The 114,114-nt window shown below is 39.9% G+C and overlaps 9 protein-coding genes and 1 non-coding gene across 22 annotated transcripts; 6 read left to right on the top strand and 4 right to left on the bottom strand.

The window, feature by feature from the left end:
- The first annotated feature begins 477 nt into the window (after positions 1-477).
- Positions 478-8,931, top strand: nkain5 (sodium/potassium transporting ATPase interacting 5). Of its 2 annotated transcripts, XM_040008358.1 has the most exons (7): positions 479-715; positions 1,670-1,807; positions 3,715-3,795; positions 5,377-5,574; positions 7,727-7,787; positions 7,923-7,993; positions 8,085-8,930. In XM_040008358.1, the coding sequence occupies exons 1-6, from the start codon at positions 662-664 to the stop codon at positions 7,976-7,978; spliced, it is 588 nt and encodes a 195-aa protein (XP_039864292.1). In that variant the 5' UTR covers positions 479-661; the 3' UTR covers positions 7,979-7,993; positions 8,085-8,930. The 2 variants fall into 2 exon arrangements, with proteins under 2 accessions (XP_039864293.1, XP_039864292.1); XM_040008359.1 differs by lacking the exon at positions 7,923-7,993 and having other exon boundaries at positions 478-715; positions 8,085-8,931.
- A 572-nt stretch (positions 8,932-9,503) lies between these two features.
- On the top strand, positions 9,504-18,587 carry ythdf1 (YTH N(6)-methyladenosine RNA binding protein 1). 2 transcript variants are annotated; one of them, XM_040008204.1, is made up of 6 exons: positions 9,504-9,919; positions 10,290-10,317; positions 10,819-10,913; positions 12,194-13,813; positions 16,875-16,919; positions 17,043-18,587. In XM_040008204.1, exons 1-6 carry the CDS (start codon positions 9,890-9,892, stop codon positions 17,055-17,057), a joined length of 1,833 nt encoding a protein of 610 aa, XP_039864138.1. In that variant the 5' UTR covers positions 9,504-9,889; the 3' UTR covers positions 17,058-18,587. The 2 variants fall into 2 exon arrangements, with proteins under 2 accessions (XP_039864138.1, XP_039864139.1); XM_040008205.1 differs by lacking the exons at positions 9,504-9,919; positions 10,290-10,317 and adding an exon at positions 11,893-12,065.
- A 6,217-nt stretch (positions 18,588-24,804) lies between these two features.
- LOC120719170 (solute carrier family 17 member 9-like) lies at positions 24,805-36,028 on the bottom strand. 6 transcript variants are annotated; one of them, XM_040008181.1, is made up of 13 exons: positions 35,646-36,028; positions 34,531-34,728; positions 34,278-34,417; positions 31,314-31,413; positions 31,101-31,225; positions 29,588-29,684; positions 29,368-29,464; positions 29,187-29,274; positions 29,055-29,089; positions 28,511-28,626; positions 26,407-26,462; positions 26,291-26,320; positions 24,805-26,201 (listed from the first exon to the last, which is right to left on the bottom strand). In XM_040008181.1, exons 1-13 carry the CDS (start codon positions 35,768-35,770, stop codon positions 26,032-26,034), a joined length of 1,377 nt encoding a protein of 458 aa, XP_039864115.1. In that variant the 5' UTR covers positions 35,771-36,028; the 3' UTR covers positions 24,805-26,031. The 6 variants fall into 6 exon arrangements, with proteins under 6 accessions (XP_039864115.1, XP_039864113.1, XP_039864116.1 ...); XM_040008179.1 differs by having other exon boundaries at positions 29,049-29,089; XM_040008182.1 differs by lacking the exon at positions 29,055-29,089 and having other exon boundaries at positions 28,605-28,626.
- A 109-nt stretch (positions 36,029-36,137) lies between these two features.
- Positions 36,138-42,274, bottom strand: LOC120719172 (glucose-induced degradation protein 8-B homolog). 2 transcript variants are annotated; one of them, XM_040008184.1, is made up of 5 exons: positions 42,073-42,274; positions 41,600-41,726; positions 41,310-41,506; positions 40,868-41,065; positions 36,138-37,599 (listed from the first exon to the last, which is right to left on the bottom strand). In XM_040008184.1, exons 2-5 carry the CDS (start codon positions 41,718-41,720, stop codon positions 37,426-37,428), a joined length of 690 nt encoding a protein of 229 aa, XP_039864118.1. In that variant the 5' UTR covers positions 41,721-41,726; positions 42,073-42,274; the 3' UTR covers positions 36,138-37,425. The 2 variants fall into 2 exon arrangements, with proteins under 2 accessions (XP_039864118.1, XP_039864119.1); XM_040008185.1 differs by lacking the exon at positions 42,073-42,274 and adding an exon at positions 41,821-42,021.
- Positions 42,275-44,470: 2,196 nt separating this feature from the next.
- On the top strand, positions 44,471-47,322 carry LOC120719222 (tripartite motif-containing protein 16-like). The gene has a single exon (XM_040008259.1). The coding sequence runs from the start codon at positions 44,508-44,510 to the stop codon at positions 46,197-46,199; it is 1,692 nt and encodes a 563-aa protein (XP_039864193.1). The 5' UTR covers positions 44,471-44,507; the 3' UTR covers positions 46,200-47,322.
- Positions 47,323-50,604: 3,282 nt separating this feature from the next.
- dnajc5aa (DnaJ (Hsp40) homolog, subfamily C, member 5aa) lies at positions 50,605-55,820 on the top strand. Its single transcript, XM_040008240.1, has 5 exons — positions 50,605-50,749; positions 51,570-51,698; positions 51,780-51,993; positions 52,081-52,252; positions 53,499-55,820. The coding sequence occupies exons 2-5, from the start codon at positions 51,589-51,591 to the stop codon at positions 53,600-53,602; spliced, it is 600 nt and encodes a 199-aa protein (XP_039864174.1). The 5' UTR covers positions 50,605-50,749; positions 51,570-51,588; the 3' UTR covers positions 53,603-55,820.
- A 3,005-nt stretch (positions 55,821-58,825) lies between these two features.
- Positions 58,826-66,314, top strand: LOC120718865 (tumor protein D54-like). 4 transcript variants are annotated; one of them, XM_040007586.1, is made up of 9 exons: positions 58,830-59,102; positions 60,037-60,146; positions 60,251-60,399; positions 60,622-60,669; positions 61,103-61,204; positions 63,764-63,790; positions 65,338-65,373; positions 65,475-65,523; positions 65,597-66,314. In XM_040007586.1, exons 1-9 carry the CDS (start codon positions 59,090-59,092, stop codon positions 65,672-65,674), a joined length of 612 nt encoding a protein of 203 aa, XP_039863520.1. In that variant the 5' UTR covers positions 58,830-59,089; the 3' UTR covers positions 65,675-66,314. The 4 variants fall into 4 exon arrangements, 2 of the variants coding, with proteins under 2 accessions (XP_039863520.1, XP_039863521.1); XR_005692587.1 differs by lacking the exon at positions 65,597-66,314 and having other exon boundaries at positions 58,826-59,102; positions 61,103-61,536; positions 63,634-63,790; positions 65,475-65,524; XR_005692588.1 differs by lacking the exon at positions 65,597-66,314 and having other exon boundaries at positions 58,831-59,102; positions 63,634-63,790; positions 65,475-65,524.
- Positions 66,315-68,179: 1,865 nt separating this feature from the next.
- Positions 68,180-68,251, bottom strand: trnae-cuc. Its single transcript has one exon. It is a non-coding gene; the product is annotated as a tRNA-Glu (tRNA).
- A 558-nt stretch (positions 68,252-68,809) lies between these two features.
- Positions 68,810-71,242, top strand: ppdpfa (pancreatic progenitor cell differentiation and proliferation factor a). Its single transcript, XM_040008250.1, has 5 exons — positions 68,810-68,974; positions 70,264-70,366; positions 70,479-70,556; positions 70,651-70,744; positions 70,838-71,242. Exons 2-5 carry the CDS (start codon positions 70,312-70,314, stop codon positions 70,992-70,994), a joined length of 384 nt encoding a protein of 127 aa, XP_039864184.1. The 5' UTR covers positions 68,810-68,974; positions 70,264-70,311; the 3' UTR covers positions 70,995-71,242.
- Positions 71,243-79,422: 8,180 nt separating this feature from the next.
- On the bottom strand, positions 79,423-113,759 carry nol4la (nucleolar protein 4-like a). Of its 2 annotated transcripts, none has more exons than XM_040008202.1 (11): positions 112,250-113,759; positions 99,851-100,006; positions 96,674-96,785; positions 94,271-94,380; positions 91,166-91,307; positions 90,179-90,471; positions 89,895-90,080; positions 87,776-87,964; positions 87,567-87,686; positions 87,233-87,422; positions 79,423-84,869 (listed from the first exon to the last, which is right to left on the bottom strand). In XM_040008202.1, exons 1-11 carry the CDS (start codon positions 112,589-112,591, stop codon positions 84,652-84,654), a joined length of 2,058 nt encoding a protein of 685 aa, XP_039864136.1. In that variant the 5' UTR covers positions 112,592-113,759; the 3' UTR covers positions 79,423-84,651. The 2 variants fall into 2 exon arrangements, with proteins under 2 accessions (XP_039864136.1, XP_039864137.1); XM_040008203.1 differs by lacking the exon at positions 112,250-113,759 and adding an exon at positions 104,136-104,208.
- Positions 113,760-114,114: the final 355 nt, after the last annotated feature.

The raw sequence follows: 114,114 nt of genomic DNA on the forward strand, positions 1-114,114 counted from the left end.
CTGTTTCTCAGATTTATAGTGTGTATATTATTTATTCATGCATTTTTTACTACCCTTCTGCACAATATCATCCTTACTTTGTTTTTAACTTTTCTTTAATGTAACCTCATTTTCATTTTTTTTCCATTTTTCTTTGTTGTTGTTTTTTTTAAATCATTGTCACAATATAAGATACTTACTAAGCATCTGTAGTACTTTTATTTTACCTAAACATACCACAGGTACGCAAATAAATGTGCAATTGTATCACATAATCTACATATGGCATATTGTGCAGTTTACAAGGTTGAGGTTGAACTGAATTGAAAACCAACAGCAACATGAAATAAATTCAGCAGTAAAAGATGAAAACACAGTCTTTAGTTTCACTGAGCATCACAGACACTTTCTGCCAAAAAAACATAAATAAAAGTTTGGTGTGGCACTATTCACCCTTTATACATCAGCCTGCCCTCCCCCTTCTCCGTAGTTTTCGCGCAGCAGCCTCCGTGTTTTACTCGTGGAGTAAAGGTACGTTTCCTCACAGAGTCTGCCACTGGGTGTGAAGCTTCACAGGTCTGGTTGTTGTGTTTGAGCGGATTAAAAAAATCCTTATTATCCACATCCGCATCCCCACAACCACCATCATCAAACCAGCGGGGGCAGGGAGCAGAAGAAGAAGATGGGGTGCTGCTCGGCGCGATGCATGTTGATCCTCCTGTGTTGTTTGCAGCTGGTAAGAGCTTTTCGCACATGATGCTTCGACATAAACACATCTGTTTAGGCATCAGGCCAGCTGCTGTCTATCCCCTTTAATAACTCAAAGCAACCTAAAAGAAAAAAAACAACAACAACAACAACAGTAAAAATGCTATTTAAAACTGCATGTTAATGACTGCTATGCTTGAATCACTTCTTTGTTGTTTATAGTGAAAGAAGTTCCGCAGCATTAAGCTTTAAGGCTTCAGTTTTTTAAGACTATATTAAATTTAAGACCATTTAAGGCAAACTGCGACCAAAAGCAGGTTAAACGGTTTTACGCATGTTCTTTCATTCACATTAACTCAGGTTTGTCATTCAATTATACCGCAACAGTTGGTAATAAATTAAATTATAGTAAAATTTGCTAGTAAAATCTAAAAAGCAGAAACGCCTAAACGAACTGCTCTTTTATTATTTGCCGTTTTGTTTTTTGTTTTTGTTTTTTCTGTTAGCGCTTCTGTTACAGTAAAGTCAATTTATTTGGGACTTTTGTTCGGCCAGTTGAAAATGACTGCATTGTGGCATTTTATAGATCAAACAATTAGCAGAATAGGCTGTAATGAAAATAGTAGGCTACTACTTGTTGACTGCAGCAAATCATTTATTTTCTGTAGCGGGCAATTTTAGTTGAAGGTGGAGAATAGCAGTGACCGCCCACCACCACAATAAAGGGCTGCTCCCACTTTGCCCTCCTCCTCTGTGTTTCCCACCCTGCCCCCTTTATGTCTCACTGGGACTGTGACCCCAGAGGACATGACACTATAAACCAGCTGTATTTCCCTGAGAATGCTTTGTCTCCCATGGCTCAGTTGCCTTGGAAACTTATAAAAAAACAAGGTCAAAGATCATGGTCTAACAAGACATGGCAGCATAGGCTCAACTGACACTCACTGCTGTTTTAAAATGCACCTAAAACTATTCCCTGCAGATTACAGCGCTGGAGAGGCAGGTGTTTGACTTTCTGGGGTACCAGTGGGCTCCCATCATGATCAACTTTTTTCACATCATCATGGTCATCCTCGGCCTGTTTGGTGCAGTCCAGTACAGATCACGCTACGTTATAATGGTAAGTCTAATACTGAGTGTTGTCTCATAAGAAACAGCTGTTTTTGGTTTGTCATAAAAAAGTTCGTTCAAGCTTCCCCTCAAGAAGATCAGTACTGTGAATACACAGTAGTCTGGTGGTTAGTGTAGCTCAATATAATGACTGCTAACTTTATTTAGACTTACCAGCATCTCCACAGCTACTTAAGTCACATTATATCTGGAGTTGGCAGAAGACCATGTGAACTAGAATGGCAACCAACTTTGACAGAGGAGTCAGAAGAGTGCAAAATTATCTGTCTTATATTTCAGGGGCAATGCAGGAGGGAAAACAGGAGGGACAAATTCTCAAGGTGCAGAAACAGGTCAATGAACTCCCCACACACTGGGGCAGCTGACTGTGAGCACACAATATCTTCAGCACAAAGGTCGCGCTTTAAAACAAGCAGCTCAAGCTGACCTCTTTTTAGTTTAAGAGACATCAGGGCTACTTTCCAAAATCTGACCTGCACAGGCCCTGTCCGCTCAGTGTGCTCCTTTGTCATACTGGTTGCCACAATTGCTGCAGAAACAGTAAGATACTCTGAACCAAATAATTAAATTGTGCTAGCACTGCAGAAACATATCTGTGTTATGGGTGTTCAAGTTTTTCATTACCAAACTGTTATGAATCAGTGTAACTTACAGCTGAAGTATATCAGGAGAGATCAGCTGAGTGGGCACAGTGACATTATTGGTCTCGTCTGAACTGCTGAGGCCTCTCTATTATGCCAGTGCTGGTTATATGTGAGATATATATGAGTGGCCACTTCCAGGGCTGAAAAATTCAGTTGTGCAAAGGCTGAAGTTCCTCCAATGACCACTAGACGCTGACTCCAAAAGCATATCAATCCCCTTTGACTTCCATATTAAAATGTTTTTATTGATGTGTTTAAAGCCTGGTACAAAAAAACTAAAAACAAAAGTTAAAAAATGTCCCTATAGGTATTTTCCCCTTTTCATAACAACTGCAGTGTGTATCAGTTATCAGTTATTATATCTATATATATATATATATATATATATATATATATATATATATATATATATGTATGATAAACAGTGATATTTAATGGTTATCTTGCTGATGATGACCTCGCTCTTCTCATTAAAATATGGTTAATTCTAGCTCTAAAAAACAATATAACAGCAGCCAGATGCTTCAAGATGCAGTCCAGAAACAAATGGGTAATGCAACTGTAGCTATACTCATCTTTTATACACAGTCACAGCCAATAACCAAAACGAGTCCTACTAGAAAACAACATACTAGAAAAAACCACTAAAAATGGCTTTTACACTTCCTTTTTGCGAGAATTACAAAAACAAGATGCAGTTTGTTTAGTGCAGATTGAAGTGCCGTCTAGGCTATTTTCTCCCATTTTCATGTCATTGTACCAAGCTAAGCACTAAAATGATCAGTATTTTCTGCACAGACAGAGGTTTTCAGCCTTTGTTTTCCATCTAATGTATGACAAAAAAGGGTAAGACATTAAAAAACATAATGAAACACATTAAAAAAAGCCCCACAAAATATCAGGTAGTCAGTGGAAAAAAGCAGCTCCCCGTGCTATGCAGCATTAACTGTGCTGGTAGTGTATGGTATGGTGTTTGTGACCAAAACCATCTCATGTTAAGTTTGTAAGAAAGCTGAGTAGTATAATAACACCAAGCAGCAGTGAGCTGGGTTGATCTGGATTATTCTGAATATGTCATGGTAGTATAACTTTACTTTACTTTACTGTATTTAACAGGAAAAAAATATACTTTTTATTATATAGTGATATATATATATATATTATATATATTTCACTACATCTCAGCCCAGCCAACCTCAACCTCAGTCCATGCTGTCATTCCCAGTGTAATTCTGTGCTTCTGTTTTCTCAGTACCTGCTGTGGACGTTGTTGTGGGTTGGCTGGAATGTCTTTGTGAGCTGTCTCTACCTGGATTTGGGAGGGCTTTCAAAGGTAACTTTAATGGTCACGTAAGTGTCAGGTAATTAGGGACCAAGAGCTCCTAAATACAATGTTCAGCTCTGTCCATGTCACTCCTTTCAAGATCTGCCTCCAATTACAGACTCAGAGTGACAGACACCTTACAGCAATGTGCCTATCCTCAGCCGCAAACAAGTCTCGTTAAGTTGTTTATGTACACTGTCTGCACTCGGGAAGACCAAACCCTAATTATAATTTAGGGAAATGACGACAAATTTTAAAAATAAAACTGTTCAGAATAATTTTCAAGTCAGTCATTCAGTCTTGTCTTAGCTCCCCGAATACAAACAATGCTGTATTTTAATTTTAATGATGGTTGGATTCTGTTCACTGATTTAAAATGTAACATTTGGTCGAGTAAAACATTTCTTAGGCATTTCTCCTGCAAATCATCCCTGTGTAGTGTTTTTATAACTGGATCACTACAGTTATGCAATATTTATTAGTGTTAGTCTGTTATATCAATTTGAAGATGTAGCAATGCAAGTCTCATCAGCTAGTTACATCACAGCAACTCAATGTATGTACACATGTAGACATGGTCAAGACAATATGGTCAGAGGAGAATAAGCAGACTGCTTTGAGCTGGTAGAAGGGCAACGGATACTTAAATAACCACTTGTTACAACCAACGTATGCAGAAGAGCGTCTCTGAATGAACAGCATGTCGAACCTTGAAGCAGAAGACCACACCAGGTGTCTTTCTTGTCAGCTAAGAACTAGAAAATGTGGGTAAAATTCACACAGGCTTACCAAAACCAGACAACAGAAGATTAAAAGAATGTTGCCCGTCTCTATTTGTGCCAAAACATTCAGAATAGGGTCAGAATTTAGGTTAAACAACTTGAAGGCATAAATCCATCCTGCCTTGTATTAGCGGTTCAGGTTGCTGATGGTGTAGTGTTATGGGTGATATTTGTTTTGGCACACGTTGACCCCTTATTGCCAATTTACCATTGATTAAATAAATAAATAACAGCCTACCCGTTCTGTATTAGTGTTGACCATGTCCATCCCTTTATGACCACAGTGTAAACATCTTCTGATGGCTGCCTCCAGCAGGATAATGCACCATATCACAAAACTCGAATTCATTTTGCTGTACTTAAACAGTGAACAGATCACAAAAAGAGCACCTTTGGGATGTGGTGGAATGAAAGCAGCAACTGTGTGATGCTATCATGTTAAAATGGGCTAAAATCTCTGAGGAATGTTTCCAGTAACTTGTTAAAGCTATGCCATGAAGAATTAAAGCTGGGCTGAAGGCAAAGGTCAACCTAGCACTGGCAAGGTGCACCTAATAACATTTCTGGTAAGTATATGCTTGTAGCAACACTCTTATGTGACTGGTGCATAAAGAAAAAGGACAAAAAGTAAAATGAGGTGAAATAAGACTTGGTTCTTAGTGCATGGATTCATTTTCACTAAAGTCAGAATAAAATTTGTACTGCATTGAGTTTTTTATGTTTTCTGAATTTTATGGATATCGTGCTGCTTTTCAGGCTTAATAATATTAACAAAATGAACTACCACCTGTCTGTTTGCTCCCTTAAGGATGGTGATATTCTGTCCTTCGGTGTATCCTCACATCATTCCTGGTGGAAGGAGAATGGGCCGGGATGTGAAAGCGAGAGACTTCCCTCTGCTGGATGGAAGAACCAGCAAAATCCAGAGCTTACCACAGTGCTGAGCTGCTGGCTGGAATACCAGTACATAGAAATCCTGCACTGCATCATCCAGCTCCTCGTATCAGTGAGTCTTTAGTTTTGTTCAACACTTCATTTAACAAGACTTTGAAATGGCACCATTGCCAGATGTTGCCTTCACAGCAAGGGCTGGTTAAAAAGTGAAGTGGAAAAGCTGTCTTTTCATGTCATTAGAGCTACACTGGTCCAGAAATCCATAAAAATAAGATCAGCATATGTCACCCCATGACAACAAAACCAAATAATAAAACAGTATGGCAAAAATAAAAAAAACATGTGTTATTACCCCAAAACATATGGACATAACTGTATTTATATATTATTTAATGTCATTTTAATTGTAATAAGCATGCATCAGTACACCTGGGAACTAACTGTTGCTTAGCAACAGAATCTGTAGATTAGTAACAGAGCCGATATTTAAGAATAACATCATATTATCACACTAGAGAGAGCTGGTACACACTTTCAGTTTGTGTATTATCTACAAAAGTGAATTACTGCGATATTAGGTCCTGTTTTTGAAAACATTAAACATTTTGAAGCCAGTTCAATCTGCTGGGTGTGATTTATTTCAATTTTGTTCAATTAATGAAACTATATTTATGTCTTTTTTATACAGCACTTCATTTCTCTGGTCAACACTGGGTTCATTTACGTGACTAAAAGTAGTTTTAATTATTCACTTCAAACAGAATATAAAAAAATTGACGGTTGAGTCTGTTCGATATCAGATGTCGTGGAGACTCCAGCGACACTTAAAGTAATAGAAAACTTTATTAAGTGACCAACGTGTTTTGGCTTGTGGCCTTCATTAGGGGACCCTGATGAAGGCCTACTTCCTTACACAAAGTATTGCATATGCTAAATACACTCAACACAGCAGCTCTGCCATAAATTCTGCTTTTATAAAACGTGTTTTTCAGGTTTGCTTATGATTAGGAAAGGTTGTGTTTTTGAAATACCAGTGGTTGTGGTGTTCTGGACTCTATTACAAGTGCCTTAATTTCATTGATAAAAAGAAAAATATAGTTCTGATTTGATTTAGGCAGATCTTCACTTCTAGTAATGTCCTCACACATTCCTATTTTGGCCACTTGCACTTGTGCATTTGTGATCTCCTTCTGTGCTCAACTTAAATTTCATGTTGATGAAGGAGATACTGTAGAATTGCAAGAAGCCGTACTTGCAAGTAGAGCAGGTGGACAAAGATTAAGTCTTCAGTGTCCTGTGAGCAGGCATGAAAGCCTCAAACACCTCAGGGGACTAAAGCATAAATCTACATAACAGTCTGAAACTGCAGGGTGCATTCATGGGTCAAAACCTTTGTGAATATCATGAAAATGACCAGTATACTCATGTCTGTGCTTCCTTCACACTTTGAAACATAACTGTTCCACTGAATGCTGCTCTTTCCTCTCTGAGTATCAGGAGTATTAGCAGTGATAAACATAAAAGTTGATGCAAAAAAGTGGATGCTATTTTGAGGTGCATGCTAAAAATCATTAAAATGCACGAGCAAGTGGTCCTAATAGAACATAAAGGTAGAAAGTTAAGAATAGCCAAATTTCTGGCAGCTCAATGGCAACTTTTTGATTGTACTCCATAAATTGAAGACCCAATCACTATTAAACTGAAGACTTGGTCACATGATGTCATGTGATTGGTTGATATTTTCTCTGTATTATTGTGGGGTCCTTACCGTACAGTATAAATCGCCTTAAGGTGTATGCTGGTGAACATGTATATTAAACTGTGTTTGAGTCCTTATGTGAAAATTTCTTCTAGCTGATGAACGTCAGTTGGAGAAAAAGGTTTTGATTTAATAAAGTCATGGCAAGCAAGACGTAGTGCAGAGGTTACAATGAATCTTTTCAATACTAATTCTTTCTTCCTACGCACCTGTTGTTCATTCAGGTGTGCAGAGATTTTAAACCATTAATATCTAAAACAATTTCTTGTGTAATACTTTAAGAGAACATCTACAGACAGATAGTTTCTCTGAGTAGGAATGCAAATAAGATAGCTAACTGGAATTAAGAGGTAAGTTATTATTTACATGTTTTTTCCCACTAAATCATAAAATCTTTCGCTGTCAGCAAAGTCTACTGTCTGCTTTGTGTTTTGCGTTAATATTAAAAGACAGAAGATTTTAAAATATGCTGTTCTTTTCTTATGCTTTTGTGATAATCCTACAGCTCCCAGGATTTGTTTACGCCTGCTATGTGGCCAGCACATTTTCAGAAGAGGATGACAGCTGTAAGTGTCCTCCTGATCAGTGTCAAATACAATCTCATTTTCTTACATTATCTAATTTATTGGATAACAATCCATTACAAAGAAACGGCATGTTTATGCACTCCTTTCATTCATTTTGTTTTATGTTTATTTTAGTTAACTTCATTGGTGAGTTTCACCATCCATCCAAACCCTCTAATTTGCTTTTCTAGTGTTACAATCCATTGGTAAGTAGCCCACATTTGTTTGCACTCATGTAAGCTAAGCTAGGCCCATCCTCTGCTGCACAATGTATTTCCTATGTTTTTTGTTTTTTAGATTATAAATAAAGAAAGTGAAAAGCTGAGAAGGAACTAAGAAGAAGATCAAACAACTCTGCAGAGTCTGATAGTGCGTCATCTCTGGCATGGTCAATAACACTCACACAGAGATGCCGAATCTCACTGTGTACGTTTCTCACACTGTGGCCTGATTCAAAAGAGGAGTCTCCAGTCTATTGCATGTTGATATTTTCTAGTTTTATCCAGTAGTAACGCTACCTCTCAGCATGTATGTGAAAGACTGTTTGTAGGTTCGGCTGTCTGACAGAATACTGTGGTTCTAAATTTGTACATATGCAGCTGGTGTTCTTTCTGATGTTTCATAAAATGTACAAATTATTATTATGTGTAATTTCAATTAGAAGAAGGGAGGACCCCAACGTGTATAATGTGTGTCACCAGTCAGTGGAATAAACTGTGTCCACAATTTGCCTTATAGTGGATTACTGCTAATGTTCATCTAATGTTTATTCATTCATATACAGTTTTACCTCCATTAGTGAAATGTAAGTACATTTACTCAAGTACTGTACATTACTTAAGATTACATTTCTTTGTGTGCAATTTTGTCTCGTGTACAGTTTAGATTAAAAAAAAAAATGTTGCACTTGTTACACTGACAGCTTTAAATGCTAGCTACATTTAAAATAAATTATGTGAACTTATAAAATATGTTTCATTTATCACTAAACTACCAAACAGTAATAAAAGAAAGAGTAAAAAATAAAGTAATATAGCAATGTTGTCATTTACTTTAGATGATTTTGTACCACTACTGCACAAAAAAGCATTATGAATGTAAGTGACTGTAATTTGATTATTCATCCCATATTTTGTAAATTATTATTATTAAACATAGTGTTATAGTATAGTGTTCTTGGACCATTTTCAGTTGATTTTTTATTTATTTATTTGTTGTTTGCTTTCAAATATTTTTTCCCCTTAAGAGATTTCTTTTGTCATACTGGATTGTATTTTATTGAGCTACAGTTTATACTGTTCAACTTATTTAGGTTATTTTGATATATGTTGTGTTTAAAGATAAGATATACTGATTTATTTATCCCCAAAATTTGGACCTACAGAAACATTTTTTGTCATGCATATTTCAGGATTCCGTAGCATTATCTCAAATGGTTCGACTTAACTAAAAACGTCCGAGAAAAATCCAAATAACTTCTGAGAAAATTTTTAATTTAAATTAACTTAATTTTTGACCTATGATTAGTAAGTTTTAAAAAAAATCGGTGGCAGAAAAAAAACTTCCATTCCTAGAAAAAATGTTTTCTTAAAAAGCCGTAATTAGAATTAGATTCCATACCTTTAAGAAATGATTTAATCAATTAATTTATTTTTAATAAAAAAAATGAAATTAATGACATGAGCTCGCTCTGCTACTTCTGCTGCTAGGTAGCCTTGGACGCGTTTTTCACATTAGCGGCGTCATTTCCGGCCCGCAGACCCCGGATGAAGCTGCCGTTTGGGGCAAGTGAAGCAGGGCCACCGAGGCTGGTTGGGTTTTAATTTAGCAGAGAGGGGGGTCGGAGCGGATCGGAGCCCCGCTGGATTAATGTGGACAGGGCAGCGCGGAGTGCCAGCAGGGCTACGAGGAGCAAACAGTCCGGGTCGAATAAAGACACCGGCTAAAAGCTGCTGCTAACTCTGTTTAACTGTTAGCAGCAAAGTAACGCAGAGCAAGCAGCCAGCTTCTCCGGCTAATAGCCTCTCCACACCGCGGAGTGTGCAGCTTACACACGGCACGTCTCATCGGAGCTCCAGTCTAACACAGCACCTGGTGAATGAATGATGTCTGCCGCTAGCATTGACCCTCAGGTAAGCAGCAAACAGGGGGATACCTTCAGCTTCGGGTTTATATTTCTGCAGGAAGGAGAGATGAGCATGGTGTGCACCCCTCTCTGGAGACGATGCCCCCGCTGCAAGCTAAGGATAGCTGGAAAACTACTCACTGCTGGTAACAAACCAAGGCCTGGACCACAGCTCCCAGTGGGTATCAGAGTGGCCCTAACATACCACACCGCCGAGCGCTGATGCTTTTTATGTGTCAGTGAGGTTTTTCGGAGGAAATGTCTGAATACATCTCAGTGTGAGGCTAGGGTGATGTCTTAATGCTCTGAATTTTCCAGTCGTGACCCACACAAGCTCTCTCTCTCTTTTTTTTCATCCTCCCAAAACGACTGATAAGACATCGAAAGGACAAGATGCAAGCAAAGGTAAGAGATGATGGATCTCTAGATGTTTTATGTATCTAGAGGGGGACAAACTGGCCTGGCAGGCTTATTACTGAGTGCATCACCACCTAATATGGAACATGTTTCTGTAGCGGTTTGTAATAGTGATAACCACTGCAAAAATCTTTTAAAATTAAGGTACCTCACATATTTCAAAAGGTCAGCTCCTAAATGCTATATTTATCAATCAGGAAGACAGAAAAATCAATTTTAATTCTCGGTACTCATCATTCACGTTGACCTCCTCTCATTTGTCTACAGCTGTGTAGCACAAAGTGCACATCTTTTGGAAACCTATTTGTACATTTAGAGTGAATACATGCTGGTGTTTAGTTTGTATCATTATTAACTGCAATGTGAATATATCATGAGGTGTCATAATATTAAAAACGGGTATTTTTCTTTTTTTTTTAGCTTTGTTTTTTTTTCTTTCAAAGTGTGTGTATAAGTTCCCATGTGCAGCTTTGATTCTATTTATTGCAGCCTTTTCAGTTTCGGTGCAGAATGGCTCCCTCCATCAGAAGGATGCTGTCCATGATAATGACTTTGAGCCCTATCTTACCGGCCAGTCCAGTCAGGTAGGAAAACTTTATTGAATCCCACAGGGGGGAATTCACCTGTTACAGCAGCTCAAAAGTAGTGATGAGATGGAAAGCACTGAATAATAACAATGTAATATAACCAAACTAGTCTTTGAGTTTTAGGAAGTAAAAGAATTAACATATGATCACATTGGTTAAATATACATGTGCGCACATATGCATGTTCGATCTGTTGAAAGGGAAAACGATGGGGTCACTGTTTCTTTTAACTTTTTGGAGACCTTAAAAATAAAATGATTTTAGGATTTTAAGGTTTATCCTCTTATAACTTTGAATCAGTGTAGCGCTGGGCAGTATGACCAAAAAATCTGGTGACTTGTTTTTCTGTTAACATTATAAAAAAAATATAAAACTCTTTAATGTCATCATTAAAAAAAGAAATAAAATAAAATGAAACTGCACGACCAAAGGAACAAAAAGGTCTGATCTTAGACTCTCATACCTAAACATAAATATTTGGACTATACAGTCAAAACTAATATAATTTTTTTGGGCTGCTGTCTTTAAACAATGATTGTTTAGCTCATTAGCATTAATGTTTAAATGCAGCTTTCAAATAAAAACCATTTGAAATTACTCTTCCCAACTTTGTGGCATAAATTGTTCTGTCTCTGGGTAAAATCGCCAGTTAGCCTTGATTAGCATATTTTCTTCCCAGCATGCTGTTCAGTGGTGTCATTAAGTAAGGTTTTCATTGGAATTGAATAGAGGGACACCTCTGGTTGATTGGTTCAGAGACAAAGTTATAGAGGCAAAGCTGAGATGGTTTTTGGACATGTGCAGTAGAGGGATTGTGGGTAGACTGGATAGATGGGTTCTGAATATGGAGCAGGAGGAAAAGACGAAGAAGACAGTAAAAGAAAGAGAATGTAGTGACGGAGGACATGCAGAAAGTTGGCGTGACAGAGGAGGATGCTGGTTTGTTTTGTGACATAATGTTTGCTTTGTTCAACAGCGTGACCTGTGGGTTTATAAGTGGTGTTTCCTATTATCACGTATGAGTCATGATTGCATCCGTGAGTCAAGTTGAGAAGAGGAAAGTAAAATATCTCAAATTCAACAAAGCAAAATAAAGTACCTTACTAAAAGGCGTACTAAATGGAGTGGAATCAGCACGACAATTATCAGGTGATTAAAGCGGTTCAGTATAACAGAGTGTAAGGTGTAGGGGACAGTGGAGTGTGGAGAAAAGGGTGAAAGAGCAAAACATTTACTTTGATTTTGTTAAAAGGATCTTTTTCTGTTTCTTTTTGCAGAATAACAGTTATCAGTCCATGACAGACCCTTACCTGTCCAGCTACTATGCCCCCTCTATTGGATTTCCTTATCCTCTCAGTGAGGCTCCTTGGTCTACAGGAGGTGATCCACCGATTCCCTACTTGACACCCTATGCCCCGCTCAGCAATGGAGACCACCACTTCATGCACGACACGGTGTTTGGGCAACCGGGCGGGCTCAGCAGCAGCATCTACCCTCACAGGTTTAACTTCTTCCCAGAGAATCCAGCGTTCTCTGCCTGGGGCACCAGTGGTTCTCAGGGACAGCAGACTCAGAGCTCAGCCTACGGGGGGAGCTACAGCTACCCACCAAGCTCACTTGGAGGCACCTTAGTCCCTGATGGCCAGACAGGTTTCCATAGTGACACCCTAAGCAAGGCCCCAGGTATGAACAGCATAGAGCAGGGCATGTTGGGCCTCAAAATAGGCGGGGACGTGACTGGAAGTGGCTCAGGTGTGAAGAGTGCAGGCTCTGTGATCGGTGGCAGCGGCAGTGTAGCGGCTGCTGTTGCCACAGGCAACGGTGGCACACCAATGGGAATGCCCCCTCCGAAGCCGACATCGTGGGCTGCAATCGCTAGTAAACCTGCCAAGCTGCAGCAACAAAAGACCAAGAACAAGCCTCCTATAGTCGGAGGACCTCTGCCTCCACCTCCCATCAAACACAGCATGGACATTGATACTTGGGACAATAAAGGGACTGTGACCAAGATGGCCCCTCCTTTACCCCACCACCACCAACAGCACCAGCCCCAGCTTCACTCCCATGCTCCCAGTCTCTTGCCTCCCCTTCAGCAATCCCTGCATTCTGCCCAGTCCCTGGTGCAGCAGATGACCCTGCAGGGTCCTCCTCCGCCTCCGCCTCATTCTTACCAGAACCACAACTCTGTTCCCACACCTCAGACCCGCTGGGTAGCCCCACGCAACCGCAACTTGTGCTACGGTGGAGGAAGCTTGGACAGCAGCGGCTCCTCCAACGGCGGTGGTGTTGGTAATGGAGGGGGTGGGGTGGGGCCTCCAGACCTGGGATCAGAGTCCCACCCTGTGCTGGAGAAACTGAGAGCGGCCCATAGCTACAACCCCAAGGAGTTTGACTGGAACCTGAAAAACGGCCGCGTGTTTATCATTAAAAGCTACTCCGAGGACGACATCCACCGCTCCATCAAGTACTCCATCTGGTGCAGCACGGAGCACGGCAACAAGCGCCTAGACTCAGCCTACAGAGCCATGAACTCTAAAGGGCCCGTCTACTTGCTGTTCAGCGTCAATGGCAGCGGGCATTTCTGCGGTGTGGCGGAGATGCGCTCGCCGGTGGACTACGGCACCAGCGCAGGTGTGTGGGCGCAGGACAAGTGGAAGGGCAAGTTTGATGTGAACTGGTTGTTTGTTAAGGACGTGCCTAATAGCCAGCTGCGCCACATCCGCCTGGAAAACAACGACAACAAGCCGGTCACCAACTCACGTGACACTCAAGAGGTTCCTCTGGAAAAAGCAAAGCAGGTGCTCAAGATTATTGCCCAGTACAAACACACCACCTCCATCTTCGATGACTTTTCCCACTACGAGAAGAAGCAAGAGGAAGAGGAGGTGGTGAAAAAGGTAGACATGTCTTTGATATTAAATACAAATGAATGAATCTGTTAAGGTTTTGCTGCTGCTGTATGAAAAAAGTTAATGTGGGGGAAGAATGTTTTGTTCACATTTCTACTAAAATATCTTCTTTGGACCCTTGCTTTTCACTTTTGTTTGCACACATGCTCTACAGCATGTCCTGTGTGTTACTAGAGCTTCGCAATTGATCCGATTTTAATTTCTTGTGATTAGCAAATCAAGATAATCAAGAAGGTAATAAAGTCGCTATTTAAATCCATGTTTCCAAAGTGGGAAATCATAATGAATAATCACGATCTCAGTACTATCATTAATAAATCCTTTATTTAAAGACATTCTCTCATTGAGGTGCACAAAAGAGTTACATTATTTAGTTCAAGACAGTTTAAGACAGACAGATACAACAACACATTATTCGTTAATGTGCAAATTAAGAACAGCACCTACAATAGCTGTGACAGATACATATAAATAATCTGTGTGAAAATAAGGGTACAGGTAATATTTAACTGCCCTCTGGACACTGCAAGTGCTGTATTTTAAACAAAGAGCACATGCGACCAGGTAATCTTTGCAGCACAACCTTGCATGGAAACATCAGACGTTGTTGCTGTCATCTGCTATTTAAAGAAGACCATCTCACTTTTGTCTCCCAGTGATGCAGTGCAGAGTGAGAAGGCTCAAAGTGGCCAAAGAAGCGCGCACATAAACAGTATCACCATACTCGAGCCTGTGGGTACATGCAGTGAGTGAGAAACAGGATTTCTTTCTTTATAAAAATACAGTTTTTGTCTTTAGTTTTCTTGACAGGTGTTCCTCATGGGTGTAAAAATTGACTAGAAAATTTGGGATTTTTTTCCATAATCGAGCAGCAGTAGAACCTGTGCAACTGCAGTCAGATCAGGCATCAAACGGTTTTAAACCTGCCAGCTTCATAGTACCAGGTCTGCGTGATGTCTGATAGTGCCTGTTTGAGAACAATGCAGGTAACTGTCCTGTGAATTCACAACAAGCGAGTGGGCGTCATGTGTTCTGCCTCCTGCACGCTCTGTTCAGTCAGCTCTCTTGCCTAAACCAAAAATAGTATTTCCAGCAGTGAGAACCCATCTGACGCAGGTTATTTCCTGCTGTGTGCTGCTTGTGAGAAAGGACAGCTCTGCACAATTTCTCAGACCTGATTCTGGTGACGGTGTCTGAGGTTCAGGTGTAAAAACAGCTGCAGATAAAAACTACAACACCCCTACCATAATCCTATTGTAGACTTACTTTCTTACACATGGATTATGCCTAATCCTAGACTAAATACAACTTCCTATTGTAGTCGACATTGAATTTTCTTTTTAGATTAGGACTGCGTTCAATCACCGACTGCGAAACCGACTCTTAATGTCTTTACAACAAGGTGCTCAAGGTTCAAGGACCTTGAACCTTGAACCTTGTGCACCTTAACCGACTCTTAATGTCTTACAACAAGGTGCACAAAACGTGTACTTGACCTGATTTATTATGAAATGAATAAAACAAATCGGATGATGTTGCCTTATATGGAGTTATTTATGTTAACTAACCATAGACTTTATATAAAGATGGACATAGCCACATAATATTACCTGAAACTAGTAACTGAGCCCATTAAGTCATCAGGAACAAGTCAGAAGTGACCATATTTAGAAAGTTGCATGCCGAGTTATCAGCTAACACTAATCAAGCTTGATTTGTGAGTTGGTTGATAAACTATTAAGGTTTGAAGCACAGGTGCATTTATCTATACTGATTGATGTTGTCTTTTGGTGGCTACAGATGCAGCTCATCATGAGTTGTGTCATACATGAGAAAATACAAAAAGACGTGTATAGTAGGTTAAGTGGTGATTCTGAAATGGTTGTGGGTGTGAATGGAGACCTGTTGCTCTTGGTTAAACCTCATTTATACTTTCCCTGTTCACCCGAGTCCCAGTTTATATAAATTTCATCATCAGATGGTGAGCACAAGATTTCATGTGGATATCCATGTGCACGCCTGTCTTTTTTTTTTTTTTTTTTTTTTTTTTTTGTGTGACCATGGGGATTTGCATGCACCTCAGGCGGTGTACTTCAAAAAAGTATAACAGGAACGACTACTCAGCCATGAGGCTTCCACCTGTGTCCACAGTTAGTTTGTCACTAGTTTATCAGCCCACTGATAAACTAGTCACGCACAAGCCTATTATTATGTATTGTGTAAATTATGCTGTAAAAATTCATGGTTTTTCCTGGTTTTTATTGTGGATCATAATACCTATTGCGTGGTAATTATATTTTAAATAAAAGTTTTGTTGCAAAATTTATAGCATTTATGCTACAGTCCCACTAGTGAAAACAGTGGTTGGAGATCCCAACACTACCAAAATTATTGCCACCCATTGCGATAAGCGTACTCTGAAGACTCGCACTAAGTCTGCAGCACTTACAGTAACTGCTGTCTTCAAAGCAACTTTGGTGCCTCGAGATGGTGATTTAAAAATCAATGAGAGAGTCGGTGTGCTGGTCTCAGTTGGGTGAGGTCAAGCACAGCGATTTAACTCCATCATGACACAGGTGTTTGGTGACTTTGCATTTTTATAGGAATACAACCAGAGCTAAACCAGCTGAGTCAAAGTCTTCTACTGCAAACAACTACGTTGCAGACAAGACTCAGATTGATTGTAACATGTAGGCAACCTGTGTGCGTCTATAAACAGACAGCAATTGTTTGCAAACATTCAACAATCTCTCTGAGTGGTTGCAATTGTTTGGAGACAGGCTGCCTGCCACCAGATGAGCACTTCTAATGAAGTGAAGGGAACTTCTTGTGATTGAAATTGGTTGCCCGGCAGTTGGGCGTTCATCATCCTGAACCTCTGGGCATCCAGACTACTTGCAACTGGTTGCTGACCGCAAATCACCAAGCAACTACTGAATTTTCCTAGTCGTGAGGAGATTTCTACTCTAGTGTGACTGAGGAGATGCTTCCTAGCATAATTCTCTGCTGAGAACTTCATTAAGTCTTCATATGTTTTTTTTTCTAACAGAGCTACGAGCCTGCCTCAATACAGAGTCGATCCCGAATCGATCAGGTAAAGCTTATCTTACTTCTTTCTCTCTCAGGTGGGGGTAAAGTTGGAATGAGAATATGAATTCTGTAGAAACATGGATAACGATGTGTATGTTTTTTTGTTTTTTTTAATTCTCTCTTTCAGGATCGTCAGAAGTAAGCTATAGAAGTCTCTTCTGAAAGCTAAGCCGACGGTTGTGTTTGAATGGACATGCTGAAATCTAGGTTTAAAAAGAAAACACAAGGACACCAACAAACACAAAAAAAAAAATCTGAAAACGAATATTTTTTTTCTATTTAATTTTTGCGACCAAACTATTTGAGCCACCGGTTCCAGTCTTCAATATGTGTGCAGGGATGAAGCTCGTTCCACCAGATGAATCGCTTCAATAATATCTATTTTCTTGTTTTTTCTGTATTTTTTAGCCTTATAAATCGCTACCCTCGAACATCTGAAATTGGTAACTAATTCTAAATATCTGCACGTCTGTTTGGAAAAATCTCTCGACAACATGCTGCTGATATTCAGTGACTGTTCACTTTGTGGTTTGTGTGTTGGAGAAATGTTAAGTGCTTGTATTGCTTTATCTTAATGAGTGAACAACAACTTTATTGACAAATGTCTGCTATCTGTATGTGGCCAGTTGTATTTTGTATTATCATAAGACAAAATAATAACTTCTATCATGCCCCCTCCTCTTCCTCCTCCTCCTTTTTTTTTTTTTTTTTTTTTTTCCCCTCCTCATGTGAGGGGTCTCTGAAGGTTTCTATATGCATAGACATAATTGTGCAAAGGTGGTGGCATTAGAAGGCATTAATGTTAGAAGAATATATTGAAGGATGTATCACCAGGTTTAACGTAATGTTGAGAAAATGTGCGATTTTTGTCATTACAGGGTGGAGCCGTAACATTTCTTTGCAGCGGTAGTGTGGAATAATTTTTATTTCCAGTACTGTACCTCAATTTATTTATTTATTTTTTTCAAGCTAGAGATTCAGGGAAAATAAGTCTGAAGATCAAACGCTCGTAAAGGTGGTCCTGCTCTCACTTTAACGATGGAAATTCAAATAATACTGTTTAAGTTGATATTTTTTTTTTTTTTTTTTTTTTTTTTTTTTAAATCAACACAGGATCTGCTTTCTTTCCCCTTTCTCTGTTTATGAAATTCTGGGCAATGTAGCATGCACTGCTTTTAGAACTCAAGCCAGGCCCGTTGTTTAGTTTTATTTGTTCTTTCTTAACATTATAATAATCTTTTCATCATTTCCATCACTATAACCTTCATCCTCGGAAAATGTAAGCTTTAATGTACTGGCATTTCTAACTGAGATCGCCTCAAAATGTTTAACTGTAGCATTATACTTAACTGATTTATTGTCAAGTGTATGAAAACGCAGAGACTAGCCTATATGGTATATGTTTGTGACTTTTTTTTTTGTTATTTTCTTTTTTAATTGCTTGCTGTATTGTGTGTGGATGTGGGTGTGTGCGTGGGTGTGTGTGTGTGCGAGTGGAAGAAAAAGAGAGGGACTGTGGAGCAATCAGAATTATATAATGGTATTGGAATATAGAAAATTTATGCAAAAAAAAGTTTTAAGTCACCCTTGAATTAAATATCTATTGTATCAGAGGTCACTATCACATTCTTAGATTTGATCATATTCATTATTAAAGACATACTTATCTGTTGTTTGTGTTTCTGTTTTTATGACCATTCAAGGAAGTTTGTTTCTGAAAAATAAAAAAAGTTGCCACAAAACCTTCGCGGACAAAATTAGAACGTCTCAGAGATCGATACGGCACGTCTCCAGTTGAGGTTCTCAGTCACTGATCATGGTGACGGTAGGAAGAAAGAACTCTTCTTTAACAGGAAGTGACCTCCAGCTGAAACAGGCACATGTGACAAGTTTGAGAACAGAAAGTATAGTGTGGATGCTTGTTTCCACCAAAACAAAAACTTTTTCTCCTGGCACAGTTAAGTGAAAACTTCTTATATTATTTAAAATTTTTGACTATATTTTTGACATCTCAACTTTCTCTGATATTTTTACTAACTCGAAGTTTTGACTTAGGAATAGCAAAAACAAAAAAAGTGTTAAGAAGAAGCTTCCAAGTGTAGAGACTTGCTTGTTGCATTGATTGTTTTCTGGAGGAATTCCATTTTATAAAATGTTGATTAAAATAATTAATTGCAAATATTTATTTATTCGATGCTAGCTTTGCATCATTCAGTTTTAAATAGTCCTTATCTTATATTGAGCATTAGCTCTTCAGTTCACCCTCTGAAACAAGGTGTTTTAGCTCCCTGCTTCTAACCCAGCCCATGATTTCAGGTAGCGAGGAAAAGAGCTTAGTGGCTTTACTGACCAGAACAGAGGCACAGAGGAACCATAGGTGGTGCTGTGGGAAATCAGAAAAGCATGCTTCAATAACCATTAGGACCATAGACTGTATGTAAAAGATGAGCGTAGGTTTCAGGTCACAAAACTGAAGCCACAGCAGAAATACTTTCAACCTTCCATCTTTCTAATGAACAGCAGGGGGCAGCATCTGTAGTTTGAAAAGGTCTGGTTACATAAAAGTCTAGCAAAATTATAAATTTAACTTGTGACCTCAGTAAACACTTTCCTAACGAGTTTATGGCCTCCGGCACCAGTTTTACTTAACACAACATAAAGGTGATTTTGTCTGGTTATTATTACAGCCAGAAAGGATGACTGCACGGGGTGTGCTTTATTGGCTAAAGACTCCCAGCTTCTCCTTCAGACACACCTCCGATCTTTACAAGTTCATGTTTGAATCAGCAAATACATTATTTACAGTATATCAGCTGCTTGTTATCTGATGTCTCCATGAAGATCATTGGAATGCAGAGGTGTTTCCAGGATTTTTTTAACGAGAGGACCCAAAAACAACAACAACAAGAAATCAATATTTAATCAGATGAAAATACAGATGCAGGAAATAGTCACAAATTTCAGGGTCTACTGAGGCAACTATTACCACTCTTGTAAATCCTATATGAGTAGAATACAAAAATCTAAATCACTGTATCATATGTGTGATATTACTGGATTATAATCTTTGCATAATACTCATACTCACAATACTTACATTCTATAGGTAACGTCATCTATAGTATTACAGCCTAACATGTTAGTAGAGTTTTATTTCGTTAAGTAATAAAAGTAATAATGTGATAAAAGCTCTAAAATGAATGGTCTGAAATACAAAAATCAGTGGTTTTATTTAAGCTGTAGTTCAGAAGAGGAAAGTACCCGTAAATAGTAATACTGGAAGTATAATTACATTAAAATCTTTTCTTAATGTGGACAATGTGATTCAAATTTATTTCATTATCTGCTTGGTTGTTTTTAAAAAATTAGTTTTCAGTTAAGGTATCAAGTGATAAAGCTGTTGTACTCTTTAACATAATAAATACAAAGCTCATACCAGTTTGCGTCATGCTGTTTGTGTTTATTTTCCTCCTGAAGACAGTTAAACACACATATGAGGACTTTATTGACATAAAGTAATGAACTGATTCATCCTCACTGATAGGAAAGCAGCGACAGGCTGAATATGAGTATTTTGTGGTTACAGGTTCTTAAAAAAAATACTTCTAAACCGATAGAAAATGAGATTAAATGATTTTCTATTGGTGGTTAATTTTTGATCAAAAGCGATGGGATGAGAAGCAGCAGATGCGCTCCCTCCTGTCTCAGCAGCCCTCCGTCTCCGTGTATGATGCGGGGATGGTGCAGAGTTTGATTCCTCTCTTGGCATTCACCGCGTGCCTTAATTGTATGGCTAATAAATCAAGGTCCGCCGTGAACACGAGGAGCGGCAACCCTGTCTCCCTTATCGAGGAAAGTTGGAGCTTCTGACCGTCACAGACAGAAAAAACACACAAATAACCCGACAGGCCTGAGCGCCATCACTCTGCATCGCCGTTTACATGTCTTGAAAATATGACCTGAATTTCACACCAACCATCAACATAAATTAAAACACATCACACAATGCGCGCCTTCGTCTTCTTTCCCTCCTGCGCGACCGTGAATTATCAGTCCATCGTCCCCGGCGCGTCTTCATTCCGTGACACAGCACCTGTCCTGTTTTATTCTCAGTGATGGATGTGTGGAGGTGAAGCAGGCCAGACAATGCCGTCCACAGTCCGAGGCGGGCGGGCAAGCCCACTGGTGATGCTCAGCCAGGCTTTGAGTCAGAGGAAATAAAAACCTGCGTCAGCCCTCCGGACTCCGAGGTTTAAGTATCTGACAGATATTTTCGGTTTTCTGGATATTTCACATTTCTCTACAGCAAAAACCGCCCCCGTCCTGATTTGCGTGCGTCTTTCATATCCCGGTGTTCACAGCTGAAGCAGTAACGTCATGACGTGGATCCGCTATGAGACGCAAAGTGTTTGACCCCATTAAAGCGTCTACAGAGCGTGTTAATAAAATATATGGACCCGATGTCGAGCGGTACTGCAATGTTTTCATTTCTGTGGGCAGGAAAAGATCCGCATGCGCTGACCAGGGTGCTGAAAGCGGACCCGCTGGGAGTCAGTTAACCGCACAGGAGCCTCTATACAGCTTCATCCCCTAAATATATTCAATCTAATAGTTTATAAAGTTGTATTTTCTTCGCTGTAACCGCATTAAAATCACAGAAGAAGCTGCTCCTTGAGGACAACCATTCACACATCTTATAAACAAATGCAACTTTCCTAATTATGCAAATAATAGAAAATATTACGACTGTGATAAATAACGAAAATGCATAAATTACAAAAAATGAAAACATAAAATATGCCGTTTCGCAGCATTTGTGCAACACATGAGGAACAACGGCTATCAGTGACTCAACAATGTGCATTTTTAAGGGTCTGATTCCCTTTCAGGATACAGACCGACAGATAGAACTGTCCATCATATCTATGAAACCTGAAATGGAAGAGAAATTAAAAAGCGCAACAATGGTCCAGTTCCGATGAAGCTGAAATATATAAACTCACCGCAGAGGGCGCCTGAACACGCCGGGCGAGATCCATTCACAGATACGTCACTAAACAAGAAACAGAATAATGTGCAGCTCATTCATCAGCAACAAGAATTATTGATTTTCATATTTGCGTCACCAACGATCTTTTGCCTTATTTTCTTTCTTCTTTATTGACATACAGTACTTAAATGTATTAGATCACCACCCAGTGTAAGGTTTATGCCACAGCTGCCTTAAATTAACAGTATTGGTAATTCAATCAATCAATCTTTATTTATAAAGCACTTTTCATACAGAAAAAATGTAGCACAAAGTGCTTTACATAGTTAAAAGCAGCCCACCCCACCCTCCAACGCACTCCCCACACTCTCAATACACATATATCCCCCCACCCCCACCCACACACACATACACACACGCGCACACTTAAAGAGTAAAAATTGGGCTGGGCTCGCATGAGCCAAGTGAGGAAACATTATAACAGAGAGCCGTCTGCACCGGGAGCCGGTCACAGACCGCAGCCTCCGGGCTGGGCACACAGCAGGAGGGAGGCCAAGGAGCCCCCCAACCAGGCTGAGAGGACCCCAGAGACCCAGCAGCCACGGTCAATAACAGCCCCGGTGCAGAGAGCGCCCTCCGAGGAAACACTGGAGATATGACGCAATACGATATATACAGGGTAAAATGATAAAATAAATAAGAACAGGATACAATATAAATATAAATATAAATAGAGTAAGAAGATTAAAAAATGAATAAGAATAAAATCAAGAAATATTAGGTAAATCCTGAATTAATAATAGAATAACAGGATAGAATAAATAAGCATAAAAAATAAATAAACGCTAAGTAAAAGCTAAATTAAAAAGGTGGGTCTTGAGCCTGTTCTTAAAAACATGTACGTTCTCTGCGGCCCTGAGCTCCTCCGGCAGGCTGTTCCACAGACGAGGACCGTACCACTGAAAAGCTGCCTCTCCGTGAGTATGTGTCCTGACTTCAGGGACAATCAAAAGGCCAGTACCAGAGGACCTCAGGGTCCGCGAGGGTTCGTATGGTAAAAGCAGATCTGAGAGATAAGAAGGCCCAAGACCATTAAGACATTTAAAAACCAATAAAAGAACTTTAAAATCGATCCTGAAACACACGGGGAGCCAGTGCAGCGATTCTAAAACCGGTGTAATGTGGGCCCGCCCTCTGGTCTTCGTCAGCACACGAGCTGCCGAGTTTTGCAAGAGTTGTAAAGTTGAAATATTCTTCTTAGGAAGACCAGAGAGCAGGGCATTACAGTAATCAATGCGACTGGTAATAAAAGCATGCATCAGCATCTCCGTGTTGGCCCGAGAGAGAATTGGGCGGACTCTGGCTATATTTTTTAGATGATAAAATCCAATTTTGGTTACATGTTTAACATGTGGGATAAAACCAAGCTCAGAGTCAAAAATAACACCCAGGTTTTTCACTTGTAGCGAAGGACATAGTGAAAATGCCTCTAATTTAGACAAGAGTTTCTCTCTCTGAGCCTCGGGACCGACAATTAAAACTTCAGTTTTGTCCTGGTTAAGCTGTAAAAAGTTTTCTGCCATCCAAGATCTTATATCCAAGATACAGTTAAAAAGGGCATCCATTGGTCTGGTGTCATCAGGAGACACGGAGATGTACAGCTGCGTGTCATCAGCGTAACTGTGGAAGTTCACTCCATGCCTCCTGATGACACTGCCGAGAGGCAACATATACAAATTAAAAAGTACAGGGCCTAGAACCGACCCTTGAGGCACACCACATGTCATTTTATGGATCTTAGAGGAGCATGTATCCATACTCACCATAAAAGATCTGTCAGAGAGATAGGAAGTGAACCAGTTGTGTACAGCACCAGAGAGGCCCACCATGTGTTTTAGTCTGTTTAAAAGAATAGCGTGGTCCACTGTATCAAAGGCTGCGCTTAGATCCAGTAGCACCAGGACTGAGAGCTTTTGGGCGTCCCAGTTACATCTAAGATCATTTAAAACCTTTAGGAGAGCAGTCTCTGTGCTGTGGTTCACCCTAAATCCAGACTGGAATATCTCCAGGATCTGTCTATCATTGAGAAAATCAGTAATCTGAGTAAAAACAAGTTTTTCTAAGACTTTACTTAAAAATGGTAAGTTGGATACAGGTCTGTAGTTATTAAAATCATTACAATCCAAATTGCTCTTCTTCAGAAGGGGCCTCACCACCGCCGTTTTAAAGGCAAAATCATTTTTATATTTAACAAAATCATTTTTATATTTTTGCAATGGTCGGTACAAAAACAATAGTTATATGATATTATATTGTTATATTTATTGTGGTTATCCGTGGATTTTCAGATTTACAGTGCTGATTTATAGCTGAAAATGATAAAGTGCATAGCTGTTATGATCAAGATGCCAAATTACAGTTATTTACATGCATTCATGAACAATTAAAAATAACTTTAGTTCTTGAATGTTATGCTTTATTAATTCCTGACCTCCAGAAGTCCAGAGTGCCCGCTCAAATTTAAGCATAAAAAGGTAAATTTACTTTGCTATTGAATGTTAAGGTAACTTTCTGAACCAAAAACACTTTGTTTCAGACAGGTTTTGTTCTACTGGCTCTCTATGATGTCACAGAGAGCAATTATCTCAGACACAAGATGTGAAAACATGTTCCACACAACTGCTGTTTTGAACTCATGTTTGTGTGGGACAGCCAATCAGAAGAGAGCTGGCTTTAAAGCGGGAGGACCAATACAACTGCTGCCTTAATGTGTTGTGGCCCTTACGATATTTGAGAGAGGCACCATCAATCAGAGGACGCCCTATGAGCACTTGGGAACAGTGAGAAGGAAAGACTCCCTTTAAACAGGAAGAATAAAATAAAAAGACATGTATGCCCCTTTATTTATTAAATTTATATTTTTATTTATGAAACAAACAAAAAAAAATTTTTTTTCCTTCACGATAGAAGTGGACTTTTGTAGTGCACTTTTCCCAATTTAAGCCTCACACATTTAAAAAAATAGTTTTTATGTTACTTTTTTTACAAGACTAAAAGTTCCTATCTCATATACAAGCCTATGCTTTCAAAAAAAGTACTGCAACATTTTTACAAACCAAATGACACATTATTAAAATCATCTGAATACACATTCCTAATATTGTAAACCAATGGTGAAAGTAAAAAGCCACTATTATGTTTTAAATAAAACCAAATTTAAATAGAAACTAAAGGAAAAACACCCACAAAACAAAACACCTTTTTGTAGATGTTAAATATCAACAACTGCACAGATCAAGTATGAACATTTAAAACACTTTTACGACCCAAACTTTACAGCACCATTGAAAACACCTGAATAAAGATGTTTATAATGTCATTATAAATACATATAAAAGAGTTGTTTTATTAATCCTGCTAAAGTTTAACATTAGGTCTTCAGTGCTGGTTAAAACTAAAGTATGCAACATTTAAACAAAACAAAACAAAGGAATTACAGATAACCTGAAACTCCTCCTATAAGCTCCTCCCACTAGACAAGACCTTGATCCTGAACCCTGATCTTCCAGATAAAAGTCCTTCACCTGATGCATACTCTACCTGTTTTTATATACACTTTTTTGTTACCTGTTCTGAAAAGATCTGTGATTGGCCGAAGTCTCCCATCACATATTACATTTTCTATTAAACCCTGAAAGCAGCCCAGGAGTCCAGCTGCCTCTCAGAAGTTTAAATAACCTGACAGGTTATTGTGATAAATTATGACCTCTATACCCTCTTGATGCTCTACTTTCTAATACACTAAATCTGCTGCTTAATAATATAATATAATATATTATTTGGTAAGAGTGGCTAAAATTATTTTGTCAAATAGACATAAAGTTTTCGACTCATATGCACACAAAATTGGGGGGGGAAAAAACTGCACGATAACTAAGGACATGTGCTCACCATTCAAAGGCTGCACTGCAACTATCCAAAAGTAGAACTTTAAACATGGCCAAACATACATACAGATAAACATTTTTGTGCGATGTATTGTGTATTACCTGATTCATCAATAAATAAATAAATAATTATAGACTAACATGTTCTGAAAAACGTAATTATCATAAATTACTCTGGGTCATATCTCAATAATCCTGGAATACTCCACTAGGTCCACACGGCGAGCACCTCCAAAGATGAGGAAGACACCGAGACCCGTGGCATTTACTAAAGTGATGAGGGCAAAGACCATGGACCATGACTGTGTGACTTCAATCAGGTATCCTGATAAAGACACCAGCACCACCCCTGTGCAAAACAGAAAGACATCAGCCATCAGATATCACCCCTGTGCTCAGCAATGTACACTTCTAAAAGGTCAGACTTTGGCTACATACCCACAAAAGAGCCCATCATATTCATAAAACCTGAAGCAGGAAAGAAAATTTTATTAGACATTGAAAAAGCCAGACACTGGGCCAGCTTGAAGAACCTAAAAACCACAGAAACTCACCAAACAGGGCGCCTGCACACGATGGTGTCAGATCCTGTACATTCACAGAAACACCACTAAAACAGAAAAATAAGAAGCAGACGAATTTGAAGGAATTTTAACAAAGATTTACAGCAGGAGCAAACACATCAGCTACTGTTTAAAAACAAACTATTGTGACTTTTTTTGGTTTTTGCTTTTTATCCAGTATGATAGGATTTACCACATCTGTTGCTTACAGGGAACTAATGTTAAAAAATAAATACTAATCTCACAAGTATTGTTTTTAAGCAATCATCTATAGTTGAACTTAGCGAACAAATTAGATTTGTGGGGGGTTTACTTGAGTCTTTTGTGTTATTTCAATGAAATACTGTGTTTTGATAGGTTAACTATGGCTTTTCATTGACTTCTCTTGACATAACTTTTACAAATTCATTCTAAGCACTAAAACCAACATGAAACTAAACAATAAAAACTAACAAATACAACCTGGTACATTATCTGGTTTTTGTGTGTCACAAAGCTTTGCTGTCAAGCACCAATATTTTTAAATAAGACACCAGCGAGCTGCAGTGTTGTTCTGAGTCACATGGTAATAAATGTGGGCACTGTAGTTTATTTTGAGTCACTGTCATGCTGTTGCACCAAATGTGCCTTGCTACTGAAAACAGAAATACATTTTGAATTTTCAGGACCATTTGCTGAAGACCTACAACCCAGCTGACTCACAGAGCCACAAATCTATTTTTTTTTTTCTTTCTTTACTGACACTCTGCATATACAGCATGGCCCACGTAAGATTCAGTGTCTAAAGCTGGTAATGGGCTTTGGGCTGTGTATTAAAAGGTGTTTCTCCTGAGGGCAATTAAATATGCTGTGTTAACTTTGTTGAGTGTGAAGAAAGCATTGAAATACGGACATAGATTTTGTTGCTGTCAATCTAATATCACCAGCATTACTGTATAACTACACACCATAAATACACATCTGTATTTGTAAGTATCACAGGTTTAGCAACTCCCAAGAGGCCTAAGCAGACAATGTTAACTGTATATCTCCAGCTATAGTCAACCACTGAGATCAGCAGGTTACTGTGAGACTGAGAGGATCACCTCCTTAAAAACCTAGTGAGTGAAACTAACATTCCTAGCCATTAGCATCCCTTGGCTAAAGATTTGCATGCTGCTCTATAAATAAGGAGTGTAAGACTCACTTTAGTTAATGTACCATCAGATAATCACTAAATTTGATCACAAGTCCGTTGGGCCAATTAAAAAACTGCATAACCTAGCTTTCTTTTAACGTAAAGAAGTATGAATAAGTTCTAAAAAACATTTGTTAGTTTTTTCATTAACAAAAATAGACGGTAAACAGCCTGAGAATCCTTAAAAATTAGCACTATTGCAACAATATGTCTCACTATGTGTCATTGAGTCCCCAGGCCATATACTGAACACAACTGCCTATCATTCAGGGTGGGTATGCCCAGTTGTTGTTTGTGATGTTAAATTGTTTTCTGGGGACCCCATTTAAAGAAACCAACATCAAATTGCACAACAATGCAATTTTCTGTGGCCACAGCAGTCTCTAGAGACCATCAGCTCAACTTTGGCTAGCTATAGTACACAGTGTTGTCATGACTCATATTTTAACCAATTTTAGCACTGAAAATAAACGACTTTCTCTGAATATTTTTTACCCTTTCTAACAAATGTCTCTCCACTCTTTGGCAAGAAGCCACTGCAGTAATGGTGACTTGTTTACTTCTGATACTCTGGTAGATTAATATAAGAAGTTACAATAATCCAAGCTTGAGGTGACCAGGGCATGAACCAAGAGACCACTATCTAATCTTTCTAGAACACACCCCTTTCTTTCTCAACACAGCACATAAGTCCTGGTTGATGGTTTGGATTAACAGGAGTCATTTTCCACACCGAGTCTACTGACCATATTATAACCTATTCTCATCTAGCGTCAAAAGCAGCACTGAGGTCAAGGAGAATGAGGATGGTGAGAAAGCCAGGATCTGATGTGAGAATGAGGTCATCAAATGTAAAAAGTGCCTGAGAAACCTATTAGTAGCTGGTCTGAGTATTTAGTATAAATCGGACATTTTTACCCGCTGGTGAAGGTGGTGAGACCCACAGCAGCACAAATGTAAATCACAGCTGCAGGAAATGTGACAACTCCAGAGAGAGGTAAAATAAACATACTTGATACTCCCATGGCAAAAAACTGAGGATCAGACAGAGAGACATACAGGTGAGTATTTAAAGGCACAGTCCACAGGCTAAAGATGAACAAAAGTGACAGCCGGGTGAGCAAATTTCTAATGGTTTGATTATGTCAATACTTAATGCAATGCACATGTTCATAGCTGTACTTCAAGATGGTCAGAATAATAAAACTGTGCACATAAAGAACAAGCGTTTGAATTTTTTTTGTAGTTTTTACACAAGTTTACACTTACAGAGCAGATAATGCAGCAATAATCTAGAGCACTGGCATATAAACAGTTCTATGAAAGCTGCCAGGCTTGTAAATACATGTTTAAAACAGACTGCATAAATTCCCAAAGAACACTTCAGTAACTAGTCAGGACAAATCTCTCACCGCACACACGCTTTTATCAGTTCAAACAACAGCTACGCTCTCACACTTACCTGCATTATCTTTCTCACAGATGCTACACCATATCCTACAGATACCAAACCAGAACATTTCAAACATCTTAAAACATATTCTAACTGCAACATAACACACATCACAGTAGAAGAGCGACCTTTTTTTGATACCTCGGTTAATGAGGAAATCTGAAACGTATCCTCCAATGAGTGCTGATGGGATTGCAGTTAGCCATGGAACAACATTATAGACCCATCCCTGCAGGAACAGACAGCTTCAGAGGGTTGTCATGTAGGTCCAGGAAACAGTGCACCATGCTTATTAGCTAAGTAGCAGTAATGGTGGAAATACCGTGGCATGAGGAAATGATTCTTTGAAGTATGTTGGCAGCCATGATAACAGTGTGTAGGATGTGCTGCATATACACATGTGAGCAAACACCATGGCCCTTAGAGAGAGAAGAAGATAGCGACCAGAGAGAGAGCAGAGGAGAGAGATGCGGTGAGGCTGGGAGACTCGCACAAATATGAGGTGGTAATTATGAAAAAATAAAAGACTTTATAAGCTGTACCAGACAGGCGGCTTCTTAAAAAGGCTCAGCCAGGGTATTCTTGACAGACTCCACTCTGAGTTCTTCTTTGTTTCCATCACCTTTGGGGTAAGTTCACCTAAAACATACACTGAGCATGAGCTTAGACTACCATCTTCCATTACATTTGAGATTGATAGAGATATAAATATATCAGTAAATAAAACTAGCAAAAACGCTTTAAAACACATCGGTCTTCAGCACCTGTGTTTCATAACAAGTGCTGAAGACTGATTTCCATAAACTGGCTAACTTGCAGAAATATTTATTTTCAGTGTTTCACTACTAGACCTTCATCAGGCAAATTTTTATGACAAAAAGAAGCAGTGTTATTGAGGAAATGGCTGGAATCTTACAGCCAATCACCTTCCGCACCATAATAAATAGAAGAATGAATGCAGTGTAGTGTGTCTATTACAGGACTGTCACAGAGGGGCGTAAAACTATTCATGGTTTCTTTCACAGCTACAGCCAAATTAGATTCAGCTGTTAACCTAACGTTAATGTCGACTGTTAGAGGAAGCACAGGCACAGCGAGTCCATGCAAACCCGACACAGAGGGGCCTCACATGCAACTGCACCTAATATCTCTCTTCAACACAATATTTAAATGTTTGGGACAAAGACATAGCAGGTGTTTCTTCAAATTCTGTTTGTAGCTTTCAGTAATTTTGGAAGATTTTAAAGTATTTTTAAACGCAAGAACTGAAGAAAAGTAGCTCGAGCTCTTTAAAAACAAGGTTACATTTATAAAGGAACTTGCAGGGATGTATCATTTATCTGCATAAGTGCATATAAACATAAAGGCCCATCAAATCAAACATATCAAATCAGACAGTTTGTGGAACTTCTAGATTAAAAAAAATCTCCTAGGGATCACCGGGAGACAAATATATGTCAATCCAAAAAAAGGATCCCTATCATAGAGACGCCAGATTAAAAGTCCCAAAGTCATTACACTTAAAGTCATTAGACATGAATTTATACATAAACTTTTATGTCAGTGAACTCAGGAAATGAGCAGCTGCCACAAACAGCTTCTCCATGCACCACTTTAGCATTTGGGCAACTGATTCCTATCATGATGTTTTTGAATCTACTCCTAATCTTCTGTTTTTAATATGAGCTTTGATTTTATTTTCTAATTTTCCACTTGTAATCACTCATTGGAATGTTTTTCAGTGAACAGACTTGCTAACAGACCTAGGGTGAGATTCAGACACTTCCTGAAGCACATCCAAGAAACCGGAGCAAACCGCTCTGTGTGGATGATGGGCAGCTTTCAGAGGCAAGTGCCGTTTCAGGGAATACATTCAACCAGCCAGGTACAACATAAAATCTGGGATGGAACTGTGACACCAAAACTGCTTTTGTTTTCTTTAAAAAGTGATTGAAAATTATAAATAAATAAATGAAAAAAGTTGAACTATCTGTCAAAGAAAAACAGTATATTAAGCCTCTTTGTTATTTAAGAATACATGATTCACTGCTGTACCTTTTAGTAAACACTGCCAAACAATGAGAGCCCAGAGTCCGGACAGGAAACCGATACTGTAGAACATGCTTTCCCAGCCATAGCGGTCGAGCATCAGGGTCCCCAACCCACCAGCTAACAATGTTCTGAAAGAGAAACAGAGATCAAGACAAAAGCATGCCATCAGAGATAAATGTATATTCATATGTCAGCTGTTATGTGTGTAAAACATACCCAAGATGTGTACCGCTTTGCAATGTGCTCATTAAAAACCCTCTCTCCCCTTCCACAACACGCTGTGAGCACAGGCTGGCCAAAGATGGGAAAAAAACACCTGTAAGAAATTACAAGACACTTTAAATTCACAGAGTATTCACCAATCAGCTACAACATTAAAAGCACATGACCACTGGGAGTTTTCCCTCTGAGGTGAATTCTGGTGTTTGGCATAGGGTGGTCAGGATCCTTTATATCCAGGATTAGTGTTGATAGCATGCGGCACATATCAACGTACAGGAAATGAAGAAAAACTCTGGTGTTATAGCCTTTATCAAGGTCCCTGGTGAGGGCCACAAGCCAAAACATGTCAAACAATAAAGTAGTGTAAGTGTGGGAGTATTAACCTCTCCAGACTTTGTCCTCTTCCTCTTGGACTGGAAGCTGGTGAAGTTGCACCCACAGTTGTGCACACAAAAGTTCACTACATTTACAGTCAGAAAAAGGACTGCTGTCGTTTCAGATCTATTATACATGTATGCTAGCCAAGAAAGACACCTACAGAACCCTGCAGAACTTGGGGGAGGAACTTGTGAGCCTGAGCTACCCCATCTACAATATGTTTAATAAACCTGGAGAACTGAAGGTTTTATTTGAAGGACTAGTTCAGCTTGTGGTCAGATATGACTGCGCTTACTTTTGGAAAACTTATGCTAAACATTATGAATCACATTCCCGAGTGGTAGCATGAAATCTGTACCAGGAACCAGCTTCCTTAAACTAGAGCAAGCTCAACATGCATCTGTCATTGTAACGGGTCATAGCCACGCAATTACTAAAAACAAAACAAAGCAAGCAAAAGAAAAAACACCATGTTGAACATGTTGAACTTGTGTGATTTTACTCTGCCTGACAAAACCAGTATGTTGGCATGGCTACACTTGAAGGTTAATGGCATTAAAATGGCACAACACTCAGCTGGATATGTTTTGTACTTTTTGAAAGTGAAACCAGCAACAAGTCAAAAATTCTGTTTGAAAATCTGCCTGCTCGCACTTCTGACTGGGAACACTCACTTCCTAACATTTATGCTTGTTGCCTAGCAACTGCTCTCAGTCAAGAGAACAAACCACAAATTCCCATTTTTATACTTTAGTTTTGAGCAGCTAACAAACTGGATAAAACAACTTAATTGCTGCAGCTTTTCGCTACTTGGAGTTGTTTTCATCACACTGGTGTTGTTCCCACAACATAATATTTATGCTGCTCATCTCAACAGACCAGTCACAGAGTTGTGATTTCATAGTTGCAGCTTGGAAAAACAAGTCTAAAGTGTGGCTCATTTTATAATATAATACTTAAAGATAAGATTGTTTTATCCTTTTGTCCACCACAAAGAGCTTTAACCCATGGGACGGAGTTCTGTGTGTCAGAGGAAACCAGAAGTATAAATGTGGAATTAAGCTGTGACCTCGGTAAACACTTTCTTGATTGCTTAATGGGTTTGATCACTGGATTTAGGCGACACAGGATAAAAGATTGGGTCTGTTTTGCTAATTATGGTCAAAAAAGATTCTGCAGAGCATGCTCACTGAACTCTAACATGCGACGTCTTCTCTTTTATTGTTAGAGCCACAGCTCGCTCACCAAGTTTGGGTTCATAACACCAAGGTGGTAAAAACACTCAGCTCGACGATGCATGACTAACTTTTGACTCATAGGTAGCTTGCTCAACCAGGTGAGCTGTAGCAGTGTGCCCATTTCTGAAAGCTTTTCTTCTTTTTTGTTGGAAACTTTTGACATCACAGGAACATGATTGGTCATTTCCCATGATGGCCCAGGAGTACCATTGATTACAAAGTTATGATAACATCACCAGCTATGGGTTATCAGATCCACCGTCCACCAACTGACTGTTTCCAGTCTCTCTCACTACTTTGTATTTACTGAACAGGCATCAGAGTGTTTTTGTCTTATTCAGTGTTCAGCATGAGACTGAAGATGGACAACAAGCTTGGACTGCAGTAATCTCCAGTGAGTGTTCTCTTCAATGCAGTGATTTGCTGGAAAGCATTAAGAGGGACTAGGAAAGACTGGTTAGGACAATGGGCTCTGCAGTTGTGCCATGCAGCTTAAGCCCTTGCATCAGTGGTTGAAAAAAAGAACTAAATAGACAGCTGTCTGTCATGAGCTTGCTCAGTAAGAGACTCCTGTGGCTGTCTTGTACTACTTTGAGATCGAGGAAGTCTTTTGTCTGCTGGGCTGTCCAACTCTTCAGTGCACCACAGAAGGGGAGACAGATCAAGACACTGATTTTTCAGCCTAACTATCTGCAAAGCAGCGTAAAACTCTTAACCCTGGCTCGATTTTTTCCTCTGTACACATGCAAATTTACACTTTTTTAGTTTAGTTTAATTCAGTTGCCTGTGTGAAAAAGACAAACTGGACTTCTTCTGTCATCAAAGAGGCTTCTTTAATAAATCCCTGGTAGGGGCCGACCCCTTTGGAGGTGGTCCTGAGGGTTGGGTCATTAACCCACTATTGATCATGTGATTTACATGAGCCAGTGCGTCAAAAAAAAAGGCATGGGTCATTATCATCACCAGGGGCAACTATATTTTGGCCACCCACAATCCATGCTTGAGATTGTTTCTTCCACTCGCACCTTGGTGACCTCAACAGCTCACAGGATGGTGGGGTGGGACAATGTCTCACAGAGGTTTCATCCGGTGACAGTAATGATCCACACCGTTTTTCACACTTTGGCCCCCGTCACGGGTTTATTACCTGCAATTCCCTGCCAGTTTTTGGAATTGACATTTTTGCACAGACAAGTTTTTAATAAATGTGTTGTTTTATATTGTATTGCTTTGCACCGTTATGTATATTTTTTGTGTTTTAATGTAAAGTGCTTTGGGATTTTGATCTGTATAAATGAATTGTACATTCTTACTAGAACATAATCACTGGTAGAATACTAACCTTGTAATATTCCCATGAGAAACCTGGCCACAGTCATGAGAGCCAGGGTGTGAGAGCCAAGATGGGCCAGCAGAGGAGTGCCAGCTGTGATCAGAGCCCATGATGATGCAGAGAAGAACAGGACACGCTCTCCTCCCACTCTAATAAACAACAACATCCTGAAACTCAAAATCTAACTTCACAGTAAACAGACCTGGAAGGTTATTTGCTCATTAAGCGAAGTCATGTGTGCTTTAACGCATCACATCCTTACCTGTCACTCGCGTGTCCTCCCAGGATCTGTGTGAGACAGTAACCCCAGAAGAATCCACCCAAAACCACCCCGGAATCAATTTTACTCCAATGAAACGTAGCAGCCATTGAGACGGCGCAGACAGGCATGGCCATCCGCGCACAATAGAGGAAGCAGGTGCCCATAAACAGCATCACGATCCATTTTCGAGCCAGGGATCTGTAAGGCAAACAGCTCTTGCTTATATAGTCAGATTTTGCAGTAAACTGTTTCCAACGAACTGGGTGAGCATGAGTGAAAACCAGTCTAGTGATGTCAGCAGCACTAAACAAAGAGTCTATAGCCACTGTGTGCACCTGCACTTGGACAAATGCAAATGCTCATACTGGCAAGTAAATATCCTCACAGAGATGGTGTTTGACGTGCTGGTGTGATAATGTTGGTTTAGTGCTTTAACGTGCTAATATTTGTTAATAAGTACTAAACGCAAAACACTCCAGAGGCTCATGGACGTCTCAATATTTTTGCAAGTAAAGCAAAGACAAAAGTCATTACATCTCAGGTGCAGCATAATTCTTTATACAGGGCTTCACAGCAGTCTGTGCAATAATCAAGAAGTTTAAATAATATATTTAAAAACACTGATGTCAATTTGTTGGTGCTACATCTAGTTGGTAGATGCTGAGAAACTCCACTTCTAAGTGAAAAATTTCACTTGTCGGTGATAAAATTAAACTGATGTCTTTAGCAAAATGTAATCTCAGTTCATCTGGGAGTTGCTGAGACATTTGAGCCTGGACAAAGCCAGATGAACATGTAAAAACACACCAAACTAAATGACATACCTAAAAAAGATAAAGAACTACCAGTACCTTTGTTTTCACGTTTTCACTACTACTGTGTATCATATCGGTCTTTACATTTCTAGTGAATAGTTACAGTACACATGTAATTTCTTTTGTCACTTAGTATCCAGTTGTTCTTATAAAAAAACAAACAAAAAAAGGCATTGTGAGTTAAGACAGCCATTTAGTGTATCAAATGAGTACATGCTTCAAGTGAGCTCTCAGTAATACCCTGACAGACAACAATCTAGTCATTAGCTGTTTTCTTAGTCAAATCTTTTGCCGTCTCACCTTGGCCATAGGTTTCGGTCTCCCGACTCCTCTTCTTTACATTCATCAGGCTCACAAATCTTAGGATCCAATAAAGAACCATTAGAGTCCTTCTTGTCGGCTCCTGATGTGTGTTTGTCAGCCATTCAGAGAACACTGCCGTATCTGTTATCTCTGCAGCCTTTCCGCACTAAAGAAACGTCATTTAGCTGAACCTCATAGCCTCAGACAGTCGAGCCTAACAGGTCAAACTTGTTTGAAGAAAACTCAAATGCACCTGGTTGTGATTTGCAGTGCAGACAGCAGAGGTCTCTGGTGGTTTTAGTGGATACAACATTTGCATGTTTCCCCTATAAAGGGCAAATGAATTTCAATATGAATTTTAAATCAAAATCCAGGTAATTTAAAATCTTCAATGAACTTTTATCTGATTAAATTAACTTTACTTATTGCATCTTTTTTATAATTTACATACATGTACACTCTAAACTCAGAAAATGCCAAAACAACCAGTTTATGGTTCACAAAAGTTTATTTTAATAATTGCAAATCTGATCTTAGAAATGTGGAATAATAAAAGGGATGTGAGCTTTCTGGGTCAAAGCCAGTTTCTATAAAGACAACACAACCTTAAAAGAAATTAAGGATGGACAACTAGCAGCAAGTTTGTTTCTTTTTATAAAAATAAACAAACCAAACAAAAATAAACAAGCACAAGTACTTTTCCCCCATTTGGAAAAAAAAAAGGGACACTTACATGCAGGTAAAGTGAAAGTACCAATGGCTTTGAAAAGTGGAAAAATGATAGAACTCTTCAAAATACCTGTTTAGGGACCAAAAGTATCAGCTTTGGGTCATTTTAAGTTACTAAAACAAAGCCACTGACTAAAGGAAACTGCTCCTGTCTGAATTAATTTCATACTTGAGGGGGTTGAACTAGACAGTAGCCATAACTGACAGCTCCATCATCCAGATACAGGAGCCCTTTCTCTCAATCCTGCATGATGATCATGCAGGATTGGCTGAACTTAACCAGAACTTTAAACCTGTGCAGCAGGAAAAACCATTTGGAGCATGTTGGAGGCAGTGCACACTGTAGATATCAGAAAAGGCCTCAGCTCAGTAAGAAACCAACTCCATTTGGACTCTCTTCACCTTCTCAAACACTTAAATAATGAATTTACAAGGCATCCCATAGACACAAGGTACAATCAAACTTCACGGCGTAAAAAGCGTGTGGCTGATTTTAAAGCTGACAAAAAAAAAGAGGCAAACGAAAATGAGAGTAAATAAAATCATAAATATTACATTGTTAAAATTAGATAAAGTGTAGCTTTCCATTTATTTGAAAAATAGTCACTTTTTCTCATTTCACCAGTCTCAGGAGTCTCAATCCCCCCCCCTCCCTCCCCCGTTCTATGCACAGTACCAACAGTGCTCATTCACACCATCAACTTTTCCTGGCAAAGTAAAGTCTGGTGGGGAAAATGTTCACGATAAATAATACTACCAACGTAGCTTAAAAAGACAAAATATAAAACAGCAATTTAAATTTTGTTGTCTCTGAGAGCTACCTAAAAATCCAGGTTCTGTACTGAAACTAAATAATTTCTGCCACTTTGCAAATACAGCAATTTACAGTTTGCACAATGAGTTAAGTCTTACCTCTCATGAATGAAACATGAAAAAAAAGAAACACTGTAGCATTTGTTTTTACATATATGTTACCTGGTTGTCACACAGTCACTGACTGATCATAAATTAAGGGGAAGTGGAAAGTGGTGGTTCTTGTCTGTTGTGTTCACTTGGGGTCCTCGATGGTGCCTGTGCTAAGGTCAGTCATTTTGGGGTATTTCACCTTCTTCTGGTCCAGCTCATTTTGAGCCCACAGCAGCAACTTCAGCAGTTTGGCCAGTTTGGGTGTCGACTCCCTGTTTTCATAGTCCAGCACGGCCTGGTTCACCTCACTCCACACCTGTGCACCGAGATGTGTGCGATAGTCAAATTGAAATAAACAAATTTTTATTGCTGGCATTCACTGCGCTCTTAATGTTTATATTCAGCTTCACATGACTCCACAAAACAGGAATTAAAACACTCTGAGACAGCATACCTGGCAACCCTAACCATATTTTGAAGAAAGTCAGGACTATTTTTTAAGTTAATATTTTTTTTATATCTGCCATTTAGAATTTTTTTTGTTCCCTGTATGCCAAGACGTGGGAAAACAATTTAAGACAAAGAAAAAAGGAGTAAAAATATAAACAACATTTATCACAAATGTCCTGGATGTTGCTGTTTATGATCATTACAGCTTATTTTCAGAAGTTTGTTTATCTGTCAAAACAAATACAAGCTGATTTATTAATAAGCATCACGTCATTGCCAGGATGACTGACACATTTATTAGTGACTTTCTTAAAGTGTGCATTACCAAAAATGTCATCATGTGATGAAATGGACAACTTCTAAAATACAGTTTCTTAAATTATTGACTGCCTTGATCCTGTCAAAAGCACCCTGGAGAAACAGCTAAAAGGTAAAGATGGCAAAAAGAATCTGCAGGAGAGCTGAGAGAAAATACAGACAAAATAAAATTACAAATTAATTTTGTAATCTATAAAAATGCCCTTTACTGCTACACCAATGAAACCAAATCAGCCAGACAACCCTTCACATCCCAACTGATCAACAATAGCCAGTCTAATTCTGCTTTTTCATTTTAATGCATTGATAAACTATTTAATCCCCAAAACCATACCAACTGAATTTGTTTCAACAAATAAATGTGATGAATTTGCATCTTTCTACAAGAAGAGGTAACATCTCAGCCTTTCAAAGTTATTTATCTAGGATGGACTAGGGCTGGGCCATATCATACCGTTCACGGTAATACCGGTATAATGTTGGGCAACAATAAGAAAATGAAATATCGCAATAGAATGTGGGTAAAACGCGCATGCGCAGTGCCTTTGTTTTTATACGCACATGGCGGGAAAAGCATGGCGGCGATGGAGAATGAGAAGGGCGAAAGTGGATCGTTGAATGAAACGGATGAACCACAATTGATTTGTAAAAATGCTGCAACTTCAGTGGTGTGGAACTGGTTTAGCTTTCGTCCATCAGATACACAACAAAGCACTATTTTTGCTAAAGCATGCTAGCAAAAATGTTATTACCGTGTTATTACCGTGTTTTTTTGGAAAATACGGCACACTTAAAATCAATCCTTTGTTTTCTGAAAATGGACAGTGCTCCTTATAATCCCGTGTGCCTTATGTATGAATTCTGGTTGTGTTTACTGACCTTGAAATGATTTTATGTGGTACACGGCGCTCGAAAATCTGTCAAATGCTTTCAGTACAACTTTGCTAAGCTATGAACCCGCACCGCTTGATGGATTGTCGGAGCATTACGGCTACTGTAGGCTGGAGCCTCGCGGAGTGATACGTACTGTGCTTCAACATAATATTACCATATTGTGTGTGTATAACCTCTTTTTAAGTTTTGTGGATATTCTACATGGTTACGCTGAGGATATGTCGGCCAATTTCCACTGGAAATGCCTTTTGGTTAAACTGTCAGCAAGGAATTTGCATTTGCACTGTTAAATTTTTATATAACTTTAATGCACACAAAAAACAGCTGCTTGTTTAAGTAAAAATACATTGATGGGTTGGGGTTTTTTTTTTTTGCACTAATAAAGTTGTGGAGTTGTAAAGTATTTTGTCTAGTGTTAATTATATAGTCAGTTATATCGTTATCGCAAATTTTCAGATTTATATCGTGATAAATATTTTTGGTCATATCGCCCTGCTCTAGGATGGACTCACTTTCTGATCAAATTGCTGCCACAAGATCAATGTCCACTTTCTCACCTGTAAATCCTAAAGATCTGGAAGAAGTTATTTAAGAGTTAAAGCCTTGCACCTCTTTACTTGACCCCATCCCCATCAAACTATTCAAATCTGTGTCTCACCATTTAGAAATAATTTAGGAAATATTATTAATTGCTTAAATGTACTGTAATCCCACCATGACCATAGAAATGACTTCTATCCACTGGTAATTAATAATTATAATAACCTATTTCTATGTTTCATTTCTCAGCAAAGTATTTGAGGAGTTGCTCAAGAGTCAATCTTTTGTTTATTACCACCTCCCACTTGGTACTGTCATAAAGAATAATAATATAACCTGTCATTCTTATGCAGATGAAACACAGCTGTGATTATCTAACCTCTGTTCACAAAATAATAATGTGATGGCATTAACTGCTGGATGTCTCAAAACGTTTTAGAACTTAAAAGAAATAAGCCAGGAAGCTTGTTGTTCCAAAAAGTCAGAGACCAAAAATACTGTTCATATTTTCATCCATTTCTCTGAAACGCAGTGAGCAAGTCAGGAACCGTGGCATAATTTTGGACAGTGATCTCAGTTTTGATAACCACAACATTAAGGTTACCAGAATTGCCTTCTGTCACTTTAAAAATACATCTAAGGTTAGAATTTTCACATCTCAAACCAACACTGAGAAAATGTACCGTGCATTCATCTAGGTGAGATTATTGCAACACTATTTGCAGGCCTGTCTAAATCACCACTAGGACATCTTAAGCTTATCCAAAATGCAGCAGCCAGAATCCTGACAGGACAAACCCTCCACTGGCTTCCAGTACAATACAGAATCACCTTTGAAATTCTTCTATTAGTTCACAAAGCTCTCAATGGTTTGGCCCCCAGTACATCTCTGACAGTGTCTCCAACCCAGTCAGACCTCTCGGGTCATCAGATTCAGATCTTTTAACTGGTCCCAGAATCAGATCTCAGTCTACTGAGTGTGCGTTCAGTTACTGCAGTCCTGTTTTTTTAATAGAAGCTGCCTGCTGACTTGAGATCAATTATATCTGTGTGTACATTTAGAAATAGATTCAAAACCTTTCTATTCACACAGGCTAACAGTTTATATGCGTTTTTCTTTTCTTTCATATGGTTTTGTTCTGTTTTGCTGGTTTCATTGCCTTAAGGGATTGTAAACCTACAGTTATTAAATTTCTTTAATTTATGTGTTAAGCCCAATGAGTTTCAAGTGATGAAATGTGCTATATAAATAAAATGATCATCATCTGGCTGCTGGATCTCTTATTCCAATTTCAGATCCACAAGAGTCTACAATACTGGATACATGCAACATAAATGTCAAATAGATGGCCAGCTTTACAGTCACACTAAAGCCTGCCCACCTTTTGCCGCTGCATCATGTTGAGCAGATCTCCAAAGGGTGACTCTTCTGGGTTGTCAAATGCCAACAGGGCTAGCGTTCGCTCCATCTCTGTCAGACACTCTCGGCTCTCCTCCCCCTGCTCTGCCAGCTGTGTCTGAGCAAACTCCAGCGCTGACTCAGTTTCTCTTAGCCTGATTAACTCAATCAAATGTTGCTGCTGCAAGAGGGGAAACGAAGCAGTGAGTGTTGACGTTCAGGCTCTGTCTTGTCAAACTTTATCTAATATCACAATAACTTCCTTTTCCTGTGGGAGGAGAAAAAGAACATAATCTCATCACAGGCAATGGCAGGATAGGTTATTAGAGAAAATGCACTGCAAAGCAGAGCAGACCTACATCAGATGTCTTACTGTTATTTCCAACGTTAAAATTAGAGCCCTGCACAGCTTTTCGGAAACGCACCTGCAGATGAAAATACAGGTATCGATTGGTGTCGAGCAGCTCCGGGTGTAGGCTGTTAATGAGTGCAATAGCTTCCTGAATCTGGCCCTTCAGGATCATCTCTCTAATCTTTATCCTTTCATCCAAAGAATCCAGGTCCACACTCGGCTCGATACCAGACTCCATCCGGAACTTCTCTGCTGCCTCTTTGAAGCCCTCTTAAATCAAACGCAGACAGACACAAAGAGATAAACAAGACTTTACAATTTGTAAATTCAACTTACAGGTTGTATCTTCAATCTATGCCTCACCTGTCACCAGGTAATTCATAATGAGCCGATTCATATCCGCCCTCTGTATGTGAACGTTGTTTAATTTGTCCATCCACTCTTCTTTTGTGATGTCCTCTGGCTTTTCGGCATAACTCATCATTGGATCCTGAAAAGTATAAAACAAACAAACAAACAAACAAATAAATAAATACTGTAAACGTGAGCAAGACTGACACAGCTTGGTCACAGTTTGTACCTACACGAAGATCGACGGGACAACCGTGCAAATAAGACCAATATTACAAAACGAACACGCACAGAAATCAAACACGCAACGGGTTAAAAAGTAAAATTAATAACACAACATTTCTGATGCCTAAATTGGTTTTACACGATTGAAAATCTTGCTAAAACATAACGGGAAAATTCTCCGAGGCTTTCAAAACAAACCCATTTCCTCCTGAGCAACAGCCCTGACCAGTTAGCAGACAGCGAGCGTTTTCATGGCTTACCGTGCAAACACAAGGTCCGGCGATTATGCTTTCCTGCACGCGTTAGGAATCAATAATCAATAAGCACTGCTCAGCCCTCTCAGCGCTTTAGAAGAATAAAATAAAATCATAAACAACGGACACACGTTCAGGGTTTCCGCAGCTAGCTAACTAACCAAGCTAATGTGATAACCTCGCGATAGATGCGTCGGTCTTGCGAGCTCTTCGATTGGCGCTAGGTGTGACGTCACGGTTGCCGAGGAACAGTAACGGTGAGTGCAGTGGGAGATAGTGATGGGAATTCCGACTCTTTTTAGAGAACTGACTCTTTCGGCTCGTCTCACTAAAAAGAGTCGAGTCTTTCGACTCCCAACCGACTCTTCAGGTTGTTTTGTTGCTTTAATTAATTTATTATCAAGAACAATATAAAGTTATGCACAAAAGGAATTACAGTGGAACCCCAACTTATGAAGACCCCATTTAACGAAAAATTCAAGTTACGAAGGCACTTAACAGCAATATTTCTGCCCGTGGTACGGCAAAATGCCTGCGTAACGAAGTAGATAAAATGCAAAATTTTAAAAAAAATAAATTAAATTCCATAATGTTATGTACATGTGCACATACGTATGTATGCATTTATACGCATGCTTTCTTCAACCTCCGCCACCTCCTCCTCCACCAAGAACTTCGTCTTCAGCCAGCATCGCCTCACTCAAAAGGCGATGGAAAAAGGTGCTTCGACTTACGAAAATTTTGACTTACGAAAGACCCTCTGGAACAAATTAATTTTGTAAGTCGGGGTTTCACTGTACTAATGTCAAAAAAAAAAAAAAAAAAAAAACGTGGTTATTTATATATGTTTACATGTAAATATCCGATTGCAGTTTGTAGATGCTTCGGAGTTTGTATGTGTTTTGGAGTTTGTACGTGCTTTGTCTCTAGGGGCCACCATAAATATACTTTTATTTATTCACTCCACATAAAATGTAATAAACAAATCATATAATGCAAAAAACAACATTCTTCAGAGTTTGTACGTGCTTCTGAGTTTGTACGTGCTTCTGAGTTTGTACGTGTTTTGCAGTTTGTACATGCTTCGGAGTTTGTATGTGTTTTGGAGTTTGTACATGCTTTGTCTCTATGGGCCACCGTAAATATACTTGTATTTATTCACTCCACATAAAATGTAGTAAATAAATCATATAATGCAAAAAACAACAATTTACATACAACTATTTATATTTCAACTTTTAACTATTAAATTAAATTTTAATTAAATTTAACTATTAAAATTTTCAGCTTATCCTTTTAAACAAATTTAAAGTGAAACAACACAAAACACTGAAAACCACAGCATAATTAAATATAAATTAAAATATACAAAACAAAAAGAAGATGCAAAAAGAAAGATCTGTCATATAGGCCTGCATGAATAAACTTCCTGAACTAAAAATTGTTGTGGATGATTACTCTACCTTTCTAATATGATGTTGTTGTCCCTGGCTCTCTTTCTCTCTCTTTCCCTCCACACTGTTCCTGTGCTACTGCAAGTATAACTACCGCCCCTCCCCCCTCTGTTCAGCGCTCGCGAGGAGCGAAGCGGAAAAAAAGTGCGAGAGAGAGAGGGTGAGAGAAAGAAAAAAAAAAACACAGCTCCCAATAAGGAGTTGGATCGCATCGTTCACTTCAAAGAGTCGGCTCTAAGAGCCATTTCGTTCGCGACCGACACATTACTAGTGGAAGAACCAACCGGAACTACTGATTAAATTAAAAGTCGGACAGCATTTTCTTATTTAATGCGCCCATAGGTTCAGTTTGAAATTATACAAACATTTAGAGGAACAATACAGGCAAAAATAAAGAAAAGATGGGCAGATACATGTCATAATATAAAAATATTAACTTGTGAAATCAAGCCCCTACCTCATTTTTAATCAACTGAGAATTTAGCAATAGTAAACTGCTAGTAAATTGTGGACTTTATTAATATTTATTAAAATACTAATATGTAGTAATATAATAAAATTCTGTTATGACAAGAAACTATAGGAACAAAAATTTAAAAAAGAATATGTGTTCTGTGTGTCCCGTTCTGTGTGACTGGTATGGGAAATGCAGTTTATTTCATGTGTCTGTATCTGACTTTGGGTCAGTTGCTGTTGTTTTAAATGTTATAGCTGTCTTTACTTGACTATATATGACATTTAACTGAGTACAGCCTAAACACAGAGTACTGTTCCTCTTCTTGGAATGAAAAACAGCTTCTAACACTTCTTCTTTAAATACCGGAGCTCCTCTCTGTCTAAACATTTGTGTGTTCCCTCCCCTTTGGACCTGCACTTTAGAGATGGGCGTAACCAAAATGTGGTGACGTGTATTGCGCAAACACGATTCTTACATTCAGTGGTCAGAGCAGTTTAAGTTCTCAGGAAACGAAACTCACACAGGCACAGATGCTGAGAGGTAAAATGGCACAGAAAGGAGTTCAGCTGCACCCAGAAAGCTTCTCTTGTTCAATCTGTTTGGATATACTAAAGGATCCGGTCACAATTCCCTGTGGACACAGCTACTGCATGGACTGCATTAAAACCCACTGGGATGAAGAGAAGAAGAGAATCTGCAGCTGCCCTCAGTGTAGGCAGGCCTTCACACCGAGACCTCTCCTGGTGAAAAGCACAATGTTAGCAGAGTTAGTGGAGGAGCTGAAGAAGACCGCACTCCAAGCTGCTTCTGTTTATCAGGGCTGTGCTGGTCCTGAAGACGTAGCATGCGATCTCTGCACAGGAAGAAAACTAAAAGCTGTGAAGTCCTGTTTGGTGTGCCTGGTCTCTTACTGTGAGCAGCACCTTCAGCCTCATTATGATGTGGCTCTTTTAAAGAAACACAAACTGGCAGACCCCTTCAAGAGGCTCCAGGAGAACATCTGCTCTCTTCATAGTGAGGTGATGAAAATTTTCTGCCGTACTGATCAGCAGAGTATCTGTTATGTCTGCTCTTTAGATGAACATAAAGGCCATGAAACGGTTTCAGCTGTAGCAGAAAGGTCTGAGAGGCAAAGAGCGCTCGAGGTGAGTCGACTGCAAATCCAGCAAAGAATCCAGCACCGAGAGAAAGAAGTGAATGTGCTTGAGCTGGAGGTCAGGGCAATGAGTTTCTCCGCCGATAAAGCGGTAGAGGACAGTGAGAAGATGTTCACTGAGCTGATTCGTCTCATCCAGAAAAGAAGCTCTGATGTAAAGCGGCAGATCAGATCCCAGCAAGAAACTGAAGTGAGTCGAGTCAAAGAGCTTCAGGAGAAGCTGGAGCAGGAGATCGCTGAGTTGAAGAAGAAAGATGCTGAGCTGAAGCAGCTCATAGACACAGAGGATCACAATCTGTTTCTGCACAACCATCCTTTACTGTCACCACTCAGACAGCCTACAGACTCATCTAGCATCAATATCCGTCCTCTGAGGTACTTTGAGGATGTGAAAGCAGCTGTATCAGAAACCAGAAATAAGCTACAGGATATCCTGAGTGAGACATGGTCAAACTTCTCACTCATAGTCACTCAAGTGGATGTTTTACTGTCAGTTCCAAAACCAGAGCCAACGACCAGAGCTGGATTCTTAAACTATTCACGTGCAGTCACCTTGGATCCAAACACAGCAAACAAATGGCTGCTCTTATCAGAGGGGAACAGAAAGACAACATTAATGAACCAACAGCAGTCTTATTCTAATCATCCACATCGATTCACTGCATGGTCTCAGGTTCTGAGCAGAGAGAGTCTGACTGGACGGTGTTACTGGGAGGTGGAGTGGATAGGGATAGGATCTCACATTGCAGTCGCCTACAAAAATATTGGCAGAGCAGGGTGGGGGGATGAATGTAAATTTGGACGCAATGAGAAAAGTTGGGCTTTGAGTTGTCACGAAAAAGCATATGAATTTTGGCACAACAACAGCCACACTTCCATCTCAGGTCCTCACTTCTCCAAAATAGGAGTGTACCTGGATCACAGTGCAGGCATCCTGTCCTTCTACAGTGTATCTGAAACTATGACCCTTCTCCACAGAGTCCACACTACGTTCACTCAGCCGCTCTATGCTGGATTTTGGCTTTTCTCAGGAGTGAAAACCACTAAATTCTGCAAACTCAAGTAGAGAGGAATCTTTCATTTGTAGTGGCTTTAAAGTTGTATTTTACCATTACTTTCACACATCATAAAGATCAGCTTTCAATCAAACATACAAGCTCTTGTATGCAATTAGCTATTATGCTATATGGAAGGTTGTTTCTGCCACTGAAAAACAACATCCATAAAATAAAACCTTGGGTTATGTATACTTCCTCAGTGGCAGAAACAACCTCCCATAGGCTGCTGCTCTGCATAATTATTTTTATTTACAAAACTATTTCTGCGCATGACACTGTAAACTGCTTTACATATTTGCCAAAAAATTCTTTCACTTTTGCCTTGACAATAAAAAGCACAGTGTTATATGAGAGCAACACATTTACAAGAGTATAAACACAAATGTTAAGTGAAACACAAAATCCAAACTGTAACTGAGATGTTTGTTGCATTTTTCATTTTTGAATTTGTCTCCACATATGTTGCATTTCTTAATTTTTTTTCACTCCTGTACATGTTGTCTTTGTCGCCCTCTTAATGTACAGTTCACTTAAAACCAAACATAGCCTTTGTGTTTTGTTTCTCCAACATTAGTTTGACATAAATGGTAGAGTTTCCTCTATGATCTCTCAGTGCTTACACTACACTGTACATGTCTACTTTAGAGACATTTCTGAGACTGAGCTGCTTGAGAACATTTTAGCCATGGATGCAAAAGCACATGGACCGTGCTACAGTTTCCTTTTTCATGTGATGGACTGAACACAGGAGGTATCTGCTTTTGACTATGCAGAGATGAATCTGATCCCATTTCTACCTGTGTCTACTGTTTTATGATTTCACTGAAGTTTGCTCAACTTTAATTGTCAGGATATATGTTTACTCCAGCTCTCATGGTGCAAAGGAATGAAACAGACTTATCAAATGTGCTTCGATTAGGTGCACAATGTGAAGTTCATCATTTTTCTTACAAATAAACGCGTAATGACAAATATGAACAGCTGTGCTTATTTGGGAGACACAGAATGTTTTGTAAACAACTTTATTTTGTATAAAACAATATTGAAGTCATGTCTTGACCCTGTGCAGTGTGTGGACGCTGTGCACACAATCGCCTCATTCACTGCAGTAAACATGCACGCTAGTTCACATGACTGACTCTGTCTCCATGGTTACATTATATTGCATATTATTAAACAGATTCCAAAGATACCGCCAAAGCCCTCTGCAGCTGTAACACTTTCACTCTTTGTAAATTATTTCATATTTTTGACAGTTATGAAGAAAGGACATGTTTTTTAAGGTCATACACTAGGCGGTTGCTATGGTGGTTGCTGTGGGCTAGGGTGGACGGCGCGTTCAATTCCTCATGTTAGCCGTCTGCCTTTGGAGGGCTGCGTTCCATTTCAAAGTGGCGACTGTCTGCTGTAACTCGAATTCAAACCCAACTTTGGTCTTTAAGAAAAGGCCTTTCATAGCCATTCACAACACACACAAACCTTTAAAGTATCTGATATAAAACAGAAAAATGAAGCAACTAGAGGTTTAATGATGAAGACTTGGGGGTCTGCAGTTCTACTGAATTATAGAATTGACTGAATTGGAGTTTAGAATCCACTTTTTTAGACTGTTACTGTTTCATTGTTCACCTTGTTACCTTGTTATATCATAAATAAGGTTTATCTATGTGAGTTTGATGAACTATGTGATGGTGTATTTTTCCAGTGTTAGTTCTGCTCGCTATTGTGCAGGTAGAATATGGTAAGTGTTCATAGTAATTCATAGAAATTCAAAAGCTGGCTCTATCTGCACCCCTTTAATATTTAATAAACTCTTAATTACAGTTAGAGTGTGGCTGGTAAAGATGAAAAGACATACAGAATGTAAAATGTCTGAGTTTGGTGATATTTGTGAGTAACAAACAAACCAAATAACTGACACCAAGTAACCAGGTAGTTAGAACTAGATGGCAGCATGTGTTTAGAGTGACTGCTTTATAGTTACTGTAGTTAGGTAAGTATACTTACCAAAAGCAGAAGCACACAGATGAACAAGAATCAGATGCTGAATGTTGCAGGAACATGCTCATGTGTGGTGGTCACTGAATGCTGCTCTGTTCTTTTGTCACTTGTCTCAGTCCTTCTGGAAGTTGGCATGTTAGACAGTCCAATAGTGATATCCTGCCCATCTGAGGAACAGTTTGAAAACACACATGCAATGCTTTGTTTGTCTTACAGTCAAAGTTGGATGTTCATTTTTGTCCTCTAAACATGTTCCTGTATTTAAAAGTACTCTAATTTAAGGCTCAAATGGCTCTCTAAACCATTTAAGTAAATGTAGTTTGTTTCCTGAGCGCAGAGCTGCTTGAGCTTGTGTTTCCCTCAGAGTGACTGACCTGGGTTAAAGATGACAAACAGGATTTAAACGGAGAGCGATGGACACTTAGAAAACCGCACAGCACTTTATAGGCGAACCCACTTTATGAGCAGCTGATATCCAATCACCGGCACAAGGCTTTAAAACCTCCGCTGAGTTTTAGCTCTCAGTAGAGTTTAAACACTGGACATAATTCACTCAGGTTCTGTCTGTTGGGTCACATTTACTTCACTGTTTTATTTACAACTGAGAAAATCAGTTTGGCTCAGATTACAGTTAAGTTTCATAACTGCATAATTTTACTGAAGTTTAATGTCTCACTGGAGCACATGTTAGACTGAACCATCTGGTGCTCATATGTGTTGGATTTTTTTAACCGTGAATTTTGAATTAAAAAAAAAAAAAAATTATGCAAGGAGGAACGAGAAGGTGAATTTCCACCGAGAGGAGCAGCCTCGGATACTGAAAGACTCCAGTCTGTCCAGAAATATTATATAATCTGTTTGTTAATAGTTATTCAACTGTAAAATAAAAATAAATGAGGTTAATATATGATTTGTGAGGTGTTTTGTTTTGTTTTTTGATGTTGGTGTTTCAGTCATGTTACCTTTAACTCTCAAAGGCTTGTTAGAAACTATGAAACACATTGTGCAGACTTCTGGATGTTAGAAGAGAACTAATACTGCTCATGAATGAGACTAAAGGCAGGAAGCTGTCCTTTATAACTAAACATGTTAATCACACCTTCACATGTTTATCATAGTTTATTATATAGCAGGTGTATTTCAGTAATAGCTGATTTATTTCCGTATAGTGGTGTACAGTCACACACCTCATGTGGGCATTATGTATGATACTCCGAAACTAAAATTTAAACAACAATTTTACATATATGATCTTAAAACAGGACACAGACACTGTAATTGCTGACCTCATATCAAGTGTGTATGTAGACTGAGTTTATGTTTGACGTTTGTTTTATATCCAATCTTAACTCTCAAACATTTAAACATCAGCTAGTCTGCAGCTGAGAGAATACACACTTAAACTGGTTTGATTTTTAAAATCAGCAGGAAGTGCCACATTTTCACTCAGTCTTTTATTTGCTGCATGTTTTAAGTGTTTAAAAGGGGGAATGATGGAGGAATGTGTTATAAGTGAGCATTGTGCTGTAAATCTCTGCACAAACAGTGTGTCGCATTGTCAATTTGGTTATTGATTATTCACAAAATCACAAAATGATTAATTTGGTGATTTCTTAAATGTAAAAATTTTATTATACTTGATTCTAATCTGCTGCTGAGTCTCCTAAGCTGATGGAAATGCAGATAACACAGAACACAGATCACGAACACCTGTTCAACCAATCACATTCATTCATTCATTCACCCAATCCGAAATCATCAAAGCAATTTTGCAAAGAGGCTGTATCTTGACAATCCGACCAGATATCTGAAAAATAAACCACTACATTCTCGGCTAAAAAAAAATATTAAAAGCGTGTTTGCTGACACACAAACAGTTTTTTTTCAAAGTACAGTTCAGTTAGTTTCTACATGCCAGGGTTGCTGGTGTGCAGAAACGGGGCCACCAGGCCAAAGTTTTGACTCGATCAGCGATAACCCCGCCCCCTGAGTTCGACGGGCGAGGCTGAAAGATAAAACTAATTCATGAACAGCCAGGGGTCAGGACTGCCAAAATGAATTAATTAAATACATCAGTAAATAATTAATTAAATGTGTCAATAATTAGTTAATTAAATATTTATTTAATTAATTAATTCCAATTTAATTTAATTACACATTTAACTAATTATTTGATGGTGTATTTAATTAATCCATTTAGTCACTACTGGCCCTCCATAGCACTCAGTATCCATTTTAAATCTTTCTTATACAACTTCCAGTGGGTAAATTAAATGTAATATTTTTTAAAGGAACTCCCTTTTTAGCTTTCACGACAAATGCGGAGCTGCACATCTTTCCTCTAGCATCCTCCCCGTCGTGCACGCGCACGTCGGGTCGTCGTAGGGTGGTGGGGGGGGCGGAGCCAGCGGACTGCTGCACTGTCCATGGTTGTGTAGTGGGAGCCAGAGAGGGTCCGGGTACGTGCGAGGAGATGCGGCCATAGTCACGCTGCACTGTCTAAAATCATAACCTGCTGGGATCGTTAGCTTCGCAGCGCATTAGAGCCTACTGAAAGGTGAGCCTCCTCCTGCATTTCCATTATTTCCTTTCTTCCTCGACACTCTGGTCCTTGTCCTTGAAAATAACTGCTGACGATCCATTCCTGTCTTGCATCAAGAGCAGGCCGGGGAAGCGAACCAACATGGATGCTGTGCGCTATAGCAGTGCTGCTGCTGATGCTTGCACGGAGATTATGCTCTCAGCATCGTACCCAGAGTCTAATCCTTCCTATAGACATCTTTTGGAGCGGGATGCGATTCGTGACGAGTGGAAATTTGACAGCCGTTTGACTGAACATGTAGTTTTTGATGAAAATTTAAGAAATTAGGCATTATAGGGCTTCAAACAGCGTAGTAGATGTTGATTTGTGTCGAGATGACACCCATTTGGAGGCTTCTGTCTTCTTTAAAGAGTGTGTTTTCTGGTCTTCACCTGATGAAGCCTGTGCTGTTGCAGTGCGTTGTCTCTATGGGTGTCAGCTGCTGATTTACTTAAAGCAGCATATGCATCAGGGGTCCTGCCAAGATGTCACACCTTCAAAAATCAATAAGGAGAATTTATCTCCTGCTGAAAATCTAAAGTTTATATCATCAAAATAAAAAAAGGAGAAAAATTCACTATTTTTTCCCCCTTTCCAGGACTTTTTTTCCACATATTTCCCACACAGCTGGGTGTTTCTAGTAAGTACTGGACATCTGTATTTCATCCAGACAGCACAGGACCAGCCTGCAGCAGAGAGCATGGAATCACAAGGGCCTCACTTTAGTTGAATGAATGTACGTCCTGGTAAAACAGTCCAAGCAGTGCCTCTTAATTTTGTGCATTTCTGTGTGCAGCCTGTGGACGTGAGGCATCATGAGTGAGCAGCAGAGGCAGCGCTCTCTGTCCACCGCGGGTGAGTCTCTCTACCATGTGTTGGGAGTTGAGAAGATGGCCACGACGGACGATATAAAGAGATCTTACAGGTGAGGCTTTACTCTGGTCACCTGGCTTAGCTCACAGAAAGGTCTGATAACCTGTAAAGCTGACTGTGATGCATTCTGCAGGAAACTGGCGTTAAAGTTCCACCCTGACAAGAATCCCGACAATCCAGAGGCCGCAGATAAGTTCAAGGAGATAAACAACGCCCACGCCATCCTGAATGACCCCACGAAGCGTAACATTTACGATAAATATGGCTCTCTAGGGCTATATGTGGCAGAGCAGTTTGGAGAGGAGAATGTTAACACTTACTTTGTCCTTTCTAGCTGGTGGGCAAAGGTAAGACAGGATCGTTTACTGTTTGCTCTTGTACAACCTTTTACACCTGTTGTCTTAACCTTTATTTCATGAATCTGTTTCCTACAGGCTCTGTTTGTATTGTGTGGCCTGGCCACTGGCTGTTACTTCTGTTGCTGCCTGTGTTGCTGCTGTAACTGCTGCTGTGGAAGATGTAAACCACGGCCTCGAGAGGGCCAGGAGCAGGACTTTTATGTGTCCCCTGAGGACCTGGAGGCTCAGCTGCAATCTGATGAGAGAGGTGAGAACGAGCACCGTTTTGTTTGTTTTTTTTCTTCTCACAAGTACGTTTTTTTTGTATAGCACTTATAAAAATAACAGTGCTACAAAGAGTGTCACAAAAACACATAAATCACACACACTCAAAATCCAAAAAAATCTAACTCTTGCTGGAAACGGGTGGGAACAGTCTGCAGGCTCCTGCCTGAGGATCTCAGACTACACTTGGGGTGTTATGGGTACAGCAGCTCCAATATGTTTTCTGGATACAGGCTGCAAAGAGCTTTAAATGTAATAAGAAAAATCTTAAAATCTCTTCTAAAACAAAGAGGAAGCCAGTGCAAAGGCATTCAGGCTGGTGTATTATGTTTGCTTTTCCTGTAAGAAGTCTTGCTGCTGGCTATTGAATCATTTTTATTTAATTGTACATTTTACACCTTGCTAGTGTTTGATTGGACCCCTTTTGCCTTCAGAACTGCCTCATTTCTCTTTGGTATAGATTCCACAAGGTGCCGGAAGCATTCCTTAGAGATTTTTGGCCATATTGACATGATAGCATCACATAGTTGCTGGAGATTTGCTGGCTGCACACTGGGTACACTAAACACACTATCATATTCAAGAAACCATATATTTTAAGATGATTTGGGTTTTGTGATTCCTGGTGGACTAAGCCAGTTGAAGACAAGTTCACTGTGGTCATAGAGTCAGCAGCACTCAGGTAGGCTGAACTACAAGGCAGGATGGAGCTACGCTTTTACATTGTTTATGCCAAATACTGACCCTAGCATCCAACTGCAGCAGAAATTAAGACTCATCGGACCAGACAATGTTTTTCAGTCTTCTATTGGCCAAGCTTGGTGAGTTTGTGTGAATTGTAGTCTCAGTTTCCTGTTCTTAGCTGACAGGATTGACAACCAGTGTGTTCTTCTGCTCCTGTAGCACATCTGCTTCAAGGTTCATCATGTTATGCTTATCTGTATACCTTGGTTCTAACAAGTGTTTATTTGAGTTACTGTTGGCTTTCCCTCACCTCAAAACAGTCTGACAATTCTTATTTGACATCAGAGAATACAGAGAACTGCTGCTCACCGGATATTTTCTCTTTTCAGACTCTTCACTGTAAACTATAGAGATGGTTGTGTGGGAAAATCATAGTAGATTAGCAGTTCCTGAAATGCAGTTAAACGGGTGTACCTAACAATGTGTCCGGTGAGTGATTTTTCATCTGACAAGCACTTGAAATATTCCTTGTGTTTGTCGTACAGAGGCTGGTGGTGAACCTATAGTGCTGCAGCCGTCAGCGACAGAGACAACCCAGTTAACATCAGATGGGCACCACTCCTACCGCACCGACCCCGGCTTCAACTAACCCTCCGTTCCCATCGATCCTGGCCTGCGGTCCTGCCTGCTTCCCTGCTCCACCTCAGTGAGATGAACGAAAGGGGCAAAACATCTTTCCACTTCAGAAAGAGAGCCATGCGGAGGTGAAGGGGACTAGTAAGCATGGCCCATGAAAGGAACTAATGAATTCACATCCCTTACACCTCCCTCCCTGATCGGTCCGCTACGTATTTCCCCGCCAGTACGAGAAGAAATCCCTTTTATTTCTTCTTTTGTATCTCTCAGCCTTTACTCACACAGGTCGCCTACCCTACCTTACCTTTCCCATAGTTTGCATTATGGTGTAGCATGCACTGTTTGGAAAAAAAGGTCTCCACGTTTTCTTTAATCCTTTGCAACATTTTTACTTTGCAAAGCCCATCATGCAGGTGCAGTTTTTTCAAATGAGTACAGTACATGAGGAGGGGATAAAGTTTACCAGATGTTTTATGCTAAAGGAACAGAGAGCCATGGCTCAGGGAGGTGCTGGTTGGAGAAGTGCTTGCTGGCTTAGGTGGTCGGTACCATCATCAAACCTCCAAGAACTAAGTTGTCATACATATTTACACTTTTCTCGTGTGATTCACAATCGATATTCTTTCAGTTGAAAATGCCACCTGATGTTGTCAGACCTGCAGCGTGGTCTTTAGTGTGCGCCCCACCAGAGTGTTTTTAATGTCAATCATGAGGTTATTAAGGCACAGAGCTTTATTTGCAGACAGTTTGCTATAGATTTCTGCTGACGTTAGAGTTTCTGCTTTAGTTAGTAATTCGCTTTGGCATTTTCCTTCCTTCTGAAAGCCCCTCATCGCAGGACAGACTACTTCCCCCTGTTTTTCCTGCAGCACTGAGCAGGTTGTTATAATTGTTACTTTACATTAATGCATATTGTCTTTTAATGTATTTTAAATCAAATATGGCACATTTCAACCCCATGGTACAGTTCACTGTTGTTTCATCATATCACCAGCTACAAATTGACGATGACACTGGATACATAAAGTAAAAAAAAAAAAAAAAAAAATCATACATAACCAACACGTTCTTATCTCAAGGAGTGATATAATGTTGTTTTGTCAGATGCCATAAATGTTTCCAGGTTAAAGATAAAATGTCCTTTGGTGACAGTGCCTTAATGCAATGGCCATAGTTAGTCCGTGAAAGTTAATAGTCTGGTTTTAGACACCTATGAAGTCTCTGTTAGGAGGCTGAAGGGGTGGAGGTGCATAAGTTGTAGTTTTGTCATGGAGGAGACCCTGGTTTGGTTCTTGTTTGAACTTATGTATCATGGTTTACCAAGTTGAAAACCAAAAAGCAGATTCAGAGAGCTTTAATTTTAACATAAATGTAAGCAGTCCAACAGAGAGCAGCGATTAGAGCACAGGGAGTCATCTGCTTATCTCGTAGAGATGAGTTCACAGACTGGAGCACTGGAGAGAGCACTTTGGCAATGAATTCATGTTAAATGGGCTCTTTTATGTGCAGGAGGTAATGAGTTGATGGGAAACAGGTACACCAACCTACCGCTCAGCAAACAGGGGAGAGGACACACCTCTAGCTTGCTCGTGCACGGAATCCTACCAGGGACTGAGAGAGGCCATGGCACTTTGTGTTTTTCCTCTTTTAATTTGTGCTTTCACTCAGTTAGGTTTAAGCCCTAAAACTACTTGGTTGGCCTCCCTTTAAAATAGCAGCCTTGCATGATGAAGTTGGAAGTGACAGTTCTGTGTCACCAGTGCCATAACCCGGTGCATCGTGAGCTGCCACCAAAGGACACCTTGTGCATAAATGAGCCTCGGCTTTGACAAAACAGCGTTATCTGACACCCGGCTAATGAGAATGGGCAGATGAAACAATAACATTTCAATAGATTGTTTTTATTTTATGGTGACACATCCAGGCTCTTCTTCTCTTCTGTTTTCCTGTCCTTACCTAAGATTTGTACTAATAGTAAAACTATTTTTTAGAGCTACTGCAGCTCAGTAAGACTGAGAGACATTTATTTTATGTTAGTTTTATTTTTCTGCTACGTGAAGCCAAGGAGCTCCAGGTAATCCAGCTGGCTCTGATGAGAACTGCTAAAAGGTAGAAATAACAGATATTTATCAGCAGCAGTGCTGGTTAGGAGGGTGACATGTTTTTAACTCTAGATAAGGTTTAGGGAAAAAAACATGTTACACTCTTCTGAGTTATTATTATAAAAAAAATAATTAGCATGGAGGATTTCTATTTTCAACTCATTCCTGTGTTTTGAACTGTCCGATGACTTTGATATTTTGTCCGATGCTGTGTGATCGTTCCTCATTGTCGACTTTTCTGAATCCATGCTCATCAGGCATATCATCTGTGAGCCAGTGCTACAGGCAGCTCAGAGTAAAAGATTTTTACATACTGCTGAATTTGCATATATTGCCACACATTTTTGCCATAAATCGCCATGAACATCTTCGCCACTTTGTCAGTTTCATGACTGCTAATGATGTGTTTTTAATGGTTTACAATTGGTGAGCTCCCGTTGCCCACCCTCTGCTATTAACGGTATGGATGTTGACCTCTGTGGCCCTTGTATGATGTTTCCTGTAACCCTTGATGAAACGTAGATGTTCCTGTCATGGCTTTTTCATTGAGATACTGAAAAATGCTACTGTAAATGTTCTAAGTTGAATGCACTGTGTGTTTAAAAAAAATTGTAATGGATCAATGATCAGGAAATGACTCCATAAAAAGACAATATAGTATATAGTGTAACTATAGTGAAATGGTTATATGATGCATTTTTGGAATTTTATTTATTTCATACTTGGTCATGTTTCAGATGATGATCGATTATGATTTTAACTGGTATGGTGTTGTAATGTAGCCATTAAATTTTGCAAGGAATGGTTTAATGGTTAAGATCGCTTGTACATACACTTGGCCCATATAAAGTATAAACCTTAACATTTATGTTGTAGCATGGTAACTGTGTGTCTGGAAGAAAACAAGTGGATCATTGATCTCATTTGCTCTTGGTGAATAAATGTTCCTCAACATTTTGACTCGGGTTTTTATCAAATTAAGTTACATACAGGTTTTTTGTTTTGACACGGATTTCAGATATTTACAGTAGTAGTAATGATATTACTCAGGTAATGTTTTAAGCCAAGTAACCAACAAGTTAATGTCAAGTCTTGAACCAACCTTCATTTCTTTATATTTTGTTTCCAGGGAGCCAGATTTGTAATTTTTTAAGAGGTCTTGAGTGATAGTTGTCTGGACTTTTGAAGGTATGGCTGCTTTTTCACCAATTTTTCCATCCAGTCGGTGTATATGTACGGAGCCCCACAGGGGACATGGGAGAAAGAAAAAATTAAGACTGACTTTTGCGAGATCTCGCAAAACAAACTCGGGATCTCGCAAAGTCCGTCTTAATTTTTCTAAGACGGACTTTGCGAGATCCCGAGTTTGTTTTGCGAGATCTCGCAAAAGTCCGTCTTAATTTTTTTTTTCTCCCATGTCCCCTGTGGGGCTCCGTATATATGACCATTTTCAGAGGATTTTTTTTTTTTTTTAAACCTGATACAGGACATGAGAGATGCATCTACTTGGCCACTGGCCCATCTAGCCTCATCAGAAATAGTGTCAGTGGAAGGAAAACAAGAAAAAAAAGCTCAAGTATGCCAAACTGGAGTGAAAATCAGCAGCAGCAGGTCTTATGGAGCAATGAAATAAAAAAATCTTTGGCCCAGTTCATTGTCATTTCTTTATGAAGGCGGTCAGGAAAGAGGTACAGCTGTGAGTGTCTACAGCCAACTGTAAACTCTGCACGATCAGTTTGGAGCTGCATTTCAGCTGACGGTGTCTTGTTGGTTTTTCACAGTTGCTGTAACATATGAAAGTACTGTCAAATTTTCAATCACCATGCAGAAAAGTAAGCATCTAAATGACAATGACTAAATAAATGTCATATTAAATATTAAAAAATAAGAAGCACGAACACTGTTGAAATCCTTTACACCAATTTGTCTTTAAAATTATTATTATATTATTACTTTTAATTTAAAATATACTGCACATATATAAAAAAGAATAATAAAAAAATTTAATAATTAATTTTGACAATGAAATGCTAATGCTAAATGCTAACAAAACAGCTGTCAGTTATTACATTTTTGCTCACATGTGAAGGTATTTGTTAGATAAACAAATGTATCTAACTGTAATTAAAAAATCAATATTTTTTTAAGCAAAAGGATATTAACTAAAAAAAACAAAGTAATCTGACTTCCAAATAAATCATCCCTTACCTTCATAGTGTGGTGGATTGTTTAGCCAGCAGATGGAGACAAGTCATTCTTCCAACTTACCTCAGGATCCTTATACTAAAACATCTCTCAACTGTTCAAACTAGCAATTTGATTTGATTTGAAACTTTGATTTCATGTACATGAGTATAGATTTTATTTGTGATTTTACCCTTGTTTTTAGAAGCTATACTGTGCAGGGGATAAGGCTAGATGCTGCATGTTTTTAGTTAAACTAATTTAAAGGACACAGTAGGCATATGTGAACATCTTGCTCCTCTTCTTTGCATGGGTTTTAATATGCATGTGTGGGTGGCCTGGTCAACCATGTTCACAGACAATGATTTCCTTAATAGAATTATACCTGTTTTAATGCAGTGCCACCTGTGGGCCTGAAGATCTCTGAATCTTTTGATGATATCATGAAGGGTAAATGGAAATATATTTAAAGTCTTCACAATTTTATGTTGAGGAATATTATCAAAATTGTTCCACAATTTGCAGATGCAGCTTTTGCAGACTGATGATCTTTTTGAAATCATCTGACTGATGAAATGAGTTAAATATGAGCTACTATTTTTCTTAAAATGAAGCATTGTCTCAGTTTAAATATTTTATATCGTCCTGAGAACCAAGGAAAAAAATATATATTTCAGTTTAGCTGTTGTCCACTATAGTGAATAGGCTGGCTCTCAGGAGGATATGCTTTCTATGATCTGTTGATAACATATGGGTTTATGACATTTACACAATGACACAAGTTATTTTAGAATTGGGGATGTATATTATTGTACAACATAAGTACTTTTACTTCATAATAATTATCTTTCTCTTTTGTTGTTTTAAGTATGTTTTGATGGTTAAACCTTTGACTTCAGTTAAAAAACTTTAAATACTTGTGTCACCAATTTGCAAGACAACGTTCAATGCTACTTTATGTAATAAAGTCGTATTAGATAGGACACTTCTTTTTCCTTTGCGTGAGTTTTAAGGAAGGTTTAATTGTGCTATAGGTTTCTTAAAAAAAAAAAAAATCCTGCTCGTGGTCATCATTGTTCCTGTGGTGTGTATGTGTGTGGGTGTAAGCCCATTAACAGCCTCGGTGATCCTGGCTGCCTGCCTCCTGCTGAGCTCAGTGGGGACAGTTGGCAGCAGCTAGCCAGTCAAACACTTGCGAGGTGAAACTGGCAGCAATGAGCAGACAAGGTAAGACCGTCTCGCCATGTCTGTATGGGACCATGTGTGAAATTAGCACCGACATGCATTTACTTTAAAGGTTTATTCGTTGAAATTGTGCGGTTCATGTTATCAGCTAACAGCAACAAATGTGCAACAGGTGAGGTTAGCTGTTAGCAGAGCAGCTACTTATTAGCTAGTTTGTTGTACAGGAAGAGGGGGAGGAGAGTTCAGCACTGAGGACAGCTCCAGTGTCTGTTTATATATGTCTACAAAAAGTGTTAAAAGTATGCAGAAGTTTCATATGTATCTATAAAAGGCTTTTCTGTGGCTTTTTGTACATAACATCTATATTAGCTATATCATTAGCTGTATATATGCTATACTGTGTATCTATACCTACATTTGGTGTATTTTGTTGTTGTTTTATGCATTTTAAAGGCATTTCTAAGTTAGATGAGGTTCTGAAGGCTAATGATATTTATGTCTGGTGAGTGCTATGTATTTATCTGTACAAATAAACAGGAACTAAACAGTTATGTAATAGGTGTTTCCATTTTACATGGCTTTATCTTATAGTTCATTGCCCTCATTGTTCGTGATGGGGTTTTTTATTCTCACTGAATATGTTCTCTTAGGTGTTTTTAATTAAATGTGAACTCTTCATCCAGTGCGCATTTTGTTGTTAATTTGCATGTTTTTCAAAGGCCTGTCTACTTCACAATCAAAGCACTAAATACTATGGTTTGTAGCTTTGGTTAATGCAGCATACCTTTTCTATTAAAACATATATTAAATCAGATACAAATACATTATATATATATAAGAGCCAGCTAAGTTAACCTGGGCTTCAGTTACACCACAATAGCCAATATTTTGTTAATAAAATAGTCAAAGGTAACAGGAAAGTATCTATATGATTTTTTTTTATTTATCTGGTCTTTTCCTCTTTGCTGTTTCTAAGGTTTTGGTGGAGCTTCTGTTCACTTCTCTCCGAGCATACTGGGAAATGGATCTTCACCCACAGATCTTACAGAGGAGGACTTAGATGCTCTACGTTTTGAACTTACAAAAGTAAAGTTATTCATGGGGGTATTTGGGACAATGTGGGATAGAAACCCTGCTCTAAAGAAAAATTGATATGTGTAACATCAGCTTTTTTTTTTTCTTTCTCGCAGACAGAGGATGAAATTCAGGCCTTGAGGCAGGTGCTTTTGACCAAAGAACAATACGCAGCAGACATCAGAAGGCAACTAGGAATGAGTCCGCTCGGTAACATCAAACAGAGCATATCCAAAGGATGGCAAGAGGTCCAGACCTCAGCCCCGTATGTGCACTTTGGTCCTCATAAACATAGTAATGTTTGCTAATTGTTTGAAAACCATTGATAGTTTAACTGGTTGAAAACACCTAAACCACTGTCGTGATAGATCGCTTACCACACATATCTTAGTGCACTTTTGTTACGTAACCATGGAAAGTACTCTAATGACTGTCGTAAGCTCTCTATTGTGTCAGCGCAATAATCTGTCTTGTTCTGTCCATTCAGATATCTCACAGCCTCTGCAACTCTGGATGACATCAGCCACTCCAGTGTGTGAGTGTTCCTCATTATATGCACAAAATAATAAACGTTCTTACTATGTTTTATGACGCAGGGATTTTCCAAAGTTTTGTCCTGCACTCACATGCTAAAGAGGGATCTCTTCAAAGAAACAAGGGATGGGATTTTCCTTGTCAAATAGGATTGGTGCCCCGTTAATAGCCTCACAGCCTGACTTAGCACAAGGAGCAGCAGTATTAACGGGAAACAGGAGGACCAGCCTGAAGCGTTCATTAGAGACAGAGTGAGGGATCTGCTTCAGCCAGATGGACTGTCGCCAGTGACGTCTATGAGCTTATTGTTAACGACGTCTGAGTTAATACCTTTGTGCTCCCTGTATGCACCTGCCTGTTATGTAATATATTACAATAGCGAGAGACTTTTCTTAATTCAGATCCTGACTTCTACTGCTAATTTCTCCTTGTAGATATGTGAGGACACGGGACAGTCTCTCTCATGCAGGCCAGGTGACATCTGCTGCAATGTCTAGTGTGGGCGTGGTCATCACCAGGAGACTGGCACAGATGAGGTACACCCATAGTCAGTTCCTCCACTCAATCTTCATAATAAAAGGCTTTTTTTTTTTTTTACTTTTTAAATTAGCTTTGTTCAAAAATGACTCGGTAGTGAGTAAAAAGTAATGGGATAAATGTCGTTAAGATTGTACTTCCTTTAAGTTTCCTTTAGCTTAAAAATCAAATGCCAGGCTTTTCTTGCACATAATGAAAGAGGACTAAGAGTTCACAGTGCAAAGGCTATCATCGGGGTGTTGGAAAAGCTGTCTTTGGCTAGTTCAGCTGGACAGATGGATGGATAGGAGGCCAACAGAGAGGCATGACAAGTGGACAGCATGTCGAAAGGGTGATTTAAAGTGTAAACTGTGGCTTTTTCTTTCAGCTGCTCCCTTATTCACGAGATGTCGCCACAGCGGGTGGCTCTGCATATTTGATTTGGCAGATTTACATGTTAGAAAACACTATCAAAGACTGCAAGTTACAAGCATTGCAATTAGGTGTTGAGAGGAGGCAAATGCAGGACACTGAGGCAGACATAGTGAACAGAAAAACAAGCCTTACTCTGATTGTGCAGAAACACAAAATCATAGTAATAATAATAACTTTATTTGTATAGCACTTTTCAAAACACAGGGTAAAACTCGAGAGGAAACACAGGAGAGCAAACAGGAGAATGAAAAATAAGTGGGAAATGATGGACATGTGAAACAAATAAAACACAGCTAAAAACAATCAAAGCAATAAATAAAAGTAGGACTGGAAAATGAAATATAACTGAAATTAAAAGGCATAAAAAAAGATCAACACTAACATGAAACATGGAATTAGGCCCCTAATGTAGATCAACAGGAGATAGAATGAGTGAACCAAAGGCAACCCACTCAGTCACACCAATATGCCAAAAGTCCAAAACAAAATTGATTGTTAAAGTGGCAAAATCGTGCCGCGGGCATACACAACCCGAAATACACAAGGAAATAGGACACAATGGGGTAACGAGATGAAGGTGAAGATAATCAAAGACACTTGAGAAAAGTAATTCTACAAAATTAAAAAAGTAAGTGAGACCTGTTTCGGAAACATGGAGATACACAGGAGTTCACACAAGAGAATGGGAGAGGAAAGATACAGGGAATAAAATAAACACTAATACAAACTGAAACTATGAGCCCAAAGATAGGTTAAGGGCTCCTTAATTTGTGATTATGTTAGTTTTATTTCTGTATTTACATCCTAACTCTCGCATTAGGATTCACTATTCTGTCTTAGTTTAGAGTTTAATGTTGCACAACTAAAACAGCTTGTATAATTTCACATCCGACATGGGTACTGATAATGTTAAGCGCACATGTAAAGTTTCAAATTATGGTACCGAGTACTGACTGAACAGACTCAGACGGAAGCAATCCTTATACATGCTGCTAACGTGTAATCCTGCATTAGTCACAATTATAGCTACTCTAAACTCCACAGGAAAAAAACATCAATACTAACAAAATCCTTCACTGTCGTAACCCCTAGAATTTGCTTTCATAACCATCCTTTCAAAAATGACAAGGATTTCTTCTGATACTAACATTTCCATTTGAGTCTGTCAGATTTTTAGAAATTCAATAAAAATAGCTGATCGTTAACAGGTTAATGTCAGTTACACCTTCACTAATCCGGGAGTCTTTCATCAGTTATCTTACAAGTCTCTGGGTGCAGTAGGGAGTATGTCATGGTTTCATGGTGGTTTCATTTATGAGTAAATTGTATTTTATATCCAAATACCTTTTAATGGCTCTATATGTGTTTCTTATTTATTTTCCTTCATCAGTGGCAGATATTCAAAAATCTTATAATTGTATTAATTATCATTTTAATGCAAAAAATAGTCAAAAATACAAATTATATAAACAAAATTACATTTGCATTTTTACTTCTTGCCAGATCAATTTTCCTTGTTTTATCAATGCTAGAAGAAGATTAAAACTTTTAAAGTGATGGTATGTTTGAGTGAAGTATGTCTTTACAGTGTGCCGGTATTGGTTTAAAACCCAGATCAGATGAACAAGAGATTGCTTGAGGGATTCTAGTCAGGGTGGGGCTTTTTCATCCTTTGTTACTTCCAAACTTATTTTTGCAACAGAATTTCTACAAACATCTTGTTTTTGAAATATTTATGCAGAAAAATTCAAAACCAAAGCTTCTCCAGCAGTAGATCTTAAAATTCAAGGTCTGGTAACCGTGGCTCAATGCAAAATAGTTACAATACATTCAAAGCCTGTAATGTTAAAAAAAATACATGTAATAATTATATATTATGACCCCATACCACAGCACTGGGCCAGTTCCTGAAGAAAACTATTAAAAGATGTCAAATAAGTAGATTTAGAACTTCCTGACAGGCTCGAAATTTTGGTTGAAGTGCCTCTTGTGTTTATGTTCAACCACTAAACAGCTGTAATCCAATCACCGTGGAGCACCTGGCCATCAGCAGCAGTAGCTGTTGTTGTAATCCTTGTGGAAACAGAAGCTGATGTGACGTTATCTGTGTCTGTCTGTTTATCTTCATGCTGCAAACTCAACAGAGCTCTGCCTCTTCCAAGCCCACCACGGTAAGATCTGTGAGCGGTAAGACTGAAGTGAGCTGCATGAGAGGGTGTGACCTAAAAAGAATAAAGAAAGAAAAGTGGAAAGTGGTGATTTAGAGTGTTAGAACATCACACATTTCACATCATGCAGTCACTGAAATGGAACTGAAATAATCAGCGTGATTTAAAGAAGATGTTAAATTGTTTTGGGGTTTTCTTCATTTCTATCTTTTTAGATCCAGATGTTTGACATGTCAAGTGTTTTTTAAACAAAAACTTGTTTTCCACCTTTTTTCTCTCAATTTTTTGACTAATTCAAGAATTTTGAGAACAAGACTTAAATTAATTTATAGTTCAATAAGGAGAAATTGTTTGAAAGAAAAGAACAAATTTGTTGCATGTAAAATGTAAGCATTTCTAGCAGTTATTCTATGATAAGAGGCAAAATCATGGAGCAGATTCCTAGATAAAGGAGACCGTAATTTCACCACCCAGTGTCTAGGCCAGAGGTCTGGAGCCTGTGGATCTGTTGCCCAGCTTTAGCAACTCCCTGTGATTTTGACAGAAAAATAAATAGTATAAAATAATTAATATACTGTTATAAAAATGTGTAATATGTGCCTACATCTAGATATCAACTGGTGCCGTATCTGGTTAATTTTGCTGAACATCAGTAGCAGTGGTTTCCATGAATGCAGACACATAAACACCTCATCATTTTCAAAATGTGCTCCAGCTTCCTTCCCATTTCCTAACGAGTCACCACAGGAGAAGAATCAGCATGCTTGTGATGCCCCAGAGGCTGGGTATGGATCCTCTACTAGTCTTAAGCCAGAGATCTTTATTATAAGGTCAACCCTCTACACCATGGAGCCACTGAGCTACTGACTCCAAAAATATGTCATGGACAGATTTGTTTGCTTTCACTGCCCACGCTGATGTTTTACCATTATACCTCATCTACAGCTGGGCTTTCAAATTAAACTAAAACTGGTCTTCTTTTTTATTTTTAAAGTTTTTGAAAGCTATTAATCTGCTATATGTTAAACTTTCTATTATCAAAGTGGACTCCATAGTGCTGTAGCCATTCACAATGATGGCCTAAACATGCATTTCTCCCTTCAGATATTTTTTTAGTTGTGTTACACAGATTAAGATTTGTGTAAAACCCTTTCCACACAATCAAGAGCCGAGCAACAAAAGTGCTTTTTATCTATATAAGATATGACATCATCATATTGGCCAGCAACCGCCTACAAACAGGCTAAAATTTCCCACTGACATCTATGAGCCTGCAAAACTTTATGAAAACATAATCTGATTTTAATTTCATGACGCTAACATCTAATTAATTCCACAAGAGTTGAATTATTCATGATTATATTATTACATATATTATCACAGATAGATCTTCCTTTCTGAACTAATCTGAAACTGTTATTATAAACATTTTAACCCTTAGTGTACAAATCTACAAAATCTGCAGCAAAATAAAATGTATTTTTTTTTTGTAATTTTAAGGCTTATTTGTCTTTTTTTAATGCTTAAATGTCCTGCTTTCTGTTTCCCAGCACACTGAGCCACACCATAAGTGTGCCGAGTATGAGGTAAAACACCATGTCTCTTTGTCTCTTTAGATCTTTTCATATATGCATGGCTTAGACATTAACTTTGCTCATCTTTTAATTTGTCCTTTGTCTTTCCTCAGGCATTCCTCTACATTCAGATCTTTTGAGGAAATGGCTGGCAATATGAAGGTAAACAGCAGAAAGATGGATAAAACAGTTAGCTCTGTGCTTCTTGTTTTGAATACTGTCACTTGTTTCATAGGATAAGGTCACTGGCAGCACGTCAACTAATGGAAACACGTCCGGGTTTGAAAGAAGATCCCATCGCCACAGTCAATGAGGAAAAACCAGTCTAATATCAATAATTATTTTCATGACTTCTAAAGCTATAAAAGAAAATAATTTTGCTCCCTGTCTGTATGAATTTGTTTTTTGACTGTAACCTAAAACCGATTGTCTGATAGAATATGTTAAATTTTTAACTTAAGCTCATTTTGACATAAAACATTTTTAATATTCAATACTCAGTTTCATGAATGTAATTTATTTTGACATGTGTGTGCAGAGACTCATGCAGAAATCAGCTGTAATTTAAATTATAAGTATTTTTGTAATTGAACATTTTTCAATTAAAGATAATAGAATGGTGTGCAGTCTTTTGAAATGGATGTTAAAATACATTGTCCATGTTGTTTGATCATGGACAATATAAAACGATTTCACTTCATAGGTATGAACCTCTAGGTGGTGCAAGAGATACGCAAGGGGTGTCAAAGCCATTTTAATTCTAGGGTCTCATACATCCTCATAGATGGAAATCAAGTGGGACAGACTTTGTTTTTAGAAACTATTAAAACTTTAATCTTATATTTCTAATAACATAAAAAAAAGTTAAATTATATTTATTATCTGCAATTTTCACACTTAGCAAATTTATTGATACACCTAGTTTATGCTATGCTGCCTACCTACTTTGTGTCCATTCTACTTTACTTAATCAGCCTTTAGCTAAAAGCTGCAATCCCAAAAATGAAATCCTACAGAGAAGGACCCAATATTTATAGATCATTTATCATTTATAGATCGAAAGGTTATTATAAATATGTATACCTGGCTTATCATAATGGAACATTTATTAAAGTGTTGAAAATAAAAAGCCATAAAAGTGACAACCACGAATGTTAGCAAGCCTTAATGACATTAACCAAAAGCTTTATTGACTGACCAATGCATTTCGGCTTGTGGCCTTCATCAGGGCCACAGTAACACATAATAGAAGTTTGCTTAAATAAAAGGCAGGAAACAGAAAAAAATCAAATTAACCAATCATGTCTTCATAGAAAAACCATCTTAAAATAATACATGCATGAAATACATAAGAAAAATATTACAAATATACAAAAAAACTATAAAATGATTACAAAGGAAAGTATTTCACGAAAAAAGGAGTCAGTGCAGCAGTTAGATTAAAAAACAAGAGTACATCATAACATGGAACCACATTTATGGTAAGGTCCATGTAAAATCTCTAAAATGTAAACTTAAAATGGAGACTTAAAACGAGATGTCTAGAAAGCTACTCTTTCTTTTGTTGATAAATAAATAAACATTACCCATGCGAGAATAATTGACAAAACAAAGTAACTGGTAAAAAAGAATAAAAACAGTACAAAGGGTACAGTTCACAAAATCTCATTGATAGAAAAATCCTCATTCATACCTCTAGGGTGCAGACTCTATCCAAAATGCTTGTCTTTTTTCCGGATAAAATTAATGTTACCACCTCTTTGGTTTAATTTAATGGCTTCAATGCCTAGAAAGAATAAAGGTGAATTTGGATGTTTATCATTGAAGTGTCTTGCAACAGGGCTGGTTAGATCATTCCTCTTGATTGAACTTCTGTCTTCATTAATTTGATCTTTCAGAGGGCGGGGTGTTTCTCCTATATATTTTATTGCATGGGCACTGTATCATGTAAATTACATTTTTAGTTCTGCATGTGATAAAGCACTTAATGGCAATGGTTTTGTCACTTATGGGATCTTTAAATTATTTAACATTTTTGGTATATTGAAAATTTATGCATTACCCACATATGAAATTACCTTGTAGGTTATGGCTTATCAGGGTTTTATCTGGAGTATTAGGGTCCTGGGAAGCTCTAACAAGCCTATTTTTAATATTTCTTCCTCTTCTATAGGTTATCATTGGTGGTTCTCTAAAGGTACCTAATAAGTTTGGGTCATTTTAAAGGATATGCCAGTGTTTTAAAATCATTTCTTTAATGTTCCTGGTTTTTGGTGCAAAGGTTGTACAAAAGACAAGTTTAGGTTTAAGTTTTGGAGATTTCTTACTTGCTAAATAGAAATCCCTGCTTATTGAATTCACCTACTCTTCTGCAGATCTTAACCTGTCCTCTTTGTAGGCTACTATCTTTCTTTAAATTTGTTCAACTTCTTTTCTTTGCTCTTATTATATTCATCCGGAATTTCACAGATATGTATGAGTCTAATCAGTTGGCTTACAGGGATGCTTAACCAATTAACCAATACTAACCTGTTATATGTCAGCTGGTTTATCTATGAAGACATGATTGGTTAATTTGAATTTTTTTCTGTTTCCTGCCTTTTATTTAAGCACACTTCTACTATGTGTTACTGTGACCCTGTTGAAGGACACAAGCCGAAACGCGTTAGTCAGTCAATAAAGTTGTTTCTCTTCCCTTGAAGTGCTGCTGGAGTCCCTGAATTGTGATTTTTTTTTCATCCTCCCCTTTCATCCTGTAAGCAGGTGAAGTTGTGCCAGAAATGTTCGCTGTGATTAAGTAAAAGCTCAAAATGTCTTGTTCCCTGACCGGGAATCGAACCCGGGCCGCGGCGGTGAGAGCGCCGAATCCTAACCACTAGACCACCAGGGAGCGGTAGTCACTATGGCGAGTCCTGACCCTTTAAAAGAGACCTTCAGCTTTACGAACTCAAAGAAATGCTGTATTTAACTGAGACAGAATTATGCTGCATTGTTGTCTCATGTGGTTTCCAGTACGGGAAGGGTAATAATTTCGGTTACCATCTCTACTTAGATACATGCTCTGAGTTAAGAAATTTATGAATGAGACTTTACAAACGAACTGCTTTTACAATGCCTTTCAGCTCAACGTAAGGCCGAAAAACCCTTTAAAAACCACTCGTCCGCTACCTTGTTACTAACTCAAATTTCACCTGTTATTGAAAACGGCTTGGCACTGTCTGCCTGTTCCCATTTCACCTCTAAACTGGCTGGCTAATGTGGATTATCCCACGAGTCTGTGCCAGCAGCGGGTTAACATAAGCCGCTCCAAGCCTGCTTCTCTTTCTCCTCAGTCTGGTGTCACCGATTACAAGGTTCCGCACGTTCAGTGGCCTCGAGCTACCACAGGCCACACCCCGTGGTTCCACAGTGGCACGTGCCAAACCCAGCTTGTATAAAAAGGCCCTCGGTGACTCTGCGTGAACCAGAAGCGCAGCAGCGTAGTGACCGACGAGGTCATCACCGATAGTTCCTTTACAAATGGGCCATAGAAACAACTAATACCTTTTCTAGTTCCAGCCATCCGCACCTTACAACCGCACCTGGTGACAACGACACCACCCCACTCTTGCAGGTGAGTCCAAATAACATCACTAGAAAAGCGTTAAAATATCAGCAGCTAATTATTTGTATGTTTAATTGTAGCCTTGATATGTAAACTTTGTGAAAACAAAAAATGTTAATTGAAAAATATAGAATATTAGTTCATTATTTTTAAGTTAAAGGTGGTGTTCTCCAAGTCTTTTCAAGTTGCCTACAAACCATCTCACATCACTGGACAGGCACATTTTTATTCTAATTACCCGAGAGCACACTCTAGCTTTCTCTGTGTACAAAGCAACACAAATATAAATGGCCATTAATGCACCAAAGTGAAAAGGAAAAACAAACTAAACTATTGTTAAAGGTATACCCGCTTACCGCAGAAGGCTGTGAAGGTCACAGTTACACAGACACTTTTGTGGTAATTTTTTAATGTAAATCTGTATCTCGTGCATTTTTGTCTACAAATGCAGTAAATATTAAAGAAGGCAGGTGAAACTGCCTTCTGGACTGCTGGTGTATCTGTGCGTCAGCTCAGATGTTAATCTGGGTTATCAGGTGCAGACCTGTACCTGCTTCATGAAATCCCTACAGCCATCTGCTGCTCACGCGGTATTAAGCTCTACAGCCTTCAGCTGGTTCTCTGAGCTGTTAATACGTGTTTTTCAAAAGGAGTCATTTTAAATAAATAAATGTAAAACTACAAATATTATTACTATACTATATTTAGTAATTAACTACCACTAATAGTAAGTTCATTTGGTGGAATAAAACAAACAGAAACAAAAATGCACTTACAAAATAAACTTAATTGCAAAGAAATATCATTAGTTAGCCTGCAGATGCTTATTGTGACTGAGCTGCCTCAATCAATGGGAAAGTGTTGCATTTGTCATAATATAATAGTACTTTTACAAAGTTAAACCTTTTAAAGCACTAAAAATGAACTGAAACCAGTAACGGTATGCTGACCTGGCATCTAAAAATAAAAGTTAAATAAATATATATAAAATTAATATAGGAAGCTATAATAAGTCTGGATGCAGGCCTCTGTTGTGACCTAACAGAACAACCTGATATTTCTGTGTCAGTGGTCACGCAGCCAGCTCATGCTGACATGTCCTCACACATGTTTTGGTTATTTGAGTCATGGGAAACCAGACTCCCTGAAGCAGCTGTTTCTGTTTTAGCACTCTGCACTCGAGGCCCTTAAACTAAGCACGGAGGGAAATGTGCAGCGCAGATGTGCAGTATCTCTGTGGTACAACATGAAGGGAATAAAATTATAAAGAAACTTTTTTTTTCTGTGTTTGCCTTTAGGTTACCATTTTCCATCTTTGAGCGGTTTTCCACCTAAGGTCGGCAACAATGGCAGCAATTCCATCAAGTGGCTCCCTTATCGCCACCCATGATTATTACAGAAGTGAGTCCCATGTGGTTTATGTACATTTCATTTTTGTGAAAGTTAATTTTTTCTATTAATTTTTTCTTCTAGAATAAGACTTGAATAAAAAGCCAAACTGTGTTTTCTCCAGGGCGCATCGGGTCCACATCGAGTAACAGCTCTTGCAGCAGTGCCGAGTACACAGGAGAGGCCATTCCACACCATCCAGGTATTCAGCATGACCTGATTTTATATGCAAAATTTTTAAAAAGGAAAATCTTCCTCTCTCCGCATCAGATAACGTTCAGTTTTGCTCCTTGCAGCACTTCCACGGCAAGACTCTGACCACTGGTGGACTTCGTTTTTCTTTGCTAAACAGAACCAGCCCGGCATGCAGAACAGCTCTGAAAATCAAAAGTGAGCATTGTAGTATTTGTGGAAGGCAGTTACCTTTGATTTTTTTCCCTTGTAGTTGTTGGTTTTTAAACTGTGGCTTTTTCTGTGTTGCAGGAACAGTACCTACACAGTGGCCAACGGCCAGGTGACCTGCATCGCCAGGCAAATGGTGCTGAACAGACAGGTCAGCGAGAGCAGTGAAAACGGGAAGTCTGAACCAATGAGCCCTCCTCCAGTTACCCCATTCGCACCTTACTCACCCTCAGCTTGACCGTCCATCACCATAGTCCAAGCAATGGAGATGGAGATGACGGCGGTGATGGCAACGAGGGTGTTTTTTCTTACTTTTAGTCGGTAGAGTTTGCTTTTTCTGTTTGCCTGTATAAATTATTACATTTTTGTTATGACCAAAAGTAAAAAAACAAACAAACAATGTTTTTTCATATAGTTCTTCTTATGACTTGACAGTGTTATCATTAATACTATTACCAGTACTACTAATAAAATGCTTACAGTGAGCACTTGTGTGTCGCATTTTCTTTCTGTTATTGACATTTACAGACTGGTTGTCAAAAGAAACTGAGCTTTTATTTAGGAAACATTATGACAAATCCTCAGATTTGCAGCGGTTCATGGGATGTTTTTCTGTAGGGGGAGAGAGAGGCGCGCTGCTTACCAAGCAACCTTAATCTCTTTAACTTCGTTATGATTATAAACGATTATTACAAGGGGTATTACAGTTTATATAACACTTCACCTTAGCTTGAATGTGGGTCACCAAGCTCCTGGAAGACACACTGCTGCAGAGAGTAAAAGTTAGGACAGTCGGGCATGATTAACAGTTAAATAAAAATGCAGTGGGTTTATTCATGTTTTGTTCTGTAGATGCATAAATTCACTGAAAACAAATCACTGTTTAGACACCTACTACAGCAGCCACGCACCCGCTGCTGTTTGCCACCATAAAACCCACTCAGCATGAATGTAAAGCACTCCTATTAAAGCTCATGCTGCCATTGTTTTCAGAGACGGGCACATTATTGTAAAATATTCAAGCTGTTCATTCTCTAAATGCTGCAACGGGAGAGATTTTAAAGCTCCCCTGTGATCCTTTAAGACTTAAAATTCTACATGTGTTCTCAGTTTGTGAATAAATGTTGATTTCGTTTATATTTGAAAGCACCTAAATACCACATTAAAAGACAAAGATATGTGCTTATAATCAAATAAAATTAACAATCACATTTTATTAGAAATGTGATTGTAGGATTAGTATGTGATTAGTAAGAGAAGAAGTTCAAGGCGGTGATTAGATCCTGATATGCCGGCAAGGATTTAAGAAAATAATGTTTTGAAGTTTAGTGCAACACATGTCAAAGGGTGTAATGAGCTGCGTTTTAGCTTTTCGTTTTTGGTTCTTGTTGAATCCAGAATTGGGTTAAAATTCTGCTTCTCACATAAAGTGGACTGACAGGCCTCTTTGTGCCACATCCTCCCACCAGAGAACTCATGCTGAGTCCAGGCTTATTTGTGGTTCTTAGAATGGAGACAGACCTGCTCTCCTCTTAAGATATTAAGATTAAACTTTCCTTTTTGACAAAACATACAGTTTGGGCTGGACTGGGTGACTCTGAACTATCCTTTAGAAATGTAGTCAGCTGGGAGAAATCCTGTGATGCACACAATATTTATTCTCCACTCTCCTCTTCCCTTTTATTTCTTTTCTTTTCCTTTCACGTTCATATGTCACTACTGCATTTTATTAACTGTTGTCTATTCCAGCTTTTCCACAATCATTAGAGTGTTCAGTGAAAGCGAATATTACAGAAATTAATTAATTTGGTCTGAAATTTATACACAACATTTTTCTGTGCATCACGAGAGGAACATTACTGGTCACAAACAAAATCCTTAATGCTTTCATCATCTACCCAATGACATGTTGTTCCACAGCTCAACCACAACTGTGCTGAACCGTACCCTTTAAAAAGAGCTACTTTGACATCTTGTCTACAAATGCTAAACTTGCTGATGCATGCAGTGCTACACAGCATTATCATCATCACAGAAATCATTCCTGGTAGAGTCTCTTTCATAGTCACCGCATTTAGCAACTGCTCTCTGAAACAGAATGAGGGGAAAATTTTGAATCTGATCCTCATTGGTTGTCGTGAGCATTGTTACATTCTTCTTGGTACTAATTTAAGTATCGGGGTCAGCTCATGCAACCTGAGCTACTGCTGCAAATTGGCACCATAAAGATGCAGAACTAAGTCAACCAAGTCATGGAAGATTGATAAGGCCTTTACCTATCATACATCCTGTTTTCCTCTTGTTTACAAGGATTCAGGTACACAGTGAGAAGAACAGTTGCCAACATCCAACCATACTTTAATTGAACTGTGAACTATCACCATAGCACATTTCCTTTAAAACCATAGTCTTGTGTAGCTCTCTTATTAAGACTATCATCATAAAATAACTATGTAACAGATTAATGATAACAGGAGGATCAATAGGTGTTTCCTTGAACTACGAGTCAGAGAAGCTTTTGTAAACTATAGACTGACAACTAAGAATAAACTGAGCAAAGTCTACGTGCAGTACTGTCCTGTTCACAAGATAATCTATCTGGACAAACCAGAAATGCAAACAGTTCCAGTACTCTATGCTGATCATTTACAGCCGTGTCAAACATGATTCATGCAGTCAGAACTTTAAGTTATACAACTGATTTAAAAATGGTACAACCTGTTCTCAATGCCCTCCAGAGCTGACCTATTCCTGGCGGTGTGTCAGGGAGGGCTAAAAATGTCTCATGATCCCAGCTGAGCACAAGCAAACCTGTGGCAATGCACTACCGTGGGACTTTCCCCTCGTGTTGGTCTTTTTAGTGACTCCATATGGTATCTTGCATTTCTCTGTGCAAAGTTTACAGACCAGAGTGAAGGACAAATACAGGTTAAAGAGGTTAAACAAAAACAACACAGACCGTGAGGGCATCCAGGAGCAGCAAATACAAGAAACACCAGGGTGTCCAGATCCTCTTTTATTGTCATGGCGCCATGTTCTTCTGCAGTATTTAATGAGTTTTGGTTGCTTATTCACTTTATTAATCTTCTTTCGGTGTTTTTGTTTTCCTATTTGTCTCCAGTGTTTCTCAGACTTTGCCTCTGTCTGTCTTGTCTTTATTTTAGTGTCTTTGTGCTCCTTATGTCCACTGTCTTTTTTATTTTGGTTAATACACTTCCCTCCATGTCTGCTGTGCCTTGAGTTCCCTCCTTTGTGATTGTTTTCCTCACCTCAATTTTCCCTTATCTGGACTCCCTGTTTGGTTTATGCCTATTGAACTTTACACATCTTTAGTTCTAGATCAGCTGAAAAAGGCTGGTTTTATTGTTGATAACCTTGCCAGCGTGAGCTTACTGAACTTGGGTCCTTTCTCCACTAACCAATAAAAGTATAAACCCAAAGCTTTTGTGCAAATAGATGCAAAATAATTACTTTACGTTTTGAAAATGCCTCATGATGGTGGTTTGATTTCCTGCCTACCATTCTCTCACTCCTTTAATTTGCAAAGGTGAACTTTGAAGGATGAGTGAGAACTGTCTGTTGAAATGGGTCAAAATCATCATGCTAGCTCTTCTTTTCATGCAGAAATCCTACAGCAGGCTAATTTACAATATAAAATATGTTGTCTTTTTTTAAAAAATGGACTTAAAACACTTATAATATCTCTGATTATATGACTTTTTAGTTGCACTTTTTAATATCAAACTATATCATTATGTCTATTTATAAAGATGCTTTTTAAACCCAGTTTGGCTTATTATTAGCAGTATTTGTGTCATGTTTACCAAAGGAGTCACATGACTAATGGCCATTGCTACTGTAGTGGAGCTTCCTGTATATGTATATATTTCTGGGTGCTTTCTTTAACTGTGTAGCATTTTGAAGAGTCATCACAACTTTTAAAGGATCTGTTGTGCGATTCTTTATTTTATTAGGCAGCTTTTTCTCCCTCGGGTACACCTCTCTGGCTGTAAGACCAGAAACTCACATGCTGTTTAAATTCTTCTGTATGTGAAGGGCAGCCAATAAGAAGAAAGCGGGCTTGTTTTGGACAGAGGATGAACTGAGGAGCTGCGCCAAAGAATGTGTGAGACACTTTTCTTTACTTCGACCATCAGAAGCATAAAATATAAACTCAGTATAGTATAAATTTTGTTAATATCATGACTTTCAGTGCAGCCGCCATATTGTCAGCCAGGTCTTCTGATGCATGTTTAATATTTCCCCTGCAGAGGCCTAACTGGTTTTTGGTTTCCCATTTATATAATCCTAAAGATGTCCCTCCATCTAAGGATTTATTACAGAAGTACACTACTTCAGGTTTGTGTTATTCTTTAGGGTGTGTTGTTATTAGACAGACTGAATGTTTTTCTCTATATGATGCATGTCAGTGAAATAGTTTAGGAAATCATATCTTTTCTGAATGCTGACTCTGTGCAGGGAAAGAGCCTGGCATGGCCGCAGAGCTCCCATCCAGATCAGACACTCTAAAGATAAATGGGGAATGTGGGGCAAAGGTATCTGGTTCATGAATCGATGCCTCCCCAAAGTCCAGCCTCTGACTCCCAACAAATGTACAACTTTAAACTGCTTTGATAAGATAACAGGAATAACAGGAATCAGCTTTGTTTGACTTCTCAAGTAAAAGGGTTTATACTGTTTGCAGGGGCACTGCTCGCATCCTTTTTTATGTCTATGTTTGACTGGCAGCATGGCCTAAGAACGTGGGTTCATCTGTCACTGAGGGACATTTCATGTTGAAATCCAATCCTGATTGATTTTCTCCACAGGCCACAGATGTTTGTCTGTGTTTTTGTTAGTATTTCTTCACAGGATCAAGTTTAGCAAACTGAAAAAAAATCTGTTTTGATTTGAAGCGACACTCCGAAAAATGCATTTCGAAACACTATGATTTCAAAGGCTTTGCAGTAGCGTCTTTTATCCAACAATGTCTGAGTGAAGTTTATTCTTAACTCTATGTAACAAAAAAAAAAAAACAATAAAGTGTTTGGAAATAAAATTAACATAAAAAATGGTGGTAAAATAGACCTTGGGTCGAAAACACTCATGTCAAATTGTAGCTTGAACTTCATATGGCCTCTTTGAGGCTATACTATTATGTATGTTTGACTTTACTAGAAGATTTAAATGCCTCATTAACTGTTTTACTGGCGATGATTTGAAATAGTTCAAATGATCAGTTTGATTGTTATAGACTCAACGACCACCATGTTACTTTCAATATTAAAACAAACAAAAAAACATTCACGCACTTAGATACGCCAGTTCAGCTGCTACTAGCAGAAACTCACAGAGGAAAGACGATTTAAGTGAGTTTAAATGTGGCATAGTTATTGGTTGGACAGGCTGATCTGAGTAGTTCAGAAACTGCTGATTTACTGGGATTTTCCCCAAAACAACCATCTGTAGGATTTTCAGAGGATGTTCTGAAAAAGAGAAAAGTGTTCAGCAGTTGTCTGGGTGAAAATTTCTTGTTGATGTCAGAGGTCAAAGAAAAATGATCCGACTGCTTCAAGCTGATTGGAAGCCAGATACTGGAAAAATGTTTCCTGGTCTTGTGAGTTCTGTAGGAAGGGTCAGCAATTGGTATAAAACAAAATGAATGCATCAATCCATCCTAAATCAAGCTGCTGTGTGTGGGTTAATTATGTGAGGGATATTTTCTTGGCACACTTTGGGTCCCAACTGCAGAAGCCTGCAGCCTACCTGAGTATTGCTGCCTGACCATGCCCGTCCCTTTATAACCACAGTGTACCCAGCTTCTAAAGACTGCTTCCAGCAGGATAAAACACTATGTGTTATCCTGCTGGATAACACATAGTGTTTTCGATCCCCGGGCTCTCTGTCCTGGTCGTTGTGTCCTTGGGCAAGACACTTTACCCTACCGCCTACTGCTGTTGGCCAGAGGGGCCGATGGCGAGATATGGCAGCCTCGCTTCTGTCAGTCTGCTCCAGGGCAGCTGTGGCTACAACCGTAGCTTGCCTCCACCAGTGTGTGAATGTGAGAGTGAATGAATAGTGGCATTGTAAAGCGCTTTGGGTGCTTTGAAAAGCGCTATATAAATCCAATCCATTATTATTATTATTATGTCACAAAATCATCTTAAACTGGTGTCTTGAACATGACGGTGAGTTCACTTCACTCCACAGTCTTCAGATCTCAATCCAATAGAGCACGTTTGTGATGTGATAGAAGACATTTACATCATAATACTGGCTTTCGATTGTTAAATGATTATTTTTAATTCCTAATAACATTTTAAGCCAGGTAAAGCCTGTAAATACTAATAACCGTTGAATAAGCTGACATGTATAATGATGTAAACAGACTTTTATTTTGTTTTGTGGGAATATTTACTTGTTCTGAGTCAGTGTACTCACTAGTACAAAGTCAATAACAGAGGACATGTGTCAATAGTCTGTCATGTGATTGCTGATTATTGGAACATTCACGCTTTACCTGTGCAGCACTTGCTGCACACTGTTTCCAGCAGTGAGCGCCCTACGTCTCTGACACTCACGATATCCTGATGTCACAGCACTGATTATTTCTCCATGTTCTTGTTGATGTACTTTCACTGTTTTCTGATTTGCAGTCTTTTTCTGCTTATCTGTTCCTATCTCTGGCCTATCTCAAGTTTAGTATTTGGGGTGTTTTTTGTGCTTCAGTGTAGGATGACTGATCATTTCATTTTTATTTTGATAAAGAATTTTTTTTGTGTACTTTTTGGTTTTCCTTCCTCCCACCATGTCTTGTTGTTCTCAACTAGACTGGAGAATATGAGCTTCTGAGTATCTAAAGTCCTTTCCTTCTCTTGTTTCTGCTTGATTGTTGATCCACCTGCTTCTGTGGTTTTTGTTTGTTCATCATTCTCGTCAGTCCTCACATATAAACCAATATTAAAGTGTTTGCAATTTCAAAGAAATCTCAAAAGTCTTGGTTTGTCACTTTTACAACCTTAGAAACTGAGGCCCCCACCTGTGTCATGGAACTGCTCCACCCCTCTTCTTCAATCTGGGGTTCTCAGGTCCTCAGACAGAGGCCTTCTAATGATCAGAAAATTAAAAAGGGATTCTGTCTTCTAAGTATTAGCTCCAAAACAATGGAGTAGCTTACCACTCTGTATTTGCTCCCTTGACTCTTGGAATCGTTTAAAAAGCAGCTCAAAACTCATCTGTTCAAACAGGCATTTAAGTGTTTGTAATTTTGTACTACTATGTTTATGTTTGGCTTCTGTCCGTCCACTTTGCCTTTGGCATGGGCAGATTTGTATTTGTTTACCTATGAAAAGCACCTTAAATAAACTTTAAGTACTTATAATTTTGTTTTGTCGTAGTGCATTTTATTGAACTGTTTTGCTTTATTTCTATTTTCCTATAGATTGTGTTTAAACTTTTGCGATAAAGAAACTTTAAATGAATGTTTACACATTGAACTACTGTCTGTAAGGCTGTGCTACATGCAGCATTTATTTGGTTCCTTTGCAAACATTAATCATTACTTTTCCATCTGCTTTCTGTGGCTCTGCTGCCCTCTTGTGCACAATATACTTAATACTGAATAAAATGAGTAAGTGTTGAAGCAGCTCTGTGTTTAATTTTTTTTATTTTATTTGAGCCTTCAGTTGATTCAAAATGCTGCAGCAAGAGTACTGCCAGGGAGTAGAAAGAGAGAGCATATTTCTCCCATACTGGCTTCTCTTCATTGACTCAGAATTTAAAATTCTTCTCCTTACCCACAAGGTCTTAAATAATCAGGCCTCGCCTTATCTTAATGACCTCATAGTACTATATCACCTCAGTAGAGCACTTCACTGTCAGACTGCTCATTTGCTTGCGGTTCCTAGAGTAATTAAAAGATGAATGGGAGGCAGAGCCCTCAGCTTTCAGGCCCCTTGTCTGTGGAACCAGCTCAAGAGACAGACACCATCTCTGCTTTTAAGATATAGCTTCAAATTTTCCTTTTTGATAAAGCATATATTCAGGATTGGATCAGTTCAGCCTGAATCCACCCTTAGTTACGCTGTAATAGGTGCAGACTGCTGGGAGCTTCCCATGATGCACTGTTTTGTTTTTGCTTGCTATGTGTTTATTCACAACTTCGCATTTAATAATTACTTATTAATAATCTCTGGCTCTCTTCCATAGCATGGCCCTCCTCCCTGACCCTGGTTCCGCTGGAGGTTCCTTCCTGTTAAAGGGGAGTTTTTCCTTGCCACTCTTGTCTGGTGCTTGCTCATAGGTCTTTTGATTGTTAGGATTACAACAATCTCACAATATAAATATAATACAATACATTTACAATATAAAGTCCCTTGAGGCAACTGGTCTTGTGATTTGGTGCTATATAAATAAACTGAACTGAGACTCTTTATTTTTGCAAAAATTAAAGAAAAAAAGTAAAACACCATGAGCCGAGGTCTCAGTTTGATAGCTCATCGCACTGTTTTATTCAATTACTGACATCTCAGGAGAAGAGGAGAGCCTTGCAACTCTGCTGTTGGTAAACCACTGGTGTTTTTTTTTTTTTTCATAGCGTTGATGCAACACTGAAAAAGCGCTATTTCCAAACAAACACAGGTCCCTCATTAGTGATATGTAAGAGGCAGAGAGAATCTCACCTGGACAGTTTTGCATGAAACATACAAATGAAACAGGTTCAACCTTTTTCTTTTGTCTTTTTGTAGTTTCACATATAATAATAAATATCCATACCTATAAACACTCCAAAAAATTAAGTCACAGGTACTGGAAAAAGCTCCACTTTTAAATCACAATGATAAATGTACAAAACAATAGACATCTCATATAAATGTTAATGGTTTTCGTTAAGAGATTTAAATCTCATTTCAGAGGAAATCAGCGGATAAAAACTAAACTTGGAGATTCAGTATTACCTGAGGTTTATGGGTTCCCCTTAAAAGGCCAGGAGAGGGGAATGGCTTTTATGTTACCGAGGAGATATTACAACAGGTCAAAGTGTACCTTTCAGGACACCTGTCGGGTTAAGGACAAGGAGTTTTCCCTGACAACGCGGCCGGGATATTAAAAGATTATGAGCACTTCATGTAGAAAATAAATGTACCTACACTCCATCGTTCTCCGTTTAGGCCACAATAGTCGTTTAAAACAGCTGATTAAAGTAATCAAAATCCTTAATTAATCTTTGCTGGTCCACTTTGAGAAGTTGCGAAGCTCCCGTTTTACTTAATATTAACTTTTAAAATGCTGGAAGCCACCACAACGCCGAGCCGACCGCAGCCAGTTGTCACGGCACACTCTGACCATGTGACCAGGTAGTCAAAGAGGTCACGTCTGCACTTGATGCAATGAAACAACAAAAAGAAAATACCTGGGCAAATGTACACAGATTAGAAGGAGAGGAATAAGTGTGAGAGGCAAAAAATATGTCGGAATAAAACGCGAAAAACAAACAAAAGCAAAATATTCTGAAAAACTGTACATGTAAACATCACACTTTCACTGAGTCCAAAACCAGAGGGGAAAAATACAAAGCTTCACACAGGTTTACAGTACAACCTCCTGCACAGAGCTACAGTCACTTATCCGTGCAGAAGAGGCAACAATTGAAATAATATAAATAACAATAGAAGTAATACAGACCACCACCAAATGATAAGTTAAAACAGGCAAGGGCTAAACCACTTTGATTTTTTTTTTTTAAACAGCGCTGTACCCACAGAAAAAAGAAAAGGTTTAAAACATCTTTTATCACTCTTTGTACAGCTATACAGTACATTTATCAGACCACTTTAGCAATCCACAAGCTACCAGGGCATTTTAATCAACACCAATAGATTACATTGTCCAGTCAATACAAAGAGAAAATCCATTGGGCATTATCAAAAGAAACCAAAACGGAACAAAACAAAAACAACAACATGACAACTAATGGTTGTCGTTGATCACAGTAACTCTAGCACAGCTAAAATGTTGCTCAGCGTAGACTTGAGACAAAATATCGATCTGCAAGCAAATGTTTGGTTGTGAAGATGGGACGAAGTTCAACAAGGTGTCACATGTGGAGGATCTGCTATGGCTACAGTAACAAACAAGCAGGTTGGAGGAGACGAGGAAGACGTGTGTGAGGACTCACGTCCCGTGTACATCTATGATTATGTCTGTGTGAGGCCAGAGGGGTGTTTCATAAAGTAAGATGACCAGTTAAACCAAGGCTGTTTCAGCAACATCACGAATTCACTCACCTTTAGGAGGCTTAAACCATAAATTCCATATAAAAGATGGCTCTCATATGATTAATTGGTTTGTGAAGCCTCAGTTTAAGCATTTTGACTGAGACATGTTGGGATTTTTGGAGCCAGAAGTGATCGTATGTGGATAAGAAGGCAGATTGCTGAGATATCAGCAAGCCTGGGACAAAAACTGCATCCAAATAAGTCCAAGCATACACACTTTTCATCTAGTTAATAAAACACTAGACTTTAACGTGCCAATCACAAACTTTCTGGATATTTGCACTGCGCCGCAAAAAATAAAATGTCTCAGATTTTCCCATAAAAAAAATTCTACAAAAGGCACGAACAGCAAAAACATGGCGATAACACAAATTAGCCAGGGTGAGGCCTAGCAGACTCTGATTACATCCCCTAACCTTGAGCTTTACAGCCTCAAGTGGTCACTAGAGGAACTGCAGTTTTTGGCACTTCTGCTATTTTTGCCACTTGGTTAAAATGTTTCCAGTTCTGCCCATTCTAGCCAATCATGACCATCTACTCCGTAAAAAGCGGGTTTATTAGGATGACTGGCACACCTGTAAGCTGTAGCCCAGTTTCAGTGCTGTATAACAAATTTCATTGCTATGGCCAGCTGTAGGTCTAACTAATTAAGTCTGAAAGCAATTTGGCTCCTTGGTTACATGTCAAGGAAATCATAACTAAAGTATATAAAAGTTGAAAAGATTTCAGACTAACTCGTACATTTCTCTGCTAATTTCAGGCCGCTGAGTGCGATTAGCTTTGATGTTTTTTCAGTCATTTTTTAAAGTGTTTACTATACCTTGGCCAAAAGACAGAACAACTCTTGAACTGCGACTTCATTGTTCAGCCCCAGAGGCCACTGCTAACCTTTTTTTTTTAACTTTGCTGAAATTTTTCTTTTAAATCTCTTTAATATATCTTTCACGGTTATTCAGCCACGAACGTTACAGCTACTTTTCTGTTTTCTTATCTATGAACTAATCAAACTAAAGTTTGAAGTCAGACTTTACCAAAGCTAAGACTACTAGGTGCAGCACAGTGGTTAGCACTGTATGACACTTCAAACAGGCTCCAGCCCCTTGGGGACCTTAACTGAATAAGTGAAAGAAATCTGATTGGTCATTATCAGCTTTAGGGATGGTCTCCAACAAGGCTTATTCAGGCCTTTCATAAGAAGCATTGCTTCTTTCCTCTATTATGAAACACCGCTCAGATGGACCAAACACACTGATGAGTTTAAACTCCGATAAAGGAGCTGTCTGCTGTTTTGTTTTTTTGTTTCTTGATGAAAACTACCTCTGATTGTGACTTATGTCAGATTATCCTTTGTTATAATCATTTGTCAGAACTGAAGCTAATTATTCAAATGAGGTAAAAACACACTCAAATCATTGTGTTACCTTAATCCTGAGCTATAAAGTGCTTCCAAACTTGCAATAGATAATAGAATTTAAATGTGAATGTAAATGTGAATGCAGCCCAATCATGACATGGTAATAAAACACAGGTCCCGACTCACTAGCCAGGCCTGCAGGTGGTGAGAAAGAGGTGAATGACCCTGAAGAGACTGATTAATGATACATGTGATAGGATTTGTGATACATACAGAAATATAGCTCTCTAAACTTTGACAAATCAGTAAGGTGCGAGCCGCTTTCGGCTGCTCGAAGAGTCTTTGTCTGGAATGTTTCAGCCTACTGAATTAAATCGTCACAGATTGATGCTGTTTACAAACTGCGTCACTCCACTTATACACAAACAGGAAATCAACACACTGTCAACATCGACAGAAAGGATTAAAAGAACACACACATAAACACACACACATACAGAACTGTCTTTGTGCTGAGTGACTCACCATTAAAAGTTGTGAGGCTGTGCTCTTGATCGGCTTTGAGTACTCGTTTGTGTCCTCAGTCCACACACATGCACAAACATAAACACACACACACACCATAGCAGAGAGCTGGGAGAGTAAACTGTGATGTGATTACATCTTTTTCAAAGATTGTCTCTTGCTTCTTTTCAAACTGTGTGTTTTCAGACGTGTTTTTAATGAGACTGTGATGCAGGGTCAGAGGGGACGATTCAGACGGACGCGCGCCCAGACGAAGGAGTTTCTTTTTGTCTGAACATCCCGCCCGCTCGCGCGCTCACACGGCCTCCGCCGCAGTCTCTAATGGATGCATGTGAGCTCTATGTACCTTTTCTAAACGTAAGAATAGTCACTAAACACTTCCTCCACGAAACAACCCGCCCTCCCCTGAAAAAGACGTGCAACATAAAGTCCCGTTTTTTTCTGCCAGGTCCCTTTTTTCCTTTTTTGTCACTGACTGATCCAAGTACACGAAAGTGCCTCAGTTATGAGGTTAGCGATAAAGATCAGTAATCACAACAAACAACAACATTGAAATTGGCTACAATGCTGCATGGGATATCATTACTTTTTACAACTTGACAGTAACAGCAAGAGGGGAGGGTAGTTAACCCTCTTAAAATGCCTCATCAAGTCATTTCAGCAACCATTACCGATTATCTTCAATATTGCACCTTTTTCCACTTTTCTGGTTATAAAACCAAGAGTCTAAACAATAAATTCATCTCCTTTCTCTCCCTGACAGGAGTCTGTGACCTCAATTTGCATACCCAGGCTTCCGAAAAAGCCTCCTTCCCTTTGAGTAATGAGAAACTGCCCGTGATAAAAATATTCATAGTAGGATAAGTGAAAACGAAAGGGTGCGCTGGGTAATGACTCTTTGTCTCGTAGTCTGGAAATCACTCCGACCGAGCAGAACAGAGGTATAATATTGACCACGCGTTGATGGATCTGCTTGTTTTGGTCAAACTTTACAGGTGAAAACTGTCAAACACTGTCACTGCTGATATTTTCGTGCTCTACTTTGTAACATTTTTTAATCTTATTATTTTTTTGGAGTATATATATATATATTTATATATATATGAAAGTCAGCATATCCGACAGTAGCTGTTGAGGTTAACAGGTCAAGTGGCAGGTCGCCACATCTTTTAGCAGCAATTCATCTGTGGACTTTCAGTTATCCGGTTATCATTTAGAAACGACTCGATTCACATAACCCAATCAAATCACGCCACTGTACAGCATATTTTACACACAAATAGAAAGAAATAATGATGCTAATTCACTGCTAGGAAACTATTCATTTGTCCAAACGTCTGCACAAATGAGCTGACTTGGCGTTACGGTGGTTAAGCTGATTCAACACCTCAGTCTGTGCACCAATTTTTCCTATTTTACTTTTTTTTTTCACATAGATCATCGCTTCCTGAGACAAATGGAGGTTGAGGTGCTAAGATGAATTGAATGGGATGAATGGCTACAGATAACAGGGCACTATAAGGTCAAAGTGAACCAAATGCATAAATAAACATCTTTCAGCCTGTGATATGTTCTGGCCCGCCCAAAGACATAAACATGTGGGGATAAGTATCATACCTACAGGGCCCACTGTGCGCTGCAGTATCACTCGTGTACAACTGTGTCTTTGTATGTGAGAGTCTGCCCCGAGACGGACAGGCCGAGGAGGGGGCAGGGAGCTGGCACGGTGTGGCTCGGACTCAGTTCTGCTGCAGGATCAGGTTTTCCAGCTCGTCTGCTGAGCGGAGCAGGAAGGCCGCGGACTCCCGGTACCCCGCGATGAGCTGCCTCACTGCTGTCACCTCTGGAGGGCTGAGCTGAGCGGAAGCGCCGCCTCCGCCACCTCCCTGACCGTGACTGTTGGAGCTGGAGGAGGAGGAGTTTGGGCCGACAGATTTCATACTCAGATCTGTGGGACCTGCGGAGGCAAACAGAATATTTTAGGGAAGTCAGACGATACAGGAAATACATTTAAGTGGCTCTATGTTCATTTCTAGCCTCATCTTTGTATTTTTAGATCGTACTAAAGTGGCTTTGGATGGTTCACAGTCCAAAGAAATCTGTAATCCCTCAACTGTTCATGACAGACAGCTGCCCCTCCCTGAGCCTGCTGGAGGTTTCTTCTTGCTAAAAGAAAGTTCTTGCTTCCCACTGTCACCAGTGGGAGGGTGGTCGTCAGACTGTGGGGTTTTCTCTGTATTACCGCGGGGTCTTTACCTTAATATAAATCACTGAAAAACATCAGTCTATTCTATTATATAAGCAAAAATGATGCTTTAAATGGGCTAACCACGGAAACTGGTGAAGTGGCAGTTAAAGTGTAAAGACCTCGAAGTAAAGGACAGTGAGAGATGGGGGTGTCAAGAAGCCTGTGATGATTTGGACACGTAAAGTAGCCGTCCTCCCCCAGATATAATTGTTTAGTCAGAGGGCTGGTTGAAAGTCACATGTAAGCAAGAAGAAGAAATCTCAATTAAGGAGATAAGAAGAAATGGATGAATGAAATGATGAAGGTGTGGCCTGAGAACTGCTGACAGTGAGTCCTCAAAAGGGAAATACTGCAGATTACAGCCTGCATCATTTGGTGTAAATGTAAGTTTTGTGTGTATGCTGACACATTATGCCCCAATATATACCTGTAGATCTAAGGCAGGGGCGTCAAAGATAAGGCTCAGGGGCCAGAATCGAACAGCCAAAGTCTCCAATACGGCCAACAGGATGACTTTGGAAATGTGAAGAAGGGCATGGGTTTTGGACTTTTACATGTATTTTCATAAATTTTACAGCTTTTCCTACTGATGAAAACCTCCAGCGTCATTTATACTACATCAAAGTAATGAAGTAATACATGAACATTTAAATGACCAAGAAGTTTCATATTTTTCACTATCTACAATAGAAATTGCTATTTTGTGGCTCCACACAATTTAATAAGAAAAAGAAAAAACAGAGGGTAAAAAAACAAGAAAAAACTTTGTTTCATTATCAGATCCGATCGGGCAGTTATTACTTACAATTTAGTCCCAAAAGTCAAGCTGCTAGATTTCATATTTACTATAAAAGTATTTCTCTATCATGTAGAAAAACTCAGACATGCTGTTGAAGTACTTTTTTCTTATTTGTCGATAACTGAGGGATTAAAGTTCTTTATAGCGACAAAAACAGGAGCTTCAATGGTCCGGCCCACTTAAGGTTGAAGTGGGTTATATGTGGCCCACATTGTAAAATTAGTTTGACATCGTTGGTCTAAGGGAGGAAGAAGTGACCTTTAGAGTATCAGGGTGGAATCACTTCATTGTATTTAACAGAGAAATTAAAGAGAAAATTGTGGGAGTATGTTATGTATCAATGCACATCAATGCACAGATTATTATTATTATTAGCTTTTTTAAATGTATCTGAATCCATGAACGTTAACCAGTGACTGGAAGAGGAAGTCTTCATATGTATATCCTCAGGCTAACTGGAAGCTCCTGGTGAAAGGCATCATCACCAGAATAACTCACCAGGTCTCAGATTATCTATATGCTAATCTTACCAAGTCACACTGGTTTATTTCAGGCAGGGTGGTGACCATTAAAAGAAGTCACAAAGCAGGCTTCTGAGCTGCAGCTTATTTCACAAAGGTACAGATGTACAAATGTTAGGTAGTTTTGGTAAATCTTAGCAAATGTGTAGAAGTCCTTTTGCCATTGATTACCACTGATTCCATTAATGACACAATACAGATAGCCATACAAAAATTCATCCTCATTACCATGCGCAAAGTCTACAAAATGTGGAATATGTGTTTTCAGTGTGAATGGACCAGCCATGGAGTATATAGAAAAGGTTTTTTTATTTGTTTTTGGCTCTACCTATGTTTGTTTGTTTGTTTGTTTGTTTGTTTGTTTGTAACTTGGTGAGAGAAACCAAAGTCGATGAACTCTTATATGGCAACATTTGATTGTAAGAAGGCCACACCCAAAACACATCTATTGTCTATTTTACTATAAAGTAAACCCCAGTTTACAAAATGAAGATCAAGTTTCAGATCAAGGGGTCATAAATAAAGTGAGAAGTAGGGTCATTTTTCCCCAAAGGCCTCTTTAAAATGTGGCTTCCGTTTCCTAACCAGAGGTGATGCCCCCTGCTGGCCATAACAAAGAATACATGTATTTTTACACTAGCTTTTATATCTAGTTCATTAAATACAGTCTCTTAAATACTGTGGGTTTCCTTTTGACCCTTTCTTTTACAAGTTATGAAGGCAGATGATACAATCCAATGAAAGCGACTCACCGTTGGTTTGCGCAACATCAGAGTTTTGCTGGGTGCTGCCGACCGTCCCATATCCCCGCAGGTTATAGTTGAGGCCTCCGTTGGTGTAGAGCTGGTCTTGGGCAAAAGCTGCACTGGAAATGGAAAATCCCGAAGGAGCCACGGGGGCTGGGTCCCTCAAGATGGGTTTGTCAATAGAGGCTGGCTCATCCTACAAGAAATTAAATATTTTCAGTTTAGGCAGAACATTGGATTTTGTGTTGTGCAGTCTGCTGTTAATGACGCATGGCCAGCCGAGCACATTCCCAAATCCCTGCTGGGCAGATTCACAAACACCAACTGCCAAGACATTTACCGTCGCTTGGTAGACATCGAGCCGCATCCTCTTGGCAGCATTTCGGGTTTCGCTCTCGCAGGCGGCAGCGAGGATGTTCTCGGCCATGGCAGAGGTGAGGTGGGGAGGTGTTGGTCGTATCTGGCAGTGGGGCGAGTGAGAGGTTTTCATTATGAATGTGAATAGTTATGAGCTGAGCAGAAAACACTTAATCTGGGGGCACTTTGTACCTCAAAACCGCCTTTTTTCATGCGGCGACAGGATTTGAGGTAGGTGCGGATGCGCTTGCGGGAGCGCTCCTGGAATTCTGGGAACTGGCGGCTACAGGACTCAATAATGGCCTGGATCTTCTCCTTGGGCTGTTTGGAGATGGGCACCATGCGGTCCAGATTCTCATCCACGAACAGACGCACAAACATCTGACAGAGAGAGAGAGAGAGAGAGAAGGGGGAGGGGAGAGAAGGGATGTAGAGCAGAAAAAATCGTGGGGGTGCAGGGTAGAGAGAGAGAGGGGTGTGAGAGTCAAACAAAAGAGGGAAGGAAAGGCAGGGGAGGAGGTTGGGGGGGGGGAGCAGTAGAGGTAGAGTGGAAGAAGAGAGGATAAAGAGGGAGGGGGAGGTGATGACAACAGGAGGGATGGAAATTGAGTCACTGCTCAAATCCAGGGCAATATTTCTGGTTGTGTTGGCATATTTGGAAGTCTACTTTTGCTATTCTACTGGTTTCTTTTCAAACCAGAAATGCACAGAAAATGGATTTCACAGAGTAAATAGGATAGTTTGGAACAAGCTTGTATATGCAAATTCTTCCCATCTAGAAAACTTGTAAATATCATGCCCCACACCCACCTCCACCGCACCAGTAGAAACTGTGGTGTAATGAGCTCCAAACCCTGCAGAGACCCCTCTGTGTCACATAAATCTACATTTCAAAATATCAATTGTCAGTCTGTTTCTTCTTTGATACCTTTATCAACCCTTCTTACTACCACCACATTATTATTTACTTAACAAGCTACTTTTAGCTGCTCCCTTATTCACAAGGCATTACCACAGCAGGTAGCTCCACATATTTGAGTTTTTAGGGATTTTTGTCTCCTCCCGAGATCAAACCAGGGGTCTTTTGCTTGTTAAGAGAATGTGAAAAACTACTACACCACGAAGCCACTTAATAAGAGTACTAATACAAATGTTTTGGGTCATGATTGTCATGATTCATCCTTTGTTATTTGTTTGTTTTCACAATAAAAAGAGCAAATGCAGAAGATATATTATAAATAAATTTATATTGCTGAAAACAAGGTTATTATTGGTAACTAAATCCTCTAAACTCCACCTCTGTCACAAATGAGATAACAATCTCAAGCGAAAGCTTTCAGCGTGTAGTAGAAGATAATCTACCCCCCCCCCCAAGTCCCGCACAGAGCCTTTCCCAAAACTTGATTTGCTGCCAAAAACCCCTAAAAGCGAAAGCCACTGTGTCCATAACACCACCAATCAGAAAACACACATCAGATCATGTGACATTTAAACAGGTCAAATTATCATTATGTTGTTTGTACATACCTGATATGACGAGTACAGTCAAATTATTTATTTCATATCTATTTTTTTAAATACATCATTTCATATTTATCTTTATTTATTCTGAGAACAGTTTATGGTGTAGTTATTGTGTAAGGTCTGCTGTTATTGTTAAGCAATAAGGTGTTCTGTTTTACTGCTGGTCAGTTTGTTCCAAGTGCATCTTTACTGATTTTTGTCCTCTGTCTTGTCCAAAGAGGCGGACTTTGAGGTTTAAAAAGTGCGCATGGACGTAATGAATTTTTGTTGCAAGAGACAAATTTGCTACTAACCAGTGAAGTGACTTAAGTTCAATATCTGAAAAATTCATTTAATTACTAAAATTCTTGTAATTTAAATTGAAGAGAAGGTAACGAACCTGAATGTGGAAAATAAAATAAAAAATTATTCTTCTGATGTTCTTAAATCTCTGTCTGACAAATACCGCCCATATCGCAAAAACAAAAATTAAGAAAATGATTAAAACTAAACATTATTTACCTCACTTCAAACTACACTAAGCTGAAAGCAAAAAATATTAAACTGAATAAAAATAAAACCTACTGAAAAAATACAAAAACTAGACCCCGTTGCGCTGGAAACACATCATTAAACCATAGGCTGTCATCTTGTGAGACTGATTCAATATGTAGCAAAGCAATAAAGAATAGCATGTGCGCGGAGTAATAATACATATGATTTAACATCTGTGCTGACAGGCTGATGAACAGCTCTGCGCTGTATTTTCCATCCACATTAATTTAGGTCTGCTGCAAATATTACTTACATTGAAGGCTTTAAGTCTCTCAGGGTCCAGCCCCTCAGCGTCATTAATCTTGTCGCTGTCATCATGGTCATCATGATCGTCGTCATCGTCGTCAATTATCTGTGCTCGAGCAGAGGTCAGGTCCTCTGCGCTCATGCTCAGCTCAGTTTTCACAGAGTCATAGCTTCCTGAGCTGTACGGAGGGGACTAAACACAGAGAAACACACAAAAAAATCCATTGTTGTGGATTACACAGACACACGGGAGTTTATCGTGATCAGTGCACATCATGTTTCTGCTGTTACCTTGTTGGTGTACTCGGTTTTTATGGGGTACTTCCTGTTGGGGTCTGCAGGGTAGGAGTTTGGTGGCGAGCTCCCCGCTGGCAGCAGTCTGTCGCTCAGATTCACCGGCTGCTGATCCTCCGAGGAGGATGAAGATGAAGTGGTGCTGAAGTCCAGGGGAGCGTTCACCCCGTTCTCTGCTACCTCCCCGTACGATGCCCCACCATCTGGGACGTTCCCACCCACGGCTAGCACCTCAGGGGAGGTCAGAGCCGGCAGCCCGTTGGCGCTGCCGCTCTCTGAGGAGTCGTCATCTGGCAGAGGGGAGGGAAAGAGACACAGACGCAGATACGAAGATGAGCTGTGCAGATGTTTTCATAATTTAGCATTAATGTGGGGCTGTTTACTGGAATATATTTTAGAGTGGGAGTTGGAGCAGGAGAGGGGACTTCCTGCCTCGTGCTCTGCATAATGAAATTGTGAAGGAAGTGTGCAATGGGGTCATCTGTCACCACAAATGAAAGTTAGAGTAAAAATAGGGAATCTTAAGAGTTTTGCAGGGGGAAAAACAGAAAGAGATGAGGACGAGTGGAGAGGGCGAGCCTTCTTTTCCTGCTGTGTGCAGCTTTTAAAGCCAGTTACTCCTAAGATCTCTGCACGTGTCACACCTAGGATTGGCGAAACACAGAATCAATCCCTTTCAGTGACTTGCCCCAATTTTTTCTCTCTCCTAATCTGTGAAGGTTAACATCGGCCTTTGTCCTACTTCTCTAAGCTCTGAGGGAGAGGGGGTGACGAGTGGATTGGGGCTGTGGTGGTGTCCCACCCTCTGTAAGACTGGATTTATGTGGATTAGTCCACTAAGAACAAGGCAAGCTGTTTCCTGCATAACACCAATCTGTAGCCTTCCAGATGTAAATAAAGATAAAAGGGAGAAAAAAAATCACAGGGCAGAGTATGATGCTGAGATAAGAGAGGACTGTGCTGCGGCGGTTTGCAGCCACTTACCATCTTCTTCTTTAATGGTGGCTGCCGGGTTGCTGACCCTCTCTCCATTCGGTGGGCTCGACTCAGGCACTGGGGGCTGCTCAGCTGCGACCCATGTGGGCTCAGCGTTGTTCATGTCCTCACTGCTCACCGAACTGTCATCCTGAAGGGAGGCGGCGTGAAAGAAAGACAGCGTGAGAGTGGAAAAGAGAAGTGAACAGGAGGGAAGAGGGCGTGGAGCGGTCCCTCACAGTTCTGACAACTTTGATTACAGTTTTTGCTGCTAAGGGACAGGTTGACACCGACCGAGTTTATCACAAACCGATATGTGCTTCGCCCTGTGTTAGTCCTTCCTTCAGTTTCTATAAGAAGCTAATGTGAGGCTTTATATTGATGGTGAGGATTTTTTTCACAGATAATATCCTTGTTTTTGCAAAATGATGGCCATTTAAATTGCTTAAAGCTTCAAGCGCTGAAAATGACTGAGTGGAGTAATTTATGACCCCATTATATTTTATACAGGAATACCTTTTAATGGCTTTATTTGTGTTTATCATACCTATACCATTTCCTTTATCCAGTACAGAGATTCAAAAATATTCTAACGTCATTAGTCATTGTTTGTAAACATGCTTGTGCAAAAGGGAACTGAATGCGGAAAATTATACAAGCAAATTATATCTAGTATGTTAAGAGCTTTTATTTAATATTATAAAAGCTGTACTTATAGTGTCTCCATAGTGCAGAGGTTAACACATTCAGTTGGGAATAAAAAAAAGTCTCGGATTCATTTACAGCTGGAGGAAAAAAATTCCCATTAGGGTGGCATTAGGAATTATTTTTGGTGAAATCTAACAGCTAAAAGTAGCTATCCTCTGAAAAAAGGATGCTTATAGTGTGAGCCTATCACAGTACAATTTAACGGGATAAATGGGTGTTATCACGTTACATCATATTGTTTTTGTCATTTGTTACTTCCGTGTTTCTGTTCCAAACTAAATCTAAACAAACATCTTATTATATTCAAAATATTTTTTGCAGAAAAATTTGAAATATTTTTTTGCAGAAATATATCAACACTGCTTAGGAAGTCTTATTATCAAATAATTACCAAACATTTTACCAATTCCAATAACATTAGAGTCTATAATGTTAAAATAAAACATATGTACAACATGTATAAATGACCCCACACAACCTTTTATTATTACCTGCTGCACCAATTCCTGTAAACATTCCTGTAGGAAGCATTTTTATGATTAAAAATACCAGAATTGCACATATAAATACATAAATTTGCTGGCTTGAAGGTTAAATTCTTCCAGCGAGGTCTCACTGAGCCCAGAATGTTCAGAGGAAACATCACAGCCACCAACTTCAAGTTCATATGTTTTTGGTGGATATTTTTTGGCTAAAAAGTGATGACATCAAAGAGCAGAATAAAGCAGGAGACTCTCTCTTTTAATTAATATGTTTCTTGGAGCACTGCTATTTTTAAACTGTGTTATGCAGAAATCCTGAAGAAGCTTGTTCTAGCGTAAGACAAACATGAGTAAGCCACGAGGGTGAGGATTAAGCGAAGGAGCGCTAAATAATCTCTCAAACTATTCACAGACTGTCCTGAGTTTTGGCTCCAAACTAAATGCATGAATCCTATTTACATTTCATACCAAAGCTGAGCTTCAAAGTGCAACCCAGGCCGATTTAATTCATGTTTGCATAAATGACCTGCATGCACGCTGTCATGTGTCTCACTCAGAGGGAGCACAACTACCAATGTGTGTCGTGAATGGAGCAGAAATGCATCTCGTCATCTCATTCCCCCCCACACGAGTACACAAATAGGCCTAAACTCCTGGGAATACGCCGCCTTCCCTCTGTTAGGGGGTTCGTGCAGGACCAAAATGCTCAGTGACAGCTCTATTAGGCACCAAGTGAGCCGTGGAGCATCAAAGAGAGAGAGGGGAGGGTTCCTAATTACATGTTTCTAAGTAGCTGAATGTGTAGCATCATTAATGTCTGTGCTTAGAAATAGATACATAATTTAAAGAGAGGCAAGGTTAACTTTTAAAACAGGCTCACTTCATGCATTGTAGGTTAGATGCATCACTCTTTGAAGATAGTAAAGCTTACAGTGCAGATGAAAGCTTGCAGATATGTTTGTCTTAAGATGGACAGAAATCTGCAAAAAAAAAAAATCAATTTGTCTTTGGTGCAAATATCTCAACCTCAACCCAAAATATCTTCTATTTTACCTACTTAACAATTAAGAAACACACCTAGAATACTATTTAATGGCAGACCATTGACTTTCTGTTTATATTTGGAGGCCTGTGACAAACCAAAATGGCCTCTTTAAGAGCACAACAGTGAGATAAAAAGGGTGGAAAACAAATCAAAGACTTGGTTTTGCCGCATGTTCTTTCACTCATTACATCTGCCATTTGTTTCTTTACCAGACAGAAAGTGAGAGATGAATGTTAGCAGCCAACAAAGTTCTGCAAAACAACATGCAGGCAGCTGAGAAGTGAAGCTCCAACAGACTAAACATACAGTCGTGAATTTACTTGTGATCTGCTGCATTATGAAACAGCTGCTGCTCTGAGCTCCAAAACCAGTGCTGCACAGATATGGAACAAATTACTACAACGCTGAAATAAACCTCTGTGATGGTTAATAATTAAATTATTGGCCTGCTCACACTCTTGTCTGCGCACAGATGCGACCAACAGTCTGAGCGTTTGTTAATTTGTACTCACCTGCGAATCACAGTCTGGGTCATTGTTCCGGATAATCCTAATTATGCGTGAGTGAGGTCTACATTATCAGCATCAAGTGCCGTTCCCTGCACTTTAGTGGCAGCAGTTCCCGAGTGTTTCTGTCACAGCTACACATGGGAGTGGTCTCTCACATGACGTCACCACAGATTTACTAATCCTCATTTCACACTGGGCTGGGATTGTTTCGTATTACGTCCTATTTTCCCCGTACAGAGCATGTCTCCCTGCTGCCTCTAAAGAAAATAACGAGGTGACTTGTGCAGTCGGTGCAATTATACCTGGGGTGGAAAAGCTTTTATCTCTGCCCACACCTCACAAAGATCCACTTAGAGAGAGAGGCACTTACCCTTTCAGTGGCAGTCATGCACTGCAGTTTCATTTGTTTCAGGTAGGTGGCAGTCAGAGGCATGTTGTAATCGATGAGGTCCGGGACCAGCGAGGTCGGTCTGTCGTTCTCTGGTGAAGGAAAGCATAACAAACATACAGTTTATTGTGTAATTACAGTACAAGCATGAATTAAGGTAACCTAGTCATTATTATAATTGTGTTGCTGCTGTAATTATAATATTGAGGTGCTTTAATATTTATACTATTTAATATTTATACACTAATTATTAGTTATTCCACTACATTTACTTACTTGCTACTTTGAAATATAAAATATGTGATCACATTATAAAATATTCATTAATGAGTTACTACTGAGCCCATGTTAATACATCACTCTTGGGGTACTTGAAGTATATTGATTTTGCTATTTTAGTTCTCCACTCCTTTAACTAGCTTTCTTCTGATTGGTTGCCCCTCGCAGCAGTTTGTTTGAACACTGGGTGGGTGGAGCTTCTGCATTCACAGGCAGACTTGTTGTTGTGTTTCATTTCACTCAGAGGTTTAATTTCAGAGCTGGAAATGACGTTACTTCTAGTTGAGAGCGTTCCAGTAGCAAATTTGAAAAAGCAAATGCTGCTTAGCAAGGTACAGCCATTCATTCATCACTAGCATCACTGGGTTTTTTTTGTGCTTAAAAACACAGATAAAGTACGTTCATGGATAGAGCCTTATCAGTGCTCTGTGTATGGCTTATTTAGTGAGTCACAAACACACATCAGTGGCTGTACAGATGACTTCTTTTAGAGGTTTACCGCCGTTTATGTGAATTGCTGCCATCTTACATTTTTAAGTTCGGGTTGGTGGGACTGCTCTGACTTTCTGAGTTGGAAGTCTGACTTAAGGGGTGTTTCAGTTCAAAGCTACAACTGGAAAGTCAGAAATTTGCACCGTGTGTCGCTGAGATGACCATATTAGGGATCTTCCCTCTCAATTACATCATAGAGAGCCAAGAGTAGAAAAAACTGTGAGTAACAGAGTGTTTAGAGGAGTCTAGAACGTTAGCTTCTGGCTCACAGAGATTACTTGTGCATACAGCATACTTAAGATTTAAAATTTCGGCCATATTTAATATGAACATCTACCATTCTAACTGTATCAGAGAAAAGCACGATAGATCCATGTTTTTACACTGGGTCAGCTCAGATTCTGTGATTTTATATCTCTGTCTGTGATGCTCTAGAGTGGACGTCAAAGCAGAAAAACCTCACGGTGTAATGCAGTCAGCTGTAAAGCGACCACATTCTCAAAAACTACAACAGAAATAAGATCAGCACATAAACAACTGCAGTTTGCAGCACTAGCAATTAGTGTCTGTTTCTTGAAAGAGTATTTATTTAGCTAAACAACTATAAAACATGGGAAAGAAAAATAAAACACAACAAAAGTGCACGGTTTCCAAAAATACAACTCACCTGCTGGAATTTGGAATATTTTAAAACAGAAAAACTACTGTCTTTCTGTACACGAGTTAGTTTTAACATCATTTGTCATACTTAGTGAGTGACAGCTTTCTGGGACTTAAAAAATAAAGTTTATTGGTGTTTATTAATATCCATTTTCATTAAAATTATGCTATTCTGGCTAGAAACAGCTTCGGTTCTTTTTCAATTTCTTTTAATATAATTTGTCACCTTTCACTCTGACCCCTTCTTAATGTCTTTTCATTTTATACTTTGTCTAACACAGTGAACCCCCCTCTTTTATCTGTCTATCATCTCTTTTTCTTATAGTTTTGAAGAACTAGCACAAAGACTGGACTGGCTTTTCTCCCTTTGCTGAATCCCTCTGTGGAGAAGTTCTAAAAGCTCTCAGTTAATCGTGCAGACAAATGCTTTGTGTACAGCAGAGTTGCTTCAATACCCTGCAAAAGAAATCCAAGTCTCTGCTGTAGTTAACACCAGAAACCAAACAATGTGTCTGGCAAGGTGCCTGCAGTCTCCACACCGACCACTAGAGGAACTCTGTGATCATTTTAGAGGCTGTGTACGGTCCCAGAGAGCCGGCCCTCTTGAGTCTTTGTTACATCATGTCAGTGATGGATACACACATATGTTTTATTAATGAGGGTTTGATTCAAAACTCTTCAAAGTACAAATCCCTCAGATCATATCAGCTCATATTTAGTGTCTGACAGGACAATGTAGCATAATTTCTGTCATCCAGATGCCAACCCCCTCTATCTTATCTCTGTCCTATGTGATAAAACACAGTATATCTAAGAATATCATGATCACGTGATAGTAATTAGCTCTTTTCCATGTCAGTGTGTCAAAGCATCTCAGCATTAACAACTCTTAAAGGTTGATCTCAAAAATAGTGCATCAGTTAATGATGTCTCTGGGTTAGTGTGTGCCTTTACCTTTGAACTCAGCAGTGCTGGGGTTAATGTGCATCCTCTTCTGACACTCTCCACAGCTCATTAGGAACCGAGTCACCGCCTCTCTGGGCAGGAAGGCGTAGGTCTCTGCAATCTGTGCCGGGGTAGCAAGCGGAGGACACTGGGTTAGCAGATTTGGCTCAGGCTGTGGCTGAACTCAAACTGTGTGCAGGTGTTTTTTTTTTTTGGTTTGTTTTTTAAATTCCTCTATGCATGTGTGAAAGCATGGGGTCAGTGATTATGTGTTATCTCGACATGGCATGAGGAGGAATCCTCCCTCTAGGCGATCGCTGGTGCTTTTGGATGGCCTAATTCCAGCTGCAGCCCCCCTCCGTACTCCTGCTTTGATACCGTAAAACACAAGTGGTGCTCATCTTTTCCGATTCCCTTTCTCTTCTTGTTCTCTGGGGAGCAGCTAACTCATATCTACACCTCTCCTCTCATGTTCAGCCTTCCTTCCCTGTTTGTCCCCACTGCCATGCCACCCTCCCCTCCTCACCCCCTCTGGCGTTTCCCTGTAAAATGCGACCTTCACGTGACCATGGAGAGGCAGTGGGGGTGCCCACCACCCCTCACGGCCCCTAGAGGCAGCTGAGAGGGAAAGGCCACCCAGAGGAGCGCGCACGTCCCAGAAGGCCACAGTGACAGTTCCATATTATGCCCGGCCCCAGTGATGCTGCCTGCTCAAAAGGGTACACTCTATGAGACATGACAGGACCTCTCTACGGGGCAAGTGGAACTGGCTTTATGACTTTTTTTTTATTCCTGGGGGGGATGGCAGAAGAGGAGGGGTACCAGTGTCCTGCTAACCCCCCCATCCACCCACCCAGCCACAAATGCTGCCGCTGCACCTCTATGGCTGCAGACAAAGCCCCTCATTTTGTCAGGACAGCTTACACGGCCCGAGACCACACCTCAGTCTGCAGCAGAAACTAACGGAAGCTCTTTGTTCTAAAAGGATGAATAATGTGGCAGAAAAAAACATTTGTGGTTTGATCCCCGCATCGACTTTGTTTACTTAAAGCTAAAATATATATATATATATATATATATATATTATGATTCCCAGACTCACAAAATTTGGCCTTCTTTGATTCTCCTACTTTTAGCCATGTGGATGATCAGAGTCTGGGACCCCCTACAAAGACCTCACTTGTTGCCTCTTCTTTTCAAATCCACTAATCACATTGGGATTATTTTAAGCTCTCTGCAACTGTGGGCCACATTTCACACAAAGGAAAAGAGAGGTTGTCAACACGCTTTTTATAGTCTCCCAAAAAAATATGTTTTTAGTTACGCAATATTTCCAAGAGCTTCCACAGGCAAATATTCAGGTGAGAAACAGACAGATGATTATTAACTTTGGATAAAAATTACAGCTGCTAGAGCTAGCCTAATGCACAATACTTCTGCATTAGGCACGGATTTATTTTTTCCTTTGAAGAAACTTTATTATGAATTGTGCATTTTCATACTTTTCACGCACAAATGAGTTCACATTACCCAGTACAGCTACATGAAGTGCTCTACATCTTCCCAAGTAGTTTAATCACAGTGGTGGAAAAGTTACACTTGCAGGCCTCACAGTTTTTCACCAGTGGAGGGAGATTATATCTAGATTTTAGATCTTTATTTGTATTGTTTTCTCAGAATCACAACGAGTTTCAAATGTTAAAAAGCACACCAATCACAGTCAGATATTGCAAACTAAATGCAGGCAGGCTTGAGTGAAAATTTGTGCGTTTCCATTCAGAAATCATGGCTGTGTAGTGGATTACGAGTACGTCGATGCTATAAGAGAAAAAACAAGTTTGTAACGCTTTACGGACGCCTACTCGGCTACAGTTTAGAGAGTATATCAATCGCTATGCCAATGCCTGCTAGCTGCAGGTTTTTAGAAGGCACTGATGCTACATTTGGGGTTTTTTTAGTATTTTTTTTACTGTTAAATAACTCATCTTGAATGTAAAAGGCAAAGTAGTACATCAGTCCCAGTGAATGTGTCAATCATCAAACAAGTGTGCTGCACAATGATGCAGAAACAGGAGTATCTGAAACTGCAAATGCTTGTACAAAATTTCATGAATTAAAGTGACGTTGGATGGGAAGATGTTCAGGTATATATCATATAAGCTTCTTTATGTTTTATATGTTCATAAACAACAACATGAAAGGGTCGTTTTAACATGTCCACCCACGGAAACACAGACAATTTGTTAAGGTAATTATCTCTGACAGCGTTGTGAATAAATTCATGTAAAATGTGCAGTGTCGTCATCTCGCGATGGGTCGAAACCCTCAGAAAATTGAGCTGTTTAATGTGTGTTTAATTCTGCAGAAGAACACTTTTTTTAAGTGAACAGATTCCTTTTAAACCCTAATCCTGATCGAACAATAAGTAAAAACTGAAGTATATTAGAGACGAAGCAGTGTATCAGTTACATGTTAAAGTGGCTAAATGAATGCACCTCCACCAGCCTCAGCATTAAAAATGGGATTTTTTGGCTCTGAAAACTGGCAAATTCCTCACTTCATGAATTTGCACAAGAACCAGCTGCAATGAGACTCTGCTGTTTGTGTATTTGGTGTAAGGCTCGTTGACGTGGGATCTTTCAGCTCCAGGACATGTTGGAAGATGTAATCTATTACTCCTGTTACAGCTAGTGAAAGGAATGTTGCATGTCTCAGCATAATTTTTCCCCAGAGGATGAATTTTGTTGATGTTGGTGGTCAAAATTTGAATAATCCAAAACTCACTGACCAAATATTTAAAATAAAAACTAAACACACTCAAATTGGTCTCAGCTGCACTTTGTCTTTATAGCTTTTAAAATACTTCTAAAGATAAGCACAGTGAATCTTATAAACATATTTCTGTTAATAAAATTTTTGGGAGCTTGCAAACTTCAACATGTGAACAACCTCTCATTTTTCTGAGCTGAATATGCTCACCCTCCTGTTTCCCACCACAGGCAGCAGCACTACTGCTCGTCATAAGGAAACGGAGGAGACAAGAGGAAATAAAATATGATGTTAATACTGCCGAGTTTATATTGACTTCATATAATATTTGGCTGCTGTTACTGTCAGCCCACACACTATCAGCAAGGAGCAGCATGATTACTTGCACCTTGCAGGCACCTGGTTGTGTTTACTCACCGCTTTGTAGGTCTTCTTTTGGCCTGCATGTTTGGGTGCTCTGCCGGGATCGGCGCCCATCTCCACATGCATGGCGTAGATTATGTCAAAGAAGTCTTCAACCACGGCTACGCGCTTCAGGGAGGAGTTCTCCTGGGTTGAATTTCCATCAGAACACTAAAACACAGAGAGACAGGAGTTTATTATGTAGTCAAGCTTCAGGACTTCTTATTTTACATTTTACTGTCTTCACGGCACACAAGGAACTTAAATGAACGACAGAATGATTTGAGCATCGTCCAAGGGACAACTAGAGCTGCACTGCACCCTTGTGTTTAACGTCACAGAAAAAGGTGTTTCAAGTCTTCAAAATCCACTTGACAGTTTAATAGCGGGACATGCCTGAGCCCTCGTGGGTTTAGGAAGGATGCTGAAAGTCTGTGAGTATGGATATCAGCATTTGGCCCATCTACATCCTCAGATGAACCATCCACTCTGTTGAAAACAGAGCACATGATGAGAATTGCTGGCCAAAGCATGTTTACCCCAAGAAATTTACATTTATGAACTGCAGCGCCATACTGCCCCATTCCTTCTGGAGAGTCTTCTACAAAGCTGGAAGTGTGCAGAGGTGTGGCTATGAACAGGGATACTTGGTTGGCTCTACACCGCCTGAAATTTGATAGGCCGACCTAGGGCCCACCATAAATTTGTGTTCTTGCATGAAAGCAACCAATTATGGATATTGTTGGAGAAAAGGCGGGTCTGACGCCTATACAGTAGATCCATAAAGTTTAAAGTTCAGTACATTCTCTACTTTCTAAGTCCTCGCAAAGCTGAACTTAGAACAAAGGAGGTGCGAGACACTGATTTTAAGTCACTGCCATCTCCATCGCTACGGGGTTAAATCCTGTGCTTTAATTTAGCCAAGATATCGTTAACGAGGCAGCCACGTCTCCTAATAAACGGTTATGGAGGCAGGAGGTCTGCCCACAATTAAAACCATCAGAACAATTAAAATGTTTTTGAAGTGTCGTCGGGCTTTGGAAAAGAATATTCATAGGAATTTAATTTAATGAGCATGGGTGGGAAGCTTTGAGCAAAGGTGAAAACTGGGATTAAAAGGATTTTTCCTTCTTGTCATAGTTTGAATAAATAATAAATTAGGTAAGTTGGCTATAAAATTGTGTGCATACATGGGTTTTTATGTTTTAATGCGATACATAGGCTGTTTGTAAAAAGATGGGCTTATGAAATATGTGCAATAGCACTTAACGGATTTTCTTTTCAGATTTTACTTATTTTCCCACATAACTGTAAGTAAAGAAAAATCATTCAAACCTACAAATATTCCATTTTGTAAAGCACGTTGGTTTGCTATTTATTTCAGATTTCTGATGGGCCCACTCTGACTTGCTTTCTGTCCCCAGTTTAAAAAATTTAAAAAAAAAACCCTGTCCAGCTCACCTCCTGCAGTCTTTAAATGTCTCCGTTAGGTGGAGAAGTTTGGGCCCCGGCTGGGTCTGCAACCATCACCTCATCTCTGCTATGTTTAAAAATAACACTGTACAAGACCAACAGTCCCTCCTACCACCACCTCTGGCAGCCATCCTGCCTCCCGTACTGCTGACCCTGTCGCCATAGAAACTGCCACTGATTTCTCTCGGGCAGGTGTGCTGGGCAAAGGGTCATGTGACACACCATAGAAGTAGGATCGCCAGGACAACGGCCTCCATCCGCAGCACCACATGGGGCTTTCCTCCCCCCCCCCCCCCCACCTACACCCCCACCCCTTCCTCCTTATCTTCCCCTCTAAACAACACCTTCATACAGAACACTCAACACTTTGCATTTTCACCAGATTTTGTCGTTACAGCCGAGCACCTGCTGATATTTTTGAACGCAAAGTCCTCCAGCGAGCGTAAAATGGAACAAATGGATCTGGACGTTTAATTAGTTTTTTTTTTTTTCCTCCACCTCTTCCAGGCAAATACGAGACGGGCTCTCTGACATTTCCTGGAGATTGGGTTCTAGCTGGGGAGTGATCTTTTCGTGTTTGAGTGAGAGGAGGGTCCCGAGTTCAAAAAGTTGTCCCCCTGGCATCGAGGAATCACACTCCCCCGCACACCCCACCTCCTCCTCCTCCTCTCTCTCTCCTGTGACATTTCTGCACACTTCCTGGGATCTGACATTTCCTTTTTTTTCTTCTTTTTTTTTGTTTTCCCCCAACTGCGTCCTCTCTCCTGCTTGCATCTCTTCATCCCATACCTCCGTCCCGTCTCCCCTCCTCCTCATCCTCTCTCTCCTTGCTCCTGCTCTCCCAAGTGCGAGGTAATGATCGTTGCCATGGCAACTAAAACCAGCTCACAGAGCGGGTTTGTTTTAATCCGGCCCTCCTCTCCCTCTCTTTCTCTCTCCCTCCACTCTCCCCTGTCAGCATGGGCTAAATGTAATGATAATAAATGAAATAATAGCGATCCTCCGCCTCATCATCACAGCTGTAATCTATCGCACTTGGAGGTATCATCATCTTTCCCCTGGTGACATCACCACCACCACCGCCACCGCCACCACTGAAGCTGCTGCTGCTGCTGCTGCTGCTGTTTGGGACAATGGTGTCGGCCCATTCACGCTGGATTTGGATAATCTCACACAACTGTGGGGTGTGCAGTGCACCCACACCACTGCTGCATCCTGCACTGAATTCTGCTACTGCAAAATATCCACAGCACTCACCGGATATTCTGCTGGGAGCGTTTTCTCTGACCTGAAAGAATCACACGCAGAAAATATTGCAGATCATCACAGTCAGACCTGCTGCATGAGCCTGAACCATAACCAACATTTGTTTGTTTGTTTGTTTTTTTGCATCTATTATTTTCTCTCTTTCTGATCTGTTTGTTAAACTTTGCGCTCTAAAATAAATATGGAGACATTATTATTTGTTGTGTTTATTTAAAATTATATGTTGAGCTAGTTTTATTTGTTTCTTCACTTTTATTGAAATATTCTACTTTTTACTTTCCAAGCTTTTGTTGTTGTTATTGAAAGTGTGTCTATTTTAAAGCGGCTGTAATGTCGCAATTTACTTAATATTCCCATACATTAAGTCTATCTGTCTATATATAAAAATAGATAAGTAAGAAACTGTACCTGGGGGCCTGTGCTGTCAGCCTCATCATGAAAAACTAGGCGACTGTATGTCAAAAATACATCGTCTGCAAAGTGAAACACATTCTTTCTAATGGCCACCAGGGGGCGACTCATGTAATAAAAAATAAGTAACTTTAACTACTAAATGTTAAAAGGTAAAAAATAGATTAATGAATAAATGAAATCAACATAAAAACTGCAGTTCCTGTAGTGGCCACTTGAGGCTGGTTTCAACCTTCAAACAGACCCATGGTAAAACGAAATAAACCAGTTTACAGCCTGGTATCAAAGCGTCTACACAGTTCTATTACTGAGTTTATAACAAATAAAATAAGGTAACTGTTTTTATATCTCCTGCATTTGACTTGCCTTAAACGTAAAGTTTGCTTAGTGAGTGCTGCGGACAGTTTTATCAGCCTGCTCAGCGTCACCTCTACTAACCTAAATCCCTGAACTGGACTTGTTTACCATCTTTGTGGTGTTGATGCCTTTATATGTCAAATAATCTGGCCTCCTCTATGATTTATTTTCCCCAAAGCCATTCCAAGAAGTCTGTGCTCCAGTTTGGTGAGTTAAGCTGGATTTTTTTTTTTCTTTTTTTATGCTGTTTAGTGTTTATTAGCAGGCATCTGCGTCTCTGTTTTGCATCCCTACAGTTTATAGCTGTTTAATTACTAACCAAGCTGATAACGGCGCACTCCACCTTCTTCCCCAAATGTGTCTCATTCGAGTTTTAAAAAAACAACATAACGTTGGCCGAAGTACTAAAACTGAGGCTTCAAAGCTGGGCTTCAGAAACCAAAGGATCCCACAGTGGCTGTAGCTCTCTTTTATATACAGTTTTTGGTGAGAGCACTGAGCTAAAAGTGCATTTCCTGCTTCATGAAGGCCCCTTCTCGGGGCTTCCCTGCGTCAATGAGTTGGGTTTTTCTTAGTCAACAGAGAGTTAAACATTCACCTCTAACCACAGCCTGCTCTCAGTGTGTGTTTAAGCGCAGTATATATGTCTACCGGGCAGAGCTGAAGCATCTCTGAGGAGAACAGCTGTTGAGCAGAGCTGTAGATATTTGGTCTCTTCAGCAACATGCCGCTCTAAAGCGCAAAGGAGACATGTCAGCATCCCTAATCGGCAACAACACAGCAAAACTCTCACCCTCCTTCTTCGCCTTTCCTCCTTCCCTCCATCTTTGTAATCCCATAGGACTTTGCTCTCCCCAGTCACTGTACAACCAGCCCCCATCCCCTGCGCCTCCCCCTGTCCCGCACCAAACCGCTCTGTTGCTAGGAGACTGGAGGGGTTGAGTCGACTGCCCCCACCCCCGCTGGCAGTCGCGCGCACACATACACACGCGCACACACACGCACACACACCAACTGTAGCCGAGAGTCGCCGAGGGGAGAGAGGAGCAGTCCTGCACACAGGCAGGTCAGGAGGAGGAGGAAGAGAGGAGGAGGTGGGGGGAGGTTCAGGGGAAGCAGCTGGGTCACAAAGACAGGCCGCCAAAGATAGAAGAGATGTATCACACAAGAAATTAGCTCCATGGCCGACCAGATAAACACGAGTGGGACAGGCCGAAATCTGAAAATCAGAAATCTAATTAAAGTGAACCTGCAGGTTTCCAGCTCTGTGCAGCTTTGCATGATTCACAGTTTAAAATAAGCCTTATTCTCAGTCCGGGTCCTGGTGTCGCTGGGTTTAACCACTGCCTGAGACAATAGACTGTATATAAAAGACAGATGTAGCTGCTGTGATGATCTCCACTGTTTTCTCTTCTCTCATGTTATCACTTTGGCAACCACCATGTTGTTTTTCTGAGCTAAAAGTGACCTTGCTTGGATAAAATGGTGGGGTGCTAATTCAACAGACTAATAAAATACAAAAAGAGATTTTGAGGATTGTATACACTGCACACTAAGTCATACTATTAGATTTATAATTTGATTAAAATGCTTCAAAAGGCGCCAAAGGCACAAAAAAAGGTTTAGAGGTCCTATTTGGTGAGTAAACTTAGCTAAAACCTGTTAAAACAGCCAAACAGCCCCTATTTTTAAGGTTTACGACTCTCCAGCTGCCTGACTTTTTTCTTAAAAATAGGGATAACTATCCACAAAGTCCAAAATATTTTTCACCAGGCTGTAAACATGGTTTTAACATTGAAGTCTATGCATATTGACTCACTGTTGGAATTAAGCCTCAAGTGGCTACCAGAAGAATTGCAGCTTTTGCCTCTCCACTCCTTTTAAGTCATCTTTCTTCTAATTGGCTGCCCCTCTCAAGCAGAATATTACAGTGTAAACAGCAGGTGTGTTAAACCTGAGTGTTATAAGCTTTTAGGCTCACGGGATGGTTGCACATACGCTGACCTCCTTATTTAAAACTCATTATTTAAAAAAGAAATCCACTTTAGCGACAGGCAAAAAAGGGAACTGCATAATAGGTCCCATTTAAAGTGAAATGCAACTTCTATTTTGCAGGATTGTTGCACAATTAGTAGCGTAAATTGATGGTGCAGGGATATGTGCTCAGGTGCTTTTATGTGTGTGTCTGTTTACATGTGTGTGTACACCCAGAACACAGGGAGATGGCTGTGTCAACAGTACTCATGACTCAGATGATCTCAAGGCAGATGTGACAACAGGTCATCTTTTAAAGTCCCATCTCCCCTCTGTAAATCTATCAGCTGGCTAATGGGTACATAAATGGGCCAATCCTTGTTCCTCCTGCGCCTGTATGTGTGTCATGGGGACAACACCGCAAGACAAAGGTTTGTCATGGAAAAAAACTGGGATAAAAGAAACTCTTACCTCAACACTGTCCCCATTTTTATAATATAAAACGCCCCCCTCCCCTTCTATTTCTTTTCTTTTCACTATCATCCTCTCCTGTCTGCTTCATTTCATAAAGGCCCGTCATTAAATCCACATTAGGTGCACCAAGCTCAACCCCTCTGTCCGACGTCTCCGTGTGTGTGGGTGTGTGTGTGTCTCGGTGTGTGCTCGTCCCTCTCGGCTGCTCCCATGATGAACATTATTTGATAGAGTGTGTGACATCCCCAATATCCCACCGAGCCGGAGACACAGACGGTCCCTCTGGCCCACAGCAGACTGGCACTGTTGACGTTTCAGTCACTGACTTAAAATGGTATGTAAATGACTCGCACATACATCATCACATCCCAGAGTCCATTTCACCGTTTTCAGGCTATTATCATGCTGTCCCAGTTCGTTAAACGTTGGCCTTGCAAAGGTATTAAAAATGACAGCAACGGTGTGGTAGGGAGATTATTGCCGTCTTTAAGGCTGTGTGTGTGCGCCGAGCACAACTCAGACTATCTCCCACACAGGGGGGAGGCCCCTGGGCCAGTTAAAAATGGTGTTAATTTCTCCTCCTATGGGAAAGCAAAGAACGGTCTCTCCATGGCAACAGAGAGGGTGCTGAAGGGAGGAAACACAGAGCATGCGATCAGCGACCCCCTCTTTGTACGAGCACACACGCTCGCGCACAGTATGGATTTCGTCACCCGTTTACAGTAAGTCACAGTAACGCAGCAAAGTCTGAGATGACCACATGAACAAATGCTGCCATAAATATACTCTTTATGGATCTTTAATTGACTCCTGTTTAACAAAGAAGACCCCAATGAGACACATCTCCAGCTTTGAGGGCAGTTTTTTTTGTTCAGCCCCTCTTAGGAGCAAAGCATGGGCTCGGAAGTTCAAATGCTCAGCTGCTAAAAGAAGAATCACCTCAGCTCCTGTTGTGTTATTTTATACATGCAGACGATCTGCGTTTCCTTGGCTATAACGGTACTAAATGGGAAACAAAACACTCAGCAGCAACGTCTCTTCCCAGAAATTATGACCCAGTGTGAAAGCACTTTGACTATCTTGTACAACAGTTGACTTAAGCGGGTTTACAGCTGATGCATTCGTCATTTCTGGTTCACATTATGACACCATAACTATAATCTTCCTTTTTTTTCCTTGTTATCTTTTCTAAACGTTCAAGCAATTTCCCTCTCCGTCATCTGATTGATATATCATAGAAATGCCTCCAGCCTGGTGCACAACAATCAAAATGTCACTAAAGTGCACCATGCCAGCAGTTGTGACGTCTCGTTTGGCGCTCCAACAGGAAAGAACAGTGACATGAAATGCTCGGAGGGTCGTCAGCTATTGCAGCTAATGCCTAGGCCTTCCTGGAGTGATAAAATCTGTCCCAGGATCTCTCTCCTGCTTCTACCTTCTACCAACCATCTTTGGTCTTTGTGTTTTGTTAGTTTATTCGCAATAAATCATTTTTTATTTACAAAAATCTCCTGTTCGGACTTCTTCCGAACTGCACCCACAAACAATAGGATGTTTGCAGCCAGCTAATGGGTGCAGGTCTAGCGAGGAGCAACCATGACATCTCGATCAATTCAATACACAGGGTGTCCTTGGACGTTTGTGTTCTGATTTAGTCATTTTTCAACATGCAGAGATGCATTTTACCCCAAACTTGGATCTTTTACTCAATGTAACCAAGTGGTTTCTAGTCTCTAAACATAACCTGTGAGTCAAAGTGAAAGTTAAAGGCTGTGAAAAACAGAACAACAATCACCAAGTAAAAAAAGGAAGAAGTGCAAAACAGAAAGGACCCGATAAGACAAGAAGCCCAGTCTCCTAATGACTTATGAGACTGCTCCCACCCTCCTATTGCAGACTTTGTGCGTCTCTTCTGCCAATATTTCCGTGGACACCTTGTTTTTAATAATAAGACCCAGGGTGACATGTGACAAAAATGCATTATATTACACACAGGGATGAGAACATGTTGCACTTCCTGTCACAAGCAGGAGCCTGTTATCAGTGCGCAGTGATACGATTGGTGGGGATAGTTTAGTACAAAGAAAGTAGTCCCAAAATGAAACTGCCCACCTCACAAAGGTTTGTTGATTTTTTTTAATTGTTTTTTTGATTTTTCTTAGTCACCAGGTTGTGATTCCTGAAAAGAGACATTGCTGTTGGTTTTATATATATATATATATATATATATTTTTTTTTTTTTTTTTTTTTTTTTTTTTTCAAACTGTTTGAACACCACAGAGCCATTTCCTTTCATTATATTCAAGACAAGGCAGACATCTATACTGTTCGATATCTCCAATACCGATGGATAAATAACAAAACAGGCCAGAGGACAAATAATGATAGTTGATTTGGGGGTAAACAGCCACTTTAAAACCTTTAAAATAAATAAATAAATAAAAGGAACAGGTCAATCACTATTAGAGGTGCTTGGGTAATTTCTCTGCAGCTCTGATGAAGAACGAGATGTGAACAACTGCGTTGATTCTTGTTTGGGCTGCTGAGCCTTTTGCCATTTGAACCCACGAGCGTGAGCCCATGTGTTGCTCCTAATAGGCGCTGCCAGAGAAGGATGAAACAAAAAAGGCTGGACAAAAGCGCTGGAGACTCGCTATGCAAAAAATAGCATTAATGCAAATGCTGCTGAATAATAGGGCCAGTATTCTTTTGACTCTGTGGCCCATCCACAAAAGACGGGCTCTCAGGGGAAACGCGGACTAATTAATCAGATAATAATGATGATGTTCCTCATCCCATCTGACGTGGGCGAGGAGCAAACATTTAGTGCCCATTTTCCGAGACATGGATAAGGACTAACAATGTGGGGACGTCCCGAGACAAACCCTTATTTTAGGAAATAAAGCTTCATTCAGTTCTTCAGTCTGAAAACCTCTTTCTGTGGTAATCATGTCTTCCTTTGATCATGTGCTGTCACTTTGTGGCTGTAACTAATGTTTATTGTCAGTGTCAGCTATTGATTGATGTGGGATTTTGTCAATAAAATGTCAGAAGATCTTGAAAGGGGCTCGAGGTTGTGTCCCTTTAAATTCTTTCTTTTATCAGCGCAAAGCTCAACATGAGTGGAATAAGAACAAAAGCAGGAAATTCTCACATTTAAGAAGCCCAAAGCAGAAAGACAAAGATAAGTATTCAATTCTTTAAAAGAAAAGGTGAAAAGGCTGATTGACAGACAATAATCTGTAGCTTTATTGATCAGAAGTCAACTGCTTTGGACAAAAAGAAAGAAAGAAAGAACAATCCTGACTATGATGACGTTTCACTGTTTTCTGCTTGTTTAGATGCTGATTTCTGCTGATAGGCTCTTAGTTTTTACATCGTTTGTTTCTCTTTTGTCTAATAAACGGTTAAATGGGCTTAAATGAACACTTACACAAGCTTATTTTGTCTGGTTCACAGTCTGCGCCAGCATGTCCTGTGCGCACAGTTCGAGCCCCTTTCATGTGAAGTACTTCTGTGTGTCTCTGTGTGAGAGCATGTCCACCAAAGCCGTGAGACATGAACAGAGATATTTACAGCTTTCAGTAGGCATGGCAACAAAAAGCAACAGCTCGCAGTTTTTCAAAAATTTTCTTCAGTACAATGCTCATGTCAGCTGAAAGGAAATGCACAGGGCGATTAAGCCCCGTTTCTTCACTCGGGAAGAGGCTTGTGCTCATTTTGTGTAAAATTCTGTGGTGCATCTCTGTGTCTGTTTCTGGTCCTATCCCCCTCCTCCTCTGTAGCGTCCTCTAATCAGGACATAATGAGAGCTAAACGAGGTTGCATCTCCACACTGAGGGCTGCTGGATTCTCCGAGCAGTTGCAGGGCTCTGAGATGTGCAGAAAGAGGGCGAGACAACAGGAGCAGGAGGACAGAAAATAATTCTGTGTCCCGGCTTGAAAAGAGGCATCAGCGCTGAGTCTGTGCTACTGTGCCCTGTCTTTCTGTCCTGCCACACACTGAAGCCGCCTTGTATGCTTCGCTGACACACAGAAGAGACCTTCTCTGTCTGCACATCAGCCACCAACCATCCCTACCCCCACCCAGACTCCCGTCATTTAGCCCCATGCCTGCTCCCACACAGAAACTTGGCACACCCTGGGAGCAGCTGCAGAGGGGCTTCCAGTGCTCGCGCTCCAGAGATACGTCCCCGGCCCTGCAGCCCTGCGAGCAGGCACTGACCATTGTGTGTGCGTGTTTGTACATGTGTGTGCGTGTTCCTTTTCCAGTGGCACCGGACAGCCTATTTATAAAGCCCACAAAGACCAGCTGAATCAAAAATCGGGCTTTCTATAGCAGTCACATGCACATGAATTGGTTGATTTGTGGCTTCTGACTCATCATCAGAAGCAGCTTTTGTTGGCTGATGTTTTGTTTGTTGTTTAAATTTCCCAAGTGCAGCTGAGTCAGGGGGAGGTTTCCCCCTGCCTTCTGATATTAGCTACAAAAGTGTGCACACTCCTCTCCAGTAAACATTAAGGTACCCTGTTTTTAAAAAGAACCACACTTTTAAGGCCTTGTTCAGGTTTTATTTCAGCTCATCTGCTTTTCACATGGATTTTTTTTTAAAGCTGATCAGGTTATATTGATCAATATATTAAACTGGTATCAACTAGAAATGGCCAAAAAAAACCAGACAAAAGCTCATCAACATCACATTTCAGGCACCATCTGCACCTGCAGAGTCAGATCACACCTGCCCTCCTGCTCAGGGGGGAAACACAATATTGAGCCGAGATTAGAGGAGTTTTGTAGTCTAAATCGTCCATTCACACAGGTAAAACACCTGTAGAGGGATCAGTGCTATTCAGCTAAAAGTCAAAGGACTCTGTCTCTGACTGGAGCCAGAATCTTCTCCGGTTTGTTCGCAGGAAATGTGTTTCTGCTCTTTGAGGTCCGGAGAGACTCTGTCCCAGCAGGCCGGGTGGGGGAGATTATTCCTGAAGGCGCTTATTTAAAATGGTGGTTGTCTCCGTGCTGGCACAGCAGGCCCAAACACCATACATAGACATGAGCGCGCGCGTGTGAGCACAGCCAGCGTGTTTGTTTTCCGCGTGCAGGAAAAGCTGCTGGGGCACTGGCTGACAGTTCATCATGCACATGTTTATCTGGCCAGTCCGACAAATAGGCCTAATAAAACTTAACCCTTGAAGCACCTGCAGCTTCACTGACCTGACTTCCATTTTACAAGCGAAACATCGCCACACATCATCCAGGAGAACGGAGAAGTGAAGTCTGAGTACTAACTGTGGGCGTATGTCGCTATCAGCCCAGAGCAGACCCTTTTGTTTCCGCCACAGCCCCTCACGTGGTCACCAATTACGCACCGCTTATACTCTCCGCTAAAATGTGGAAATTACCTGCAGTGAGTTTCTCTTGAAGATAATCTTAGACGAGCTTACAAAGCTTAACGTCGGATCGTAGACTACAGAATAAAATGCGGCAGAGGCGGGCTGTCCTGGGCTACACAGGTGTTGCCAGAGCAACGAATGCCTGTTAGCCGATCCGCATCCTGCCCAGGACAATGAAAAGTGGGGACTAAACACTCGGGCTGTTTGCCACGCCGTGCCATTTCGTTACAATGCCCCCTCTTTCAGTACTTTAGAAGCCTATCTTTGCCCTCCCGAAGAAAGAAAAATCAGCCAGGTCGACGCACGGACACAGCGCGTGCTTCTTGGTTTAGATGGGACAGTGAGTGCGTGTGTCCTTTGATGAATCGCTGACAATGAAATCTGCTGAGCTTCTCGGCATGAAAAACGCTGAACGTGATCATCTTAAGTTTGGATTTTTAAAAAAAAGAAGAAGAAGCTTCTGCAGCTTCTCAGCTGGTAACACCAGAGCAACCTGACACAGACCCACCAACATGCCGCTGCATCCACGTGCGCGCGCACAGCATCACCATACCGGGCTACACGAGACCCGAACTGCAAGGTTGCTGTCAGTAAGTAAATTATCTCGTGCTTTGCACCCGGCAGCGCTGACAGGACTTAAACCTCGCTGGTGAGATGCTTTTGCTTGATAGCCTCGACTCCCTGTTTTTTTTTTTTTTTTTTTTTTTTTTTTCAAAATGCGATTGCCAGGAGGCACCGGCGTTGCTATGGCAGCAAGGGATGACAGTAGGGCTGTTCTGGTTGGGATGTGGACAAAGTGAAGCTTCATCGGCAGGGATGAGGGCGAGACGGGACGACAAAACATTTCAAGTTGGCGTTTTATCCGTGTGACAGGTGCATGTGTGCACCCTGATATAATGATAACTTATAGGCGGCGACGGGACACCTCATGCTCATGTACACGCACGTTCCCTCTCTGTGCCACACACATATGCACAAGCATGCACACGCACACACACACACACACACACACACACACACACACACACACACACACACACACACACACACACACACACACTTTACCGTTGACTTGACCGGGACGTATAAAACGGGCTTCCCTGGAGCTCCTTTCTTGTTGTGCTCTCCCAAAACGTTGGTCCCGACCTGAAATCCTTTAGACTTCACCCAGAATTTGAATTTGGCGTTGATGTGGCTGTTGTCGACATAAACGCCATCCGACTCGTCGTTCTGCAACAGTGTCTGCATGATTTTGTTGTATTTTCGCCGGGTGACGGTCTTTGTTTTACCGGAGTCTCCATAAGTCCGGAGACACCAGTCCTGAAATTCACTGAACATCTCCGCCTCCAAAACGACCGGACTCCGGCTCCTTTTGGGTGCCTCCACGCACGCCTTTTTCGTTGCCATTGCTCCCCCTCTCCCTCTCTCTCTCTGTCTGAAACCGTTCAAACAGCCCAGGCTAATAAAGAACAGACTTGAACGGGTGGATGTCTTTCTCCTCTGGTCCCCGCTGTCCCGCGTCCAGGGGGCTCGGTTCAGGTTTGGGGACGCTACCTCTCTGTGGCTTCTCAGTCAAACTGACCCGGACAGCAGCACACCTGTTTGCAGAGGAGCAGTGCTGTCCCGAACCGCAGCGGTGAAAAATGTCACTTCCTCACATCATCCGCTGAGGAGCAGAAAGGGGGGCTGTCCTATGCTGAGCGGGTATCTCCCACCTGTGCGTAAAACGCTCCACACAAGGGTAGGCTATGAAAAAAAGCCCACAGTCCTCGCTAAACAACAAAGAACACAGACAAAAGCGTGGAAACAAACGTCTCTCTCAGTTCCTATCGACCTACTTTCTAACAGACAACACTATTTTCGGATGCGGGTTGCTCAACCCCTCGAAAAAAGCGCAAAGATGCTCAGAGTGTACCCCTGTATGGCCATGCATCCGATCAACATGCGCCACCTGGGACTGTTTCTGCTCCTAACACCTGTTTGAATGGGATTAGCTTTTGCATTGTGGGCTTTTTCTACCACGTAAAGGGAAAAAAAAAACACACACACACACTCAAATCTGCATTACACTGGTAATTTGCTGCAAAGCCTGCGGTTTACAAGTAGCTTTATGTTGCCCAGCCGCAGAGAAAATGTCCGATTTGGAGACACGGAGGGTGGAAGAGGGTGGAGGCAGAAATCATTCTTTAAAAAAACACCGATGAGGGGTTTTAAATAGGAAATACTTTACGCAGTGAGATTCCAATAATGTATAAAGTGCTTTTTTTCCGTTCTTTTTTTTTAATGGGCGGTAAATCTGAATAAAATATCAATGTATGTTTTGGAAGTCAGCTTAAGAAGATTATTTATATTCACGATAAAATCTTCAAAAACAATAAAAAGAAAGAAAAATGTGTTCCGAACAAAGAATAATGGGATTATTTGTGACTTTTATGTTTAGGGACAGTGTTTGAACAACCCAGCTTGCGCGTGTCTACAGATGTTAGAGGAAAAACAGGCTCATTTAGGATCAGTGGTTTCCTCCTCGGTGCAGTTTTCTACCCGTGTGTCGTGCTCTCTTTGTGTGTGTGTGTGTGTGTGTGCGCGCGCGCGCTTGTGTGTGACTCCTCCTGGCCTGTGCATTACAGGCCCATGCTGGCGGTGGTGACTGCTGCTGTTGCCATGACAGCAGCGCAGCAGTGTCTCCGGCCGTGCGGAGGGTGAGTGGGATGCCCCGTCCTCATCTTTCCATCCTGACTCAGACAACGGTGTGCTGCATGGGCCGAGAAGCCACACCGCGACTGAATGACGAGAAGCTCAGATTGTCAGATACAGGGGAAGAAAGAAAAACGAGCTCACTCACATGTTGTTGTGTGTGTGTGTGTGTGTGTGTGTGTGTGTGTGTGTGTGTGTGTGTGTGTGTGTGTGTGTGTGTGTGTGTGTGAGTGAGT

This window comes from Simochromis diagramma, unplaced genomic scaffold (genome assembly GCF_900408965.1).
Source record: "Simochromis diagramma unplaced genomic scaffold, fSimDia1.1 OVJJ01000545.1, whole genome shotgun sequence".
Classification (NCBI taxonomy): domain Eukaryota; kingdom Metazoa; phylum Chordata; class Actinopteri; order Cichliformes; family Cichlidae; genus Simochromis; species Simochromis diagramma.

Coding starts and splice junctions, on each gene's coding strand:
- nkain5 (XM_040008358.1), top strand. CDS start 662: ATGGGGTGCTGCTCGGCGCGATGCATGTTGATCCTCCTGTGTTGTTTG. Junction 716..1,669: donor TCCTGTGTTGTTTGCAGCTG/GTAAGAGCTTTT, acceptor TATTCCCTGCAG/ATTACAGCGCTGGAGAGGCA. Junction 3,796..5,376: donor ATTTGGGAGGGCTTTCAAAG/GTAACTTTAATG, acceptor TGCTCCCTTAAG/GATGGTGATATTCTGTCCTT.
- ppdpfa (XM_040008250.1), top strand. CDS start 70,312: ATGGCAGCAATTCCATCAAGTGGCTCCCTTATCGCCACCCATGATTAT. Junction 70,367..70,478: donor CACCCATGATTATTACAGAA/GTGAGTCCCATG, acceptor TGTTTTCTCCAG/GGCGCATCGGGTCCACATCG. Junction 70,557..70,650: donor GGCCATTCCACACCATCCAG/GTATTCAGCATG, acceptor TGCTCCTTGCAG/CACTTCCACGGCAAGACTCT.
- LOC120719170 (XM_040008178.1), bottom strand. CDS start 35,770: ATGGCTGACAAACACACATCAGGAGCCGACAAGAAGGACTCTAATGGT. Junction 31,414..34,277: donor TCTCATGGGAATATTACAAG/GTTAGTATTCTA, acceptor AATTTCTTACAG/GTGTTTTTTTCCCATCTTTG. Junction 29,275..29,367: donor AATCATTTCCTCATGCCACG/GTATTTCCACCA, acceptor CTGTTCCTGCAG/GGATGGGTCTATAATGTTGT.
- ythdf1 (XM_040008204.1), top strand. CDS start 9,890: ATGATGTCTGCCGCTAGCATTGACCCTCAG. Junction 9,920..10,289: donor CCGCTAGCATTGACCCTCAG/GTAAGCAGCAAA, acceptor ACGACTGATAAG/ACATCGAAAGGACAAGATGC. Junction 10,914..12,193: donor TTACCGGCCAGTCCAGTCAG/GTAGGAAAACTT, acceptor TTCTTTTTGCAG/AATAACAGTTATCAGTCCAT.
- LOC120719222 (XM_040008259.1), top strand. CDS start 44,508: ATGCTGAGAGGTAAAATGGCACAGAAAGGAGTTCAGCTGCACCCAGAA.
- LOC120718865 (XM_040007586.1), top strand. Junction 60,400..60,621: donor GAGGTCCAGACCTCAGCCCC/GTATGTGCACTT, acceptor CTGTCCATTCAG/ATATCTCACAGCCTCTGCAA. Junction 60,670..61,102: donor GACATCAGCCACTCCAGTGT/GTGAGTGTTCCT, acceptor TTCTCCTTGTAG/ATATGTGAGGACACGGGACA.
- LOC120719172 (XM_040008184.1), bottom strand. CDS start 41,720: ATGATGAGTTATGCCGAAAAGCCAGAGGACATCACAAAAGAAGAGTGG. Junction 41,507..41,599: donor TATGAATTACCTGGTGACAG/GTGAGGCATAGA, acceptor GTTTGATTTAAG/AGGGCTTCAAAGAGGCAGCA. Junction 41,066..41,309: donor ACCTGTATTTTCATCTGCAG/GTGCGTTTCCGA, acceptor CCCCTCTTGCAG/CAGCAACATTTGATTGAGTT.
- dnajc5aa (XM_040008240.1), top strand. CDS start 51,589: ATGAGTGAGCAGCAGAGGCAGCGCTCTCTGTCCACCGCGGGTGAGTCT. Junction 51,994..52,080: donor TTTCTAGCTGGTGGGCAAAG/GTAAGACAGGAT, acceptor TGTTTCCTACAG/GCTCTGTTTGTATTGTGTGG. Junction 52,253..53,498: donor GCTGCAATCTGATGAGAGAG/GTGAGAACGAGC, acceptor TTTGTCGTACAG/AGGCTGGTGGTGAACCTATA.
- nol4la (XM_040008202.1), bottom strand. CDS start 112,591: ATGGCAACGAAAAAGGCGTGCGTGGAGGCACCCAAAAGGAGCCGGAGT. Junction 96,786..99,850: donor AAAAGAAGACCTACAAAGCG/GTGAGTAAACAC, acceptor ACCCCGGCACAG/ATTGCAGAGACCTACGCCTT. Junction 94,381..96,673: donor CAGCACTGCTGAGTTCAAAG/GTAAAGGCACAC, acceptor TTCCTTCACCAG/AGAACGACAGACCGACCTCG.